Genomic DNA, 137,528 nt, shown 5'->3' on the forward strand with positions numbered 1-137,528 from the left:
TCAAGAGCAGTCCTGCTGAGAAGGACTTGGGGATGCTGATGGATGAGAGGCTGGACACGAACTGTCAATGTGCACTCACAGCCCACTCACAGCCAAATGTGTCCTGGGCTGCATCCAAAGCAGTGTGGGCAGCAGGTTGAGAGAAGTGATTCTGCCCCTCTATTCTGCTCTGCTGAGACCCCACCTGGAGCACTGCATCCAGCTCTGGGGTCCCCAGCACAGGAGGAACATCGACCTGTTGGAGCAAGTCCAGAAGAGGCCACCAAGCTGATCAGAGGGATGGAGAATCTCTCCTATAACGAAAGGCTGAGAGAGCTGGGTTTGTTTAGCCTGGAGAAGAGAAGGATTAAGCGTGACCTAATGGCGGCCTTCCAGTACCTGAAGGGAGCCTACAAGAAAGATGGAGAGGGACTTTTTACAAGAGCATGTAGGGACAGGACAAGGAGGTTTCAAACTGACAGCAGGTTTAGATTAGATATTAGGAAAACATTCTTTACTGTGAGGGTGATGAGGCACGGGAACGTGTTGCCGAGAGAAGCTGTGGATGCCCCATTTCTGAAGTGTTTAAAGCCATGCTGGAGGGTGCTCTGAGCCCTGGTCTAGTGAAAATTGTCCTGCTCATGGCAGGGGTGTTGGAACTAGATGATCTTTAAGGTCCATTCCAACTCAGGTCATTCTATGATTCTGTGATTACAGAGTTAGGCCAGTATCACATTATCTGCTGGCTTGACCTGAGGCAGAGACATTGGAAAACCCTATTTTAAGAATGAAAAGCAAGCAGGATTTAGTCTGTGCTCTGTGCAAGCTACACAGTACATCATGTTTACTGTCCACTTATTATGGTACATAACACACCATGTTTACTGTCCACTGATTATGGTATGTAACACATCATGTTTACTGTCCACTGATTATGTGTGTGTTAAAGCATGACCTTGGATTCACATCACAAAGGCATTTAAACCTGTAGCTCATTGATAAATACGATCGGTTAAACCACCTAAGAGATGAAATGTAGCAGCTTAAAATTTTCATGCCAGGTATACTGCCCTCAGTCTCCCAGTGTAAGCTCACACTGCTGGGAATCCTGCTGTGAGCAGGAAGAGGACAATATACATCCCCTTGCAACAAGTTTCTTGGCACTGTTCATAACCACAGAAGACACATGAATCACATTTGGTACCTCATGGAGAACCTGTAAATGGCCTTCTTTCATCAAACACTGTAAACATGTTTAGTTTTGCTCTTCACATGAAACACAAATGTGATAAATGATCATAAATGATGAAAACATTTTCCTTATGCCCACCCACTAAAGCCCTAAACACCTCAGTGTGTTACAAGAAGATGAGTGTTTTACAATATAAGTCTTTTAGAATACAATCTTTTTTTTTTTAATGCTAAATAATGCAACAACACATATATCACAGTACTATCAAGTAGTGTCATCTTCACCTTCACCCAGGGCGTAGTTGAGCTTTATGACTGTGCTGATAAAGTCACCAAGTTCTACAAAATCTGCAGTGATAATATTCACACCACTTTCTCCTGCCTTCTGAGCTCGGACCCACTCCATCATCGCAGGAAGCGCCCTAAGGAGAAAAGAGGAACAATAATTAGTCATAAATCAACGAGACAAATGCATTGAGGCAGGATTTACCAACAGTGACTCCCATCAATCTTACTTGGTTTCTAAGTTTTCTATGCTACCATGTGAGAAAGGACTCAGGCTTTTTGAAAACTTTTTTTTTTTTTTTTTGTAATTTTCATTCTCTGCGGAAATAATATGTTGATCGTATTTCAACTTCTCAGTAGAAAAGAATGGAAGGAAGATCATATAAGCTCAGAGTAATTACTGATTTTGCCCAGGGACAAGGGAATGGACCAGATACCTTTTTGTTATCATCTGGCCACATGACTCCATAAGAATTGTTTACGGAAAAAGAAATAACAGAGCACTCAAGCCATTTAAAGCATGTTTGACACATTGAAGGAAATGGTGAAAATAATATTTTGAGAGACACTAGAGCAACCATGACTTCTACAGTGTAAGTACAGCATATACCACAATACCTTTTCTTCCACAGTATTGACATCTCAGCCATGAATTATATTTAATCCTACCAACTCTTTTCTAAGATGTCATATTTTTATTGTGTCAGATCCTTAGCACAGGAATACTGGGGTGCAAAAGATGCCTGCCTAACTGGGTTTGTGAATGTACAGAAATTTTTCTGATCTGTGAAAGTACAAAATAACAATCACAAAAAATATCTATGGGAAAATAAAAGGCTCCTTAGGCCTGCTGAGGAAGTCAAACAGAAAAATCCAGTTTTCATAAGAAAGAAGTTAAGAGAATTCAAAAAAAACCAAGGTACAGATTTTTTCAGAGAAAGGGCATTTTTCAGAGAAAGGGTAATTGACCACTGGAGCAAAATCCCAATGACTGTGACAAACTCTGCAGCACTTTAAGTCCTTAAATCAAGCCTCGATATTGTTCCAAAATTATACTCTTGGTCAACCTCAAGCTGCTGAGTTAAATAAAAGAACCTAAGGTCTGGGCAGGGCTGCAGTGAGTTTAGATGAACATTGTGTTCTCCCTTTGCTCTAAGGTCTATAAATATGTGATTGCCCCTCAGTCAGCATGTTGTGCAGCCTTTTTCACAGGGGCAAGGTACATGTAAAATTTTGGCCTGACAGAATTTAAATCAAGCTGAACATGCTGAACCTAAATCTGCTTTCAAAAGCTTTAGACCTAAAGAAAAGAGAACTATTGGCAGACGCAGATTGTACTTGTCAGTGGCTACTAGAATCAGTTAGTCTGGATCCCTTTCCCCACCCACAACGTGGAGGAGCCCAGTTCTAGTTCCTTCTCCATCTGAAGAGCCATTCCGACGTCTTGGTGGACGGGGAAAGGGAACTCCAGCGACAGGGTTTTTCAGGCCCCGAGCCTGGAGGGGAGAGGTGCCCTCCCCTCCCCCCAGCACCCACGTGGCTCCATGGCAGGCACAGAGACAGCACACTGGCGTGGAGAGGAGGCAAGAGAGAGTTTATTGTTGGGAAGGGGTTTATAAAGCTTTTAGGAGGGTCAAAGGGAAACCAATCACAAGTTCAGGGTCACACAGAAAAAAACATCAGGTAAAGGGTCAACAGCCAATAGGAAGGGGTTAACCAAGGACCAATGAAAAACACGTCAGGACACCTTCCCAGGACACTTTGTATGAGAGACAATAGTCCTTCACAGGGGGTGTCGGGAAGAGGGAGCAATGACACTGCAGAAAATACAAAAAGCCATTTTGAAACATGTTTAAACCAGTTTCTCATCAGATTCACTGCTACAAGTTAGTGTTTAAAACAGAAAAAAACCCCAAGGAGTTATAATTATATGCCTCTGATTTTACAGGAGAAAGCACAACACTAACATTTTGCTTCATCAAGATGTACTTGAATCCACCATAAGATTCACATCTAAGGCCAGCAAAATATTTTATTTCAGTCATTGATTCAGTATGACTGAATGCACACCACCTCATAAAACTGAACTGAAGCACTCTGCTGTTTATGAACCCAGTCAGCACCTTTAGATTTAAGTCTATGCAATCCTGGGGAGCTGCACTCTGTGGAACTGTAACAGGCACAGGTTAGGTGTTAAATACCCAGCAATGCTGGGCTGCTTGAAAAGATCTGCAAGCAACAAGAACCAGGACAGATTTCAGCAGAAAAGCATAGACCACCAAGGAGATAAAAGGCGGCTCAGAGCATCTGTAAACTCCACTTCATCTTCACATGTGAGATGTACTGCTGGACTCTGGACAAAGACACAAGGTTGAACTTAAAAGATGGCAGTGTGTTGCCTTTGTATTTAATACCATCCTATTTAAGCCCAAAGAGTTTGGGGTTTAAAAGTGAACTGTTTGATTGTAGGCAGGCACAGATTTTTCCTTCCTTCCCTCTGTATAAGTTGATGACCTTGATATTTTACACCCCCTTGAGGCATAGTTAACTTCTTTTGGTGTCTTTCATTTGTTCTGGAGCTATTTCTGATGTAATTCTGCCTTCAGACCATAGAGTTTGCTGTCCATACACCTACCCATACTGATCAAAATACCGTTTTCCTTTTCCTAATGTATTCTTATTAAGCCAGTCTTCAACAAAGTCATGCCCCCTTTTGATTAGTGCCTTATCTTAAACTCAGTCTGCCCTGACATTTCTTCTGCAGGTAGGTTTGACAGTTGAATGGGTTATTTCTCTTTTATTGATATTTCACACAGGACACAGTTGCATGACCCCTTGCTCATATGCATATTGTTAGATAAAGTAGTGGAAATCTTTTGTTCATGAGACTAGAGAGCATTTAAAGATAAGTCAGAAATTAATCACATTATCAAACAAAAAGCTTATTTGCACAGCAAAGCCAAATAATACAATCTTGTACAAAAAGACAACTGAAGAAAAGTTTTCACTGACCCAAAAGATTTGATCTAGGCTATGTGACTCTGTTTATGATAGAAATTAATACAAAAACCCATACAGGTCATCTTTCTCCTATAGTGCCATCTTGAAAGTGGATTACACCAATCACTGTAAGAAACCACATGTTGTTCAGTTTCAGTACAAATATCTCACATGCTCACAATAATTATTAGAATAAGCCTGACTTAACATTCCTCAGGGTGGTAGCAGTAAAAACCTTGTTCACCCCTTACTTTTCATTTCCAAATTGTGCCTCAAACTAGTGATTGCTCTCACCGAGGGTTTTAGTCAGGTGAACAAACCACCTACATGACTGTGCTCATAGAAACCCAGCATGTGCCATGGTCTTCACAGATGTTCTCGTGCTGCGCTCTGTCAGACACAGGGGAAGCTTCTAGAAACTTCTCACAGAAGCCCCCCCTGCAGCACCCCCCGCTACCAAAACCTTGCCATGCAAACCCAATCCATCTTGCAATGTTGATAAGAAATTATTTTACACATGAGCATATATGCCCAAGTCCCTCAGTCTGCCAACCCTGACAGCATTACTGCCTCTGTGTTAGGCAGATCCCGGCTCTCCTGCAGAGGATGTCCATGCTTTAGGATCTCACGGCAGCTCTGGCAACAATGTGGCACCAGTCTGGGTTCAGATCCAAGCTTGCAAGGACTGAGGAGAACCCAGCCATGTGAGCACAGACTACACTTTTAGATGTTCAAGGTTTGTAATCTCTGCTGTTACCCCAATAACTACAGAGGCATAGTCATACATTCAGAAGTCCATTGTGTTAGTGTAATGATTTTTCCTAAAAAAAACAGAGTCATGCTTGTAACAGTGACAGCAATGCCACCATTGAAGTTGCATGCAGGACAGGCTCTGGCTCCCCTGAGGACAACCTCAAGCCTTTCAGTCCTCCAGTGACTCAGATGCTCTGCTGTAAATTATACAGAGGAAGCTGGATGAGTTGATCAGGAGTCCTGTTGTGGGGTGTCAGCATCTTGAGTAAACACTCTGAAGGCCACAGAAGATGAAAAGTCTTACCCCTTAACATGCTACAAACTAAGAGCCAGGCAGCAGGAAAAACTGACAGATGCAGAATACCTGCAGCCCTTTAAACTTACTGAGTCTGCTGCCTTCCACAGCTGGTCCAGTCCAGCCCTTATGCCCACAATCCCAGTTCTCAAAAGGAATAATTTCTAATTCCTAAGGGTTTCAAAGCCATGTGTAACCCCGAGACACATGCACAGAAGAGTGCTGCTTGTCTTAGCCTAGAGCCAGGGTGGAGGTAGTAGGGGTGCTCCTTAGCAAGACCTGTGCCAGGAGAAAGAGAGGATTCTTTTCCTCTCACCCTACTATCTGGGGCACTGTTTTCATCCTGCTGCAGCTCCACTGTCCTGGGTTCGAGTTGGCCAGATCTGACCCTGCCAGGCAGTGCAGCATTGCCCCACAAACCAGCATCTGAAATCAACTCCCTTTTCCACATCCGTGGCAGAAGTGGAGGAGCTAGTGGCACTAGTAGTGCAGGAAGGAGAAAGATACAGGACTGGTGGGCTTTAGCTGTGGCAGGGGAGGATGAGAATGGCATGTTACCTGGGTTTGACAACAGATTGAGATCAGGAATCTTGGTGATAAATTTTCTGTCCTGAAGGAATATGTAGACTATCTCATTTTCTTGCACTGACTGGAAACCAAGAGGTACCAGACTGCTGCCCCTCCCTCCCTCCCAGGGTGATGGGAGGAAAGCGATGTGACTGATCTGATGTGGAAGGACCTCATAGAAAGGGTCTGGTCCAGCCTCAGCCACCACCACCGCACCTCAGCATCAGCAGCCAGATCCATCCCACCACTCACACTGCCCAGCAGATTTCTGGAGTGACCTTTGCACCTGCCAAAAAGACTGCATGAGAAGGGAAAGACTGGAGGAGATCTGCATAGTAGGGACCTACTGATGCTGAACAACGCAATGACATGCAGAGATACTTAATGTAGCTGTATTCCTTCTGAGACCAAAGCATTTATCTCTAGGTAGCACCTCAATAGGTCAGTCAGAGGTACTCATAATTTGGACATGACCTTGATATCATGATGGCTTACATCATGACTGCAAACATACCCTACATCATTTTCAGCCTTTTTTTTAAGGAGCCGTATACTTTCCCATATAGCACTGCTATAGCAATTTTCATTTACAACCCGGTAAAATCTAGGCTCAGCTTTGACACTTATTTTATTACCTCTGTTTTCCCTGTTCTGCCTGCTTGCTCACATAAGTAGAAATATGCACAGGTTTATTTTTAAATTTTTCTCTTCTTTCAGCAACAATTTTCTGATGCATTAAAGGAACTCAGCTGAGAAATGCTGACCTAAATCTAAACAAAATAGGCATAGACCTTTTCAAAACTACTGAATATTCAAGGCCTCTCTTTTCTTTAAATCTATCAAAGCTCTCAAGTGGACTTCAATGACATTGAATTTTGTTTAAAAAATAGTAATTAAACATTCAAGAAACTTCAAGCAGCAAAACTGTAAGCTCCATTAAAAGCTTTCAGAAAAAAAAAAGACCTAATTACTTGTATTAAAATCTGCTTTAAAAAAGCTGTTCATAGGTATTTTAGTTCAGAAAGAGGGTTGATCATTTGGGTTTTTTTATGTCTGAGTCATCAAAGGCTGACAATGTGACAGAAGACTAATGACAGCAGCACTCTAAGACAGGACCTCCCGTGGCGAAACAGCCATTCCTCTCTGCAGAGCTTTCAGGGAAAGGGAGGAGAAAAAGCAACTTTGCAAACACAAAACAAAAGAGCTGTTTGCTGTTTAGAGTTTGATCACTAAAGGCAGAGAACAGGTTTTCTTTGGGAGTGCAAGGAGTCACTAAGAGAAATTAGTCTCATTCACAGGTTCTGATGCTGACTAGCATTAAGTCCCCATTACCAATAACACCAGTGAGAACTGCAGCAGGTCCCTTTGCTCAGGGCAAAGTGACATGTGGCATTTCTTCCCCCTCCAGTGAAGCACACACCCTCCCTCCCTGTAGCCTTTCTAGCAAGTTGGTGTTACTGTTCAACAAAAAACAGAACCCCTCTGCATGAGGACGTACTCACACGAGCCTGAATAGGAATCCTTATAGTCCTTAACTTTCCCCTGCTCCATCCAATTTTACCAACCTTTGCAAGAACACTGAATTCTGGAGCCGTAACTCAGCACATGCTGACTTTGGCTTTTCAAGGATGCTGAGATTCATTGCTCCAGTGGGAGCAGTGAATGTCTTGTGTGTCACTGAATCATAAAAATCACGACTGGAAGGAACTTTGAAAAGTCATTCAAGTTCATCCAGCCCACCTTGAGCAGGATCAGCTACATGAAGATGAGTGATACAAATCACTCCTGGAAAATGTTCAGTTTAATCAGTACTTACAAACTTTCTCTGTATTCAGAATATCCCTATATAAAAAACCTTATACATCCTCATTGCCTCCAACTGGACTAACCACAAATGGATGCCACCAAAATGATGGCATTAAGGCATGCTGCTCAAGAGTGTTCACCATGTCCTCACTCTGCTCCTGCTAAAGATTTACTCTTCATCAGTAAATAAGCTTCCCTGTAGAGGATGAACCTTAGGTACCATTCCACACTATATAATTCTACCATAATTTTCTCTGCGGTAAAACTAGTTTAAAACTAGTTTTAAAAGGTCCTCTTTTATATGCCAGCTGTTTATTTCTGCTTCCTGATCAAAACTTACAATTCTCTCAGTTGTGCTAATAGATCTGTAGAGGAAAAATAAAAACAGCACATGGAAATGGTCTGGATTAAGAGAAACACAACAAATATTTTTGCTCCCTCTCTGTCCCTAATTCACTGACAAGATTTGATTTATAACAGGTCAGGTCCTCCCAAACTGCTGAATTGAGACAAACAAGGAACAAACGAACTGAAGCACAGAGATTTACATGAGCTCCACACAAACAGGCTGGGAAGGAATTCCACAAATGCACTTCCATACCCCTCAGATCCTCTCTAGGCAGCAGTAGCATTGTCATAAATTTGGCACTACCAAGGTCAGGACGAATAGAACCAGAAAATTTGGACAACACTGAGTAGGAATTTCTTTCCCTGGATCCTGAATGAACATTCAGCTGACATGTTACAAGAACTACCTACATTAACCTCCAGCAACTGAATTTATTCTTCTGAAAAATTTGTCTGTAATTCAGTCATCTCCAATTGCTGTATACAGTTTGGAAACACATCTAATCAGATGACACAAACAACTGTGCTGGGGTCAGATGAATCTTTTAACTGATCTTAGCAGCATACTCTTCAGAATCACCAGGAGCCAGATGTCTTCTCTCCCTGATTGAGCTATTGTTGACTTTCTGGGTTTCATTTTTAAAGAGAGGCAGAAATGAGCTCAAAATGCTTAGTCCTGCTCTCCCTTCAAAGAACATTTCAGCTAAATGTATTGAATCTACATGTCTATCCTTGTACAAAAATGAAATGGGATATTTAGTAGCAGCAAATGGTAGTTTCTGGAGGTGATTAATGTTCAATATCCTATTTTTCCCTGATTCCATGTTTTAAACTGTTTCACCTAGAGCATTAACTAACAGCATTAGGAATGCAGACAGCAGGAAAAGGATTCAGTGGATGCTGTAGTACAAAAGATCTCACTAAGGAGACAACTGTACTATTTTGGTTATTTTGGTTAATGTAGTAGGGAACTACACTGGCAATGCTAGAGCTAAAAGCTTGAGCTGCTACCACACGTAAGTGTGGCATTTAGCTTTTACATCAAGACTGAAAAAGGCCTTGTAAAACAAGACTTATGCTAGTATGGAAAATGCATAATAGTCCATGGATTAACAGGAAAAATACTACCTACTGCGAGGATGCCTCTGTTCAAAGGCTGTTTTTATTCAGTAATCCAGCAGATCAAGTTAGACAAGCTCATCAACTGCTCCTCTGATCTGGAGTTGTGCAAAGTCTTTGACACAGTCATGACATCCTTGTCTCTAAACTGAGGCAACATTAAATTGGTGGATGGACCACTCAGTGGATAAGGAATTGGTTGAATGGTCACACACTGAGAGCTGGGGTCAATGGCTCAATGTCCAGGTGGAAAGCTGTGACAAGTGTCATTCCTCAAGGGTTGGTATTGGGACTGGCACTTTTTAACATCTTTGTTGGTGGCATGGACAGTGGAATCAAGTGCACCCTAAGCAAGTTTGCGGATGACAGCAAGCTGTGTTGTGTAGTGGACATGCTGGAGGGAAGGGATGACATCCAGAGGGACTTGGACAGACTTGAGACATGGGCCTGTGTGAACCTCATGAAATTCAACAAGGCCAAATGCAAGGTCCTGCAATGGGTCAGGGCAACATCCCGTATCAACATGTGCTGGGGGCTGATGGGATTGAAAGAAGCCCGGAGGAGAAGGACATGGGGATGCTGATGGATGAGAGGCTGGACACGAACTGTCAATGTGCACTCACAGCCCACTCACAGCCAAATGTGTCCTGGGCTGCATCCAAAGCAGTGTGGGCAGCAGGTCGAGGGAGGGGATTCTGCCCCTCTACTCACCAGGAGCTCTGCACCCAGGTTTGGGGTTTCCAGCAGAGAAAGGATATGGACCTGTTGGAATGAGTCCAGAGGAATCCATGAAGATGATAGCTGAAGCAGAAGGCTGTAACACCTCTCCTATGAAGGCAGACTGAGGGACTTGGGATTGTTCAGCATGAAGAAGAAAAGGCTTTGGGGAGACCATATTGCACCTTCCAGTACCTAAAAGGGGCCTATAGGAAAGCTGGGGAGGGACTTTTTACAAAAGCATGTAGTGATAGAACATAGAGGAATGGCTTTAAACTGAAAGAGGCAGGTTTTATTAGGAAGAAATTCTTTACTGTGAGGGTGGTGAGACACTGGAACAGGTTGCCCAGAGAAGCTGTGGATGCCCCATCCCTGGAAGTGTCCAAGGCCAGGATGGAGCTTTGAGCAACTTGCTCTACTGGAAAGTGTCCCTGCCCATGGCGGGGAGGCTGGAATGAGATGACCTTTAAAAGGTCCCTTACAACCCAAACCGTTCTATGATTCCACGTTAATTGGTTATGTCTTTGGAGATCACACAGTGGTGATCAGGGAGACCAGAGTGGATTTTTTTCAGATTAATAGTGTAGCTTGCAAAACTGTTTTCTTCCTGCCTTGAAATAAAACTGAATCTCACCAATACTGGAATTCTTTGCTATTGAATATGGAGACAACTAAAAGGTATGAAACTGCAGGCAGCTATTTGCCATAGTACCTTGTTCAGTATATTCCAAAATACATTATTCAGACAGACATATGTAGAATAATTCATATGGAAGGTAATGTTGAAAAATGCGAGGAAAATAACTATATTCAAATAAGAGAAAGTTGGAGTAAAAAGATGTATCTTGCAGGAGTTTTATACTTTCTTATTGTTTAAAGGTTTACAATGAAGCAATCAACCTAACAAAGTTCAAATGGTAAATTATGACAGAAATAATTACCTGTGGAAAAAAAAGCTACAGGAAAATAGCAGTTTTTCATTCTTGCTGCTATCTATACAGCAAGAAGCAAAGGATATAGTAAGGGCTTCAGATAACACATCCAAATAACAGAAATTGGCCATAATTACAGATGATGAATGATGTTGTGATTAAAACAAGTCAGAAAATTAGATGGTTGAGACAAAATTATATAGGAACATACAGTTTTTCAGTTAATTAAAAAAAAATATTAAATGTCTAGATGATCTTCAATGTAGTCAATTAAACATTCTTTTCTCACTCTTGGGTGTCTTAAAGTTTAAAATTTTAAATTAGATGTCTTTTTTTAAAAAAAGCTATTTTGAAACTGTCAAAACACTTCAATATTTCTAAAACATTAAGGTAGAAAATATCAAGCTTAACCGTTGTCTTACGTATTTTCCTCAAACATAACTAGTCTTCAAGTTTGACCCCATTTCACAAATTGAATCAACAGTGTTCACAATTCTGTTTTCCCAGCACATTTCTGTTTAGCATCAAAATTCCTCCCTGCTGTACCTCTCTCCATCTGAGGCACCACTTCTTCTGCTTCCTGCTGTCTATTCTTTTCTTCACCAAGCCTTCTTCTGCATAGCTGGTTTTACAGTTTCCCTGGCAAGGTGTGTACCAAAGGGATACACAGGGTCAAGGGTCCTTATTGCACCACTGTCGTGGCCACCCAGGGTTTTGGCACCCAGCACCCCAGGCTGGTGCCTAGACCATAGGCTAAAGGGGTCTAGGGATGTCACACACCTGCTAGCTTCTCCACAAAAACGGCTTCCTCTCACCACAGAGGAGGACTAGGCTGCTTATTATAATTTATACATTTTCTGGCTTCTAGCTCTGGCCTCCCACAGCTAAACCAGCTTTGTTAATCAGCTGGATCTCAGAGGCACTATCCTTCTAAATAGCATCCTGGGCATTGCTGTGAATCATTTACCAGGAGCAGCCTTCCCTGAGCTATTCCTCTTCCTTCTACTTACTTTCCTCACAACACAGAATTAAAAAGCCCAGAGCATTCACATGATAAACCCTTTACTATGCCAATGATAATTACCCCAAATACAGTACCCAGGAGATATTACAAAATAGTCACTGCTCTTTTACAGTGAGAAATGTTTGTTCCCCGAGAGGCTCACTGGGTTATCTTCCTGCCAAGCTCGTCCCAGGTCAGGAAAAACTGTCCCTCTAAGACAGACTTCTTTGACTCCTCAGTAACCATGAATGAATACTGCAAAAGCACCTGTTTCCCCATCCCCAGGTGGGGGTCCCCATCCCATGTCTCAAGACCAGAGAACTCCTGGGGCAAGCAGACTAGCAGGGAACAGAACACTGTGAGGTCCTGTCTTCCCATCTCCAGTCATAAGGCAAGTGCCATGGACAAACCTGAGCATAGCTGCCTTTGGAAAGCCAGGTTAGCAGCCATGATGTTCTCCTGTAGAAGAGGGCCTGGGAGGAACCTGCTAACTAATGATCTCTCTTCCTCTTTCAAAAGCTTTCTCACTTCCACTTTTCCAGCTGTAAGACTGCTGGAAAACTTCACTGCAGGGAGCCCTCCTCTCACTTCCAGCCTAAATCTATTTATTCAGTGTATACATGTTGCTCTTGTTGAGAACACCAGCCTTTAGCTTAAGCTGTTCTTCTCCCTCCCTGGTATTTATTCCCCTGTGATATTTACAGACAGTAGGCAATCACACAGCATCTCGGGCTTCACTGTGCTAGGATTAACAAGACAAGTTCTCTCAATATCTTCAGCAATTCACATCCTGGTTATCCTAGTTAGTAGTCCCTCTCTGCATCTGTGCCAATTTTATCTACTCCCCAGAACATGGATGATCAGAACTGCACTGAACATCCAAAAAAGATATCCTACCCACACCTCAGATAGTAGTATCATCACCTTCCTGCACATGCTGGAAATGTCTAGGTGTGTATCAAGAGGATATCACCCTTTATTCCAGATTTTTCCTATTGAGGGCTCAGCTTTAGCCAACCATGGGTGACACTCCAGCATCTGCCTTGCCTGCTATTCCCAGCTGATGAGATCTCACCTTACCAGAGCGTGCTCCCATCACTATGACCTTGCACATTTTACCACTGAATGTCATCTTATCTCTAAGTACTGAGGTATCCAGGTCTTGCTGTATGTTTCCCCTCAGCTTTCCTTTGTTACAATGTAGCCTCTTCCTGTTACCAGCAAACTCCACTAGCAGTTCCCTAACAGCTGACTTCAAGTTCCTTCATGGAAAAACTAGACATGACCCAGCTCTTTGAGGACCCTTCAGCAAGTCCAACTTAGTTTTGGGTTTCCAAATTCCATTTCAGTTGATAACATCCTACTTAACACTTTATCAGCTGCATTATACATTATTCACCAGCTGCACCTGGCCATACCAGGTGTGACCTCGAGGGAGGTGATTCTGCCCCTCTGCCCTCATGAGACCCCACCTGTAGACCTGCATTCAGCTCCGGGGTCCTCAGCACAGGAAAGACATGGACCTGCTGGAGTGGGTCCAGAGCAGGATACAAAGATGATCAGAGAGGTGATGCACCTCTCCTACAAATACAGGATGAGAGAGCTGGAGTTGTTCAGCCTGGAGAAGAGAAGGCTTCAGGGAGACCTTATAGCAGCCTTACAGTACTTAAAGGGGTTTATAAAAAAGAGGGAGGGTAACTTTTTACATGGTCAGATAGTGATAGGACAAGGAGGAACAGTTTTAAACTAAACAAGGAGAGATTTAGATTAGATTTAGGAAAAAAATTTTCACTGTGAGGGTGGTGATGCACTGGAAAAGGATGCTCAGAGAAGCTGCGAATGCCCCATCCCTGGAAGTGTTGAAGGCCAGGTTGGATGGGGCTTTGAGCAACCTGGTCTAGCAGAAGGTATCCCTGGCCATGGTGGGAGGGTTGCAACTAGATGATTTAAAAGGTCCTTTCCAAACCAAGCCATTCTGCGATTCTTTGATTACTGATATCCCAAAATTTTCCTGTGAAATTGCCATAGAACAGATTACAAAACCAAATGCATAATGACACTATCTACCTTTGGCAAAACCTCATCAACACTTATCCTGCTTTCCATTAACCTCTGTATCTTCAATTATCTTTTTTTTCCGTCTAAGCTCTTCACTCTTGTGAACAGTGGAGGCAGCTCAGACCATTCCCCTGCCATTTTTAGATTAGGTCATTAATTTTTGCTGCTCTCCACTCTAAACCACTGTTTTCAGAGGTCTGCTTTAACATGTGCAATGCTCATGCTAGTCTTCTAGCTTTTCTGCTATGGAGATTAGACAGATCACTCTGCTCTCTGCTTGAACATATTCACTTCTTACAGCTATTATGAAATATCTTCCCCAATTATACTGAGAGTGGCAAAAGAAGTCTCCAGATGGAATCCTGACAATTCAAACACTGCTTGGTAAACTAACTTCCAAACTCCCCAAACTGGACACGAAGATATGTGGGATTAATAACAGTTATTTTAACCAACTCACAAGGACCTATCACTAAGGTAGTAATGGTACAGTTCACTGTACAAAGGAATCCACTGGAGGAAATATAATCTGCTTCTTTCACTCTGGTAGATAGTTCTGGTGACCTCTAAGACATCCTTTTTAACATTCATTACTGGCAGATTCTCAAATCAAATACAAATAGTCATCTATACTCTTAATTCAACCTTATTGCCAACAGTCTTGAGAGGTCTAGATGATACTATCAATGGCAGCATAACACGACTGACAGTGAAGTTCAGATCAGTTAAAAAGCTGAGTCAGACTCTTCCACATTGCATAGTCACAAATCACTACCTCTAGACTACAGCTGCCAACATGCTGTCTGTCTTGACTTCAAATAATTTTAAATTTTAGAGAGGGCAGTTGGGCCATTTAACTTCTAGACAAAACAATGAGGTTGAACTTTCTAAGGGAAAAATTAAGAACAGATTCCGACTTATTTCTCCTGTAAAAAAAAAGCAGAAGACCCTGAAATATGCCACAGTATTACTTGGACAATAGTGTCTCCCTGAAGAACTCTGCCCTTCTACAGTGCTTATTACCACGCACTCCAGGTTAATTAACACTTAATAATAATTCTACTTTGCTTGGCTGGTGGTATTCTCCCTATAGATAGTAGATAAAACTGTAGGTTCTAATGGCCATAAGCAAAATTAAAATAGACTTTAGGAATGAGACAAAAAGTATACTATCTGGAGACTGTCACTTGATCAATATCAAGGGGCAGGCAAAGGTTGGATACTTCAGTGCTAGATATTTGTTGTGGTACTAAATAGATCTGAAACCAACATATCAAAACCAACAACTGCTGTTAAAACTCTAGCATTTAAAAATGTGATTTTGTTTCAAATTAGAACGCAAAACCAAAATGTTGGCCTCTCCCATCAAAAAAAGTTCAAGACCTATTTCTGACTACAAAAATGAAAAGCTGTGAATATAGAAACAGCACTAAATATTGCAATTAACACTGTAACATAAATCTAATGACAAGACAGAATTAATAGAAGTGAAAATGGAAATGTTTTCACATAAAATATTTTGTTAAAATAGACTTCTCTCTGGGGAAAAACTCCAAAAGCAGCATTCCTGGAAAAAGAGTAGACTTTAAGACACCTGCAGTTTTCAATAAAAAGCTGCATTGATGGGAAAAAGAACAAATGGATTGAAACAATTTACATAAACATGCACTTGATGCCACATCTAACAAAACCAATAACTGTAGACCAAACTCTTAACAAAGGAAATAAAGTATTAACCAATATACCACTGACGTGAGCTCAAATTAGCTTTAAAAACAAAAATGTTGTAGCGCTCTTACTGGTTCTGATTAGCACTAAATATAAGCACATATTTTGAGAAGTCTCATGTTTCCAGTAATACTGGTAAATTCTGGATTGATCTCATATTTTATTTAATGAGAACTCCACATCAATGAACCGTGGCTGCTAACCATCAGGGAAAAGGTAGACTAAAAAATACACTATATAGCTTGTAAAAATTTAGTAGGGGACTGCAGAGGATGCATCAACAACACACTAAAATTCCCCTGGAGAAAAGCCAGGATAGACACTTCCTTGAGAAACACTATAATAGAGGTCATGGAATAACTGATTGGTTTGGGTTGAAGGGGTTATCCAAGGGGGTTTAAAGGTTATCCAAGGGACACCACTTGTCACTGATGTCCATCAGGACTCTGAGCTGTTGACCACTACCCTCTGGATGTGACTATCCAGGTAATTCCTTATTCACCAAACAGTCTTTCATCATCAAGGTCATATCTCCAATTTAGAGAGAAGGATGCTGTGGAGGACCATGTCAAAGGCTTTATAGCCCACAGAGATGACACTCCCCATATGGTATCTCCTCTAGATCCTTCAGCATCTTCGTAGCTCTCCTTTGGATGCTTATGTTTCAGTTACTAGAGAACAAAGCAACGTCCTTCCTGAGCTGAAAAGTATTTTTCAAGGAACAACCCCCCTATGTGTCTTATAAGAAATAGCTCAGAAGAAAAAAAAATCCAGATGTTTATCATGGAGGATTAATGCCTCCAAAAATGTTCCTTAGACTGGAGAGCTCAGAGGAGAGAGGTTTCCATCAAGACAAAACCATTCAACTAGATTTATGTCTCTCCTGTTCTAGCATAGCCAGACAGTAACAGCAGTGAAATGCTATCCAATCGAGAGAGGGAGCCAGCGAGCAAACACCACTAGGCATATCATTATCAGCCAACTGTTCTGCGCTGAGATTCGCAAAAGGCTCAGAAGAACTCACTGTGCCTAGTGTGAAAATAGGGCAAGAGCACACTCTCATTTCCAGTGCCACGGTGATGACCTTACCCCTCTCAGCTGAGCCCCGTCCTTTACCTTTGGCAGAAGGATGCTTAACAGATGGATCAGACTGGGCACTCATCACGCCACGAGCTCCTACTTTTCTCAGAAACAGTGCCAGTACCTTGGACAACACACAAATACCTTGATGACATTCCAGCAATGAGCTTTAGGACCACCTGCCTAGCACCTGACAACAGCCTGAAACAGGGTCCCTGGTATGGAACATTTTTTCCTAAATCTTTACCATTTTTAAAGACTGATGGTAATACTCTAGTTTCAGATTTATATTTTCACCTTAACTGCCCAAACCCTTACCATCACCTCACATGTAGCTGAAGTGGAAATGAAACTTGCTGGGCTGACTGATTGCAGTAGCTTAGAGAAGCAAGCAAAACAAAGTAAAAAGAGCATGTGTGGGAGGAATGAGATGGAGAAAGGTGGCTAAGGAAAGGATGTGACAACAGTAGTCCTTGCACAGAGGCAGATCCTCTTCTTGATGCAGGGAGGGCGGCATGACCCCCACACAGCTGACAGCTCACTTGAGACAGCCCCTCAGTATGGGAAAGACATTGAGATGCTGAAATGAGCCCGGAGAAGGGCAATAGAGCTGGGGAAGGGTCTACAGATTAAGTCGTATAAGAAGCAGCTGAAGGAGCTGGGGTTGTTTCACCTCCAGAAAAAGAGGTTCGGGGTGACCTCATTGCCCTCTACAACGTTGTACAGGTTTTAACAAGGTGGAGGTTGACCTTTCCCAGGACATGAGGAAATGGTGTCAAGGTGCACCAAGGGAAGTTTGGATTGGAGATCAGGAAGAATTTCTTCACTGAAACTGTGGTTAGGCATTGGAACAAGCTGCCCATAGAGGAGGTGGAAACACCATCCCTGGAAATGTTCAAGAAACTACTGGATGTGACACTTAGTGCTACAGTTTAGTTGGCATGACAGTGTTCAGTCAAAGGTTGGACTCAAGGATCTTGAAGATTTCTTCCAACATTAGTGATTTTTTGATTCTAAATCCAAGTAGGAAGGGAATAAAGATCCATGGCTGTCCCTCTTTGCTGTCCAGCAGCAAAATTAAGGTGTCCATTACCCAAGATCTGATATCATACTTGATTTACTGCACAACAGTGCATGCTGGAAGAACTGAGAGTTCCAGAATGCTGTTTGAAAGATAAAATTAGGCAGGTTTCAATACCCCACCATGAAACAAATGATGGCAAGGTTCATCTTTTTTGCTATAGCTCAGAAAACAAAAATGTTCAATGGGAAAGCGCCTACATCTCACCACAGCTCCTTTTCCACTTACTCTCGTTCACATCTTAATGCTCTTTTATGATATAATACATTCTGGATGACAGTTGCTTAGTTACAAAACCCCTCAGATCAACAGCTACAGTATTAAAATATTGCCAAAGGTCAAATCCCACTGTATGATCATTGAACATCTTAAAGACATGTCTTTTATTATTTTTCTTAGGGTCTGAAATAAATACTAAAAAACATTTTAATATAACAAGCTGTGCTCTGTTGAAGCAACTGTACAGCCAGGGTCAATACATGCAATTATATCATTATAATTATAGACAAACTATTATTATTATCTTTGACTACCTCAATTTTATATCTTAGCCCTTCCCCTACTCCCCCCCCCCAAAAAAAAAAAAAATCAATTCTGGAGGAAATTAGAATTATGAAACATTTGGCTAGAAGTAAAATTGTAAAGAAAAGATCAGTAAAAGAAGGTTAAATATTCCCAGGCTTTATATTGCATGAAACCTGCATCTTTCACAACAGTAGTGGCTCCTTAAGAAAGAATTGCATTGTATCCCACAGACATTACTGTTTTAACAGAAGAAAAGCATGGGCATTTTTACAGCTTATGCAAATTCTGCATCATATAGAAGGTGGTACATTCCCAAGATATTCGGCCTGACTGCCTTCCCTATTTTCAAATCCTTTTCCATCCCCCTCTTCCAGTATCTCTTTTTCACCAATGTGGGACCAGGGTGTCAGAATTCCTGCTTCTTCTGCATGCTTTACCCCAGCAGAACTCTGGCTGTAGCCTGCATGCCCAACTGCTCATTCAGTCCACAGAGGCTACTTGTTTGTAAGCATTTAATGAAATTAATTGCAGGCTTGGTGTACCTTCTGACAATGGATCTAAGGGGGTTCTGTAGCTAAGGTTTCCTTAACACCCTTTCCTATCTTACACCTTTCCTACCATCCAAATGGAGGTAGACAGAAGTCAGGGATAGATAGCTGACTTCTCATGAGACAGTGCAGATAAATTCTCCCTAGATTGCATTTGAAAGCTCTCTAAGGCTTTAGAGGATGCTGAAAATTGCTCAAGTCTGTCAGGAATGATACAGCATGTTCAAACATATAGCAAACATGTTAGTTAATCCAGAACTGTCCAGTTCTCTGCTTAAAATTCGACAAGGATGTGTCTACAGATCTACTTATTCATATAGTCCTGAAGGCAATGGTTTGCAGCTTGCAGGTGCTAACACAACAGAGAGACATGGATGTCCCAATACCTACTGAGTTTGTATTTGTTTGAGTTTGTATTACATATCATTGTATTACAGAAAATTATTACCAGCTTGAAAATCACCTTGTGAATACATCTGGAAGAGCTTGTTTGTGTAAATCTGTGTTCATTTTGTACCTTATAAATGAAGAACAGAAGGATCAATCTATCAAGGAATCAATCCTTTCACAACGAGGTAAAAGTAGGTACATAGACCCAGGCCCAACATCAGCAAATGCATTTTCCCTGGGGTCAGCAATTGTTAGCATCTATTAGCTGTTGAGTTTCCTTAGTGATCTGAGTAATGCAGAAAGATCAAAGAAAACCCAACTGACTTAGTGAGACATTTGCAATTTCACTACAGCAGCCGTAGAGACTGAAGCATGAAATCTTTGAGGCAAGTAGATGTTAGTGACAGCTTACAGCAGTGGGGCTGAGTGAATGAATGAACATTTCCTGTTTGTGATGGAAAACACTTGCTGCTTTCTGTACATGAAGGGTCACACTGTGCTCAGAGTGTGGTGACAGGATCACATAAAATGTATTTACAAGTAGTCACACAGCATATACTGTAACACAGTATATATAACTCACACAGCAAGCAGGTGTTTCGGTGCCTAACATGATAAAGCTCACAAGCAGACAAAATAGAGGGAAAGACTGTGAGACACCCCCACCCATCACAAGAAAACACCAAGACAACTACCCCAAACAAACACCCAAAAAACAAGACACTGATAATGCTGGTGGTTACAGAGCTGGTGATCACCATGACAGTCTCCTTTCTGGACAAAATCCCACAGGATACTAGTAGGTATGTAAATAAATGCTTCAATGAGGTTATTAAAAATCCTCTGCTCCTGTTATTTTGTGGCAATTTAATACTATTCCAGGTTCATGACCAAAGCCTTCAGATACAACCACCCGGCCCTTCCTATGGGAATGCTGTATTAAAATTCTCATGCAGACAGATGCTCTGACGAAATGTCACTACACATACACAGTCAACTTGGGATTTTACTGTGCAGGCCTGTTGACATGGTAGATAGATTCTTCAAATGAAACCAAGGTCTCCCTGTGCTGTTCTGTGCGCAAACACAGAGACTGCTTCTTGTGTGGAAAGACTGGAAAAGTAATTAAGGATAGTTTGAGGAAGAATAGAAATATTAAGGATTTATCTGGATTGGCCAGAGTACTTTTGAATTCCCTACCAACATACCAGAATGCCATTTTGTGCCTTCTAGGGTCGGGGGAAGGGGAGGGGGGGGGAAGAGACAAAAAAAGACAACCACCTCCAAAGGCAAGCATGGTCCAGTCAAGCAAGTATGTTATACCACACACATTAGTGAGGGACAGAGCCCTGATTGCCTGTCGGCAGTTAAAGAGCTGACACATCAACTTGTCGAGTTCTGAAATCCAAACCAGCTCACTGGAGGCTGCTGCTCTCCTGCAGTCCATCACAGAGACAGATATCAAGGTTACAATCAGGAAGGATGCACAGACAATTAGGAAAATACAGCTGTCACAATCACCATTTCTGTTGTTTTGCTTTTTCACATAAAATAGTTTGAGTGTGGCATCAGTCAGTACCAAGGATCAAAGTATGATCAGTTCCCACTCTTCCTGCCACGCAGAAACTCAAAAATTCAGCTGACCGAGATATGGCACCATCAGTAACTGACTCAAAAAAATCCCACTTCTTGCAACTTCAGGGATCATTTTTCATACAATATCCACCTATTTCTAGCTAAATCTGACTCTGCTTAGTTCATGACTGTACCAAGAGATGCCTTTTCTCCTGACAGCCTCTGTGGCCTACTTACCACCCCTGCTGTTAACAGTGTGGATTGGATGCTTCGCCTCCACTTCCAAAGGTTCATTCTTATGTGCAGGATTTTTTTTTTTTAATTTGGTTTGGTTGATAAGGAGGAAGCTTTAGCATGGTAGGCAAGGATTTAGTCATATGTGAGCCACAGGGAACATTATCCTTAGAGATTAATTTGGAAATCAAGTGACAATTGGCAGGGGATGCGTTTATTTTCTATTTTTTTGAAAGCTTTAAAAGTACCACAGGTTTTTTGCATCGTCTGAAGGAGATCTAGTCTCTATATTACTAAACCTCAGAGACAACAAAGAGAATATCATGCTTGTCTCAAGTGTCAGAGATAAAATTAGTAATTTCACTGCAAATCAGAAAACAAACTAGATTATTAGGAAGAACAGCTCTACACTAATCAAAAGGGTGTCTCACAACCACCTTTTAGATGTACTAAAGGCAGCTGCCTCACTGTGAATTTAATTCAATGAACACACGGAACATAATTTATTCGGCACATACTGTTTGCTAATCAAAGAGTATTTCTTGGCATCTAAACTGTGTGAGTGACAGAATGTTAAGCCTGAAAACATACTGATAGTCCTCAAAGTTTTTCATCAAATCCAAGAAACATAATGTGCACACATGCAAGCAATTCTTCTCATTCAAGTAATGAAGATGAAATCTGTGTTGTCAAGTTTTGTTACACTGAACTGTGGTCCTAGGGAGACCTTACAAGAAATGGCTTTTTCCTCTCATATTTGTGCAGGACAGAAGGCTTCATGACTTTATAATTTCTCCTTCTTTCTAATTACTGTACCACAGAACACTACCTGTGATGACGACAAAGCCTGTGAGCAAACCTTATCAGCAGAAAACAGTCTTGGTATATTTTCACTCAATTCAGACTTAGGAGCATGAAATTGGTTTTTTTGTTGATTTTTTTTTTAATCAAGGTTACTGTGGGCCTCCCATCTTGCATATCTGTGGTGTGGGGAACAGGTTACGGAATAACTTCTCTTTTCCTTCTGAAATGTATTGCCTTGGGAGACTGCTCTACTGCAGTGTGAATGTGTGGACCTCCACCACCACAGGCAGTCATGATGAAAAGCCATTAAACCAACCATCTTGGCTACAGAGGAATATTTCACTGTGCTCTTTCACAACATAAGCTAAAAAACAGCAGAAAGGAGCATGGATTGCTGCACAGTGTCTGCTCACAGTTTTTCTAGTCTGATAGATGCTGTGACTGAGGAAAACCAGGTTCTCCCTCTAAGATAGCCATTGCTCTTCAAATCATAAATAATCTCAGGACTAATAAACAACTGCAGAGATCAAAACCTGGCATGTTTTATTGAATTTGAAAGGATCTGAATTTTGCTCTATTATCCATATATAAAAGGCTTCTGTACAGACGGAGGAAAAACAAAAGAAATTACTACAGGTTTTATTTGAAAATGCCAAAGAAATATTTCTCAAATGTAATGCCTAGTTTAGGAAGAAAAAAACAACAAACAAAACCCCACACCAGGATTATTTGAAAAATTCAACCTTTTTCCACATTTGCATTCAGATCTTTTAAAATTTAATGTGCGGGAAAAACCCCATCTAAGTACGGTCACAAAAGTGCTGCCAAAAGCAATCTTAACATAAAGCTCTTCACCAGCATTTTTTAATAAGGAGAAAACAGTATAATATGTATAAGTCTATTTAGTAACTGGTAAAAAAAGTCCATATGTTATCTACCTAGACACGGTGATGAGATTTGACCTGTATATTTATTCTGAAAAGGACAGAATAATCTTTTTAAAACTAATTAAGAGATGGTTCAAAGTAGCAAACACAGCACAGCTGGAACATATATCTTGGCTCTTTTCATACAGATTACATACTTTTAAGTTACAAAAACTTTAAGGCAGTGAGGTTGAAGAGGACTGTGCAAGTTCTACTAATTACATTTCATCTTCTAATTGCTCGCCTATTTAACAGGATCATCATAAAATGAGGAGCAGTTCTGAATATACTTGATGTTTACTTTAGAGCAGTTAACTCAACATACAAGCTCAGTTTTTCTCTACATTATCACACATTCCAAGCCTGGAGATAATTTTAAAGGTCCATTTTTTTTTCATAGTGGCTATAGGAGTTATGCAAAGAAAGAAGCAAGTACCCATGAAGCCGATGTGATTACACATTTGAGGCTCGTGTGAAAAATCTTAGTTGAAATTTGGAAAAACAATATTTCCAGGTTTTTCAGCCCAATTATTTACTGACATTTCAGGTTAGTCACAATCTCAAAATTTGCTGTGGAGAAAGACATACTATGAGTTCAAAGGCTCAGGACATTCAGAGCTAAGTCATATTCAGCATCTTTTTGAAGCCTTTATTTTTCCAAGCAGCTTCAAGAAAGTACATTATGAGCTAGAGAGGAAGAAAATGGATTTTAATGGCTATTTTATTGATGCAGCCAGCTTTAAGAACAACCTGTTAGTTTCCTGATTGTGCTACTTCATGTTCTAAAGAACAGTCAGAAAGATGTGTAGCAGAGAAAACAAATCCCTGAACAACAAGGTGTTTATTGGTAAAACTCATCAACAAAGTAGTATTTCAGCATAGAGAAGTGCTCTTCAGACTCGGCAGAAAGGGAGATTCTCCAGTCCAATGGAGCCTATAAAACATAGATGAAGGATATACCAACAGCCGCAAGTGCAGTCACACGAGAACTTCTGAATCACATTCCACTGCTCATAAAACCTTCTTTGTCAATGTTTTACCATTTCACGTAAAATTTTCGCCTAATTTTTTAAGTTAACAGTTGCTTGGAAAGCTGCCATAAAAATGGCTCAACATTTCTCAAAGATAAGGCATGTTTTCTTTGCAAGCGCTGCATCATTCATCTCATAGAATGGGATAGTATTTGCAACAGACCTTCCTGGTACAAGCACATTCGTGCAGAGAGCAGAATAGTAACAGGCCAGTGACCTCCACTGTAAATTTTTTTTTACACTCTGCAGCTCTTTATTTTTAAGGAGAAAAAAACCCAAAAACAACAGCTTTCGCGTGTTGGCATTAAATTCCAGGTTTCCTACCAAGTTGTCAAGAACATAGTGCACATATATGCCTTTAAGCTGAAAATTGGCCATGATTTAATAAAGTTAGAAAGGTATAAATAATGCAGGTCTTTCACAGGCAGCTTTTTTTGTAATTTAACAACTAATAGCCTTTCAAAAAAGTATTCCATGTACAGAACCTATACAATGGTCTGCAGTCTCTTTCCTGTATGATAAGTGAGAGACTGTTAGGAGTTGAATTCACTCTAATGTTGTCCTGCTAGCTTCGATATAATGTGTGATTGTATGGAGACAGAGAAACTACGCAGCTTTAAGGTGTGTAAATGTAGTTAAGGATGCTAAGTCTGCAGCATCAGGCTTTGCCGATGAGCCAGGATGAACAAATTATTTATCCAATAACTGATGCATAAATAAAACCTCAAATTATCTAGATCATGTAGATAGATTTGTCCACATTCAGTAGGGAAATCCCAGGAAAGATAGTCATGGTGAGAAATCAAATTTGAAAAACAGAACAAATTAGCAAAACCTGTGTTCACAAAAAAAAAAAAAAGAAAGTAAAAATTAAGCCAATCCCATAATATCTCACTAGGCTTTAAGCGGCAGATTTTCTTTCAGGACATAAAAGCTTGTCCTTGAATGTGTTTCTCTTTAAGATTTTACAATTGTGCCCAAGTTCTGATTAGCCCATAGTAGCATGGGAGAAATGCCTCTGCTGGGGTTTCTTTAAAAGGAATTAGAAAAACAGCACTACCAACACACACACTTGGCACAGTCAGCACACCTTACCAGCCATAAACTTACCTTTCTGTGATTGTTTCTCTGAGACCACTAGCAACCCCTTTCACCACTGTACTAGCCTTTGGTGTCAGCACTACTTGAGATATAAAAAAGGAGCCCTTCTTTCTTCTTTCAGTGATTGATGCCTGGAGGAACTGAATCAGTTTTTCTGGATCCGTTGTGTTTGCCCAAGGAGCTGGCATCATCTGGCCTGGCCAAAGAAATGCTACCTCGACAGCCACTGGACTGTGGTAGAACACCAGCACTTGGTGTTCCTTCTCCCACAGGTACTGGAGGGTGACTTCATGGGCAAATATAGCAGGACACATTTTGTTTCCGTACGTATCTTTGAGCATCTGGACAAGCTTTTCATGATGGTACTTCTGCATCCCATAGAAGTGATTGAAGTCCAAGAAGACCACTTCTTTTGGGTGCTCAGTGAGAAATGCATTGATCTCCTCCAGACCCTCCTTGACTTTGGCACTGAATAAACCATGAGCGAAGTAGAGCTCATTGTCTGGGTCTCTGGGCTTGGTGGAAATTCTAAGATCAAAATACCGTATACCTGCCCCCAGCTGGCTGGTGAAGTTCATGGTCTGTGTAGCCAACCACTTCCTCATCAGCTTCTTAGCCACAGTCCCAAAAACTGACACAAAATTCTGGACTGTTTCCGGCTGTTCAGGCCCAACTGGAGAGGCTTCATCGATGTAGAAGCTAAAAGAGTCATGAGACCCTAAAAACATAACAGAGGAAAAGTATCAGCATTGTATTTGTAGATTAAAAGTAATTAGTGATTTTTTCCTTAATAAACATAATTTTCTGACTTCTACCACACTCATCAACCACCTCTCCTGCCCTTTCCCTCAATAACAGTACATTTGTCTGGCAGCATTTCCCCACCAGCACTTTGCAGGAACTTGAAAGGAAGGTAATGCCTGTTTCACTGCTTGTCTGATGCTTGGTCACTCTCCTCCAGCTCTTACTTATGCCTTTAAGCTCAATGAAGCCAGTAGGTTCTCAACATTGAAGCAGTTCTGGTAGCAAAGACAGTCATATAATAAATCCCTCGAGCCAACAGGGAGAGTCTGGCCCTGCACACTGAATCATGCACTGTCTAATTTGCAGAATCAAAGGAAACAAAACAAACCAATATTATTCCACACACACCTTTATAGCCAGCTAAAATAGGAGTTGAAAAAATGCCAAGGACACGTAATCTTTCTGACCTTTATTTCAAGTCTCGTCTGCTCATCCACAAGGTTACTGAATCCTGTTTTCCTTCTTAAATTTACCTCTAAAATGCTTTCCTTTACTTTGCTAAATAAGTACAATAGATAGAAACAAGGACAGCACTGCATTCCACTGATAAAATTCAGAAACTCCACTGCATGCTCTTGACAAGAATGGGGTATACTTCTTAACACGTCTATGTACAGGAGTTATTATTTTCTACAATATAGTTGAATACAAATATGTATGGCACTTTGCTATGCAAAATTCTCTGCCTTAAGGTATGTCCATTTAAAAAAAAAAAACCACACCAAAACCCAAACCAACCAAAAAAACCCAACTAAACCAACAAAAACCCAGAAGCCCCAAAAACAAACAAAACCTCCCAAAACAAAACAAAAACAACCAACCAACCAACCAAACAAACAAACAAAAAAAAACACAACCCAACCAACCAATCAAAAAAAAAAAAAGGCAGTAGTTAATTTTGCTCAGCATTTAGACATCCACATGAAAGCAGGTGATAAATCTAAGGACATCTGTGAATGATCTGCATGATCATTCCCCTGCAAGGGGCTTCATCTTGCTTTATGGAGAGATAAGCTGACCAGAGGAGATGTTTATCACCTTTGTCTACCCCCAGCCTGCTGAATACCTGGTGGTAAGACCTGGCAGTTTCCACAAAAACACTGTCCATCTGCTGGCACAGCCACACTCTCACTATTCCAGCCAAAGAAGACGCTTCTGGTCAGATTCATGGCAGCAAGCAGATCTGCTCCTCTGCCTCAGACACACTGCTTGCAAACCTCCTTCAAGGTCAGCAGGACTTGAAATGGACTGCAGCACTAGGCCCTCAGACATCCAAATCCTACATCAAAATGAGTTCAGAGCACTAGTCTTGCCTGTCACCGATGCTTTGGTAGGTGCTTTTCAAAATTACTTTCCAAAGCATGCATGCTGTAGCAAATAAGTATCACATTAATGAAATCCTGCCAGTCAGTCATTTCTGAGAGTGATGCTATTTCACCTGAACTGGAATAAACCCTATAAACGGAGGCAACAGCTATAACATTTTCTCCTTTAGCAGTAATTGGAGTCACAACAAATCACCTTAGACTCTGGCTTGGATTTGGCTTTGTTTAATCTGAGAAATGTCTTTAAATTTTGTATACCTCTGCTTTTCGTGGTTGTCTCTTTGAACTGCATTTTCCTTTAAATATTAGATAAATTTTCCATTTTGATGAAGCTTTCTGCTGCTAAGTGTTGAAGTGATAACATATTTCTTGCAGAACCTGATTAGATCATGCAGTATCTGGTTACACACTGATATCCTCAGGGACTAGATCTGCATACAGAATTCTAATGGTAAAACAAATGATTAGAGCAGTGACTTGTGTATCAACAGTATTACAGGCAAAATCAATGAGATACATTAAATGTTCTGCTCAGTGTAATCTGCACTAATGCAGAAATCAAAGTAAATCCAGTCTTGTTTAAAACAAGGCATAGCTGCTGATATTAGCAAGGGATGGATTTGGCAAACCCTCTCTTTGTCCATTGAAGTCCCTTTTATTTTTGTAGGGTTTTATGTCAGAATAAGTACATGTGTAAACATGATCAACTGATTAGAGCAGCAGGCTCAAAATGGTATTAAGATTAATTGAACCACTCGTACTTTATTTTCTGATGTACAGACACTAGCAACCTGAAGTTGCAGAAGATAAACTTGACCAGCACTGCCAGTATACACATATTGGCTTAAACTACTACTTAAAACTACTTAAGCCAAGAGAGGCAGTGCAATTATTACAGTAGAAAACTAAGATGAAAAACTTGTCAGCAGGTAGCTACTGGTAATGCAAGACACTGAGAAGAAAGTGGGCTTGGGGAAACACCAGAGTTAGAAACACCTGGACATTACAAGCAGGGTAGTTCAGAAAAACATATTTTCTTAATTAAGGTCTTCGTGCACACACTTGAGCCTAAAAATAGGTATTTCTATGTGGAAGGTATAGAGAAAAGTGCACATAGCACTGAGAATCTCCATGTTTCGTAACCCAAACAAGGAAGCCCCACAGCATAATACAAAAAGGAAACAAGGCTTGACCTAACTTGGTTGACGCTGAATGAAGGAAATGTCAGCTGTTCAGGAGTATGTAAAGATTCCTCTTGACTGAAAAATACAAATGTTTTGTCTTTCCACATGTATGAGTAATTTGAACAGGTCATTTAAATATTTATTTCTACCATGCACTCACCTTTTGCCTTAATCCTACTCTGCAGTACTAGACAGCTTACTCATGTAGTTCACAGAAATTCAAAATCCTTCCACACAGCAAATTAGAGTATGATCTTTTCCACATGCCCAAAATCATTTTGTTCCTGGTAATGAGAGAATGCTGTACAGACATACACATTGTTTTTAGCAACCATGCTTCCTTGCAAACCTCGCCTTTGTGCATGGGGACATTCCCATCCTACTTTTTCACTGGGCAGTCATCTTGAATGTTCTCTATATCACCAAATCTCAGCTTCCATGAAGAGAGGATGCAAACTACATTTAGGAATATTAATGCAATGATGCCTGCAATCTCTGGAAGGTAGCAGTGCTTACACATCACCTATCTTCATTATAGTCGGTCTACTACCACAGAGACTTCACAGATTGAGACCTGGAGGAAAAGAGGGGAAATTACTCATCCCAAGTCATGCAGGGAACAAAAGGTAATATTCCTCTTCTGTGCAAACATATTTTCTCACCAGTTTACTTAGTGTCTAGTACTTTCTTAAAATATTGCACACTGTTTTCCCACTGTTTCAACAGCCCAACATATCACTGACCCAGGAAGCCAAGGCTGGAGGTTTGCAAGGGTTTGCATATGTGTGTGTGCACGTGCTACAGAGTGCCCAGTCAAGAAGAAAAAGCTGACAAAGTCTTTAAACAATTGAAAGAAGCTTCAGTATTAGATGTCTTCATGCAGAAACTTTGAGGCATCTGCTGGAAGATCAGAACAACAGAGCACAGGCAAGCTGGAGAGCATCAAAGACTTTTTTTATTGCAGGTACTCCTTTAACTAGCAAAGGCACACTGCTCAATCTTGTATCAATTAAGGAAGGAATGGCTAAGGACATAAGGCTGATGATAGCCTTAGATTGAGTGACTGTGAGGTGTAGTAAGACTTTAAAATACTCAGGAAAGCAATGAAGGCAAAAAGCGCAATAAAGATCCTGCATTTCAGAGCAGCAGTCTTGGCTTGTTCAGGAAATTGGTAAGTGGTAGCCTGTAAAAGCTAAATTACCTTAAATGGCAAGAGACTCAGGAGAAAGGGCTGAACTTGAAAGGCAACCTCTCTAAGAGTGTGAGGAAACAGGGAGGTAACGCAGGAGGCAAGTTTGGCTGAATGGGTAACTCTGGAGTGACCTCAAACCTTGGAAAGCCATTGCAGAAAGTGTAAGCAGGGACAGGCTGCCTGGGAGAAACAGAGGAGGATGGCAGGGAGGGAGTTACAAAGGGCACAGTTCATAAGGGAAACCTGCAAGGGATGGGAAAGGCAAGAGATTGCTCCTGCAGATCCGTAAGCAGCAAAAGGAAGAAAGGAGAATGCTGTTCCAGCACAAAACAGGGCAAGAGACCTCCTGAAAGGTGGGATGCCATTCAGAGGGACCTGGAGAAGCTTGAGGACTGGGCCCATGGGAATGTCATGAGGTTTAACAAGGTCAAGTGCAAGGTGCTGCACCTGGGTCAGGGCAACACCTGGTATCAACACAAGCTGGGGGATGAGCAGATCAAGAGCAGTCCTGGAGAGAAGGACTTAGGGGTGCTGGTGGATGAGAGGCTGGACACAAACTGGCAATGTGCGTTCATAGCCAGGAAAGCCAAGTATGTCCTGGGCTGCATCCAAAGCAGCATGGCCAGCAAGTTGAGGGAGGTGATTCTGCCCCTCTGCTCTGCTAAGACCCCATCGGGAGCTCTGCATCCAGCTCTGGTGCCCCCAGCACAGAAGGGAAGTCGACTTGTTGGAGCCAGTGGAAAGGAGGGCCATGAAGATGATCAGAGAGCTCAAGAACCTTTCCTCTGAGGACAGGTTGAGAAAGCTGAGGTTGCTAAGCTTTGAGAAGGGAAGGCTGGTCAACACCAGCCTTCTAGTACCTAAAGGGTACACATAAATAAGAGGAAGAGCAACTTCTCACATGGACAGTCACAGGACGAGGAAGAACAGTTTTAAACTCAAAGAGGAGAGATTTAGATTAGATGTCAGGAAGAGATTATTTACTATAAGGGTGGAGAGGCACTGGAACAGGTTGCCTAAGGAAGTTGTGGATGCTCCATCCCTAAAGTGTTCAAGGAAAGGTTGGATGGGGTTTTGTAACCTGATCTAGTTGAAGGTGTCCCTGCCTATGGTAGGGGGGTTGGAACTAGACGATCTTCAAGATCCCTTCCAATCCAAACCATTCCATTATTCTATAAGTAATCATCAAGAGACACTTAAAAAGTCCACACCAGAGGTGATTCAAAAAACAGAAGTGGTCAGTTTCAACCACTGAGACATTAAATTTAAATAAACTTAGATGTGGCCAAACGCTATTTAGATATTCAAGAGTAAATGAAGCAGTATCCCTTACATTGCTAGAAAATAGCTGCTAGTACTTTTATTAGGGAGAACTGTCTCCTATTTTCTTTGCTGAATTCCTGTAATAGGACAATCGGGAATATTTAACCCACTACAGCTCAGTTATGGACACATTTACGGCTTCCCTGGAGGGCTAAACCCCACATTTAAAAAATAATTGGACTCAGTACTGCAAGAAGTCCCTTAGGGAGAATGCATTGTAGTTCAGAATCATTTCTTCAGTCTCTTGGAGGTTTACACAGAGGCATGGCAAAACTATTATTTTTGGTGGCTAAGCTTAAATATATCATTCACAAAGCCAGCAAGTGTAGCTGAACTTTGCTGTGGCTTGCCCTTGCTTCCCTGTACATCCCTTGTAAAAACAGCCTGGTAAATAGCACCTAAAATTGAATGGCACTGACCAATATGCTCCCAACAGCAGCAATCACACCCTGAAGATCCACAGGTATCAGAAAAACTACAAGAGATAGAAGCAAAGTTTCACAGTTTTTAGCCTGTTTTACTCTCTTGCCCTTTTCCCACAGATCTCAAGCTCCTCTTGTCTCTGTGCTGGGAGTTATCCAACAGCTGTTGGAAGTGGAGTCTTTTACTGCTGCTTTGGATGTCACTAAAAGCTTTACCTTCTGTTTTCATTCTGTATTTAGATGTCATCCCTTGGTGACTGTTGCTGAAATGTCACATGCAATGCCACCAAACGTCTCATCCTTATCACTGAAGGCTCTATAGTGACTGATAGCAGACCACAACATGTGTCTTGGATAGCCAGGACAAAGTCCATGACCTCCCATACACAGGAGAACAATGCAGATGTTCTTGCAATCTCATTTGGTTTGTTCTCACTGTCTTTTTTGGCCTTAAAAATCAATCAAACAAGGGAAAAGCCCTGTGAATCTTCAGCTAGTCGTACTGCCATTTCAAGGAATAGCAAAACCTACTCATGAACAATAGAATCAGTGCACCTCAATATTACATTTAACCTTCTTTTTAAGATGTCTGAGCATTGTTCCCTTCATCAAAGCAACAGAAAATCTTGAGAAGTCAAGGGGTGCTGGCAAGAGCAATGTAATTCAGATTTCACAATCCAGTTCCCTCTAGCATGCAAACTGCTTGGGTGATACAAGCTTTGTTTGATAAAAACATTATCCAGGAGAGTAAAGCCAAAACAACTAGGAAAAAAAGAAAAAAAAAAAAAAGATTTTAAATTGCCCAGTGTCACCACAGGAAACTGCCTCACTTTCCAGTTGCTCTTAAAGTGTTCATGGCTGGTTGTGAGCCCCTAAGCCCAAGTGAAGGTCACAGGGCTTAGCCACCTATACACACTCAGCAGTCTATGGTCTAAAGGCATGGGAAGAGAGGTAGACACTACCTCAGGTAATGCAAAAGTCCAGATAATGAACAAGTCCTTAGAACAGGAATACTTGCATGACCTTACAAAACCAACATATATATACATGTATACATTATATAACTACTGATACACTCAAAAAAACCAAAAATTCTACTCTTCTTCTACTTGTACCTCATTCTGCCTTGAAGACCTTGGTTACAATGTAGGAAAAGAAAAGGGAAGGAAACGTCTGCTTCCTTTCTGTACCATTACGTCCCAGAACCGACAGCCTCCGCTTCCATCCCCACCCTCCTCCTGCAGGAGATAAAGTTGCATTTTCTCTCCACCACCAGGTGAGTTCTGGACTAGTCATCCCAACTGCACACAACTGTAACTCAGACCTTGGTCCTGTGCCTGGGAACACAGCACCAGGAGTCTGCCCTCTGCTGCCTTGTTGGGACTGTTATTGCAGTCAAAGTTGCATGTCAAAGGCACAATCTCAGAAACCAGACAAGTGCACAGTAACTACCATGCAAACATTCTAACATGGTTTGCTTGCAAGGGCAAACAGAACTCCTTTGTATCACAAACCACTTGAAAGTTACATCTTGTCAACCTCTGCCAGGGTTTCTAATGATACTTCTGCCATGGATGGAACTCTGCATTTACCTGGCAAAACATCTGAGCTGAAGCTCCTTAATCCACAACAAATTTCTCAACACAACTACAACAGACTTACCAGTTACTGGATCGATGGACACAGCCTAGAGCTGTGCGTGGCAAAGTACAAAACACTCAAAACCCAACACAAAGCAACCGCTCTTTGACTAATGTAATACAGAACAAAGACTTTATCCTTCAGATATTCACAGAATAGCTGAGTTCAGAAGAGACCTAGAGATCATCCAGTCCAACTCTCCCTCCTCCTGAGTGAAAGAAAAAAAATGTATGCATATAACAAACCATTAAAGACTAATCAAAAACACTTCTCTGAATCAGCTTCTTAGCTAGGAAGAAAGAAGAACTGGTAGTCCATCCATCTGGAGATGGCATTCCATATCTAGTGACCAACTTTCAGACTGGAATGACTCCATGTTTTTGTCCTCCCGATAAACACATAAAATTTTCATGCAACAAGAAAGGATTTTAAGCAATTACTTACTCTTGCTCTTCTTACATCTCCTTATCACCATTTTGTTTTGTACTTTTGAACATGGCTATAATTGCCTCCAAGGGGAGCCCACAACCATTGATGTTGCCAGTAACTTCCATGACCATGACAAACCGCTCTTAGGCCAAAGCTGTTACCATTTAAGTTGCTCTTCAAAAAAACAGCTTGTGGAATATGGCAGTGCCTGCATCGGGAAGTGTTTCCGATCACTGTATTGAGCCAAGACCAGTACCTCCCCTAAGCACTGCTTCTTTTCCATAAAGAACTCACTTCTAAAAAATCAAATGGCTTGGAAGGTGGGGAAGCATCCACTTGGTATTAAGGCCCAAGGTAGCTGGTAATTATCACAGTATGACAGGCAAGCTTGGCTATAAATCTGATCAGGTTACTCATTATTCAATTCCTACTAATACGTTTGTTGTATAGAAAAGTACCCACATGCAGCCTCTTACAGTTCCCTCCTGCAAACACAAAGACCAGCTCCTGTTCCTTTCAAAAGATTACACAGTTAATTCCACATTTCAAATTCTCAATACTTCTGTTGAAAAGTAAAGAAATAAGAAAAACCAAGCTATAATTATATTTCTAGCTCTCCAAACAGTGCAAGCACATTCACAACTATGGCCATCACAAAGTCAATTTTTCTAAAGAAACTGGTCTTTAAAACAGAAGTTTAGCACATGCTGCCATCCTGAGAGCATGTTTCCCTTCTTACTTGATAACTTCCTTACTGTCCTGTAATTGTTTGTGTAGCATGAGGTGAAGTAATTTTTTTTGAGAGGCTGCTAAGTGTAGATAGCCTCCCACCTCTCCCAGTTAAACCACCTCCAGACAGATTTCCTTGCAGACTTCATGCAGGCAGCACTCAGAAGGCAGCATGGTGCAGCAGCATGTGGATGGCAGGGGCCTTCCAAGAGCCACAGATTACTGTATTCTAAAAGTTCACCATTAAGTGAATTACTAGTTAACCAAATGTACGTTCTAAAGAAGACAGACTTTACACAGATAAATGTAAGACTGACACCACTGGAAAAGTGCGGCAAGGGGAGGACACAGAGCAGGGCAGAGCAGGCTCATTCTCATGATTGCTCAGCTCAGCAGAATCCTTGCCCAACACTGCAGTGGGGCAGGCTCGGGGCAGCAGCACTGCTCACCATCTCATCCCATCCCCACCAGCCCCAGAGCAACATCCTGCTGCTCACCAAGCCCAAGCCAGGACATCAGAACTCCTGCGGACATGCAAAGGCAAAGAGCATGGGGAACATTTCTGCACTATAGATGTAAAAGTCGAAATGATCATGCTGAGGACTGAATCAGTTGGAGTGCCTTCTCCACTATTTTTTTTCCAAATGTGATCTAAACCTCTCATCTGCACACAGAAGAAAAGTTGAAGGAGGAAGGCAGCAATACCGCTTGTGCATATACCACATGCAAAAAACCTCCCTGTTGAACATTTGTGCACTGCACTGGAAATTTTAAAAGGTGCAAAAGCCCTAAAATTTTTAAAACCTGGCCACAGTAAGCCACTAGAACAGTTATTTTTATTTGTTCAGTCAAGTGAAACTCTAAACATGATTTCACAATGGTTTGCAAGCAAACACATAGCAGTTCTATACGAGAAGAAGGTTCCCTTCACCTGTCAGACTAAAACTCAACAGAATTCATGGAAGGACTTCAACTCAAACTTACAAAACTTAGTAAATCATCTCTTAATTTTTGACACAGCAAGAGTAACTACCAATTTAAAACAAAATCTTTACATCAGGATCGACCAAGCACCTAAAACATACCGTTTAAGATCATCAGAATTTATAATTTCAACAGCAGAATGGACACATCACTACAGCCTGCATGACTCAGATCAAGTGTTGTAGCACACAGACTACCATGGCCTTCTTGTTTATACATTTGGCTGCATTTTTGAGGATTGAATAGAATATTCCATATCACATAAAACCTTGTTTTGAATGGACAACTATAATTTGAAGCCAAAGTTAATCACTTGGAAAATTCATGGGGGCAGAGCTGTAGCTATGGTCAATTATCCAAACTCCACAAATGACAATTCTTTCAAGTTTTTGCTTTTTTGTGAACACTGAAAAAAAAAGTACTATTCTATCTTTTCTTTTTGCTCTGCAAGCTCATTGCTGCATGTTCAGATGCATGAGAGCTCTCTATCAGATCTCACATTTTAGTTAAATACTAGTCTCAGAAGTACCATAATAGCTACTTTTCTTCTTAATTTAGGGACTAGCAGACAAGAATGTGAAGCAAGGAAAGAGCAAGGAAAAAATAGCAAGAGGTATATCTGAATCTAAAGCATAAAATTAATGTGCCAGGAATAGTTTGGGATGTATTTTGTTCCAGCACCAGCTCAGTCTGGCTGAGTATGTCATCAGCATCCAAGTCATATCTCCTGGGGCAATCAGTAGCACTAGAATTGTGCGCCAATAGCTTTGGGACTACTGAGAGGCTGTGATGATCCCAGGCAGCTCTGCTGAGCACAAGAAATGGCATCTCCCCACAGTGAGCACCTTCTGACCATAATTCATAATCCTAGTGACAGGACCCATTGACAGGACAGCACCTGAGAAGGCTTCTAAAAAAGAGAGTGTTCATATCTCTTCCTCTCCATGCACGCATAGAGCACAGGTAATTCAATGTTCACACTCTAAAATAGCATCAAAACAGAAAACCTGTGCTTCTTGAGCTTTTACTTTATTTACTGTCATGGAAAACATCCTTTAATGGTAACTAGAGAACTTTCCCCTAAAATAATTGCTTCTGATTACACTGATATCTCTCTTGCCACTTATTGTATCTTTTTGGAAACACAGAATTTTTTTGAGATCTGATTTTGCCTTTCCCTCATCTCTTGCCTATCCCTTCTTCTTTGATCTACACTTTTTTTCTCTGGCATATACAGTATATCCTTTTCCTAATTCATGACTGCATTGACACGTCTATTAGCCTCAGTATAATTCTTATTTAATTGTGCTCTCTCTTCTATTTAAAAAACAGTAATAATTAAAAAAAAAACCAAACAGAAACCCAACCCTCAACCCAAAAAACAGCACAGTATTTTCTACTAAATCTGAGCATCACTACTGAGCAGTTCCAGCGATCTTTTAGTTGACAGAAATTACTTGCACATATGTAGCATACGTAGTTTCTGCATTTTTACATATAATTTAAAGTCCAATAAAAGGAAAACCAAGAGGTCTATCTGGATAAAATGAAACTGCATCCCTTAAATTAGGCTTCTTATTACTTTTAAGATCTCTACAAGAAAGCCACTGCCATTTGAGATGGATCACCACAAGAAATTTAAAAGGCAAGATTTTTCAATTGTTCAAGTACCAAACTTCACTGCAAGAACATCTGCAATGCAGAGAATAAGGACTCTGCCTGCACTGTAATGAGTGCACTGGCAGTCGGTTTACCAGCACTCTAGAATGGGATGTCCCAGGGATAATACTGATAGAGTCTTCTATTAGCATACAAGAAATCCAGGCTAGCTTCCTTCTCATTTTCGGAGTTTGAAAAGCTGAGGCAAATATGAGCAGTTTACCTGATTCTTGGGGTAAAAAGCTGGAAGAGCAGATGGGAGAAATATTACACCCTTTTATGACTCAGTTTGCAAAGGCTTTCACATAGAAACTCTCTTAAAATATAACTGTTATTAAGTTGTCCATGTAGACTTAGCTGACTGACCACACCAAGCCTGAGAGGTAACAAAAGGATGTAAAATACTGCAAAGGAAGGGGAGGAAGGGGGAAGCATTTCAGGTGTTCTATATTTTGACCATTCCCTTTACTATGCATCTTTTCTTATCTGTTGGTTGCCTCAGACCTTCACATTAGACATTGTTCTACTTTTGTGAATTGCCTGGCAGATTTGACAAAGAACTATAAACAAAGTAACTCCCTTAGCCACTCTGCTGAATGCAAGACATGTCTCCTGAGACCAGGTGCTCTAAAAGCAGTCTCTCTCATGCAAGGAAAGTCTCTTCCACTATAAGCAAAGACAATGTAAAGTCTGACTTCATGTGCACTAGAGGAAAATAGTGAAGCAATTTCCCCCAGACCCTGAGATGCAAATCGAAAACACTGTCACCTGTGCCAAAGCATTTTTTCCCTGCCAAAGTCCAGAAAAACATGTCTAAGCAGCTGAAGCCTGAACTTGAGGAATTCACCAACTATGCATGTATTTCAGCCCCTTCTTGCACCATGCTTTGCTAGTCAGGTTCTCATGGAAGACCTCCAGTCACATATAGCCACTGTAAACTATCCTTTCTAGGACATATACAGAAGATAAAAATGTGACTTGCTGCACACTGAATGAAGAAAAGTGACTACAACACCTGTAAAACCCTGGATCAATGCTAGAAAAATAACCTATTGCTGTAAGGTGGTACCAGGACTGGAAGACAATGAGCCAAGAGGCTTTATAGGTGCAAACAGTGGAGAAATGCACCCTGTTGGAAAAGGAGAACCCAGAGAACATATTTAAATAAAATTATTTATTTGGTCACTGCTAAATGGAAATATACACAGAAGTGAGCTGTGTTTTTACTGCTTGACTGTGAGGTGTGGATAGGCAGATCATCTCCCTGCAACCAAACAGGAGATTTAAAAATAAATCCTATCGAAGCTCAGCGTGGTTCAGATAAGCACTGTCAGACCAGCTACACTGCAATGAGACAGTGTCCCCCTTCTGCGAGAGGCTACACTCAGCAGAGTTTTAAGAGCCCTTCAGACAGAGGTATGGGATAATCTGCTACCCCCTCTGTCTCTCAGGTTCACAATGTGACTTCTGAATAAAGTTAAGGCCTAAAATATGAGGTTTAATAATACCACTTCCAAAGTTTCCCACTTTTAATTGTAACTCTGAATAATCTTCCTAGCTACAAATATGTCTAATTTCATTTTTGGCATAAACTCCAAGATATATCACAAAAGAACAGAAAATAAAACACTGCAAAACAGCAGAGGTATCAATCTCAATCAACAGGCAGGAAATGGGACACACCTGGATGCTATTTTAGCTTGTAGATCAAATAAAAACAAACAAAACAAACCACCACACTGTAAGACAGGTAAGCATTACAAGAGCCACTGTTGAAAGAGTCTTAGGTAGGATTGCAAAATGTATGTATCTTCCGCATCACCTGGTGCACATCCTCTCTGGCCCAGGAACATAAAGATACTATTAATTTCATTTTGCAAAAAGAATGAAGTCAAGTAAAGAGAGACAGAACAGAGAGAACTCAAACTCTCAATACCTGTCTTCTACACATCTCTTCTACCCTCACTGAAGAGGCAATTTAAAGGCTCACACGATCAATCAACGTACAGTTCCATCAAACACCTTGTAACACCTACTAATCTGATTTCAATCCAGTTCTTCTTGCATTCTTTGCTGCTAACATTATCCTTGCTTTATTCAACAGAGAAGTCAAACAAGCCACTAGACAATACAGAGGACTACAAGAAATTAATTAAAGCAGTTATAAAGTAGTGTTTATGCTATTCCATTTCCTAAGTTTTCAGCCTACAGTCCACACCAGATTCCCAGCTGGCATTTATCAGTACAGCTCTAATGACCCATTAGGCCAATTTAGACTACTGCAGATCTGGCTGTTAGTGTTTACCATTTAGCATTAAGAAGTCAATGAAAAAGCACAGGTGGTACTATTGATTAACTGAAAGAACAGACAGATGATCTGTACTTTGCCCAGACTCAGGATACATCTAATTTACGCTGGATATGCTTGTGTCTTTAAAAGCAATTATTAGTTTAGCTGTTTTGTACTAATGCTATATAAATATAACATTTCATGGTATTTTCCTAACATGTAATTGGATACTGTCATCATCCTCTGATTTCAATTGTTTTCATCCTCCCTATTCAAAAGTTAACTTCCAAGTTAAGCACGAGCACAAGTCCTATGAGCAGAGGCTGAAGGGGCTGGGGTTGTTCAGCCTGGAGAAGAGGGGGCTCAGGGGAGACCTCATCACTCTCTACAACTCCCTGAAAGGAGGTTGTAGCCAGGTGGGGGTTGGTCTCTTCTCCCAGGCAACTATCAGTAAGACAAGACGGTATGGTCTTAAGCTCTGTCAGGGAAGGTTTAGGTTGGATATTAGGAAGAAATCTTTTACAGAGAGAGTAATCAGACATTGGAATGGGCTGCCCAGGGAGGTGGTGGATTCACCGTCCCCGGAGGTTTTTAAGATGAGACTGAATGTGGCACTTGGTGCCATGGTCTAGTAACCACAGTGGTGTTGGATCAAGGATTGGACTTGATGATCTCAAAGGTCTTTACCAACCCAGCTGATTCTATGATTCTGCGATTCAATGCAAAACTTACAAATTAGTAAATGTATTTTAAGGACCTTTCAAATCACCCAAATATGGAATGTTTTCAGTCTTGAATGTGCCCCCCAAAAAGCCATGTTTTCTCTTTAACATCATGGCAATGACTGCAGTCCACCTAGACTGACAGTGTTTTGGCTTCAGTGGGACACTTTCACATCTTAGAAGTCAAAATACTGTTATCTGCTGTAATTCCATAGCGAGGGTCCATTTCCAACCCAGATGTGAGAGGATGTGAATGGCTTGTGTGAAGAAGATCCTTTGTTTTAAATCATTAAGTAATTATTTAATAAAATGGCACTAGCAGACAGCATCTCTGTTTAACAAACCCACTGCATTGCCAAACACAATGGCAGCTGTTCAACACTGCTGCTACTGCTGGTTTTCAAGGAGACTGTCAAAGCTGCACCATTATTTTTTTTATTGGTTTTACTTTTTTTCCTCTTTGCCTTTCCTCCAGTTATAGACATATATATAATTTCAGTAATTTGGCAAATTTTGAGTAACTGAGGTATTTGGAAAAATAAAATCCTGCCTACTATTTTTAGGAGCAGCTGTACTGGGAAAAAGCCCCTTTCAGTTACCTAAAAGAGGACCGAGTTGGCAAGAGACCAAGATCTTCACATTTAACTTTGTTTAAAAAGCTTATCCACAACCTTAACTTCTCTGTTGGATACAGAACTGCCCTACTGCTGGGATATCACTAAAGCTTTGGAGCATGTGAAGACAAAGTTCCCAGGACTCTCCATCCCTCCAACACACAGCTGTGATCCAGAGTGCAGTGGGGAAGACAAATTCAGCACGTAGCTTTGGTGGAAATCTCCTCATTGCTCAACAGTCATTTCTACAATGCTGAGGTATTAATACACCCTCTCCCATTAAAATTCTCCTAGTAAGAAGTGCCACATAGGAACTAGGTATTGCTGGATTTTTAGCTGGGGCACTGCTTGGTGCAAACACACACTCAGTCAAAGACTTAACCATGTTCTTGCTAATGCCTATCACGGACCACAGGAATGTCCCTCTTGCCCACAACAGCCACCTTGCTGCACTGCTGCCCCTCACCCCACAAACCTGCACACCATGGGCAGCCAGGCACCTCTTGGCACTGCTGCCGGTTCATCCAGCCAGAAACAGCCATGACAGCAGCTGCAGAGCCTGTACTCCACCCTCGGAGCTCAGAGGCACACGGTGCTCCAGATGGTGTTGTGAGGACACTGCCCTCCCCTTCCGCCCTGGTAGCGTCATCAGCAATCACACAGATCCCACACACAACAGAGGAGGGCAGAAGTTCAGCTTTGTGCTGTGCTCATGACTGTAAACCACTCACCCTTGCACACAGTTAAAACGTTCAATATTTTAAAAAGAAAGTATCAAAGTAATTGCATGGAAAATTATTCCTCACCTATGAAAAACACCTAGGCTGTAATCTTCTGTTCTTAACAACATTACTGACCTATAAACAAAGAATAAAATACCTCTTATCAGAGGGCACATTTTTAAATCTAAATATACTCACCAAAATTAAACTTCGTAGGAAGCTCCAAAATCTTTCCTGCAACCGGTAATCAGCCATTTTTTACATTATGTTACTGACATACCTTAATTAGCTCTAATTCACAAATTATAATCACTGTCTAGAAAAATTGTGATGCATTTGTTCTGAAGCAGTTGTGCATCTTTATGAACATACAGTTCATAAATCTTACAGAATTCATTAATGCAAAAGGAAAGATACTTACTTTTTCCTATAATGAATTATGACATACCTGTTTTCCACTTCAAGCACTCTGGTTTCCTAAAAGTCACTTGCAAACTACTCGGTAAAAGTATTAAAATATCTGTTCATTGATTACAATGAAGAAAAAAGAAAAAAAAATCATTCTTTTGCTATAGAGACTAGTTGTTTTTTTTTTCAAATACATTTCAACAGGACATAGAAACTAATCTTCAGCTCTTTTAAAAAACCCTTTGAATGTATCCTTCTATCTTTCTGTTTCCAAAGACCTTTCAAACCTTGACTTGTGGGAGTCTGTCTATTATTGTGAGTCAATGACAACTAGAATCTTCCAAGTGAGACAGACAGTTTTAAGACTGGCGGTGCTTAACTACAACATGCAGTACTACTGCTATTGAAGAAACACAATTTTAGAACTGAAATTAAAGATTTCTACCCTTTATAATAGTGACATAGCTGTTGGTGTTACTGAAGTTCAGATCTCATTATTATATAGTTCTTCAACATCCACAGTTGACTTACAAGCATTGTTCCAGGAAGGCTTATTGGAGCTCAGTTATCAAGTGCAGAGTTTATGAATTTGCTGAATCTTCTAGGTGAACTGTAATCTTCCCTAAGTAGTAATAACAAAACTCAAACTTTGTGCAGGTTAGTGAAAGCCAAAGGAATAATCAGCACAAAACCTTGAGAAGAAAAGCTTCTGAACTGCAAGTTACTTTGCCTGAGAAGAGACTGGTAATACAATGCCTTCTTTATTTGCTGAAGTGCACTTGAAGCACAGGAATTTCTCGCTCCAGGTACTTAGCTATCCCAAAAAGCAGAAGATATGTTCCACCTTTTGCCTCATTTTACTTGCATACCCATCTGTGAAGAGGTACAAATCCACATGAAACACTAATTGTTTCCCTCTTCCACAAGTCAGCATCCTTTGAAGAACTCCAGAAAAAAGATGGTCCAATTATTTGCACACAAAGAGCCAGATTTCATAGCACTGATTGGTTTTCACCAGTGAAGCAAGAGCAGAGGCACAAAAGGACACTACACTCTGGACAGTCAATGATACATTCAAGGATGATGAGGCAAGTGTGAATGCAGGTGCCAGGCATGGGTTTGCATATGATGCCACACATCAACAGCCCGTAAGGAGGATTACGATCCGTGCTGAATTCCACCCTCGTCTGCTGTGTACTCCATTAGTGCCTTCACACAAGCACATCACCCAAAAAACTCCTGAATCCCATGCAGCAAGAGCAGCTGCAGTGGAGGCAGAATCTGGCCCCCAGTGTGGGAGGAAATTGAATAGGGAGCAGAACAGCAGTCCCACTCTCATGCCACCATTTAACAGTTTTGCTGGTATGTGACCTTTTGTTTGCCATCAAATCATCTCCCTAGCAGTCAAATCATATGTTTGTCTATTCATCAGATCCCCTGAACATTCAAACCACATATACAAAGGCTGTTTGGATTCTTCCTGCCTCTATTGTGGTAGGTCAATAACTAAGACAGGGAGCTCCCAGCTGGGTATGAGCAGCACAGAAACACTGCACAGCCAGAAGGGAAAGAGATCTCGGCAGAGCGCACTTATATAGGGAGAAAATTAGAGTCTGGAAACTCAATGACAAGTCATCCCTTTTCTTCTGAGTGTCATAAAAAAAAAAAAAAGATGTTCAAAATAATTACTACAATAGCGATGTTTAAATGTTAATTTGTACAGTACTCTGCAGAGCTTACAGTTCTGATTGACGTTTTGGCTGGAAAAGGAACCTTACTTAGCAATCTCTGTTTGCTGAATTAAAGAACTAATAGAGGCAGTTTGATAAAAATGATGTCACCCTGTTTGAAACCAAGCCAAAGGAAAGATACGCTTTCATGATTTTGCCCCTGCAACCGTATGGTGATATTTAGACCTACAGATTTTCAGGATGGATTTGAATCCTCACCATTAAAAATCAGAAACTGGGAAATCATGACAAAATTCTAGCACTAAAAACTGCCTCCATCTGAACAAGGTTCTGTTTGCAAGAGCAGCAATTCATTGGGTATTTAATTTTATCACACAGAAGAACATTCACTTAGCTTGTCCACGTTTAACACACCATCTACTTCACCCAGTTGAAACCACTTAAAATTAAGCCTCATCTAAACTAGCACTGGTCATTTAAATTCCTTCTGAGATGACAAAGAGGGACCTCTGGAGTGTATTTATCCTGTTCACATATATGTGACTTTTATAAGTTAGGATGCTTCATTAGTGAAGGTGATTCTTTTTCTCCACTCCTTAAATGAGAATAAACAGCTCAGTCAGATAAAATTAGGTGAGATGAATCCCAGCATATATATCTCTACTATTAATGAATGCATCTTTAACGGAAGGGAAATATTATCCCTGTGTTATTAATGGGCAACTTTGGGTCTCAAGAGTCTGGAATTTGTACTTTGAAAGAATTTACAGTCCATCTACACTTAATTCAGAAGTTTAAAGTCTAAAACTGTAACCCTGAAACCCCCTCTGTGGAAGATAGGTAAGGAACAAAGAGTCTTACTTCTTTTCTGTCTCACTGAGGTACAATTACAGTAGCTACATTTGTATGGGATAGCTTGAAGAAGCCCTCAACAAGGAACACATCTGCCTTGCTCAAGACAGGAATCAGAGAAAATTCTACAGAGACATAACACAGGAATGTTTTTGTTATTGCTGAGCAGTGCTTACATGCTGGTGAGGAGAGTGGGGGTGCATGGGAAACTGGGAGGAGACACAGTCAGGACAGATGACCCCAACTGACCAAAGGGACATTCCATACTACATGAGATCATAATCAGTATATAAGGTAAGGGAGAAGAAGAAGAAAGGGGGGGGGGGGGGGGGGATGTTTGGACTGACGGCGTTTGTCTTCCCAAATAACCATTACCTGTGATGGAGAGCTGCTTTCATTACCTGTGATGGAGTTGGCCAAACACCTGCGTCCCCATGGAAAGTGGTGAATGAATTCCTTGTGTCATTTTGTTTGTGTGTGTGGCTTTTTCCTTCCCTATTAATCTGGTTTTACCTCATTCAATGAGTTTTCCAGCTTTTACTCTTCTGATTCTCTCCACAACCCCACTGGCAGGGGAGTGAGTGAGCAGTGGCATGGAGCTTAGTGGCTGCCTGATTGGAAAAAAAACTCTCATTCTCAAACAGTGTTCTCCCCCACAGTAATACAAAAGAAAAGCACAGGAGAAAAGGTGATGGTGCTTTGTGGGAAGTGCTGACTCAGGTTCAAGAGTAGGGGTCATTAATACAAGGATGCAGCAAAAACCAGCCCTGTACAGCTACCAGGACTAACCTGTTGGGCTGAGGCAAGCTGGGTTCTAAAATCAGGTCTGAGCACCCTGTGTTTGACGTTGTGGACAGGGAGGTGTGGACAAGGACAAAATGAGGGAGAGCCTACAAGACCAGAGTTGCTGCTACGGGTCCTGCAAAAACACCCGCGGGAAATGCACCCTTCCTCTGCATGTTTGCTGTGTGTGAGTGTGTAGGAAGGAACATATGTGGCCTTACACAGCCCAGAGAGAACCACCACAAACCCCATCTGAGTGCTCTCTGTAAGTTACATCCTTGGTGAGAAACAGCGTAACACTTTCTGTCAGACAAACTAAAATTACACAAGCTGTCTTGGTATTTCTCCCACCACGACAGGAGAACAGCGCCCAGATTTTGATGTGCTGAGGGAAAGCAGTTTTTGGAACATGCTTAGCACAATCCAGGTTGGAATCCACTTGATATCCAGACAGTTACACTTTCAAGTTTCACAGACTGAGCTACTCAGAGTGCATATATTCCTAGATGGCACTAGTATTAGTGTCAGGTTGTATTTTTGTACTTAGCTTGAAGTCTGCTGCTTCCATTTCAGGCCTGGAAAAAGGTTTTCTATATCTAAAAGTTTATCCAATTTTTTCCAATTATAGCCGCTGGTCATCAAAAATTATTACCTTTTCTGTGTGCCTGGGACTATCACAGTCATAAGGAAACTGCTGCAATAAGGGAAGATACTGAATTTGGTGTCTGAATGGAGATTGCCCAAAATGAAGAAAAATGAAGCCACATTACCATTTAGTTCTCAAATTTACACATCATACCCAGAAGACCTATACCCTCAACCTCTAAATATTATTCATTTTTAACTACTATATACAACTAAGTAGAGAATTTAAAACACTGAGAAGTCATCTGTTTCACTCAGCTAACTCAACTCCACAGGAAATAACTGAAACAAGAAAAGTGTTTCAAAACACTTAAAAAAACATCAGTGCAACAGAACCAACAGCAAACCCTAAAATGCTGGCAAAATAATTTGGTAATAGACAAAAGAAGAAAAAAAAATCTTATTAATATGATGAAAACACCCACTGTCAGCAACAAAGTAATCCTGGAACCCTATAAATGCATTGAGAAAAATAACAATAATGTTACATTGAACACCTTTGGACACAAATTTGGAGTTAAGTCATTAAAAAGATTTCTTGAAAGGAAGGATGCTAATAAAAACCTAAACCTCTTAAACTTTTAATATTTTTTTGTGAACCATAAGTTTCTTCATTAAGCTAATCCCATTAATGCTTGATCAACAGACTCAATGCCAGCCCTTAACAATATAGGTAGCACCACTTGGCAGTCTGTGGCAGTAGTTTGCCTTTTTCTCTGCCAAGTAAATAACTACTAAACTCCAGACTGCTCTGATATCAAAGGCTCTATTGTTCAGATGGGAAAGAAACCCCAGAGGATGTGTGAACTGCCTTAGTACAGAGGTGGCACTTGCTGGAAGGCAGAGCCCCTCTCCCTCAATGACCTCCACCAGCCATCCCGGCTCACATGCACAACTTTTCCTTTTGACATGATATTGGCATCTGAGGGGAAACACACAGCTTAACAGGCAGCTCATGGTCCAACAGAAAAGAAAGACATTTATAAATAAAAAGCATTACAGATAGGCAAATGTGATGATATTTTGTCTATGTGCATCTTTCCACCTGCACAGCATCTGAAATTAACATTTTCTTAATTTGCTTGAAGAAACGCACAGAAGGTTGGCTCAATCTTGTGATTTCTATGGGTTACATTACCTGACTTGAATGCCAAACACAGTTTGATATTTCCAAATATAAACCTTGCATGTATTTTCCTGAAGACTCTCAGCAAAGGGCTGGACAAAATTTGATTGTCCTTGTTCCCAAAACTGATTATGCTCAGTGGCATATCCCCTCCTATACACTCCCTCCCCATTCCTCTCCACTCTCTCAGCCTTCTGTTAGCAGCAAAGAAACAGGAGAACATTGTACCTAACAACAGGCACACTTCAACTAAAGCCTGTAATTGCATTTCCCCATAAATCTATCAGTTATTTCCTAATAATTATTTATTTATGCATTTGTAGCCAAAGAGACAATAGCTTATATCACAAAGGGTGCACAAAACTGAAAGATAACTACACAGTTTCGTAACCTGACTGTATTCCTACTGCAAAATGTGGTTTTAGCTTTGCAGAAAACATAATGCAAAGGTACAACAGTGAATTGAAAGGTCAGTCTGACCTTCACTTTGACAGGTTTTAGACATTAAAGGTTAACACACACAAAAGATGTTAGCTCCGTCTCAAAGACCCTTTTCCAAGCCCTCGTTTGTGTACAGAAACAATGTTTCTGTATAGAATCACAGAATCATTTACCTTGGAAAAGACCTTGAAGATCATCAAGTCCAACAATCTACATTGTCGGACTCCGAGTCCACCGAAGAGTGGCATGAGTACTAGCAAGACTTAAAATGACATTTTAACTGGCTTTAGAGAAATTAACGCAAGCCTCTCAGAGGACACCTACACTGATACGCGCAGCTCAGACTGCAAGACTGGCTGTACGACATGGTGTCCACGCACTGCGCTCCTCTCCACCCACCCTGGGAGGGGCTGGCAGACCCGTGAGGGCTGGCATTTCACAGCCATCCACAGCCCGATCCCGGCATGCTCCCACTGTGTGAGAGAAATGGTTTCATTAGTGATACATCACAACATCATTTTCTTGACTAAGGTTCATCTTCTTTTCATTATTGATGCAGTAATTAGCTAATGAGGAGGAACTGCAATTGCTAAAAGACTAAGTTGTAACACAAGAACTCAATTGGCATGAACTAGATTTCAAAACCTGAGTGGAGCCATCTCATCTGTTGTTTAATGGGAGACTTTGCAGCTCTGTCACACTGAAATTTCTGCATTTGCGTTTCATACTACAGAGTTGCTACACTTTTCCCTCCGTCTCTCCTCCCCTGAAATATATACCTCTAAAGAGAATGAGGGGGTCAATTTTCAAAGACAGGTGGAAATTTAATTACATCAAAACTGGGAAATTGTGAATGGAATATTTTGATCTAGGTAGTATTTGTGAGCCACAACACTGAGAAGGACGTATTGTATACTCAAAAAGACCCCATGTCTGTTCTAAAATAAAAGCAGCACTATTTAATTACTTCACCGATTTCTCCTCTGGCAAAAGCATCAGCTAAGTAAATAAAATATTTTAGTGTAGATCTGTAATGCCTTATGGCTTTGGCTTTGGCCAGGTTGATAAATAAAACTAGCAAAAACCTCAAAACCTGGGAGGCAAACAGATATCTCATTAAAGTGCAGCACATTAACTTGCCATCAGCTTTGCTGCATGCTGTGCCGTGAATAAATTAAATGTGAATTCAGAAGAATTCTGACTGTCTGTGTCTGACAAGCTTTATTACCATGCATATACCAGCAATCATCTCCCCAGTTTTGCAGGGAAAAAAAAAACACATCAAGGAGGCAAGAGCAAAAGAATCCAAGTTTATCTTTTCCAGCAGTGGAGTGGCTAAACTTCTAATGCCAAAGAGGGCCTGACATAAATGCTTCAATGGCAAACACACAATTGGAACTGATATTCTGGACAACCACCAGTGAAGTAGGTATTTTGGTGACCTACCCAGCTTCTCCTCGTGGCCATACCTACTGAGTGTCTATTGCTTATGCAAATACAGCCTGTGCTCACTTCAACAGAAATGCAACCTGAGCACGACTCTGATGGGTTTTGGCTCAGTCAGGCACAGTGGAGGTCACTGAATAATATATTTTTCCTGAGGCAAAAGGAAACATTTCCCAATCTTCTGAAGTTCTTTGCCCCTATTTCTTATAGTGTTACTAAGCTCCTTTATCCTGGAGCATGAAGAGGCTCCGATATGTTAGTTGCATTTCATCCATTTCAATGAAACAATGCTTGACTATGAAAAGCAGGGATTAACATTTCTTTTCCATTGTTTTTTGTTAAGTTCTATCTCATAAATAAAAATCAGGATTTTTGACCATCATCATATATTTCAAAATACAGACATAATAGAAATCTATGCATTTTAATCAGGCAAAACCATCAGAAAACGAAACACAAATGAGGACAGAAGTGAGACAATCATCACACCATCTGACTCAGGTCTCCCAAGTCATAAACACACGTGCAACTATTCAGGATGTCAGGCCAGTGATCCAGCACAAAGAAGGAATGTGTAACTACATACTCACGAGTTTTGCATTTGCTTTTACATAATATCATTGTCCAGATCTGCTCAATAATTTATTGGAATTTATTAATTTATTAATATATGTAATTTATTAATATATGATCTGTGGCATAAGCTTATAAAGACCTTATGGCTGGTTTAGCTCAATGAATGAAGCATTATGTGGTGACCACCAAAGAGCAGAGTTTGGGACATTGGCATAACTACAAATAGTAGCACACAGTAAGAAAGACTTGGAGGTGCTGGAGCACATCCAGAGAAGGGCAACAAAGCTGGCAAAGAGTCTGGAGCATAAGTCTCGTGAGGAGTGGTTGAGTTAGTGGGGTGTTGTAGCCCAGAGAAGAGGAGGCTCAGGGGAGACTTTATCCTGAAAGGAGTTGCAGCCAGATGGGGGTTGGTCTCTTCCTCCAAGTAACAAATGATAGGACAAGAGGAAATGGCCTCAAGTTGTGCCAGGAGAAGTTGAGATTGGGTACTAAGAAAAATTTCTTCACTGAAAAGTTTGGAACAGACTGCCCAGAGAAGAAGTGGAGTCACCATCCCTGGAGGTATTTAAAGACGTGTAGATGTGGTGTTTAGGGACATCGCTTAGTGGTGGACCTGCTAGTTAGGTCAGTGGCTGTACTTGACGATCACAGAGGTCTTTTCCAACTTAAACGATTCCATTGTTTTCTTCTATTAAACAAAGCACCTGCAAAGTAAAACCCTGTAGCTCCATGCTTTATTTAATGTGCAGACACATTAAACCACATAATGTCAGAAAGTCTCTTGGACAGAAGCACATTGGATTCCCATTAGTAAAGATTGATGGAGAATTAAAAATTAACGTTTTATTCATCAATATTTCAATGCCCTATTAGGTTCCATTTGATAGAGAACATCCTTAGCACATGTCCAATCACAGCAAAGCTGGGGAGGATGACAAGCATTTAACTGAAGAAATGGGAAGGGCACAGAATTTGTCTAAAGCCTCCAAAGCTAGGGGCTGTTTCACTGCTAAAAGCTATTTTGCTTCAGATGACACTATTTAGTCTACAGATAAGATTCATGCATTGCAGAGAAGGTTGTCTCTGAAGCTGGTCAGAAGTCCTGGAGGAGCTCACCCTACACCGCTGAGCACGCACAGATGGCACTTTGCCAAAGCCACGCTTAAGCTACTAAGAAGGCTTGAAGGCACAGAGACAGCACTTGACCTGTCGACCTAAATTCTAGATTTTCATCACCTAAGATAAAGTATCAACACCAAGTTATTCACAGGGGACATGTCTCTGACACAGAGTTACTGAGCTTAAGCGTACTCTTGCAAACATGCAAGTTTAAATCATGGGGCTGCTAGAAGTGCCTGGTACCCACTTGCAACAGGAAGATGGGTTGCAGCTTTCACACACAGAACTGCCACCCCACAGCAGAACACAATCCCCATATCAAGTTTTCTTCCCCCCAGCACATTTTTCCAGCCAAATCAGACAGATCATGCACAAGTGCTGGGAGAGGAAGAAAGGAAAGAGCTGTAATTTATCTTTTAAATGGGAGTTGTCCAGTCACTACAGGATCTGGTAATTTAAATTAACTTCTCTGGGGTACTTTCATTTACAAGTGGTAAAGAGGTAATGATATGAACTATCTAGTAAATAATTTGCCTTGACAATTACACTCTTTTTCTTTGCCAAACAGAACAGAAATCACTACTAAGACACAAATTACATATGTTCTCTGAGAGTTCCCATATGGGTTCTTATGACAGCAAGACAGGTATCGCTGCTCAGCTGCTTCTGCTCTACCTAGTATAGGGTGTCCATGTGTTCAACACTGCCACACACACAGAGAACAGAGGAATAGAGAATTGGAGAACACAGCGGAAATGTTTACTCTGAAAAAGGACTGTTGAGCTTTTCAGAGTTTCCTACAAAGAGATAAAAACTTTCGTAACAAGTTTTCCTTTTTTAGATTCTTTATTTGTCCCTTGATTTGCCCCATATACTTTGTGCAGTTTGCAAAATGAAGTTTAATTTCATCCCTTCAGAACTTTCAACAGGGAATCATCACCTGAAGCAAAAAAACACAGAAAAACATATGTATACATATGCAAACACACACATGCACATACATATTAAGAGCCAATGCATTGATTAACACATGTCCAAATTATTGTATCTACTAACCAAGTGATTAATTTATCATCATGTGAAACCTTTGTAATTTGAAGGGGAAATCTGCTTTCCTGTAGAGGAAAGGTTTTGTCTTGTCTTCAAAAAGACAGACTTCAAAATAATCAGGATTCATCCCACGATAGTTTTTCAGTTCTTGAGATCTCTGCTCTCACTCCGTCATCAAAAAAAGCCCAGCAGCCAGTCCAATGCAAGTGCGATTCATTACCCTTTTTGGTTTTGGGTTGTTTTTCTTTTGCTGTTTGTTTGTTTGTTTTGTCAGCTTTTTTTGTGCTTTTGCTTCTTGTTTTGTTGTTTATTGGTGGGGTTTCTCTTTAGAATTAGGTATTTTACTAATAGTACCCCTGCACAGAACTTAAATGTGCTAAGCCACAGGCAGTGTCTGCCCCGGACATCTTACAGTCTACAAGCACAGGAGATGGACAGACAAAAGAGTGCAAAGGAAGAGAAAGAAAACTACTAGTAGTAGCCATGACTGGAGAGAAATTACGTTTTTCAAATCCCTGTTCATGTTAATGCTGGTTTTGCATATCTGCTCCCAATACAGGAAGAGCAACCCTCAGCTTTCCTACATGGAAGGATGGTCTAACAAGGACCTGACTCAAAGTAAGACCATGCTCATCTCTGGCAAGTGTTTGCTCATGAAGATGTCCCTCCTTATTGCAGGAGGTTTGGATGAGACCATCTTTCAAGGTCCCTTCCAAATCAAACTCTTCTGTGACTCAACAATTCCACGTAACTGTACACATTCAACAAAGATCTAAAATAACACATCTCATAACTACCCTTTCTAGCACATGAGCCCTGTGCCCATGTGCAGCATAGAGCAAGCTCAGGCTCTGTGATCTTCAAGCCCTTTGAGTATGCACAGAGGGGAGAGGGTCAGGTTGGACCAACCTGTCTCTATCAGTCCATTTTTAACAACGTGTTTCAAAGAGCTAACATCCCTAACTCAAGAAAGAAACCCCAGTGACTAAAGCATCTCTCTGTAGTAAAAGTGAATGAGCAGTCTTGAAGACCACATATGAGTGATACTACTTTCACTCAGACTCAAGGAGACCAGTAGCTACAAACCTCTGTGTTCAGCTGGTTACGGTATTTGATGAAGAGAAGGTTAATCTTTCAGGTACTTTTAATAACCATCTCTCAAATCAGTGGCACACCTGGTGTCCAACACAGGACTAAGGACACTGAATATTGCCAGCTCCAATATACCAAAATTAGGTAGTGATAAACTCTGAGCAGAAAAGTCATACTGCATTTGAACTTCTTTACCCTGAAGACCTGTACATAGGATAATCAGTTTTAGGAGATCACTATAGATGAAAGCCTAGCTCAAGAGCTGGAAAAAATAGGAATTAATGACTTGTATTTACACACACACATATATATATATATAAAAATATATATACAAAATTAAAACAATTCTTCATACATACATAAATATTTATATATATAATTAAAAAGTGTGCTGGACTTCTTTGAATGTGAGCCTAAAGAGTTACTCTGCAACATGTACAGACACCATTAAAAGGTTGGGATGGATCCTTGCAATAATTTTTTACATCCTAATCCCACTCACTCTCCTTTCCAGGAATTCAAGAACATGTGGTGAAATCAGCAGGACACCCAGAAGACAGACAGTAGTCTGCCCTGCGTTAGGGAATGGGGAAACATCCCATACATGGTCACTTTCAAAATGCCTGGAAAACAAAAAACTTCTTGTCCTCGGGGCCTCCACATACATTTACTTAAAGTTCATATGGGTCACCTTGGGGCAACATGTACATGGACCTCATCACTGACCTAATTCTGACTTCTCAAGAACATGCTTTCATGAATTCCAAGCGCATTTGAAAATCCACATTTAAACTTTTACTAGTTCTCATGAAAGTAAAATCATGTATGCATGTTACCTGAGTAAAAAAATAAAATCTCAGACTGTCAGGTAAGCACTTGTTAAATATGTTAAATACCACAGAAAAATATTTGCATTCTGTTCATCTCCACCCAACATTAAGCACCTGGAAGCATGAAAAATACACATATTCATTTCTTCTGAGTCTAGTGCCAGTGTTATAAACAAGGAAGTAAAAATGTCTTCATTACCTTTACTCTTTTGCTGATCACTTAGCAAAACAGTTCACTGTCTTAAGTAGTTTATAAGTTTTCATCCATTATGTTATAGCTCAGCTGTTCATAGTCCTTACACGCATTCCAAGCATAGATTTTCACTTTTCATATTATGTAACTTGGTCCACAGTTTGCTTTGAAACAGTGAATTGGGCTGGGACTAATAGTACTGTCTGAATGTTGCAGCCTATTTATCAGTCAGACTATTTACTCTGCTGTGAGTAGTGGTGAGTAAACTCCCTAAATTGTTTTCCCACACATAACTGCTTCTTGTAAGAAAGTTTATGCAAGTGTTTGGGGAAGTTCACTGGGTCATTGCATTCAAGAAGGACCTTTTGGAATTTTAATTTACTATACCCCAAATGTTTTTAAGCTACTGAACCAGAATGACAGCCACAGTGCACCCTATTTACAGTCTGACTTCTCCTGTTCTGACCATATGAGTAAGCTTTTACAATTTGAGCTTCTATAAAACATCCTGTGAACAAAGTTCTACCTAAGCACCTCTGATGCTGGAAGGATTATACTTTAGACAGAAAGACTGAATAAAAGTTACTGCTGAAAACAATGTGGTTTTCATTGCTACGCCCTGTTCTGTGTAATCCAACTACTCCACTACAGTCTATGTTCATACATTCATTCTAAACTGTCCACACTTGAGACCTTATTCTGCCATAGCAAAAATAAACAGCCAAAGAAAAACCCTTACCAAACATTGCTTTTTCTTCCAAAAAAAGGATGAAAAGAAAATACCTAATTCCAATGCTACAAAATAAGTTTGATTTTTAAAAGATTAAAGATGAAAAATTTCACAACTAATGTCAAAAGAAAGAGTATAGAAAGGAAAAATTCTACAAGTCAATGGGATTGCACTATCTGTTGTGCACATCAAATAAGTAAGTCTAATGACTATGAAGGAAGAAATAAATTGAGGGGAAAAATCTAGTTCTAAGAAACTGTTGAAGCCATGATTAAATGCCCCTGATTAACTGTGCCACAACTATCGCTCCTTGTTCAATCTGGAGAGCAATGTTGTGCCAGCCCACATATTAGCTGTATAATGTCTAAGTAAGTATTTTCAGATATCACTGCCTGCTTCTGGCTCCTAAACCCCAAACTTCTGCTCCTAAAAGCCTAAAAATTAGTCAGTGTTTCAGGGCATGTAAAAGTAAAGCAGTCATTCAGTCATCCAGGTGAAATTCTTCCTGAAGCAGACAGCAAAATTGGCATTGCAGTGAAATATACTTTCATACCCTTGTCAGGAGGTTCTGCCTCTTGAAAAATTTCTTAAAATTTTATTTATTAAATAAAAAGAAGTGATAATGGTTTGGTTTCTGACAGAGATTTCAAAAGCCTCTGCAAAGTGGTGATACTACCATACTTTCCAGGTCATACAGGTAATATAAAAAGGCTTATTTTTGTTAAAAGACATGTCTGTTTCATAAAGACATGTCCATTTCATAAAATATTTCCTATTACTTAAGTCAGCAAGAGATAAGATTATTTTTTATGTTTGTTCACCTATCAATTCATGCTTACACATTCTATTGTTCAAGAATGTCTGAAAGGTAGTATCTTAGAGAAAAGTAATTTTATATGGTTGGTTTACAGAACAGAAAAACCCAAGGGAATTAACAGACAATATCTACAGATTCACACCAAAATGATACTAGAACTCTATATAGGCTGTTCAACAAACTCAGCCTTAAACAGCCAGCTCCACGAGAGAAGTGGATTTAAAACACTGGAAGCAGAAAGGTACTTAGTTCTTGAGTATGTCCAGCTTATCTTGGCTCTTTGCCAAGAGTTTCCATCCCACAAGTCCTATTTCTGATCTAAGTCCACACTCAGCAAAACCTGAAATATGTAACATAAGGAGTCTAAAAAAATTTTTTAAATAATAATAAAAATCTATATTCCATATGTCACAGAAAGAGAAGCTTTCAAAAAGAAATCCATTAATTTTTTACAATAGTTTTAAAATAGAAGCTTGCTATGTGTTGTTTCAGAGAAGCACAGTATTCTGTACAGAGGCATTCAGCTTCCTGCAAACAAATCCTTTACAAGAAACGTCCTGTTGATAAAATGACCCAGACAAAAGTCAGAAGACTCTCAAGATCTGGAAAAACTCACAGAATAAAAACCAACTTTTACGCCTTTAGATGCTTTCTGAACAGAACCAGATGGACATTTTTCAAGGTCCTAAAAGAGCACACATCTCTCCATCCAGCATCACCAAAAGACTTAGAAGAAGTATTTCAGTGAAACGAAAGCAAAGTTAGTAGCTGGAAACTGCAAGAGTATATAAAACAACTAGCAGATCTGCTTGCCCTTGTTCTTGCTCTTCCCTATGACTCTGTATATGGTCACTTCTGGAGAACAGGATTATGGGGGAATGGCAGTACTGCTACTTATACATCACTTTAACATGTTAGTTTGAAATAAATGCTTGAAACATATTTTGCCATTACTGAAATAAAACATTTAAATTGGCTCATGACTGAAGTAAAATTTTTTATTTTATTTTATTTTATTTTTCCATCCCAAAGGGGTATTCCTTTTTCGCTGTCTTTCATCAACTTCTAATGAAGAAGAGCATGTTACTTTCCAAGTTCTTTTCCTCATAATAAGGCATTTGCTGGAAAATAGAGAACAAGAGTAAGGGAATTTCAGACCAAGGTTTCTTTATAGACCTCTAAGGCCACAATAGGTAATGGTTATTGATGGTGGATTGTTGTATAGCATGGAAGAAATCGTTTTAGGCCATGTAATAATTCCATTTAATAGACTCTGCAGCAACTCTGAAACCTTGTACTAAGATGGAGTGTTTTTTCTGGAAAGAACTCTCACTTTTAACAGATTTCACTTCTCAATCTATCAGTTGTTCTAGCAGTCGCATTGGTAAAAACATGCAGTTTAATTTCAGGCTGAATATATATGGAGTAAAAAATGACATTTATATTTCACTTCTTGACTATCTCCAGAGTATGCTGTGATAGTTATGTTCTTACCAGAGAGCCATTCTGAAAAATCATTGCTCATATTCTTTAATCAGACTCAGAAACATTTTCATACCCTGTAGGAAGAGACAGTTCCATCAAAAATATGACTCTCACAGGGTCTCTAATACTAACTTTCTTCACGGTCTTGATGTAGCAAATGGTCTCCTCAGGATTTCATAATTTCTAGTATCAGAATAAAGTGTGTCATTAAAAGCTTTAAAAGGACAGCTCATGGAACAACTTATGGGACATCATCTTCAATTGACACCCAAGGACACTGAGACTGAAATTAACAGGCAGAGTAAAGATTTCAGCTTCTTCTCCAGCCATCGCCAGCTTCCTCTTCCTCACTTTCGCTGGGGTAAGCAATTGCTCATCATTTGCTCTTGGTGCCTTGAAATCCTACTTTGACATACTAAACAGCAATACCCTCTTCCTAGGCAATCAGAGAGCTGCAATTATGGAGCACAGCACAGTCAAAACACACTTTTGTAAGAATGATACTGCCACATACCTGAACCTCGAACAGTCTTTGAAAGGCATAATGCCTTTAAGAGGGTAAAAAAGAGGATTGTATTAGGGATGGAAGAGCTGTTCAAGTATAATGAACAGAGTGACAAATACTGTGGTGATTGTGGCTTGGTTCTTTCTTTCCTTTGCAGATACAGGGACAGCTCAGAAAGTCATCATCACTCTCTAAAGGAGAAGCTCATTATTTGGTATCGTGTGGGCCCCCTGACAGGCACAGCATTTTAACACACATATTCAGAAACTGTGCAAATTGGAAGTAACAGAAATTCTTTTTAAGTATGTATTTTTACTAAATATGTTTCAGAGAGGGAGACACTAGTCTTTTTTTCCACAGAACCAAACCTTTTGTTTGTCTTCATCTTACAGAAATATTTCTGCAACACAAGACATGACTAGCACCCCAGAACCACATATGGAGAAGCCAAATTTTCTGTCTGGATTTTGCAGAGGTTAAGGATGAAATGCTGCCAGAGAAGCAAGGAAATTTAGGCAGTACCCAAAAATAATGGTTCAGTCTGCCTAGCTCAAGTCTGAGGGGAAGTGAGCTGCAAGGCAGCGCAGCTGTTAGGGAACTGCCCTGTAAAGTATCTGGTCAGGTGTCTCCAACAGCCCAGAGATAGCCAACCTCAAAGTATCACTGTATCTTGAAAAGTAATATTGCATTTAATTGTTAATATATTTCCTCACATCTTCCCTGCTTTATGTTTTTTCTAGGATAGAACATGCTTTGATTCCAGCAAATAATTAAAGCATGAATTTACTTCTCACCTGAGTTACACAAACGACTAATTAAGGCTCAATGTTGTTTTCATCCTCCAGTTTAGAAGAGGTTTCCTAAGGTGTAAACAATCCTACCAGTGGGTTTATTCATATAAAAAACCCTCACTAATAAGAGAAATAAGAGCCAAAATTTGCTCCTTGGTAAGTAAGGATTTCTGCATAATTATCAGGCTGTAATTCAATTGGCTTAGGCTTTGCCACACACACACCTAGACGCAGGCCACAGGTCACACATCTTGGCTCTTTACCAACAGAGCAACTCACCACAAAACTTCACTGAAAAGGAGCACTCCATTTTGGCAGTTTAAGATGCCCCCTGCAGAGAAGAGCTCAGGGAGCAAGTCAAGCCATGTAAAAAATAATCACTCTTTCAGCACTTGCCCAGGCTTTTCAAGTGGCATTGGAAAACTAACCTTACCAAGGCACTAGCATCATGAATACTCATAGAGCAACAGTTTTAGTAACTCAGCCACAGTTTTAATTAGCAGCAAACCCATTTCCACTACCTCTCCAAATTTGTCCCTGATGAAGAAATATAAACACATCTTAATTGCTACTCTCTAAACTACTTCTTCTAAATACTTTCTTCCAGAACGTAATCTCAATTAAAGAGAAATCAATGAGGCATGGATGAGAATTTTTCATTTCTTAAGAAGTTTCTGGAAGTGTTTTGTGGAGAGTTCCCTCATGAGTAAACCATCACAGACATGCTGCCAACCTGCAGCAGGCAGGTGCAGCAGCTGCAGCCTGTGCAGATGATGACCAGGGCTCCTGGAATCCATCTGACTTTATTCACACGCAACATAATCTCCCCAAGAGGCTCAACAGTTAAAGACACTGGAAAAGAAGGGAGATTTGAAGACAGCTACAGGTGATGGTGAAGATGTGTCAAGCCGTAACTTCAAGACCTCAACAGCCTTATCCCCCAGCAGCCCCCAAGTTTTCTACACATGAACTATTGTGATTTATAGCTCATTACTGACAATGAGGCTGGTTGAAAAAGACTACATTTCAGTTTAGGTTTCCTGAAGAAGAGTAAAGGATGGGAAGAGAGGGATGCTTAGGTTGAACAGGACAGCCACTGGGTATCGTGATAACTCTGTTTATCAACACCCTTCTAGCTACCAATGCAAAGCACAGCACTGTGAGGGCTACCATGAGGAAATGAACTCCAGCTCAGCCAGACCCAATACAGCACTCTTTCCAATCCATGTTTAAAGGAGCTCAAAGGCTTATACCTCACTTTTCTTTAAATCACATTAAAAGTTTGTCCATCATTCATACATTTTCCTCATGTCACTTCTTGCTGAGCTCAGCTCATTTTCCATGTGCTCCACTTATCCTCACACTGACACACTATCTCAAGGGTCTTTATCACTGATCCCCCGGGGATCAGTGTTGGACCCAGTTCTGTTTAATATCTTTATTGATGATTTAGATGAGGGGATTGAGTCCATCATCAGCAAATTTGCAGATGACACCAAGCTGGGGGAGAGTGTCGATCAGCTGGAAGGCAGGAGGGCTCTGTAGAGGGACCTGGACAAGCTGGAGGGTTGGGCTGACTCCAACGGGATGAGGTTCAACAAGGCCAAGTGCCAGGTCCTGCACTTTGGCCACAACAACCCCCTGCAGCGCTACAGGCTGGGCACAGAGTGGCTGGAGAGGAGCCAGACAGAAAGGGACCTGGGAGTTTGGATTGACAGGAAGCTGAACATGAGCCAGCAGTGTGCCCAGGGGGCCAAGAAGGCCAATGGCATCCTGGCCTGGATCAGGAACAGTGTGGCCAACAGGTCCAGGGAAGTGATTCTTCCCCTGTACTCAGCGCTGGTGAGGCCACACTTTGAGTGCTGTGTCCAGTTCTGAGCCCCTCAGTTCAGGAAGGACATTGAGGTGCTGGAGCAGGCCCAGAGGAGGGCAACTAGGCTGGTGAAGGGACTCAAGCACAAGTCCTGTGAGGAGAGGCTGAGGGGGGCCTGTTCAGCCTGGAGAAGAGGAGGCTCAGGGGAGACCTCATCACTCTCTACAACTCCCTGAAAGGAGGTTGTAGCCAGGTGGGGGTTGGTCTCTTTTCCCAGGCAACTGTCAGCAAGACAAGAGGGCATGGTCTCAAGTTGTGCCAGGGGAGGTTTGGGTTAGATACTAGAAGGAATTTCTTTACAGAGAGGGTGATCAGACATTGGAATGGGCTGCCCAGGGAAGTAGTGGATTCTCCGTCCCTGGAGATTTTTAAAAAGAGACTGGATGTGGCACTTAGTGCCATGGTCTAGTAACTGCAGCGGTAGTGGATCAAGGGTTGGACTTGATGATCTCGGAGGTCCCTTCCAACCCAGCTGATTCTATGATTCTGTGATTTCCAGCTTTCATTTCCATCTGTATTTCCAATAACCATGAATATCATATGTCATTTACAGCCACACCAGACTACCATCTCTATGTTAAACATGATGTTTCTGAGTATGTGGCTAACCCATGCAGTGATGATTTCCTCCCACGTCTCTCACCTGTGAAAATTCCAGACTCCAAGCCTCTTCCTGAACTTAACATGTTTTAAATCACCCTTCTGGAAAAATAATTGCCTTTCAGTTTATTTTTATCAAAACGAAGTTCATTTCTCTGTGATGTAATACAGACTTACTGTTCTTCTCATGTGCTTCTTTCAATTGGTATTACTCACATATTGCACTAATGAGCTTGTTCTCATCTAGGTTATTAATGAAAAAACATTTAAAGAAACAGGACCCAAGCACTGCAGCAATGAAAAGCACCCTGTCCACAACCAAGTTTTACCTGTTCAGTGCTGTCTTCACCTGCAAGTTCAGATTGATTGGATGTAAACACTGCTACCAAGATTTATTGTGGTCTTTTAACAAGTATCATACACAATGGGAAAAACGGTAAAGAAGTTTTAATCTGTTGTTTTGCCAGTCATTAATCAGCCCCATCCTCCACCGCCAAAGAAATTCCTTAAAGCTTATTTTTCTACAGTCATCATGAATTCACTGTCAAGAAGAGCAGCAAGAAGGGTGTAACAGCAGGCACAGGCGTACTGGCAAACATGATTTTAGGGCTTCAGCAATTACATATCCTGATTTAAATTTGGCAGCTATAAAAAAAAAATTCTGTCAACAGTTTTCACTTTAAATATCCTAGCTTGGCACTCAGGAAGTATTTCAATACTGCAAAATTGCTTGATCTCAGCACCAAATTGTCAGAATACAGCCCCACTCGACTGTGAGCTTGCAGAAACCTTTTCCTGTATGGTTTATCACTCCCTTTACTTAAACTTCACAGCAAATTCTGTCACTACAACATTTTTTAAAGGAAGGCCTGGGCTGCAATGGTATACAGACAGTTCTCTCCTAACAGGGTTCTGAGAACAAAATTTACTAGATAGGAGTATCGCAGCCATACATATCTTTGGAACATACGTGAGAACAGCAGAAGTAAAGCAGTCTTTTCAGAGCCCACAAATAGACTTAGCAGCTGGTGAAATGCCTGGGTATATCCCGCTATTTAGCAGTAAAATGTGGGGTTTGTTACTGTAAACTTCAGTTATTTTCCCCAACAGCAACATAATTAATGTGTCCCCTGTGCCCCCTCTTTCTGAGCACACATTTTCCTTCACTTTTGATGAAGTTCTGGAAGCAAAATCAGCCAGCAAAAGACTCCTGGGCTATGCTCTAGATGCTTTCTGAAGCAACGGTTTGCAAAGAGATGGAATTAAATCTAGCAGTGCTCAGCCCCTAATGTCCAGACAGGGATTTTGGGTGGTAACCTAAATGGCTTGTTCACATCCCTCCAGCCTTCAGTGTATTTATTCCCCTTTCAACATTATTATCTCTTGTGGGATTTTGGGTGCATGGATGAAAATGCTGATGCCTTCATACTTTCAGGCAATGCTTAGGAGGCTTCCAAGTGCTCACACCTCAGACCTCTCCCCACCAGAAGACATTAAATACTACAGAAATACACAACTTGCTCAATAATCTTCACATGAAGAAACAATCTCACATTCTGGTTCTTTGCACGGGCACAGGACACAGATAAAACCGGGTGTGGTTCACAAACTGAAAGGGGAAGAAGTGCAGCTGGATGGTACCAGAGAACATCCAGCATAATGTCAAGGTGGTGTTTGCATGTAACTCCAATGGACAGCATGTGCGACACTTAATGTAGCTCGGAATGTGTTGCTAGCTAGCCTGCCCTTCCCCTGCAGAGCTTGCAAACCTCCCATTTAGCTAGAGCTGCTGTAACACAGTATTTGCTTTTCAAATGAGGCCAGAAACCTCATCTTCTCCAGTTTACCCTCTAATGTATAGAGATCTGACAAACCTCTTACAGTCTGGTCTCACCTCTGACTGGTCCTGCTTTTCAGAGAGCACCTCAGAGATGGGCACTGTGATGCAGCGCTCCCTGTGCCATCACATTTGATGACTAATGAACATGTGTTGCTTTCCTGTGAGAAATGTTTCCTTTCCTTGTTGGTATGACATAGTGCAAACCACACAAGTCTCACGTACAAAACATAAAACCCTAATGTGTCAGCTGCCATGAGCAGCTTTGGATACCTTCTTTGTCCTCTATGCTTAGGAAAAATTAAGATCTACAAAACTCAAGTTCATTTTCTATTCCTGCCTCACATGCCCTATTTGAATCAAGTAATTTAGTTTTCTGGTCAATAAAACACGGAACTTTTCTGTCATAATACAGAAAATGAATCCTTTACAATTTGCATTTAGTGTGGAGGTTATGCAGATGGTTAAACAATGCACACACTTTCCATGCTCTGACCATTTCTTCTAGAGCAGCTGTAGATATACATCTTTGGCTCTAAGTCCACTTCACAGAACCTAACATCTCCCTCTGGAAGCATCAGGAAAAGCCAGAAGTCAGAAGCCCTGTACTAGACCAGCCACATCACCAATTGTTAGTGTCTTCACATGATGACACTGTGAGAGCTGTGTCTGCTGCACACTTTGGATGGCCTAATGTAAAAGTCACCCAGTCTGGTCAGTTGCACTGTGATGTCTCAAGGATCTCAACCTCTACTGCTCTTCTCAGTGTCCAGTCCAGGCATCAAAAACTCCATAAATCCTTATCTTCCATTCAATACAGAAATCCATGCAGTGTTTCTCTTCCATTCTCCCCAGCATTGTTTAAACTACCTGTTTTCCAACTATCACACATTTAGCAGTACAATAAGAAAATCCATCCAAGATCAGAGACTAAAGCAAGAGGATTTGTCTTATTGTAAGAAGCTGTTCACAAGAGATATGATGAGCCTAGGTGTTCCAGGGTTTCAAAAAACTGAGCAATACTGCTCTTATGGAACAACCATATGCAGCGTCAAATACACCATGAACATTTTAAAGCCTTTTCTTGAAGAGTATCTTCTGTTTCAGTGTCTGTCTCAATTCCATAGTAATTCCAGAAAAAGATCACTACATCTGACCTAGGAGACAAACCCCAGAAATTTCAACCTTTACTTGTCCCAAGAGTTCTCCAGACTTCAATTATATTAACATCTTAAAAGATAGTTTAATAAGAATTTGAAAATAAGCCAGCTTGTTTTTGAAATATATAGGTCTAAACATTAAAAGATATTATTATAAATAAATGTTAATTCATCATATTTTCCACAGTAAAAAGGAGCAAGTCTGTGTAAGGCCCACTAGCTCAAATATCATTATAATATAGATCAAACCCAAAATATTACTTGGTGGTATTTTAGTAGGGCACTGTCTCAAAATATTCAATTAGACTATATGCTATTTCTTCCTCTTCTCTACGTAACGCCCTGATCTAGCACTATTAGTCATCACAGTGTTGATGATGTCAACAGACATCATCTGTCAGTTGACTGTGAAATGCCATAGGTAAAATCCCAAAATCTGATTTTCACTTTCTGTTCTACAATTTATATTTAGGTCATAAGGAAAAACAATAGAACTTTTTGATAGAATGGAATTGTAAAGCTTGTGATTTTTTCACTTTGAAGATAGGTTATTTTTTCTTTCATGTAGCTATGTAACAATGGTTCACTTAAAGATTTCAAGCAACATAAGCTCGTACTCTTCTAACAAATGTGTTGCATTGTGTATTTTAGAGGGCCATATTTAAGCTCATCATCTAATCAGCATTGCTTTCTTCAGCTGCACAGAGCAATTTATTCATCAAGTGCTAACCGAGGCAGACTTAGTTACAGTCTGCATAGTGCACAAAGTAAAAAAAAATTAGTGTAACTGCCCAGATTTAGTGACACTTCACACAGATCTGCATTTACACATAGTGTAAGGTAGTAGAAAACCAGAGCCAGTCAGACTAATGTCAAAATTTCTCCTGTCAGTGAGTGAATCCTGTTATCCAATAAACTGCTGAAAACCAACAAAAGAAAGAACCCACCCAAGCCATGAACTGCGTTGAACTTACACAAAAAGTTCACTTTAAATATAATATTTCCCTTCTTTCTTCCTGAATCTTTCCTGGTTTGCCTGTAAGCTGGTGCAAATTTTTAGAGCACATTACTTTGTCTTAGATAATAACTTGTAAGCACTGTTTTAATCTAGTAGAAACAGGACTGTTAATAACTTGTAAGCACTGTTTTAATCTAGTAGAAATAGGACTGTTAGCCTATTCCCACCTACTTTCAAATGTGATTTCCACGTAGAATACTACTTCTCCCTGCCGCGGCCCGGGTTCAATTCCCAGTCAGGGAACTCCTCCAGGCAGATGGAGCTTGTCAGCCCTGTAAGGCCATCCATCTAAGAGAAGGTCACTCTAAACAAACCTACGTCCTGAGGACCTCACTGCCACTGTCCAAGCTCGCTCGGCCCCGGCAGATGAACCTCAGGATTAAAGGGTGGGCTCAGTTCAGCACACACTGTGTCTCACCTAAAAAATCCACTGCGCAGGCTCGAAGGGTAATGACCTTTCCCAAATCTTTGTTTGCGAAGACTGGCCATGATGATGATGACTGCTTCTCCATATCGGTCCTGGCTTTACATACTCTATAAGTATTTCTGGCCTGTATCCCACACTTAAGACACAGTTCAAGTAACCCCTGATGGGAATTGTGATGTAAAAAAGGATTGCATTTTGCTTTTTGGATTCTGTGGTCCAGGAACAGCATGCTCTTAGACAATGGCAATTTCAAAATGAAAAGGCATTATCTACCACTTGAGTTGGAGAAGCTGCTTTCAAGGAATTAAGTTTATCAGTGCTTATGAATACCTCTTGAAATATGAAAACAATTATTAAAACCTTAAAATGACACCATCATCTTCCTTCTCCCTGATAAAATTCAAGCTAATTCACAGCCTAGGATAGGTGGTTTAAAGATTAAGAAATCTTATCTCTCTTAGGACATGGGAAAGCAATGCCAAAGAAAGATAAAATCCAGTTCTGAAAATTACACCGGTGGCTTAGTGACTTACTTGAGAAACAGGCTGAGCTTAAAGAAGCCACCACAAATGTTAGTCCCCCTAGGGTAGGGAGCACAATGCATGTGATTCAGAAAGATATGTTTCCTCTAGTGCAGACAAATGTAGATATATATGGATAGCCAGAATTTACTGAGCATTGGGAGAACGAAGAGGATGTCCAGACATACCCCTACACCTCTGCAGTGGTGGTGTTCAGGTTGCATCTGCTGCCCCCAGTGTAGGTTCTGTTGCTCTAACCACTATCTAGTCAGTGTCAAAACCCCAAGCAGCTCCAGAAGCAGGGACACAAATTTGTCCCAGTCATGTCCCTCTTGTCCCAGTCATGTTCTCCCATCATGTCTATGTCACAACCGCTCTTGTGCCCTCTCCCCTCAGCAGTACAAGCTCTGTATTCTCCAGCAGCCATGGGGAACTGGCAAAGTCCCTACTCCAGCCTCCTTTACACACTAAGGGGCATAGTCTGTAAGATCTTAAAAGCTCTCCCTTGAAGCCTGCTGGCAAAACAGGCCATCAGGTTATACAACATAACTTGGATGCAACTTTTTGGGTCAGAAAGTCCACAGGGCAGAAGAGTAAAGGGATACATGTAGGCAAAGTATCCCTGTATTCTCACCTTGTCCTTAAGCCTTTTCTGTACACAAACCAGAGATGAACCAGAGCCAGGGCACTGAACTAACTGCACCTTTGATCTCCTTCAGCCCAGCACTTCTCACCCTGGCCATAGATTTCCACTTTTGCGACAACCAAACAGTGTAAGCCTGCCTCAGTTTAATCCTCCCTGTGTTTACTTGTCCAAACACGGAAAGGGCTCTCCTGCAAAACTGAAGGCGCTTTCCAACAGCAGAGGTTGGTTTTGTAAAGGATGCAGCCGCACAGAAAACTCTAAGAATTCTGTGGTGGGTAGAGTACATTAACATGGAGCTAGAAACTGAAATCCTAAAATGGACCAGACCAACTACACCTTCCAGTGACTTATTCTGAGCCCTGTAGAGCAGGAGGATATGACAAGGCCTAATACATAATGGCCCAAAAGCCAATCATTTCTCTGCAGTACCACCTCTGCATCATCCCAAGCTCTAAAGGAAGTCAATGCTGGTTTTACTGGTTCACACTCATACTGTTTCCAGTCAGAAGAGTCTGAAGCATTTTCAGCCAGTGCATTAAAACTGATCTTAGAAATCCCAGTTTTCTCCATACTCCACACTGTGATTTCTAACGGGACTCCAGCCTCTTGCACACTAGAAGCAACAGCATTCATTTGTACATATGCTGTTCTTGTCCTTCACAGTATCCCTTGGCTTGTTTCCCCTATAATACAGCTACATCCAAAAATTACTGAAGCTGGCTTGTTTTCTCCTTATGTATTGTCAACTTATAAAATGTTCCCCAAAACACTCAGTAGGCGCCTGCACTAAATAACACTTGTCTAACGGCACAAGTCCAGCTCCCTCTCACAGGAAGAGCCTGTGCTACCAGATAAGCCTTGAAGCATGTCTAGACATGTACTCCCCATTCCCATGCTGGACAGCAGTTTTTTGAGGCTCTCTCTCCTACTTGAAAGCATAACAGCTCTTAACTTCACACCAGAAGCAGAGTAAGCCAGAACTCCAACTGAGCAATGCTTTGCAGATTATAGTTCATCAAAACTGAGGTACTTCTGAGCCACTGGAGAAGCTGCACTTCAATCCTGGAAATGGTGAGACAACTATACTAGCCAGGGGAGAAGTTAAAGCACTAAAAAAAAAAAGAACCTCAAACAACAAACCAACACACAAACATGGCCCAAACCAAACAATTCCAGGCTTGAGTTCACATACTTAGATGATCTAAGTAGTCCTGAATTCAAACGTGCAGTTTGTTGACCAAAAAAATACGCCACTGACCTCAGTGGTGTATTCTCACATGCAGTAAGCACAGTTAATTCCAGCTGCACCTGCTGAGAAGAGGTTCTGGGGATCCAGTGAAGCAAAACCCTAAAAGTGCTTTTTTAGTGCAGTGAGGATGCAGAAGAATGAAGACAAACATAGCACCTTCTATTCAATGTCCAAGTTAGATATTTGTCTCTAGAGAACTTCCAACAAACACACTCCTCCCACTTTTTGTGGCAGAGGGTAACTGGGGAATTTCTGTTCAAAACCAGCTTCATCCAACCTCTGCTAACCTCAGTGTACTAATTATCCACTTCTACTGCGGTGCCATGCAGAATGCCAACACAGTCCTCACTGCTTCCCAACAATGGAAAAAGCAACTGCCAGGTGTCTTCCGCAGTAGCTTCAAAGTGACCTCCTGATCTGCCCATCATAGACATAAGAGCCACTTCTGAGGTGTAGACACTTCAAGTCTGAGGGAATCAATCCAAAATTCTCACATTTTTGGATCACATGATAGGAACATGCATTTTCACACATGAGATACAAGGGATACCACCTACCCAGCTTGCATGACTTATGAGGTAGTATTTGTGAACATGATCTATACAATTAGAACAGTCTTGTAAAATTTGACAGCTTCACCAGAAAGAAAGACTAATACCAAAACAGGAAACGTGTTGGGATTCCTGTAGTAGCGACTAGAATCACTACATGCTCAAACTTCTCTGCTGACAAACCAATTTTTGGGTAGCATTCGTACGGCTGGAAAGCAGCACTCCACCAAAAGTTGTTGTGAGCTTTGCAGTGTAAACCAAATGCTCTTTCTCCCAAAGCACAGCCTAGGGATCACTGAAATGTTCCACAATCCATGGAGCAGACTTCCTAACCCAGCTCCCCTCCTGAGAGAAAGGCCAGCCTCACATCAGCAGTCTTGAGATTACCCAGCCCAGCCTACAAAGAAGAAAACATGGCAGAGACTTCTAACAGCCTTCATAAGACCATTCAGCAGTGTCAGTTAATGAAAATGCATCAAACTTTTCCATTTCTCTTCTACCCTTCAATGGCAGGCATCTGAATGAAACATCAGAAGACGATTCCAGTCACACGCTGGTTCAGAAGATGTACAAACACACCATTTGGTTTTGGTGTGAACACCCAGACTAGTTTGAAGCATGTATTTTTGAAGCATGTATTTTGATGGTTAAAGTTCTAATAACAGGATCTAGGAAAACCAACAAGCTAATAAACTTTGAGGCTCTAAGACATCAGTTTGATTGCATAACTCATCTATTCTACCTTTTTCTACTCTTAGTTAAATCCCAGTTTATCAGCCTTTCATAATTATAAAACAAAGTTGCGTGGCTGTCAAAGTATAAACAGATGCCAAAGGTTTTACAGGTTTAAAAAAAAAGTCTTCTATTAAAATACAAATACGTTGTGGACGACAGCATGACAAGAAGGTAAAGCATAAAGTATAATCTTCAACTCACTGGGTTTTGTTTTGTTATAAAAAAAAAGGCTACAGAATTTACTTAAAGCCTACATTAGTTCAGTGCCCTTTATCCTGGCTTTTTTAAATTACAAGCAGAACTTATAATCCAGTAAACTTCACAGATAGGTTTTCCCCTTCATAGCAGCAGCACATGTCATATATCTCCAATCATCTGAAACATCCGAAGTGACATGCACAGAGGGGAGCAAATCCTGCAACCACAACAAAGCAAATCCATTTTTTCTTCCCATCCTTTCTCTTTTTCTAGCTATTCTGCAATAGTTTATTTCACAGTTGAAACACTAAGTATTTAAGCATGAGATATGTGAGCTAACCAGATTAAAGAGATTAAATGAAGCAAAGATTAACTTTATTTAATGTGAAGAGGGATGGTTTAAAAGCTGATTAAAAAAAGCATCTGAAAACAGCTTTAGCAATTTGTTTAAAAATTAGACCACGGTGAAAATGGTTCGATGGTTTTAAAATAGAAATCTATACTTTCTAACATGAAATAATATATTTTAGCCTTTCTGTACAGTTACTGACTGATACTATACAGCTGTTCAAAACAATGGAAAAAATCAAACCAAGGTTTGCTACAGTAGGTCAAATAAAACATTCAGCTTTGTAAAAGTTTAGATTAAAACCCAAACCACCAGATTTTGAACCACCTTTCTTTCAAATTATATAGTTTGCAGTGTCCCATAGGCTATACTGTAGGGATTGCACAAGGAGATCTGTTCACAAAAGCACCCATAATTTGTACCTACTTTGAAGAAAAGACAAGATGAGCATGAAAGCTATTGCCCCTGGAACTGGCTGCTCTTTGAAGAGCAGAACTGTTAAACACGTATCTGTCTACTATATTTGAATACTATTTGTAAGTTATACATCATTAATTTCTAAATAAGTTGCTAAAATTTTAATTATTATCTCTATGCAGAGCAGTAGAAGAGATTGCATAACCCTCCTAGGGGTCTTAAAGTTACAATCTTCATAACTTTGTCTACTTTGTACCTGCATTTTTAACTACTTGCACTGTTGAGTGTGTCTGAGGATCTTCAAATCCAAGTATATTTTGTATGAAAGACACAGTTCAAGTTGCACTACAGTAAGAACTGCAGAAAGTTACCAAACATCAAACACATACCACCAAACACGAAGTTAAAAACCGTCAGAAGGTAAGGGCAGTCTGGATTTACAGAACAGCCAAGAAATTTTCAGACAAGAGATAAAACAGCAGTTCAGTGAATTAAAAAGACAGAAATAATTCCAGATGGCAACAAAGCTGTTCCCTCTGTTGCACCTGCCATGGTGGCAGGATGCAAGGCAGGTCAGAGAAGGTCGTTCTGCTGGAACTGAGCCGCAGGAGACAGAGTGGACAGGGACTGCTGGATTAATAAACAGCTCCTGTGGGGAAACCAAGCAAAGGCAGCTTCGAATTACCTCTGGTCGCAGATGGGCAAGTAAGTGAAGGGCTTGAACTGTTTGATTTTGTGGCAGTGTGAGGAACCAAACAGCTTCATTTTGTGTGTGCTAGAAACATGTTGCAGCAGGAGAAATTAACAGCGAATGCTGCAGGAAACTGTATCACACAGAAATATTTCTGAAAGGATTGGAAATGACACACTGGTGTGCGCAGGGCCAGTGAGAGGCCATTTTGGGAGAAAAGTGATTGATGTAAAAAGAAGAACATGAACAAGGAGGAAAAGAGAGATCCTAAAAGAAGTTACGAAGGTCAGATATAAGGATCTTTGCTCATTTTCTGATCAGAAAATAAAGCATAAAGTACTTATTTCTGATAGAAGAACACCGAAAAACTAGTGCAGTGCGCACTGGAAAAAGAAACAGCTCTTCCAGATACTTATATGCATGTCAAAAGCTTAGGGGTGACTTGCATGATGGGCTTATTTATAAATTTACCTGCATCATCAGTCCACAGTTCTAGACAGAGCTCATTTTGTACAGAATCAGACCCTGGCACACGAAGCAGAGGTACTCTGTTGATCACAGTGGACACACAAGGGTGAAACAGGTCCCAAGTGCTTCTCAAAGACAATCACTCTTCATTTTTAATCCAAATCCAAATCATCGGATGTTCAAGCTCAAAATTAAATAGCTTCCTAATAACATTTAAACAGTGAAAATGTTGTGTGCCTACGTAACCAACAAAGAAGAACTTCTAGCCTTTTTATAGATGAAAGAACTTCCCCACGGGGCTGAGAAGTGTCTGTCCAAGAACCAAAGTAATCACTTGAAAATTTGCAAGCTATTACAATTATTCAAAACAGAGCTGTTATGTTAACTCGGCAGTGCTGTTATTCACAAAAATGGCTAAAATATTCCAGCTACACTAACACATATGCTTTTCCCAAGCCTCCCCATACCATCTTCCATCTTCTAATACACCTTTGACACTGACATACATGCTTTCTTTTCGTAAAATAACTCCCTATGAGGTCTTGTTTTCTTTTCAAAGCATGACAGTGGAAAATACAAAATTCAAGTCACAGAGCTTCCTTCTAAAGATGGCTAATGGTAAAAAATTCCACCTGGTAACAGTTTCTTATTTAAGAGGAGCCAAGTTAGCTCTTCTGTGTCTAGCAGTCACTTTCCAGCTGATGTGCAGAGAACTTTATATGTCAAAATACAAATAAACAAAAAAAATTTAATCTGAAAACAAGAGATGCCAATCAGATGTTGTGCATTCCTTTTAAGGAACTACATTAGCACATTGGCACACATAGCAGCCAAGCTGGTGTCACTGTGAAAATAAATGGCACTGAGAATTGTGTTGCTTATAGTGCATCCTTGAGCAATAAGAGAACATGCTGAGGTCAGAAGTTTCATCTGCTCAAAGAAAGCAGGGACTTCTCCTAGGAAACAAAAGCCTGAAGAACAACTGTCGAAGTTATGCACTTAAGGGATATTCTGCGTGTTAAATTAATTAAGAAGAGTTTACCTACACTGTATGAAGGACAGACATGTCTCTAGCACAGACTGCTCATACGACACATCTTAGGCTAGCACCAATTTTGGTGGAGGGACTAGTTACTTGAGGAGGTAAATAGTCTTTTCCATGACAAATTATTATTATGGACTTCTCAGAGGCTTGGAATATTAACACCGGTGAAAAAAGGCAACATGTATCACACAGATTATTTGTACAAAACCTCAGACTGATATAAAATTAGATACATATTTACAGACTGTCAATAAGAAAGTTTATCGATCAGTAAGTGGATCAGTTCATGAGGAAATGCTGCCTACTCATGTCTATTTACTGCACTGCACATAACTCATATGTTCAATCCAGATAAGAAGAGCATACTGACAAAGCAGAGCAAACGGCTCTCCATACCTCACCTTTCAGCCTCAATCTGGTGGCACAAAGATTTAAGTTCTATAAGCGTGCCTTACCTACAAAAACCTGTTTCTTATCCTGATCAAAGAGGCACAGGTACTGAAAAAGCTACATTCTGCCAACTACTGAATGACATCCTCTCCCCAAACACCAAAATCCTCCATCTTTTTCTTAGCCAAAGTGTTGCAAGTTTAGCCAGGTAGATTCTTTACCACAAGAGGCAGTTTACAAACACTAGAAGACATACCCCTTGGCCTAAATATACCCTTTCAATATTCTAATTGTCATAGCAATAGAAGATTAAGCATGTGTGGCATTTTCTGGAAACTAAGGGACTATTTTATTTCCAAATAATGTATACTATTATTTCCTTCTAGTAGTATCACTTGAGGAAAATCTGCCACTTGCAGTGTAGGAGAACACAGACGCAGGCAACACAATGAAAGCAGAAAACCTCATGCTATAATGCATCATCCTCATACTTGGAAGAAACTCAAATAGAAAAGTTTCTGATGGACAAGGCTGGCACACATTATCTTACGGACCTCGGCCTCATCTACAGGGTTCTTGGAGTTAGGAAAACAAAAGTACCTGGCTTGAACTCTGAAGAAAGAAATTAGTAAAAGAACTCACTGAAATAATACCAGAATCCAGCACTGACTATGAAAGCATAATTGGTGCTAAACATTATAAATTTGTGCCTGCATAAGCCTGACGACTGACCAATAAAAAAGTGTGATTAATGTTTTTAAACATACTATGAACGGAACATTCCTTCAAAATATTGTTTACATACAGTTATGACAGAATACTGTGGGTTTTGTACCTCTCTTTACAACAGTTAAAATAATACAAGCATGTCTGCGCAAAGACAACACAGTATATCATCTCAGTTCCAAGGACTCCTACTAAACAATGAAAAATGTAGTGGCGATTTTTAATAAAACAATGTTTCTCCCTTGATACAGTGGAACACCCTCTGTACTGAAAAATTCATTCTAACATTTTCAAGTTAATTGTTTTCTTCAACATTTGCACTGGACCGACTTTTGGACTCTGGTTCCATAACTGAATTTCCTCCAGCTGAATTAAGGTCAAGAACAGTATTCATACTGTGCAAGGGAAGTTTAAATCCTGCTGGGGGAAAAAAAAAAAAAGGCAATATAAATAAAACGCTATTCACATGATATGGCAGTACTTGTATGAATACCTTAGTACTTACACATTATTTTCCAAAACAGTTAAAAATTCATGACTTAAAACTATGACAATTTGACATATGAGAGTTTGCATTTTACACATTCCTTGCATTAACTACTTGGACACTAGTTATATGTTAATAGTTATTATGCACACATACCATTAATGTTCAGCTGTGGACATGTGGGAGAAAACTTTCAAATATTAGGAATGTCTGAAAGGTTATTTCTTCTTAAAGGATGAAATCAATCCCATGTTAGCCTTTGTACTTAATCTTGTACATTTCCACACTGTATATTAAATATAATAATAAATCTAAATGTTAAAAGATAATATTTAAACTGCATTGATACCTATAGTCTGTGTGCCAGGCCCCCCAGTTGACAAATTCATAAGAAACATATTGCCACCCTCCCCATACGACTCTATTTGCCAAAGCTGGCATTTAAAAACAGAGACAGGCATATAAGAGGTTTGTGTCAATTTACACTAACAGAAGGACAAATTTCAAAGGTCTTAACACTATGCCACTCAAGTCATATAAGTTTTGCTGCTAATTTCACAAAAAGCAACCCTGTATTCATGGCCGTTACGTGAACAAAATCCTTCTCCCAATGCAAGGGATCAGTCTCTGCACTTAACAGCCTACAGAACTTGCCCACTGCTTAATGCTGTATTGGGATTAACTGGCCGCTGCAGGTTTGTTTTGTTTTGTTTGTTTGTTTTAATTTAAACATGTTAACAAGGTATTATTGTATTATTATTGCCAAGCTCTGAGAAACATCCACTCTCAAAAACTGCGGTCAGTTTTCACAATGAGGCTGTGAGAATGTAAAAGAGAGATCTTGGTGAGATAGATGCACCAATAACCATGCCCCATAATGCTTCCTTCGGTCAAGGAAGCCACTTAATGGTGATGCACATCAAAGGCAATTTTTTGTATCTAGAAGCAAGGAAGTTTGATCACGATGCCCTCAAACCAGGAAATGTCTCCAAAATATTTAACCTGAGAAGCCACCATGAATCAGAAACAGACTCATTTCTTATCATAGCCAGTATTCAGTAAGAGCATTCTGCAGTTTGCGGGTTAATGAAAAGTTATTAACCAAAAGATTTTTACAGCTCCAACATAGGTTGATGTATCAGTTGAGGACGCTGGATTCCCATGCCTAAGAGGGACATAATTTTATACAGGATATATTCGGTCAACAGAAAAAAACCAATGTAGCAAGTAAAGTGCTAGACACAGCTTGTCTAAACTATAAGAAACTACGACATATACTTTTAGAAGGGCACACCTGTGTTTAAATGAAACTACAGAAAACATCTTCTAGCAAATAGTAGCTGCAAATACATTGTCTTAATGTCTTTAACATCAAAAAAATTCCTGTAACATGAGCGGCTAATACACAAAAACTTGCAAGAAGTGAACATTTCTCATGAGAAGCTTAAAAGGTATTAAAGCTTCTGCATCTCTCTAACGTCATTCCCGTTAGACACCTCAGAGAGGACGAGCTGCTGGTAAAGAGGTCTAGCAAAACGAGGTGCTCCCTCAAACCAGAGATCATCTGAATCAATTACTGGCTTGCATTCTAAGATGTATTTTGCCTAAGTCTACAGCTATAGTTAACCAAAAAAAAAAAAAAAGCTGAGAGAGCAGGAAAGAAAGAGTTCATAGCCTGAGCACCATCACCTGCCATTTCTCATCTTATTTGAATTTGTGTTGAGATCGAACGTTTCCTGACGGCGACAAGGCACGAAGCCGCGTAGTGCCGCAGCCTGCCTCCGCTCCCGGCAGCCGCAGCCCTGCGCCCGGCCGCGCTCCGACCCACCGAGACGCATAAGTTTACGAGGAAACGGGAGGTATGTGGCATTTCGGAGCTACGCGAGGTCTGCTAATCGGGCTGTTACGCCGGTCTGGCGGTGCAGGAACAGGCTCCCTTCCCACTCTGGCTCCAGGTACAGCTCCCGCCGCCTCCCAGCCGGGCACAGCACGGCGCCGCCGGAGCTGCGTCCCGCGGGAGCCTCTCCCCGCACCTGCCCCGCACGGCAGCGCGGAAAGGGACAGCCACGGAGCACCGCGGAAGGGACAGCCACGGAGCACCGCGGTAAGGGACAGCCACGGAGCCCCACGGCAGCACGGCAGGGGCGCGCCGCCTGCCCAGCGGTGTGCGCGGAGCACTGAACCGCGCCGAGCGCGTCGCTCTCCCGGCCGTGGGAAGGGCAGCCGGGAGCACCTACCGGGAATGGCCAGGTTGGTGAGCGGGGTGCTGTGGAGGCTGCCGGGCAGCGCTGCCATCCAGTCGGCGAAGAGCAGCTCGTTCTTCCCTTGCGATGAAGCCATGCTGCTGCTGCTGCCGCCGCCGCCGCCGCTCGTTCCAACTCGCGCGGCTCCGGTCCCGGCCCCAGCCCCGCCGAGCCCGGGCCCCGCCCGCCCGGCACCGCCTCCCCCCGCCCCGCCGAGCCCCCGCCGCCTCCCCGCGGCGCGGCCGCAGCGCCCTGCGGGCCGGCACCGCCGGGGCGCGGCGGGCGAAGCTGCCCCCGCTACCACGGAGGGAGCGGTGTCACGGCCCAGCCCCGGCGGGTCCGCACCGGGCATCCGCCGGCCCGCAGCGCTCCGGCCCCGTCGCGCCCGCCCCGGGCCGGGCGGCGGCAGCAGAGCCCGACCGGGCGTCGGGGCCCGGGATGGCGTTCGGGGCCCCGGCGGTGCCGCCCTGCGTGGCCCTGGAACTCTGCGGCATATCCCTGACCTCGGCCGTGGGTCGGCTGAGTGCCCCGTGGGGGGACCCGACACCCTGCACAGCCTCGGCTGCCTGTGCTGTGAACGTCTGCTTTTGCAGCAGGTTATTCACATTAAAAAAAAAACAAAACAACAGTACACCTTAGTTGAACACTCCCGGGAGATCTAATTTTTTTTGCAATAATTTTTTATTTTCCTTTTGAGGATGATCCAAAGTACTATCTTCTATTCTCATTTCTAACCTGTCTTTGGAGAAGCGTTTTAATGTTGGCATAACAAAGCAGATCTGGCTGCCTCCAGATCCATGAATGAATGAACCTGGCAAAGCTCTGTGAACCATTTTGAACTGTTACAAGAAGCCTGGTCTTTTTGACTTCAATGTGTCTGAAAACTTCCGTTTTTCATCAGAGGTGCTGACACGTGTGTAGAAGTTCATATGGTAGATTGTGGGAAACCAAACAGGTGTTTGTTCAGGCTGTAGGTGTTGGCAGTAGATCTGTCAAAACCAGTACCTGGACAGAACCATGACTGAGACAGGTTCAGTTTATCAGTTCACCTTGACGTGAACAATTCCTAGGAGGGTCAGCTCTGGTCCTGTATCCTCTGGTCCTTGTGTTCTCACTTAATGGCTTCTATAACAACTGGCTTTGAAAATAAAATTTCAGGGAACAACTAATAATTCACCTTTCTCTTTCTGTCTAAGTTTCCAGAGCAAGTATAATGAGAAACTCTTCCTTCAACCACAAAATAAAGGAACAATTTCTTGGAAAGCGAGTGACTACTTATGAGGTATTTAAATAAAGGAAATTTTGCTGACTCACTTTTTGCAACAGAAATAGCTCTTAAGGTGGGGTTTGCTTGGGAAATGTGATCAGATGGTTGACCTTGGGGGAGATGCTGAATCTGATTTGAGCAATACCTGAAAAACGGGAAGGAGAAAACAAGCAGCCACCAAGGCCATTAAAGTTTTTGGAATATTGCATCCTGCTTATTAAGATGCTAATCTGCTCCTTCCAAAATCACTGGTATTAGCAAGCATGATAAAAAAAAGACAAACCCACACTTTGGACAGAGGACATAAATCCCACGAATGACTTAAAGGTGGAAGATATTACTTTACATCATCTTCAAAGAACAGGAAGAAATTATAGTTAAAAAAATTAAGATTTCTAAGGAGCATTCCAGTAAGGAGCAATGAATGTTTTTATCAACATGACTGAATCAAATCAGTTTAAGGGGCAAGGTTATGCATGAATTGCACTGTTTACCTGGAAAACTGCTGCTGAATTTTTATCCTATCCAAAACATGTTCTCCTTTTTCTGAGAAAAAAATGAAGTATACATCTTTTTGAAAGGTTAAACATGTTGTTATTACTGTTGTTGATCTCTTCTGGTCTCTGAAGCTTTGGGTATAGCTCAGAGCAACATAAAACAAATACCTGCAAACCTATGTAATTTTAAAAGGTATTAATATGTATAATAATGCCTAAAACTACCTCTCAGTAATGCTTTCTACTCTACTGGAGAACTGTTTATATCCCTCTGTGCTGAGAAGAAACTTGTTGGCATTTCCCTCTGCAAGTAATTAGAGCTTTTGTATCTTTTTTTTTTTTTTTTTTTTGATGCCCAAAGTAAGATTCTTCATAGTCTGGATTTTCAAACCATGAATCCTCTGCTTTGTGAAAACCAGTCCATTCTAACATGTGTCACACAAATTGTGTTTGAAAAGGTTTGCCTCTGTTTCTAATGCAATGTAACTGCTAAGATAGCAGGCTTAAAATCTATCATTGAGTCTCTATGAACTTGGGGAAACACAGGCTTGAATAGTTTGGAGAGAAACGGGATAGGAAAGGAAGCTTTTATGGCCCAGGAAGTCAGAAACATTTATACAGCAACCTAAGAAACAGTGACTTGGAAGCTTTGACTTTAAAGAAAAAAGTAGTTTTTGGAGCCTTTCAGTGGTTTGAGACTTCAGAATTTCTCTGTGTATCTGCTTGGGAAGAGTTTAATTAAAAAAACCCTAAAATATTCTTTTATCATGATTGAAGGGCTGCATACTGTGGTTTAGCTTGAACCTGTTATTTTACTAATTTTAACTGATTTATGAAAAATGGCAACCTGTAAATCAAAATCAGAGTATCCATACAAACTTTTGTTCTTATTTAAAAAAATTAAAACCCACATTTTTGGTCAAATTACTGAAATCCTTACACATAACAAGTCTGAACTGTGAAAGAAAGTAGATCCCAGGAATCAAATACTTTAAAAGCTTAGGAGGTACCAGGTACAATGAAAATGAAAGGCAGTGCCAAGGTACAGAAAAATACCATCTTTGCTCTTTTATTCACAGCTAAGCTGAGCTCACTGAAGATGCCATGAAGTGAAGGAAAATTGAAATTGTGCTGCCTGTTCATCATGTATTGTGTTCTCTCCAGTCTGCAGCTATAACAGTATGGATGAATAGAGGCACCTCTGCTTCCACGGAACAGCAAAACAGAGTAATTTAGCCAGTAGAAATGTCACTTCAGCACTCAAAATTAATTACACTGTTAAAAAAGACTTTCCATTGTTTTTATTCCCCTAAAAACCCCAGCATTTTAATGGTAAGCATTCACTGTTACACTTTCTCATTTTAACAGTCAGATACTTTGCCTCTCCGTAAGTCCTTGGCATCTATTTTAATCATGTGAATAACAAAGGAGTAGCAGGATCTTTTTCTGTAAATTACATAAAATACATTCAACTCTGAAAGGTAAAAGAAAAAATTACTTAATGTCATTTACAGACTTAATTACTTTCTGTAATTTTCCTTCTATATCTGATTTATTTACTCTAAATCTATTGTTACTGAATTCAAAATGAGGTTTTGAACAGAAGAATTACTGTTATTTAAATATTTTAACTTTTACAGTGGATTCTGCTCCTGAGGTTTGGTTTCTTCCTCCTTCTTACAGCCCATTTCTATTAATAGAAGTTTTTCAGAACAAATCCTGGCTGCCATCCCGTGTTTGCAGCTCCCATGACTTTAAATGACTCCATCAGTTACGCTGGGGGTCTAAAGCCATTCCAGTTGTTTGCAGCTCAGTTCCCAATTATATTCTTGTTACTTGAGAATGCAGTGGATCTGCAATATTCTCAATTTTGTTACTTTTCATGGCTAACAGTTATGAAAAGTAATTTTTATTTATATGACAAGCACATAAAACCTCAAAGACTCAAAGTAAGTAGACTGATTGAATGAGATAATTTTTTAAATGACCATGTCATTTAAAGCGGTGACAAGTATTTCGTTGTCATTTCATACCTCATCTGGCTACTTTGACAAGCTCACTTTGCATTCATTAAGCAATTTCTGTTTAGCAGTATTCGTCCTGTCAAAACAGCTTACAAAATTTCTCAGTAGTGAGAAAAAAAGCCTTGTAGAAACAGGGAAATAGTATTTTCTCGTTTATGGGAAAGAATAAGTCTGTTTCAGTTTTACAAGCAAAAGAAAATTTAGTTTATTCTGTACTCTGATTTATTATTCTCTACTAAGAAAATCTAAGCATCCTTGCTGGTGCCAATAATGAATCTGAGAAGAAACAATATTTGTTCTGAGCAGCTGACAAATGTAAGGATGATGTTAGTGTTATCCCCACTCTCTTGAGGTAAATTGCAGAGGCTGTGAACACGATGGGTTAATATAAAGATCCAAGGCATGTTTTTACTTGCATACTTTATAAAGAAAGCAGAGACATTACAAAAATATACAAAGAATAAAATAATTAGAGTGTATGACAAGACAGTTTGTTATAGTTAACCAAATTCTGGAAACTTGAAATAAAGAGGATAAAAGAGAAATCATTGTATTTGTATCCAGTCCTCAGGTGGAAATCAATTTCACCCTAGCTACTCCTTTCTAAAGAGTACTTTTCAGGTTTCTAGAAAAAGGTTTTGTCTTTTTCTTTTCTAACTTTGTCATGCAGAGTCCTATTGTGTCTCACCTAATATGTTTGCTTAAAGACACATCAGTGGCTACTTTTTTACCTGGCTGAAACCAAACAAGTTTGGTTATGTTGGCATTACTGCAAAGACTCACTGAGAGCAGCGATAGCAGAACATGAAAAATCCTATTTTCTTATAGCCAGTGCTGTAAGATCACAGCAAAGTATGCAAATTTGGTACAGGGAGAGAGAGATTGGCTTTTATTTCTAAACCAACCTGACAATGTTTAAAAGTTTTCTATAGAAGCTCATGAACATTTTGTCATTAACAAGTTTCTCTGTAACTTGAAGGACCCATGTTCAGCTTGGTTAAGAACTTGCAGAGAAAGCTTGATTCAAGCATTTGAATTTGACCTCATTCTCAAGGTAGAAAACCATTGTTTTTTTAAAAAAAAAGAGCTAAATGAGTTTCGTGGTGGAGTTAGCACAGACAAAGCAGAAGGAAGCTCTACAAGGATTATGAAGTGCTGATCATAATCCTTGTAGCCTCCCAATGTACTGTTGACACGGTCACAAAAGACTTTATCAATATGAAAGTATTTTGTTAAAAAAAAAAAAGACTTGAAAGCCTCAAACCAACCTTTTCCCAGCAGTATCAAAAAAAATGAGAAGTTTTCTAGGCAGTCAGATATTCCCATGACTCTAGTTTTGGCAGAAAACACAGCCCTTTGTCTGAACAGAAAATTTTGACCAGTCTAACTAAAATCTTCTTTAAAAAGTAATAGCAGATAAGACATTTCAGAAGGTTGTATGGGTGCTGAGTTACAACCTTTGGGGTTGTAACTAGCACAGACAAATTAGGAATGTTCAAGGCAGGGTAAAAACTGTTAAAAAAGCTGTTTAAAAAAAATGTTAAAAATGCAAGAGAGAACCAAGCAAAATAAAAAAGCTATTTTCATAGACTATACATTATGTTATCACATTTTTGTAAGAAAAGACAAGGTCATACGCAGAAAAAAACAGTGAAAGGAGCAGGAATGAAATGGATGAGATAATCAGAAGTGGACAGTGCTTGCAGGATTTTACAGGAGACCACCAGAAACGTATGTGTAAGCCATTTAGGATGCAGTTCAGACCTGCCATGCACTGTATTTAGAAACTGAGGGAGAAAAGGAAAATAATATTAAAGTACTTTTTAATTTGTCACAGTAGGGAAATTAATTGCTATAAAAAAGAAACTCTCAGATTTTACCTGATTTTACTGTTTCTTTACCATCAAGATATTTAGAATGACATTTTGTAATTGATCTTGGCTGCGACTGAGCAGCACATACGCACTATGTAGTTCCCAATTCTTTGCTGTATGATCAGTCAAACATCAGTCAAACCATTCATGTCCTGTTATTTAAAAAAGGCTAGAAGAAATGGGAACTGCACTAAATGAGAAAATAATGAAAGCAAATGAATGTATAATGACTGCGTAAGCAATGAATATTAGGCAGTAATTAAGTATTTTTATTTCTGTGCCTGTTGGAGAATAGTTCAAAATCAGTGAAAATAATGAAAAAATAGTATCAGTTGGTTAATAGCTAATGCATCTACCATGCTATATATCCTAAGTCACTGGAGATGAGAAGTCTTTTTTATTTTTAAATAGAAAAGATGGTGGATGACACAGAGACTTCCCAACAGGAGCTGCAGAGTGTTAACAGTGGTCAGTTCTACTCTTGGCAACTGGAGTCATGTTTCATGAAAGATGCATGCCTGCATCCTGGATGAGGCTTTCCAAACAAGCTCTTGCTGTTTGCATGGTAATGAAGCATTCCCAAAAGGTGTTGAAAATAGTCAGCAGGACTAATGAGATTTTAGCACAAGGCTCAAATCAGTATGCCAGTCACATTTCACAGGCTGCAGTCAATGCCAGCTGCAGGGATGAGAGGTCATGTTCCTTTTCAATTACACCCCCTTCATGATAGGCGTGAGCAGTGCAGTGTTTCCAGTTTGGCATTTGCAGGTTGGATAGTACAGGTGCAGGGGTGTCTCAACCCCAAAGAAAAATGTGGTACATCTGGCTTCTGTAGGGGAAGAGGTAGGAAGAGGGTGGCAGGGACACTAAAGAAAGAAATGACAAGTATGTATGAGAAGTCAGTGGCAGCATTGTCCCACTCCACTTCGTGATGTGAAGGAATGCTACGTGGTCATTACTCAAAGGTAACATCCTGTGCAAAAACATAAAACTTCTTACTTGAAACTGGGGATTTTTATTCTTCTAGCTGAAGAAAGTAAGGTAAGAAAGAACAAATCATGTAACAAGAGAAGGGAAAAAGTGAGCAGTAACAAAGAAAGGAAAAGAATCCCCCAAAGGATGGAGAAATTTGATATCCAAAGGTGGGGGTATCACCAAGAGTTTAGACACCAAGTTCTGGGGTTTATCTCTGCCCCTGGACGTCCATCCTCTGGGGCAATGAGGTGAAGGAGATGGTCTTGTTTTTCCTTCAGAAAGCGTCTCTTCTAATGCCATTTAACTCTGGTTCCTCTGGACTCATCTCCACGTCTCTGTGCTTTGAATTGCTTCCTCACCCTTGGCCTTCATCAAATTAAATTATGCACAAGAGGTCATCTGTTGTAATTTTTAAGGGCAGAAGGGTTTCTCACCGAAAGTGGAGTCTAAATTCCAAGTCTCACTTGCAAATCCAGAGTATGACTAAAACAAAGCCCCAGTGCGTCCCACAACAGTGCTGGGCAGCTCCTTTTCTTTACCCATCAACTGAACTCAGCATACCATCACTTTGCCTTAAAACATGTCTGATCTTTTAGTTGTTCCGGGTTTTTTTCAGATACTCAGGCTTTTTCTAGATTTTTTCAGATACTCAGTTTTTTTCTACAGTTCTTTTTGGGCAATAAACAATCCATTAAAGAAATAAATGTTCTCTCTCCTTTCAACAAACCAGCTGCTTTCAGTGTGTGTTGTTGCAAGGGCTGGACGGGTCAGAGCATGACTGTGCTATAATGTGCAGTGTCTGCTCTTCTTCATGTTGGCTCCAGGCCCTGTGAAGTCAGTGGGGGCTCAACCAGACAAGACAATGAAAAGTGAAAGACTTCTGCAGGAATCTGCACACAGACATACAGACTTCAATAATATATTCTTTCTCAAGGGGGTGAAGCAACAGATTTCCATTTTCTACTGTTGTGAAAAACAGAAACTTAATTCAGCCATCGTGCATGCTGTTTTCTTTCACCTAGGGGGAGTTCCAAGGTCTTTTCCTTGTGGTAATTAACAGCTTTGCAACCCCACAGTGCCTGCAAAGGCACTATGAAACAAAGGCAGCTCAGGGAGACTTGGAGAAGAGGAATAACGTGGAGAGGAAAGCCCCATGTTCAGTTTCATCTCTCTCTGGACAAATGAAATGACCTTTCTGAGCAGAGCACAGTGGCAGAATATAACAAAGTATTCATTATTACACTTAATTAATGTAATTTTAAGTGCTGGGTTCAATTTGAAGACAGGATTCTTCATGAGTTGAAGTGTGGTACAGTTCTGTGTAAATCAGCAGATTTTTACAAGAGTACATATGTAAGAATGTCAAAATCATACAATTCATATTTATGAATAGAAGAAAATGTACGTGGATTCTAGGCATAAGTGTTTTGTTTGAAATCTCTGTGTGGAAATGATTCAGCAGCAGCTAAATTGTAAAGGTAGAACGCTAAAGTCTCCTCGCTGTTATGTTAAGCTTATGCCATCTGAGAAATAGGAGCACTGATGTGCTATTCCACAAGCCATATGAAATGAAAGAGACAGCAAAACTCTGTCCCATTTTTAGAATTCAGTTTTTGGAAGAATTTTCCACTGCTGAAAGGGAAGTAGCAGTGGGAGGTTTGTGAATGGTCTAGATGATAAACAACTTGAATCACACACAGAATGAGGAGTCACAGTGGTTAAAATCCTCACCCCTTTGAAGCTGACAGGAGATTCGGCAGCCAAACGCAAGAGAGCCAGCCTCCACAAGCGCTGGTTTGGCCTTCCCTGCAACGTTGCAAGAGCTTTGCAAATCGTTCTGTTGGCAAAACAAAGTGAGTGTTGTGGAAAGAGAAGGAAAAACAGGAGCTATTTGTTCCATTGCAAATGACAGTCAGAAATGCTTACTGGTCTCCTGCATCATTATTCTTCCCTGGAACCAAACTTTGGATCTCAGGTGGAAAATTTTCTTGATGTGTGGAGACAGATATATTTAATCCATGAAACTAAAGGCAAACTTTGAAAGCAAAGTGCCTCCAGGAAGAGTAAAGCCAAGAAGAGCTTTGAGAAATATGGTTCATGCACCCACACTTGCAGTCGGAAGTCAGGCTGGGACATGGTTCACCACTCACACTAGAGGGATTTCAACACTGAGAGAATAATACCTACTAGTCACCACCACAACTCTCTTTTCCAACACTTCTTACTAGAAGATATTCTAGAATTTCTCCTTATTGGGAGAAGCTGTTTGACCAACTTCTAGTAAATTAGAGAAGTTCAGCTGAAACTGGTTTGAAGTGCCACCTTCTTTTTGCTGCACAAAGAGAAGCCCTAGGACAATGAAGAAGAGTAATTAAGAAAAATATGAGAGCAAAGGATTTCAGAAGTTGTGTGTGTGCCAGCGGTGGATAAATGGTTTGCTGATTGAGGTATAATAAAAAAAATCGACACAAAAGTATATTGGTATAATCTGAATGTCCTTTTACTGTGCACCCAGTACTTGAAAAAAGGAAGTATTGCTAGATACAGAAGGAACTTCTGGCATTTCATGTACACACATTAAAAAATATTTGAAAACATTAGTATGAAAAGGCAATGAATCTCTCTGCTAAAGCTGTCTGTGTCTGTGAGAGATAAGAGGTCAGGAGGAAGGAGAAAGAACAGTAATTTCTTTTAAATTATTCTTGTAATCCATTTACTTACAGCACAGCACCTACAAAACACCTTGCAATGGCTGAGCAGACGCTCTGGTAGAATGACATACCCTCACTGTTTCCTCACTTTTTCATTTTCTTGCAATATACTTTCTTTACTAAAGTAGTGAATTCTTCTGCTCGGGTGTTGTTCACAGTGCCATGCTAATAAGGACCTCTACTCATCAATGCAATAGAAATTAATAACATTAGGAATTATTAGCATAGTAGTATTCATATGGTTAAACATGCATGTGAAATCCTTGGTGGGCTTTTGCTTTGGAATTTCTACAGCTCATCACAGTGTTCCCAGAGTCACAAAGTCCCTTGTGGTAGAAAAAGCTGCAGGACCCACCACTTCCACTGGCCATCACCAGGACCAGCCATTCCATGCCACCAGCCTTGTCCTACATCAGAGGAGAGGAATTATTGGGAAAGATTTGTAATTTTTACAGCTTTGTTCTGCCTAAAGGAAGATATTCTGGTCAAGTCTATGAGGCTCAGCTTTGTTTCCTGAATTTTGAAAGCAAAACTTCTCAGGAGGATAAACAATGGGCATTTAAGCTAGAGTCTTAAAAGGGAATAAATGTTGCTTGTGTTATGTCTCATAAAGCTTGAGAAGTGTAAGATGCATCTCAAAAGTTAAGAGGAAGACTAAGGGACAGTCAGTGAGGCTCACAACAACAGTGGGGACAGCAGAGGTGGCTACAGTAAGTTCTGGGGGCTGAGTATGAGACCAAACTGGGCAGGGGGTCCCTGGACTCAGGGACACCAAGCAAGGGTCTAGAGGAGAAGTCATACTAGGAACAGCTGAAGTCACTTGTTCAGCCTGGAGAAGCCCTCACAGCTGTCTGCAGCTTCCTGGTGAGGGTCAGTGGAGTGGCAGGCACTGATCTCTTGTCTCCGGTGACCAGTGACGGGACTCTAGGGAACAGCATGAATCTGAGTCAGGGGAGGTTTATGTTGGATAGTAGGAAAAGGTTCTTCACCTAGAGGGTAGTTGGGCACTGGAACACACTCCCCAGGTAAGTGGCCACAGCACCAAGCCTGGGAGAGTTCAAGAAGCGTTTGGACAACGCTCTCAGGCACATGGTGTGACTCTTGGGGTGTCCTGAGCAGGGCCAGGAGACGGACTTAATGGTCTTTGTGGGTCCCTTCCAGCTCAGGAGAGTCTGTGATTCTGTGATTCAGTGAAGAGCTGAGTGTCCCGCAGGAACCGACAGCTCTGGCAGGCGGGACTGATGTGCCCGGGGCGTTGCCAGGGGCAACCGCGGCAGATTCCGGTGACGCCGGAATCTTCCGTCGGCGAGGCGAGCGGCGACAGCGATGGCGGTACGGTCAGGTCTGGGGGCTGAGTTGTAGAACGAGCTGAGGGTTCCCCGGGTCAGAGACACCCGGGCGGGAGCTGAGAAACTCGCCAGGAACACGCGCTGTCGGGGCGAGTGTGATCCCAGGGGGAAGCGCGGGAAGTGCTAAGTGGCTCCAGGAGCGCGCGGGCGTATAATCAGGATATAATCAGTATATAACCAGGATGCGGGGCGGCAGGGAGGGACACTGAATCCTCACCGGGGAGGAACCAGGAGAAGCACGCTTCTGTAACAAAAATGGTGTAACAAAAATGGCAGAGATCCCTGCCTGCAGGGAACCCCAGAATCTGGAAGCCCCCCGAAGGCAGATGTGGGTGTCACGCGTGCAGGTGTGCCCAGACGGATAAGTGTTCGGAGCAGGTTGCTGTGTTGTATTAGGAGCTAACCAAGCAAAGTTCTATGTGGGAATCTGAGTGGGAGATTCGTTGTTTTGTGTACTCACAGGCAGAGCGACAGGCCTGCCTTAAGTCCTTGGAAGTGGAAAGTAAGTTACTGTTCAAGCCTAAGCTGGCAGGCCTGACCGACTCACAAGGCAGGTGAGACTAGACTCTCGCCTCTGCTTGGAGTAGAAGGACAAGTGACCCCCTTGCTACCCATGTGCCCCTACATAACAGATATGATGCTCTGGGACTGGAAGGAGAGGACTCTGCAACAAGTAGTCAAGACCAAGAAAAGGGCAGTGCTACAAAGTAGGAACAATCAACCACCCATGTTAGAACAAGTGCCACCAAAAAAAGCACAAAGGGTGTTAGTTGTTGAAGACTTCTCCCTGAGGGGCACAGAACCAGCTATTTGCCATCTGGATCACCTCTCTAGAGACATTTGCTGCCTACCAGGGACCCGCATGCATGATAGCACAAAGTGGCTACCAAGCCTTGTAAAAACAGAGGACTAACATCCACTACTACTATTTTGTGTAAGGTCAAATTAGGCTGCAACAAGGCGATTGAGAAATATTAAAGGGGACTTAATGTCTCTTGGAAAGAAGTTGAAAGGGTCAGGAACACAAGTAATATTGTCCTCTGCCCTTCCAGCTGGAGACTGGGACCCAGCACGAAGGAGAAAATGGATAAGATGAATGACTGCCTGCATGGCTGCTGCTATGCTCAGGGTTTTCGGTTCTGTGATGTGGGATGCACCTTCAAGAGCCTGGGCATGTTGACACCAGGTGGGGTGCACCTGACCAAGTGGGTTAAGAGTGTTCTGGGACTGACAGAACTTATTAGCTGGATTTGATAGGGGAAAGGGGTGTTCTGAACGTCAGAGAAAACAGGAACCAACACCTTAGGAAGCACTGTAAGTCATCCCAAAGGAATCAGAGAGGCCTTCTACCATAAGGTGAAGAAGTTGACAGCCCAGCTGAAGTGCCTCTACACCAATGCATGCAACATGGGTAACAAGCAATTAGTTGAAAACCATGATGCAGTTAGAAAACTATGACCTAATTGCTATCATGGAAGCATGGTGGGACAACTGGAACACTGCAGCTGAGTGTTGCACTCTGTGTTAAGGAAAGGGTTAGATTTTGAAGAGCTGTGTTTGAGAAACAGTCACAGACAGGTTGAGAGCCTGAGGTGAAAATCAAGGACAGGACAAACAAAGGACACCTGGAGGTGGAGGTGACTATAGGCTGCCTGATCGGGGAGCCTGTTGACGAGGCCACCTTGGTTCGGCTACAGGACACAGCTTGCTCACAAGCTCCCATCCTGATGAGGGATTTCAACCACCTGGGCATCCGCTGGGAAAGCAATGCAGCTGGTTATAAGCAATCCAGGACACTCCTGGATAGCTTCCTGGTCTAGGTGTGGGGCAGACCAACTGAGGAGAAGCATTACTGGGCCTGGGGCTTGGTGCTCATTGATGTAGATGAGCTCATCAGAGGAGTTAAGTCTGGAGGCAGCCCAGGCTGTAATGACCATGCCTTGGTGAAGTTTGTAATCTCCAGGAGCATAGGCCTAGCAAGGAAAAAAATCAGAATCCTGAAGGTTGGAAGAGCAAATTTAAATATGTTTAAGGACTGGGTGAATTAGATCCCTTGGGAAACTGTCCTTAAGGACAGAGGGACTGACCAAATCTGGCAAGTCTTAAAGGCCACTTTCATTAGAGCACAAGAACTTTCCCTCACAATGTATAGGACATACACAAGGCAGGCCAGAAGCGAGCATGGCTGAGCAAAGGTCTGCTCCTCAAACTGAGAAGAAAGAGGGAAATGCACAGCTGGTGGAAGCAGGGACAGGTGACCGGGGGAGTGTACTGGGATACAGTTCAGACATGTAGGGACAGGGTAAAGGAAGCCAAGGCACAGATGGAACTAGACATGGCCAGCGATGCAAAGAATAACAAGAAGAGGTTCTGTAAGGACATAGATCAGAAGACAAAGGCCAAGAAGATAAAGGACCCATATAAATGAGAAAGGAGAACTGTTAACAACAGATATGGAGAAGGCTGAGGTACTCAATGAGTTCTTCACCTCAGTTGTCACTGGCTGGGAGTCAGGCTTCCCACATCTTTCAAGTTCCCGAAACCTTTAGGTGGGAGTCAGAGGAGTGAAGTCCCTCCCACTCTAAAGAAAGGGCAGGTTCTGGACCCCTTGATGAAACTGAACAACCGCAAGTCTATGGGGCCTGACAACATGCATTCCAGGGTCCTGAGGCAACTGAGCTCTGTCGTTGCCAAACTGTTCTCCATCGTATGTCAAAAGTCATGGCAGTGAGGCCACGTCCTTGGTGATTAGAAAAAGGGAAACATCACTTCTATTTTTAAAAAGGGAAGCAGGGAAGACTTGGGGAATTACAGACCAGTTAGCCTGACCTCTGTGCCTGGGTAGATAATGTTGCAGATCCTCATGCAAGCAATGCTAAATCACATACAAGACAAGGAGGTGATCCAGGATAGACAGCATGGCTTTACAAAGGCAGATCAGTCTGGATGATGGAGTGACTGCAGCAGTCAATAATTCACAACCAATGCAATTTGATGCGTTTCAGTGCTGTGAGTGAGCAAGTGAGCAGCTTGATCCTGATCAGAATTCCTAATCCTTAATGTTCTGTGGCAGTCCTAGTTATGGACTGACACAAGGAGTGTACAGTCAGAGGATGACTGTAGTTCAATATAAAAATTGAGTAGTTTGTCTTGGTCCAGTAATTTTTCAAATCGCCTCTGTCATTTGAGAAAGCTCCTCTTTGCACCAGTCTTACTTGAAAGTAATAGTGTTCTTGGTCCACCATTGTTTTTAAATGTCTTTGGTAGTCTTTGGATGAGGTCTGAAGAGTCTGAAGCATGTACTCCCATTGTGGGCATTTAAAGGTCAGGCTGTTTACAGAGCATACCATGGGAACAAATTTCTCTATAAAGGCTTTGGGGACAGTTTTTAAAGTCTGTAAGGAGAAAGAAGAAGAAAATAGGCTTCTCAGAGGCTTGCTACCAGTGTTAGTTTTGGATTGGCATCATAGGCAGTCTCTGTGATTCAGCAGAGTGATTGTAAACCATCTTCAGTTATCACTGCCACCTTGTGAGAAGAGTGGTAAGATGAGAAGTTATTCTGGGGGATATTTGGAGTAAAGTGTGAAAAAATGGATGATGTGGAGGGACAAGATGTTATCTAATATAATAACCCACTTGTGTTGTTGGTACCAGGGCAGAAAGGATTTTTCTCCTTTCATCTTCAGTTATCATAGTGTGGAAATGCAATATAGGGAGAAAAGGCACATCCATACAAAATGTTAAGTACAAGCTTTTATAGATGAGTGTAACATAGAACAGGATGAGAAAAGCAACACTAAAGCTTCTAGCCTGTTATACTCATGACCTTCAGCAGCCTTGAAGGGTCTTTTTAGATTTTCAGGTGCATTTTCGGATGCTTGGCCCCAAGCTTGGTTGGATTTGAATTTATTTTTGAAATTACTAGTAGAAGTTTTGGTGTGAAGCGTTCTAATTCATGGCACTAATAGCAGGGCAAACAGTAGTACCGTTCTTGGTAGGGTGTTCTACCTGCCCCTGTGACCATCAGGACTGTGGGATGTCCGCCGGGATCGGCTCCTTGTTGCCTGGGGCTCCCGCGAGGAAACCTGGTGTCTCTGTTGATGCCGGTCACTCCTCCTCAAGCGGACTGGGGCATCCTGTTCAGGCCTTTCAGCGTGGTCCTCATCACTAGAGGTGTCAGTAGATGTGTCTTCAGCCCAACTCTGCTGCTGGCTCCTGCTGCTCGAGGAGTCGTAGTCCTGGGCGTGCTGACCCCTGCTGTGGCTCCTGTGGTGCCGCCTCGGGGACCTGCTTCGTTCCCTCTCTCGGGTCCTGGCGCGGCCAGTGCCACGCTCCCTGCTGGAAGAGCTGCGCTGCTGGCGGCCTGTGAAGCGGTTCCGCCTCCTTCCTGCAGAGCCGCGACGAGCTCTCTGTGCTCGATTAGGCCTGACAAAGCTGATGTAGTGCCCTATGGAGTACACCTCATAATTATTGTCTCCCACCTTGCGGAGGAGGTATTGGAAGGGCTCCCTGCAGATCGGGCACACAGCTGTGTTGCGGGACCATTGCAGTATGCAAGGAAAGCAAAAAGAGTGGCTGCACCAGCTCACAGAGACTTGGTCCTTAATGGTGTCCAGGCAGATCGGGCACATTAGGTTCTCTGTGTCACGTGGAGGCACAGCCTGGGGCACCTGGTTGGTGCTGGCAGCAGGGGAAGAGGTGCCATCTCCTGGTGAGACCTCCTCTGCCATCTGGCTCTGCAAACCAAAGAGACACAAAGCTCCTGACCTGCCCTGGAGACACAATCCAGAGATGCAGTCTGCAGAAAGCAGCCAAGCTGCCCCAGTCGAGCGCTAAACAGCTCCCGCTCGACCTCGGGGCTGTGCTTGGGGTGCTACCAGTACCAAGGACTATCCTGAGGCAGATGAGTGACACCAGAGGTGTCTTTGCATGTGACAGGTCTTGGGGCAGGGCGGTGACTGACCTCTCTGACATGTGCAAGCAGGAATTGGGAAGGTGGGGATGAGGTTCCTGGCCTCTCAGCAACAGAATCTGGAGCCTGGGCATGCGGCAGGTCCATACCAGGACCCAGGCCCTGCCACTGTCACCACCCTGCAAATCCTCTCTATGCTCTCAGAAGGCAGCCAACGGGATGGGGTTCCATGCTCTCCTCAACTGCAGATGTCTGTTCCCACGGGAGGAGGGTGGGCACTCTGATCCTTCAGGGCTTCCCCACGCCACAAAACAGATTGTCACACATGTCACGATGACTATGGTGACATCACAGTGCTTTCAGGGACTACCCATAGAACACAGAAGCCCTGGCCTCAGGGAACAAAAGCTTCCCAGATAGATTCTTTCACTAGACTGACTCCCTGTCAAACAGAATTCCCTTGCTGTATTTTTCATATAAAGTCACAGGCCTCGCTGTTTATGCCCAGCTCTATGTTCTGTTTTAGAAATAAACCATCTCAAGGCATTTCTTCTAGCTTATAGCTTCTAGCTTGTTATCCTCACAACCTTGGGCAGCCTTGCATAGGTCTCTGGATTTTTGGATGCATTTTTAAATGGAGAATAGATCCTACGCCTCAAGCTTGACAGTTGTATTTGACTTTATTTTTGAGTTGGAAGTAGGAGCAGTTTTGGTGTGAAGCTTTCTAATTCATGGCACTAGTAGCAGGATATACAGCATTACCCTTCTTGGTTGGGTGTGCTACCTGTCCCTGCGCCTGTCAGGACTGCGGGACCTCCTCTGGGATCGGCTCCTTGCCGCCCGTGATTCCCGGGAGGAACCCCCTCGTTCTCGCTGGCGGCGCTCGCTCCTCTCTGAGCGGACTGGGGCATCCTGTTCAGGCCTTTCAGCGTGGTCCTCATCACTAGAGGTGTCAGTAGACGCGTCTTCAGCCCAACTCTGCTGCTGGCTCCTGCTGCTCGAGGAGTCGTAGTCCTGGGCGTGCTGACCCCTGCTGTGGCTCCTGTGGTGCCGCCTCGGGGACCTGCTTCGTTCCCTCTCTCGGGTCCTGGCGCGGCCAGTGCCACGCTCCCTGCTGGAAGAGCTGCGCTGCTGGCGGCCTGTGAAGCGGTTCCGCCTCCTTCCTGCAGAGCCGCGACGAGCTCTCTGTGCTCGATTAGGCCTGTCAAACCTAATATAGTACACCTCGTAATTGTTGTCTGCCACCTTGCGGAAGAGGTACTGGAAAGGCTCCTGGCAATTTGGGCAAACAGGTCTGATGCAAGACCATTCTAGTATGCAAGAAAAGCAGAAAGTATGTCTGCACCAGCTCACAGAGACTTGGTCCTTAATGATGTCCAGGCAGATTGGGCACTCAGAACCACGTGGAGGCACAGCCTGGGGCACCTGGTTGGTGCTGGCAGCAGGGGAAGAGGTGCCATCTCCTGGTGAGACCTCCTCTGCCATCTGGCTCTGCAAACCAAAGAGACACAAAGCTCCTGACCTGCCCTGGAGACACAATCCAGAGATGCAGTCTGCAGAAAGCAGCCAAGCTGCCCCAGTCGAGCGCTAAACAGCTCCCGCTCGACCTCGGGGCTGTGCTTGGGGTGCTACAAGTACCAAGGACTATCCTGAGGCAGATGAGTGACACCAGAGGTGTCTTTGCATGTGACAGGTCTTGGGGCAGGGCGGTGACTGACCTCTCTGACATGTGCAAGCAGGAATTGGGAAGGTGGGAAAGCAGTTCCTGGCCCCTCAACAACAGCAGTCAGAGCCTGTGTGTGCAGGAGTTGGGACCAGCTCCCCAGGCCCTGCCACTATTGCCCCTCGGCAAATCTTTTTATCCGTTAGAAGGCAGCCAACAGGACGGAAGTCCATACTCTGATCAACTGCAGATGTCTGTTCCCATGGGAGGAGGGCAGGCACTCTGGGCCTTCAGGGCTGCCCCACACCACGGATTGATGTCACATGTGTCACAATGACCCTGTGGCGACATCAGAGAGCTTTCAGGAATCACACCCAGAAGGCACAATGATTGACATCACACGTCATAGTGATTTTCTGGTGACACCACAGGGCTTTCAGAGATTACCGATAGAACAGAGAAGCCCTGGCCTCAGGGAACAAAAGCTGCTCAGATAGCTCATCTCACTAGACTGCCTTGTTGTCAAGCAGAATTTCCTTGCTGTATTTTTTTTATAAAGTCACAGGCCTCACCCTTCATGTCCAGAACTGTTTTGTTCCAAATAAGTCATCTCAAGGCATTTCTTACTCTACCAACTTTCCAGGTCTGATCCAAGTCCCTCCATTCAGCACTGGGGAGGCTGCACCAGGAGTACTCTGTCCAGTCTTGGGTTCCCCAGCACAAGAGAGGTGGACATACTGGAGAGCATCCAGCAAAGGTCCACAAGGATGATGAAGGGACTACAGCATCTCTCCTATTAGGAGATGTGAAAAGTGCTGTCTCCAGGCTGTTCAACCTGGAGAAGACTCCAGAGGGGATCACTTTTCAGGGTATATGAATACCTGAAGGGAGGGCAGAGCAAAGACCGAGCCAGGTTCTTGTCAGGCATGCTCAGTGACAACAGGCGCAAAGCAAAACACAACAAAGCTAAAAGCTTCCCTCTGAACATCAGGAAACCTTTTTTTGCTGTGAGGGTGACTGAGCACTGGCAGAGGTTGCCCAGGGTGCTCATGGAATCTCTCTCCTTGGAGATACTCAAAAGCAGTGTGGCTGTGGTCCTTGGGCACCATCTCTGCTTGAGCAGGGGAGGTTGGACCTGATGACCTCTGGAGGTCCTTTTGCACATCAGGCATTCTATGATTTTGTGACTCAGAGCACACTTGTGCAGCTAAGGAAGCGTGTCTGGGTTACCTGATGTGGGAAGATTTGAATGTTTCTGTATGTTCATGAAGAATCAGGTTTGCCTTGTGAAAGTTGATCATCCATGAAGTTGACACATCTTTTTTTTTTACTTCGGGGGCTTTATCAGTTATTGCACAGAAGACCAACAAGCAAAACAAAAATATGAGGACAGTATAGAGTTAAACATCTCCCTAAAGGTATTGGTTCTGTTTTCATACCATGTGTTGCATGTGACCCATCAGGTCACAATTTACAACTAATGCAACTTGCTGCATGTCAGTGCTGTGAGTGAGCAAGTGAGCAAGCTTGATCCTGATCTGAATTCCTTGCTGCAGCATCCTAACATTCTGCTCTGTGGTAGTCCTAGTCATGGAGTGACGAAAGGAGTGTACAGAGTAGAGGATGACTGTAGTTCAGTACAAAAATTGAACACAGTTTATCTTGGTACAGTAATTAATTTTTTTGATCACCTCTATCTTTTGACAAAACTCCTCTTCATACCAGTTTTACTTGAAAGTAACAATCTGCAAGATTCCCATTAAGGCTGTTGAAACCCTATTTCCACACATTTCAAAATTAGACCCTGTGCCATCAAATATAAAGGCCAGGAAAAAGTGCTATTTAATCCTTCACGGTCCCTCAAATAAGTGGAACTATCAATGCAGATTAATGTCTCTGCAATTAAACCTGCTTATTCACCATTCTTAAGTACATTTTACATAGGATGGTTATCATGGTTGCATGCAGTGACCCTCACCTCTCCCAAACAATTAAGGAGAGATGAGACTGGTGTCCTGGGGACAGCATTAGGAGTACTGAAGAGCATGAATGCTAAAGTCCTAGGAAACAAAAATAAAGTTAGTACCAAGTGATTTATACCAATTGGATTGCAGGAACTAACCAGTTGCTCTCATCAGATGTATTACCTCAATGGGAAAGGATTGATGAAAAGGATCATCAATTAATAGTGAGAACTCTAGGTGCAGCCCATACAAATACCTCTTAGTTGTATTCAAGCTCAATTGAGGATACAACTTGCTGCAGCAACAATTGTAAGGGAAGACAGTGGGGGTATCTTGGCCACTGAAATTCATAAAGTAATCTGGAATAATGCAAATAAATTTGAAAGAAAATTTCAATCTTGGTGGCATCTTCACTTACGACCCTACCAAGTAAAACTTTTGTTTTAACAATATGCAATGCTTCGTTATATATCACATAGCCTGTCATTGCACTGGGGTTAAATCACCACAGAATTATACTCTATCCTATATAACACAAAATTATGGGTTCAACAAAATGGGAACAAATAGCAGACTGTCAATATTGATGCATGCATTGCATGGGAAAAACGGGGATTTATCTGTGAAAGTAACACCATTAGGGTGAACAAAATGTTTCTCAGTTCAAAATACATCCTGATGAAATCCTTGAACCTATGCTTATACATGTTGGAAAGGGATGTATGAGAACTATTTTTGATTCCATACTTAGAGAAAACATCACTATAGAAATAAGCAAACATCTGCATTTGTGCTTTTAGTCAAATTAGGGGCTTCTGTCACAACCCATGAATTTCTACAATCTAGCTACACATCCTGTCAAGATTTACTGCCCACCCCCACTGGAATGAACCTTCCGCTGGTGAAAAAAATTACTGCAGCACAACCACCTGTGTCGACTGCTGGACCGCATACGAAACAGTGGACAAAGAATTCTAATCACCATTCATCACAATGCAGAAGAGATACACCACGGCTTGGAAAGAATAAACCTCAGTGGTGGGACATTTTTTTCATGTGGTTACCACAAACAGTAGGAATTCTAAATCTAATGCTGCATTGTATTGGAATTTTCCTGATTTATGTCATGTTACGCTTATTGTTGAATATTGTTCTATATCTTAGAGTGTGCATATTAGCATTGTCACACAGATCTTTTCAGGTATACATAAAAAAAAAATCAGTTAACCTGATCAATTTCCCTCGATTTATAATTGCAGCATAATGTATCTCTGTTAAAAGCATAGAGGCAAATTGGTGACCACGCCATCACTCTGGAACAAGAGAGATAACTTCAATCACAGGGTGGATTGTGGTGATACTGGAGGTAGTGGAAACAGGTCCCTTGTTGAGGTGACAGACGAATCCCTACTGGCCTCCTTTGCCTTCCCAGGGGCCCTTAAACAAGAGGTATGAGGCTCTGGAACTTGAGGGACAGGCAAATGACAGTGTAGATGAAGATCCATCCTGGGGGTTGGCTAGGGCCAGTCAGTGAACCCCACACATTAAAACTGCCTCAAGTTCAGTTTTCACCAAAGTCAAACTTCTAGTAGCAAAAATTACTTTTTTGTTTTCTTTGTAATTCCATGACGTTAGGGCGAGCAGGAGGCACTGCTCTGCAAGTTTAAAAGCCCACTAAAAAGTTTACAGTTTTTATACCCCAAATCCATATTGTCTAATTAGCATCCTCTATCACACAACATATTCAAATCCTATGCTTCCAATAATCACCTCCAGAAGAATGAAATTTCAGTATTTGGTCCCCAAGAAAGGTGTTACAGATAGGCATTACGTAGTTTCCTTTTTTCTTTTGTTAAATTAAAGCAATATTTTAAATATCCTGAATATAAATTTTGTTTGCCTCTTTTACTAAAAGGTCTGAAGGAAAAGCAGGAGATGGTCTTATTTCCTTAGCAACAGAGTCAGGTGTGATTTATGCCACTGTATGTTCCTGCAGCTGTCTCCAAGCAACAAAACAAACTGCAGTGCCAACTCTTGTAGGCACAATATATGGAGAGGGCTGAGGGAAAACTTTGGAGTCTGAATATCTATCCCTGGCATCAAAGAAGAGGCAAGACTGAACAGACATGGGTTTTTCATAGAAATAAATAAATAATCTAAGCATATCAGTTCAGCCTGCCAAATCCTCAGCATGCAAAGAATAATCTACTTTAAATCACTCAGTTTAGAAGACAGCTGTAGATGTCTTAACACTTTACCAAGGCTTTGCCTTAGCTTATGAAAGTGGTACCACTCTGTCTCCTGTCTCTGAGCTCAGAGAAATCTACTCAGAGTCTCTGGCAGTTCTTGCAGAAAATGGAGTAATTGCATAGAAGAAAAATCAGTAATAATTTACTGTTAAAGTAGTTGCCAGAATTTGCCAAACTTAATTTGCCATTTCAAAGCTATTTCCTCTTTGAAGTAAAGAGGCTTGCATCTATGATTGTATCATGTTGGCAAACACTGTGTTTCTAAATAACAACTGTAAATCTAGGGAGGCTTGCCAAATACAATCATGACAGATAGCGATATTTTCCTGAAAAAAATTTACAGGTTTTTTTAAGGTGAAATTTGCTTTGGAAGCTGAGATATTATGAGCGAAAGCTGCTGTTTATGCATCAGCCTCCCCAAGGCAATGCTTTTTAGGTGCTTTTCAGGTGCAGAGCTAAGACCTGTGGGTGAAAGCAAGAAAGCAAGCAACCACTTGCTTGTGTCAACATTTTGTCTCCACTACTATCTTAGTCTTACTGGAAATTCATAAAACCTCTGAGATGCTGGGATCTCAGTCGCCACCCACTGATGCTGGAACCAATGTACCATTGTTTCACACTTCTGAGCACATGCTGTCCATGCCAGCCTTGATGCAGAGCAGGCAGAGAGCATCACCTCTCCCTGGCAATTCCCTGACACATCAGCATCAGCATGAACTTGGTGTGTTTTCTTTCAGTCTGTGTCAAATGGAAAACACCCGCAGGCCAGGGTCTCCCCCTCTTGTGGCCTGGGTGTAACACCGGCATCTACAGCTTCCATTGTCAGTAAGCAGAGGAAAAACTTTTAAAAGACCAGTAGACCAGCCCTCATTTTTAGGGATCAGCTTCAAATGGCAACAATGATGTGGCTGCATGAAGATCTCTTCAGAGCCGGGTCACTAGGACTAGATTTGTATCTCTACTCCTGGCTGCACTGGTCAGGGTTTATCCCAGCCCACAGTTAACCACAATTCCTGCTTTTTCCAGACAGAAATCAATTTACCACCATCCGTCAAACTTTCAAGGTTTCAATTCCTGGGCTTCTACCTAAGCAGTTGTACTCTGAAGTCAACCTGCCTAATTTCAGCACATTAGGCAATACCCTCCTTGCCTTGTACTTGTGAAGACTGCTTGATTGTTTTGGTGTTTTTTTTTTTCACTTGTGTATGTTTATGCCAAATGGTTTCCTCCTCCATTTCATTTTTGGTTTTTTTTTTTCTTTTGGTTGGTTGGTTGGTTGATTTTTTGGGTTTTTTTCCATTGTTTTTGGGCCTCATCCTTTTCGAAAAGTAACAACAGAGTCCTAATGCAGGGCTTTTCTGTTTATTAGACCATCGACCTTTACCTCATGTATTTGTACTGAATTTAAAAGTCATATTTCTATGACCTTCTCTACAAGAGCTCTCACTGAAGTCTTTTCACAATACTCTACCAAAATTCTCATCAGCTGGTGGCTGTTCCTTAATTTAAAAAGAGCCTAAAACTGTAATGCATAATGTTGATTTTTTTAAGTAACATTTTGACCTGAAATGATAAATTCCTGCAGTAGTATAACCCTGGATTTATGCTCAATATTGTGTGAAAAACAACTTTAGGCTTTGCGCATATAAACTCCCATTGACACTGCTTCTGTAGATCAGATCTCACTGCAATTTTCAATTTTAAAAAGTAAATACACAAGATCTTTTAGACCCGATGCAGTACCAAAATCAGGCTTGTTTTTCCAGTTGTTTTTTTTTTACCCAACATAACCAAACACATAATTTTACATCGAAAAGGAATCTCTCAGAGCTTTGGGAAACGCTAACTGCCCCTATGGCTACAAAATAGTTAGGATGAGTCTAGTTTCTTTTATAAGCTACGAAGGAACTTTAACCATGGAAATAGTATCACCAGGTTTGTGGGACTACCTGCATGTCTGGTTCTATCAACAAGCTGAAATAACTTTTTCCTTAATTTGGGATGCAAATTCTGATTCAGTTTTATGGCATACACCTGTCTTCTACTCCTACACTGCTTACCCTGTAAAATGGCACAAGATACTAAAATTGAGAAACTGATTCTCTACTGGAAACTCAAGGAAAGGCTTTCTGGGTCTCACAGAGACCCAAAGAGCCTCTAGATACTTCTAGAAAAATATAAATGTCCCTCTTCTCACATACATGGATTTGAATGAGGTTTTCTGGTATAAAACCTCTGCAAAAGGAGAACCAGACCTGTGGAAAATGCAAATGCATTTTGGTTGTTTTAATATTCACCTGCTTCTTATTTTTATCTGTAATTTTACACAATTTTATATACTTTTAATATGAAGTTTGAAATTATCACAGTGGAAATATAACTCTCTTTTATGCTTTCCTGGGATTGCAGCCTCTTATACTTGAAAGAATGAAAAAAATGCTTCAAGGCACACAATTTTTTATTTTTTTTTACTTCGATAATCTCTCCTGCAGGAACATTTAAAGGATGAGCTAAAAGTGTCAAAAGTTTTATTATTCATCAGCAGACTATCCTTTTCATTAGCCATTATGCCTCATGTGCACTTGTTTGCTTCTAGGAAGTTCATTTTATATGGCATGCCTTTGGTTTTGTTCATTATTTTAATTGAAATAAGCACCCAACAGTTGTTAGAGCTAAGGTTTTACCTTAATCTTATACCCTTTAGCTTGTTCATAAATACCAATTTCTTCAGTGTCCTAGTGAGGCTGCTCATGGATTTTCAGTCTATGCTTAGTGCTGCATAGAGAGCAGTCAGACTATGGGATAATAGAAGACAGATTTCTACACTGGTCTAGTAGAACTAATTAAATTTGGAGGTGAAACGGGCTGTCAGCAAGCCTGCGTGTCACAGTTCCCTTGGAAGAGTTGGAGGTAGTCTTTTCCATTAAATCACTGCAATACCACTCCATTTCTAGGAGTAAGTTGATGCAAAACAGTAATAATTAAATCCACCACCTGAGAAGCCTGGGAGGAAGATGAATTTAATGCAAACCCAGACACAGCCACGGGGTTTGTATGGAAATTGTGCCCTCAGGGCTGGACAGCAGCATCTGGGGACCCAAACACTGGCCAGCAACTTCAGGTTGGTGGGTGCCCACTCTAAAAGGACATTCTCCATAAATCCTGCCCTCTCTCCTCGAAACTCCTGAAATGAACTTAAGGTCCACCAGACACTCTCCTCTCCCCATTAATCCAGAAAGCTATGGCTTGTCGTGAGGGGAGAGGTCAAGAGAGGAGCACAGTCCTATGTCCCCTCTCTTCATTGGACCAAAAAGGTTAAATGGGATGATGGCGGACAAGCGCCTTCCCTCCTGGAATGACTCTACACTTCAGGAAAGAAACAGTGAACAGACTTTGCTTCTGAACCCTTTCGAGGCAGCTCAACATTGAAGTCTTTATGTCCCAAAATCTACACTTTCTGCTTTTCCTTCCTTTCTTATTGTCATAGAAATGAAAAAGCATCAGTGAAATGTCTATGCTTGACATTTTTGAGGTGAGTTTCAAGCTCTTCCAGCAGCACTGAAGTATGTATCTGGAAGTTTGGGGTTTTTTGATTGGTTGGCTGGTTTTTTTTTCCCTATTCTTTTCCTTTGACTTCCATTGAACTGTGTTGCACATTTGCAAATTTCTCTCAATGACATACATGTCCTTTCCTGAACATTTTTCTCCAGTCTATGTGACTTGAAAAAATGCCTAATGAAGTAGTCTTCTGTGCCTGTACCCTGCATCCTAAACACACGTTAGCCCTAGAGGTACCAATTCCCATTTGACATGCAAAACCCATCTGCAGGTAGTTCTTGCTTCTTTACTCACTGTCTAGAAGAGTAATTTTTCATTCCCTGATGAAGCTTTAACCAGTAAAGGATCACAATGGCTCCGTTTAAAATTTCCCTAAACAGCAATAAAATGTTATTAATCCCTGCCCCCTCCCTGGTCCCAGATCCACTAACAGCCATCATAAACACAGCAGATTGGGCTATTTGTCTGTGCTTCAGCTCATGTAGGAATAATTTTCTGTTTGATTCTTCAATCAGATCTGCAGACTTTCAATCAGCTGCCTCTTGTATTCTCAACCCACACAAGTCAGGAAAATTGTCATCTTTTAAAAGCAAATATTGTACCTTTCCAGTTACATTTTCATTTAAAAAATAAATCAATAGAGTTTGCAACTGATAACCAGATTATGATTGCTTTTAAGAGTCTGGTATCTTTCCCATGAGGTAATCTGACAGCACAACAAAATACATCTATTTATTATGAGGAACACTCACATATTCAATCAGCCTGTTTTAAAAGAGGCCATAAATGAGATTTAGGAATTTAAACAGCCTCGGTAACTTTCCTTCCTCTTAATTTCCAGCGGACTGATTTTTATAAGTCCTTCTCTCCTGAGGAGAGTTTTTAAGAATGCTTAAAGACTTTTATATATGTACATACATCTGGATGTGTACACCTCTACTCATATAATGAAGTAAGAAACTTCTTTTTATGCCTATTTCACAGAATCTAAAAGGTGGCAAGCCCCTTTGTTCTCTGCACAGCTTATTTGAAGATGTTCCTCCCTGCGTTGTCCCTGTTTCCTCTCTGCATCCCTGTTTCCTCTCTACAGCTTTCGCCCCCAGCCCAAATACAGGCACTGTTCCCTGCCTGAAAACACCTGTCCCAAAAGCAGAGGCAAAGAGCAACTCTAAAATAATTATATCAAATAGTGCCCCAGCACTATTTGTCTTGCAGCATAGGGCTGTTTGTACAGGGAAAATGTTCTTTTCACTCTAAGGATGGAACTCAGAATGCATGAAAAGCAGGACAGAAGATGCATGCAGATATATTTTTTAAGTGTTCCTGTAATGCTTTAAAACACTATTCATTGGATGTCTCTGCTTAATTCTGAATAGATTCACTGGGGATTTTTGTCATTAAAGAAGGGTTAAGTCTGAAGTGCACTATTTTCATGCTTTAGTGCCACAACATTTCATTGAAGAGGTTCAGATGCTGATCTTATGCCTGTGATTGTCACCAGCCGTGGACATGAAGAGGCTGAGTGAGCACATTTTCCATCCCACCAACACATGGCCCATGATCTCTACCAGTTCCTTGAGCTCCTGGCAGGGGCTAACAAACAGGGTTGTGATGTGGCGCTGAACTGCTCCCATGTATGGGACAGTGTTCAGTGCTGGAGACCAAACTGAGTGCCAAACTCCTGCTCTCACCTGTTGACCTTGGTGGGAAGCCATGGTACGTTAAGTGTGTAAAGCTAGGAAAAATATATGGTAGAAACTCTGATGGGTTTTCTGTCTTTTCTCCTCTACGTTGTATTCCGTTTTCATGACTGCTGATATTACTATAGGCACCTAATCAGATTTAGGTCAATCTCATTACAGAGGGAGCAGTGCTTTAATGTCAGAAAAGGCCAGAAAGCCACCCTTCTGGGAGCAAGGGTTTTCCATGGAATGAGAGACTACTTTAAGGCCAGAGACCCCAGAGTTAAGCCCTTACATCCAACTCCCCAGATAGAACAGGAGCAGTCAGAGGACACTCTCTGTTGGAATCGTTACTAGCAGTATGTGTTAAAGCATTCCCATTGCTATTCCCTGGCCCAAGTCAGCCCTGTGGTGTAAAAGCTCCAGGAAAGGCAAGGGCAATGCTGCTGCTGGCTCATCACCTGCATCACTGCTGGGGGCTGCATGGACTCTGGCCACGCACAGGGCTAGAGCTACTTTTATTTCCCTACTTTCACTGAACTGGTTTAATCAGAGATGAAGGTTAAAGTTTCTTCCGTTTCAGAACTGCTTGTTTCTAGCAATTTGGTGTCATTGTGTACTTGGACCTGCAGTGGTTTCCAGCCACTAACCCAGCACTGCTCAGGGGCTGTGCACATCAGGCTGGAGTATGTCCCACTGCTGCATGGCTGCAAGCCCTGCACTTCCTGGGACACTAGCTGGGAGAGGCAGCTTCCTGATGAAAATGGACATGCACTCAAGCTCCATTAGCACCTTTCTTCCTACAAATTCCAACATTTGTTTCTCCTGCTGCCTTCTGGCTGCTTGTCAGTGTTAGGTGCATCTCACTGCTACTTAACAAAGGCAAAGACACGCCCCCACTGTGACAGTTTTACCATATATACCATTTCATAATGCTCAAATTACACCAGACTGAGTTAAAAGCCTGATCTACATGGTTTTTTCAGGATGAATTGATGTGAAATACCATATCAACACCACATAAAAGGTATTCATTCATGTTGTCATGCATTTTATTCCTGTTCTCTTTTTGTTTTGCCAAAGAAAAGTTGATTCATGTTGTGAAGCTATAATTATATGTGAGTTTTCATCTGCTATAGGTCTTTCACTTCTCTAGTTCCTTTCTAGATTTTATAATTTTTGATAACACAAGGATACATACAATATCTTCACAAGATTAAATAAGACTGCATAACTATGTTAAGCTAAATATCCATTTACAATTCAATAGCTGCCTACATCAATGTAAACAGTGTGTGCCCTGTCTCTAAGAAACTTCATGTTTGTGCTATGTGAAGGGAACATTTAAATGGAAATTGGAAGTCAAATAAAATACATGTAGCAGAATTCAAGATTAGTTTTATTTGATAAAATTCCTTGAGTTTGCTGGACACAAATAAAAAAAATAGCTTATCAATGTATATCAAATTCCACATTACAAACTGATTTATTATGAGATACAATGAACTGAACAGATTGTTGCTGGTGAACAGGAACCCTAAATCCTCCACTCCTCCCAAAAAAACTTTTGAGAGCTTTGTCTGAAGCCAGCAGAAAGCGACATGGCTCCAGAAGATGCCAAGTTTAGAGATGTTACAGGATCAGCAGTACATATGGGCTTCCCCTGCATGAAAGAGGACACAGGCTATCACTCAAAATATGTAGCACCAACTTGCCTGGTTGAAACTTAACATTTTTGCTGTGACATTTTGGGCTCTTCCTCAATTCTTTCCCTTTTGCTTCTATGCTGCTCAAAACCACACCTCCCCAACAGCAATATCACCATTTGCTTACAAAACAATCACGGTTCCAGCCTCTTCTCATAAGCCCAGGTGCAGCTCAGAGTTCAATGAAGGTGGTATCAAGTTGAGGAAAATCAAAATTGCCCTGCATGTATCTTAAAAGCAGTTATTGAAGTTCCTTCATCTGAAGGAAGTATTTTCTGTGAAGGTTATTTATCAGTCATTGTCCAAATATAGGAACTTCCAACATTTTTAATCCCTGTAATTGCACTGGTTTATCCACTGTCAAGAACAAATATTAAGAACAAAATATCAATATAGCATCATATGGTTTGATTTTAGCTCTGCTAGCATCTCTGTGTTTGCTTATGCATAAATAACAAAGATGTGCTCTGCAGTTTTGTATGAGGAACCCCACTGGCACCTTATGTTTCTCAAGCTGTGGGAAAAAATTGTGACCTTCTTGTCCTCAGCCATACCACTGAGGACACTTCAGCTGAGACCTTTATCAGTCATAAAGAGTCCTTTACTCCACAAAGCTAGACAGATACTAATGCTGGTCCAGATCAAACAACCCTTTCAAAAAACATCTAATTGAACTGTCAAAATAAAGGCACTTCAAGCGTCTGGTGATATTCAGGAATTTCCAGAAGACTGGATGAAAACCACTGTTCTCTGACATACCCCAGTACTTTTACTCCTGTACAGTTCAGACTGGAGTCTCCTAGTAAAAGATGAGAAGTAGAAACAGTTTTTCAATGTGACTGGAGATATGAGATGGTTAACAGGTTGATAGCAAATCAATTGCAAAGAAACTTTCTGAAAAACCAAAACTCAGTTAAACAGGACATTACCTGATAGGCATCCATTCCTCTTTGTGGCTCAAGAACAGGATAGTGCTTGCAGTCTCTTTGGAGGAGCAAAGCACAAATCCTGACTCTTTTACTTGAACTGCAGGAATTAGACATCCAAAAAAACCACTACTAATGATGGTGCACTTTGGAACAAATATGATATCAAACAAAACTAGCCGGATGAGAGAAAAAAGTACTTGGTTCCATGTTTTCTGTCTCTAAGAGTAAAATAGGAACAGGATAGAAATAATAGGGACATATCATAAGTGATTTTAATATAGTGAAATGGGGTTTCTTTTCACAGAGCCTTAAACAGAAGAGTTTTTTAAAGACTGAGTGACCAGTATCTCCTGTGTTGCAGCAGTAATTATTGGGAATAGAGGGAAGGAGAGAACTAAGGAAGGTAGTAGTTTAAAAATAGAAAGTGTCATGCAAATGAGACAAATGTAACATAGACATTAACTGAGCAAGTCATAAACAAATTGGCCTATAGTGGCAGAAAACCGGAATAGAAAACATTCCAATTACCGGAAATTGCAGCAAGAAGCAAAAAGAATTGGAAATTTCTTATTTTAAAGAAGACTGTTAATATAATTGGCATTACAGACACCTAGTGGGAGGAATTGCATGTCTAAAATGTTAAAAGCATTGCTTTTAACCTGGTTAGGAGGAATAAAACATGTGTAACACAAGTGCATAAGTGGAAGAATTACAGCATGTGTTAACAGGGACCATTGCTCACCTTAAGGACTTTAAATTACAGTTAAGGAAAAAAAAAAAAAGAGAGAGAGAGAGAGAAAACCCCAAGGATGGAAATCTGGTTTGCTTTTCCTTTTTTATCTCTTTTTTTCCACGTTTGATGCATACGAGTAGATTGAACATGATAAACCGGTGAGAAGAGTATATTTATAAACAATAGGACTGTTGTCTTAGTCAGGCTATTCTGAAATTTGGATATTTGACTTGGATGCTAGCTGATGCTGCTGGATCCTATCAGTTCTGTTTCTATCCTATATGTTCATCCCTTCAGACTGCTAACTGGTATTTCTCTGGGTTTGTTTTGTTTGGGGTTTTGAGGGGTGGGGGGATGGGGGTTTTTAAGCTTTCTGTAAATGTCCATACATTTTAATTTTGTGTTAAAAGGTAATTGAAAGATGTTGTTTTTGTTCTCCACAAAGTTTCATTGTATACATTCCCACTTGGAAGTCTTTCAAGGTCTTAACAGTTGTATCTGTTCCAGTTCTTTCTGAATCCTGTGAGGTAAAATTCGTGGATTAGTGACAGTACTGATAAAAAGGAGATGGTTCTTCTATTTTATTTGAGGATAGTTTTAAGCAACTTCTGAAAGGAAAGACCAGACAAAAGACAATGAACAAGAATGAATATTGTCATTCTTTAAGATAAGTTTTAGATGGCCAAAAAGCTACAATCAAAGCAGGGAATTTTTTTTGGTCAGACATTCCTATTGAACAAATACAGACCAGATAGAAGCTAGATAGACAATAAAGAAACAAGGAGGAATAGGTAAAATTAATATGTTGTCTATCTCTATGGGAAGGTATAATAAGAGAAGTTAATATGTTACATAAAGATCCATGGCAGGCTGGGTAAAGAACAAAACAACTTCCATTTAAGTGTTTTAAGAAAAAAAAATAAAATAACGAAAGCAAGATGGGCACCTGTTTAATGAACACCTCTTTCTACCTCATTAGAAACTGCCTTTATATAATCATTTACTGCTTTGTATCTGGAAAAATCTAGATGAGGTACTTGGAGTATTTTCCTGACAATCATGAAATGATTCTCTGGCCAGCAGTAACCAAAGAAGCACACCAGGCTTGTAGCAGATAAACACGTGAAACAATGGGGCCAGGTGCCTTTTTCCCAAGTCACGAAGTAAACTTTTGGGGGAAGATTCTGTACAGTTGATTTTACATATAACATAAATTTTAGAAGAGTCCAGAGAAAATATCTGATGCCTGGAAGAGCTGCAACATATTCCACACTTCAGCAGGAACAAACAGAATGACAGATGGTGGCCTAATATGATAGCAATCTCAGGCAAAATAGTGGAAAATCAAATAATCAATTGTAGGAGATTCAGCCGACAGAAAAAGAGCCATCTTGCATCTACCATGGCAACACATCTGCCACTACTGTTCTTTATTCTGCCCAAATGTTTAGTGACATTTTTTTCTCTGCAGACAAGAAGAAGATACAGTTAATCTCAAAGGTTAGGGTCTCTGTGGCCTTCCCCCAGCTTTCTGTATTCTCTGTGCTCCTTGCTCTCCTTTTATTTTCCAGAGTTGATGCCTCTTAGTTGTAGCTGGAGAAACAGCTTATGCATTGAATTTAGAAAATAAGTTTTGCCAGACAGTGGGTTTAATTACTGAGTGGCAGAATGTAAAGGAAACTGGCTTGAAGTCTTGAATGGTGATAGTAAAATGTGCTTGACTGTTTTTTACAGTCACAATTGAAAGATGAGCACTCCAAAATACCTTCAAAGCACATGAACTGGCTAATGTGTTGGAATGTTTCTTATAAGATAATAGTGAAAAATATTGCCCGAAATCTGAAAAACTGTTATCAGCTATAGTTTCTAGAGCTCCAGTGCACAGGGGCTTGCTCATAAACTAAGCAATGAGCTAAAAAATGAAAAAAAATGAACATGTATTACTCAGAAAGCTTGCATAGACTGTAAACAAGGTACAGTGCACTTGAGAAATCAGCAGAGAGCAGATATGCACAGCATAATCCTCATTGAGGTAATCCCCAAGCTGAGAAAATTCAATTGTAGAAGAAGAAACATTCATTTGACCTAAAAAATACAGACTGTAGCAACTTTGCCTATGCAGTGTGAGCTCTGTTGCACCCAGGGCTCTGGATGACTTTTAAAGACTGATCACACTGATGCACATAAGGAAGGGAGAGCATGTTGAATACTTAGAGGGCTGAGTGTGTGTATATATATATGTGTATATATATATATGCAAAAAGAATGACTGTTCACAGTACTTGGTTAAACATCATGAGTTAGTTTCTTAGCTTTTGAGAGAGAACTGTTTCTTAAAATGGGAAGTTTTGAGATACAGAGAAGTATGACATGAGTGTGTCACAGCATGAGTCAGACATTGAGCAGAAAATGGACTAGCAAGGGTTTCAAACTATAAATTTGGTTTAAAAAACAGAGGGAATAAATAGAAAATAGAGTTACATGGATAGGACTCAGGGAGACTGCATGGCTTACCAAATTCAACATACCACAATTTAACCAAATAGCCATGGCACAGAGGTGTCCCTGGACTCTTCTAAAGGGCTTTGGTAACCCAGTCTGGAAGGGATGGCTGGAGGTACCCAGTGCCACTGCCTGCTCAAAACAGCAGTAGCAAGGTCAGAACGTGTGACTTGGGGCTTTCTGTAGACCAATTTTGAAAAGCTCCAAGAACACTGACTCCACGCACTGCCTCTCTTGCTCTACACTGGACAGCCCAAACAGGGGAAAAAAAGGTTTCCCTTTTTGTATAATGTGGGCTCCTCCTGTTTCAACTTGGGCCCACACTCTCTCATCCTGCTCCCTTGTGTTGTGGGAAGCGTGGCTCCATTTCCTCAGTGACCTGTCCATAGGCAGAAGGCTGCTCTGAGGTGCCTACTCTTCTCCAGGCAGAAGCAGTCCTGTCTGCCAGGCTCCCCTTGCAGGGCAGGTGCTCCAGCCCCTGAACATCCCGGTGGCTCTCTGCTGGACTCACTTCATCCACCTCTTCTTCAGGTTTTGTTATTCCATAAGGGGCACAAAGGTGCTACCATTAATTTCCAAGCAGAGATTTGTAATTCAAAGCAGACTACTGTTGATCTGAGGCTGTCAGAAGAGAGACATTGTGTTCGTTGCTTATACAAATGTGTAACAGCTCCATTTGTCAAGCAGTACCAGTGAGGGGATCAGCATTCCCATTTCAGGATACTGGCAATGGTTGGTCTCGGTATCTTGAAAAAGACCCTTTCAATAATGAAAAAAGTCAGGCTGTTACTGACTAGGGATTGAGACAATTTTGGCAGGATTTGATTCTCACTGCATCTTCTGGACTATGACATAAACTCATCAGACTTTCACAGAGGAAGGAGTAGGACCTGTTTTCTGATTTGGGAAGCTGATGAGTTAACCTTGGCCAAGTACTGCTGGGGAGAAAAAAACCCCAACAAAACAAAACAAACAGAACCAAAAACAACCAACAGCAACAAAACCCCACCCTATCTGTGAATATTTGGTTAAGACAGTACAATAATTTAACATGATCACAATAGGGTCTCTTTGTATTTGTTTCTGTGAATTTTCTGTTCAAATAATTTACTCTATGATCTGACATGGAAAGCACTAATGTTAAGTTGCTTGGAGTTCCAAAACCTTTGGCCTGGCAACTTACATTGAAATGGCATGCAACATATGCATTAAATTAAAACAACTCAAGATAATTATTTTTGAAGACTAGCTACTCTTCAAGATAGTTATTAAAAAAATACTTTTAATAGTAGGAATAGAAATTTAGTGAAGAGGAATTTAATAGTAGATAGTAAATCAAATATAACTAACTCCATTTCTGGACACCAGAAAGTGAAAATATTTATTGTTCAGAATATATGTCATCTTCTCCAAGTCACATATGTAAACCTCTCACTCTGAAATATCAGTTTCCTCCTTTACCTCTTTTTTTTTTTTTATTTGAACCAAAACACTGGGCCTGATGTAAGTTGGTTCTTAGAAATTTGCTTCAGATTAAAATCATTAATAATTGTCACGATCTTTTATTTTTGAAATGCTGGAAACAACAGAAACATCACAATAGAGATGTTAAGTTCCCAGAATACATTTTCTTAAATGAGAATCAGTTTCATCTGGAATGAATAAACCCATGATAGATGCAGTGCACATTGTGCTCAGAAAAAGCAGTTCTCTTCCACTTTGAAAGGGGCTTTATTAACTAATTACACAGTAATAATCAGAACATGCTGATCCCAGGGATTAATGACCAGAAGGGTGTGATTGCATCTGTACACACCTTGAACCAGCAAGCCCTAGTTATTCATCCTCAGGAAATTGCATTATTCTTATTGGCATATTAAACTGCATATGAGAGCAGAGCCTGCAGGTGTATGAGAGCTTAATTCTTCTGGCCACTGTAGAAATAACTGTGTGTATAGCAAAGGGAATGAATATCATGTATGCCAAATTAATTGGGAATAATCCCTGAACATACTAGTTACTTGATAATCACAACAGATTTTTCAGTAGTAATGTGACTGATTTCATTTCACTCCACTATACTTACTACTGGTATCCATGTCTTCACATTGCAGCAATTTGACTTTTTTTTTTTTTTTTTTTTTTTTAATTAACAGTGGTATATATGAAATCTGAAAAATTTGTTGCTTACTGATTTCAAAATAGTAATAGCAGTCATTCCCAAGATTACAAAAAATTTGAAGAAGGGAAGAGAAAGAAAGGAATGAGTTGAATTTTTCCTGCTGCCAGCAGGGCTTGCTTTCACACAGAGGAGTGTCTCCCATTAATTAACAGCAGTGAGAACCACAACCTCAAAGTTCCAGGAGAGCTGTGGAATAGCAAGTCCTTGCAGACAACAGCCTCTTTCTTGGGTAGACAGCCGTTAGGAAAAAGCACAGCCTTTTTCCTGCTGAATATGTTCTTCCTTCAACATCATTTTCCACAACATAAAATATAATAGCACTGCTTTATTACATCTCAGCTAGACTAAGTAATTTCTTACAACATGGTTTACCAAGACAAAATGAAAGGAGTCAAACATTCTACCCAGACTTGAGACATATTGCTAGTGCTACAGAACTAATGGCTTAAAACTAGAACTAATGGCTTTGTGACAATCAGCTTTAGCAGGTGGTTTCTGCAGCTCAGGAGGTTACTGGAGGTTTAACCAAGGCAGGTTTGGTCACATTTGCAAGCACAGTGTGGCATCGTGGTGGTAACTTTCTAGAAAAGCACAAGTGGGACATGTGCTCTGGACTTGTGCCATTTTGTAGAACCAACAGTGTTATAATTTAAGCGAGAAACAGTATCAAAGCATCAAACGTATCTTCTAAAGAAAGGTAAGGTGAGAGAAAAAAAAAAAACGGGGAAAGCTGATACTCTCTGATCCAGTGTAGAAATATGAGAATGAACAATTTTATAGTGACTTTCACCCAAAGTGCTCCAAGGCATTAAACATGTCTTGAATTCTTTATTTGTCCGCCATTTGTAATTTTAGAAAACAATCTTTGATATTCATGCATTCAGTTTGATTTTATCTGAGTAGGACTATAGATTCAAAAGCAAATAGTATTTTTCTCATCCTCATGTTATCTTGGTTTCTAACAATCATCTGTTGACATAATTTAATTTTGTCTGGATAAAAGGCAAAAGCAATATTTCAAGCTATCATTTTACAAATGACATAGCAAGGTCCAGAAAGATTTAAGAAATGGACAAGAGGAGCCTAGACATAAAGCCTGGGGACAACACCTTAATCACAAATCTGCTTCCTACTTGCCTGGTCCATTTCTTTGCCCTATTGCAGGGTGTGAATATATATATATGTGTGTATATATATATACATATGGAGTTAGATGTCTTCTTTGGGGGGGGGAGGGTGGTGGTTGGTGGTTTTGGTTTTTTTAGCATGTGTTAGAATCATAGAAGGGGTTGGGTTAGGTTGGAAGAGACCTTAGGGGTCATGTAGTTCCAACCCCTCTGCCATGGTATTTGCTTTAGTACCAATCCCTGGTCTTAAAGAAGAATGTGCTATACAATTCAGTCAGGCTCATGCTCAGCCCACTCTCCCCTCTTCCTACAGGGATACTCAACTGAAGATGCCCTCTGTGTCTCCAGTGACCAAGAACCTGTCCTGGAAGTGTTATCTTCCCTGAAGCATGGAGTTTTCGGAATGACAGAGTAGCAGAGAACTTATGATTATTCTGGCAGTGACTCTGTCGATGAGGAGGAGGATTTTGAACTCTGTTCTAAAACTGAGGAGGATGAAACATGGTTAGCAAAGCACAGTTGTGAATTACTCACATTGACCAGCATTGTTTTTGAGGCATGTTAGCTGCATGCTGTACAATCATAGGCTTCCTTATATTAAGACAGAGGAATAAAGAGTTGTTAAAGAGTTGTAAGTCTCTATACTAAACGTGACAGAAATATGGATCAGTAGAGATGTTTCTTTGCTTGGGAAAAAAAAGTTTCTGGACTACCTGAAAACTTTCTGACCCAACACAAAACAAACATATACATAATGTGTATATGCTATACTGTACTTTGCTTACTTGCTTTGAGCTGCTTAAAATACTGGTCAGACTAAAAGGTGAAGTTGAATCTTAAAGTGTTTCCTAATACTGATACAACATCATTAATGCTCATGGTATGTCTTGTCTGGGTAAAACCTCCATCAACTCCTCTCTGCCCTTCAGTTTAGATTTTCCAAGCATTGGGGTTTTTGCAAAAAGGAAAGTAAGGAAAACTGTTGTATACTCTACAGAGGTATGATATTTCATAAGAAGTATTTCACAAGCTCCCTGAGGATGCACAATGGGAGGGAGGGAACAAAGGGGGAGAAGTAGAACTTGAGTAACTCACTAATATACAGACCTACACAGACAAAAGTGTCTGCCTAACCAGGACCCAAAAAGTTTTATCTCTGTGTGTGGAGGTTCACAAGTCCTCATATAAGATCTTTAACACTCCTTGATGTCAAAGTTATGTATAATATCCATTTGCAGATGGTGGGTCAGGCACAGTTTCCACAGAGGTGCAGGTGCTCTTGTTCTCCCAGGCCACATGGCCTCCATGCTATGGACAGACAGAGATTCAGCAGAACACAGTCTTCTGCGTTTCTGTTGGAGAGGGTAGACATAAGTTTCAGTAAGTCCATTTCTTGGGTTTTCTTATCTCTAAGTAAAAATCACTCTAATTTTATTCAGAAACAAGAAGAGAACCCCTGAAAGCATAACGGACCCGCAGGACTGATTACCTGTGTGCCACACAGAGCTGTTAGAGTAGTTAGGATTTGACTGGTACAGTTGTGCCTGGGAGAGAGATTACTTGCATACCTGTTGCAATGGCAACACAGAAAGACATCAAGAGTTTTCAGCTGTGCTTACTTTGAGTCAGAATGAGTTTTCTGCAGGGATGGTGATGTCTCATAGATTTTCTTACCTACTTTTAATATATTTATCACAAAACAAATGAAGAAATGTTGGCTGTTGAAGACATGCAGCTAGGTTTGATCTGACATGATCAGACTTTGTAGTATTTCATCAGTGGTAGTGAATTTTCTTCTGTGTTGTTTGAAAATGCTCAGATGATGTTTTTCCTACAATATACTGTCTCAAGATTTTCAAATAAAAGGTCAGTTATCTGAAATGTCCTTTGCTAGGTTTAATCCTCAGTCAAAAATAAGGACCAAACGTCTAATTGTGGCTAGATAGTCTTAGAATAACATATAAATTATATCATTTAAAAACTACTACGTATTTTTGGGTTGGATAAAGAGGTATGGGGCTTCCCAGAAGAGCTCAGAAGGTGAGCTCAGAAGCTCTACAGAGGGTTCCTTTTGCCACCTGCTGAAATATAACCATTGGTGAAGTCAAACCATCTCTGTCACAGACTAGGAGTAACAAGAATGGATGGCAAACATCACCTTGGAGATATGAGGACACAAAGTCTGGCAGGTGAGGATGCTGACAGCTGGAACAAAGCACCAAGAGACAATGACATTCGGTTGTCACTTGGTCTCTCTAAATCAAGACTGGGTATTTTTCTGGAAGATAAATCACACGTAGATCAATGAGCCAGGGTGAAGTTTTATAGCATGTCAGTATGGGTCAGACTCAATAACTAGAGCCAACTTCCAGCCTTGATAACCATTAGTCAACCAACCAGAGCAGTGAATGAAGTGAATGCATTCAGGTAGGAACCGAGGTAGGCAGGGGATATAAACTCCTGACCTTCCAGTGGGCAAATCACTGCCCATTAAAAAAATAGAGCCACAACATATGATATAGGAAGGTACAAAGGGTCCTGATTTCACTCCAGTATGGTGAGGCTTTTTTCTTTAGGAAACTGTGTTTTTCTCCATGCTTTTTATTTGTTTGTTTTATTATTAGGCAAAGGATAAGAACAGTATAAAACTTTCTTTTGTAGTTCATGGTTTTATATCCTACATCTGAAAATGAAACGTAGCATGAAATTTACTTTTTGTAGTAATGTGAAATTGGATCAAGTAAAAGCAAATTCTGTGCTCTTAGGGAGAAGAGCCTCTAAAAAAAGGCTGAAAGGACCTCCATTCAATTTAAAAAAAACCACCATCAGATTTGTACTTTGTCTCACAGTGATTTTATTACCATCTGATATATGGCTGATATTGAATTACAGATGTATCACCATATCAAGCAACAAAATTATGAGATTCTGCTTTTGCTGTAATGTATTGTTCAAATTCTTTCTCTCTCTGACTCAATAAAAAGCATCAGGCTCTACACAGATGTGGGTAAAAGAACTTCCACCATAAAACATTGACTCTGTTTGCAGCAACTAGGGAAATAGCTTTTATTTTAATAACAGTGATTCATGCTAATTAAAAAATCCTCAAGAAATATGGGCCTGGAATGCTTGGAGTTTTTTTTTAATTAATTATTCTTCCATTTGATTGTGACAGTACAGTTCAGAAATCTCTGGAAAAAATATCATATTATGACTATTAATTCACTCTCAGGCTGGCAGAACAGATCAGCTGCCTGGGAAGTTGCAGCAAAGTAGGGAGGAAGCCTCATAGCCTCTTACACGGTGGCTTCCCTGCGCGCTGGGTCCTGCTGTGCGAGCTGGGTGACAAGAACAGGAGCTGTCACAGCACTGCCCAGCTCCCCCCACACAGCCCCCCGCAGCACCACGCAGCAGCATATCCTCTGCCACAGCCCACAAGGTACAAAACAGCCCCAGGGTACAACAAGAGAAGTTCTTGAAAGAGCTGCTGAGAAGATGTTATTTACCAACCCCATTAAAAAAAAAAAAAAGAAATGAAAAAAAGCAGACCTCATCAAATAAAACAGCTCTGAGACTAAACTGATCCCTAGAAGTCCTCCAAAATACCCTCCTCACAATGAATATTAAATAGCATTAATACACACAAATTGGCAGAATAAGTGAAGTGTGGGTTCTGCCCTGCATCTGTAATGCTGGCAGCCCTGTGCATGGGGAAAATAAGCACACTCAGAGAGCAGCTCTCTTCACTGCACTTCGCATTGCCATGCAAAGTACCTAGAAATACTGCTGAACCACTGTGGTTTGAGTAAACAAACAGTTCCAGTTTAGTATAAAGCAGAACGATAAAATATAATGAAAAATGAGATCTTCACCAGACCATAAGTAATTGTTTCTGACATGGTGTTGAAGAATGAACTGTCCATGTACGAGAACAATGGCAGGACAAACAGCAAACTGCAAGAGCTTTTACACATGAGTATATTAAAATTACACACACTCATATGTATACACAGAGATTTCACTGACAAAATTGCTGTTCCTTTGAAGCCACAATGGTGGAATGACTAAACTCACAGACAAGTACTCAGGTGCTTGGCTTCACCTGCTCAGGCAGCCCTAGCAGAGGAAAGGGATTAGCAACCAGTAACAGCTTAAGCAGATGCAGGATGAGCTCCCAGACAGCAAAGCTGCTATTAATTTTGAGGAAGGCTGTTTCCATGGTTTCTTCAAAAATATTCCAGGTAACATCAAACCACTAGCTCATACTGTTTCAGTGATATTCCCCCTGCTGATGGTGATGGTGCAATAAAAATCCTTGCCCTAGCATGCCTGTCTTTCAAACAGAGTTTCCCATCCATGTCAGGGAGCCATAGGTTGAGCTCACTGTGCTCTGCCATTTTGGAGAAGAGGTGGGTGAAGGTCCCCAGGTCACCATGGCTGGGCTGGTGCCCATTAGCCAGGGAAATGGCTCAAGGTATACTGCATCACTAGAGCCCTAAAACTTCCCATTTGCCAGTCCAGGATGCAGAGTCACCAGTTTAAACCCTTTGCTCCTGCCACATTCATTCATCAACACTCTGGAAAGACTCTGTGGACTCCAAGGGCCTGCCCAGACACTCATAACATGGGTTTCCATGAGGAAACCTCACCTAGAAGGGTGTGAGTACACAGTACCTGCCTGAGTGCACAAACCACCAACTATGGACTCTGCTGGAATACCACTTCGCAAGGGATAATGAAATAGTCCTGAGGGTGCAGAGGGGGTGAGTGTGACCACACACAAAAATGGGGTAAGAGGTCTCATCTAAAAGGCTATGGCCTTACATCATTCAGTGACTAACATTAAGCAATACTATTACAAAATATTAGAAACTATGGCTAACATAATCTGATTTTTAAATGTAATGGCTTACAATGAAAGCAATTTGTCTGCAGTATAAACTAATGTGGACTAGAGCAGGCACAAATCAAGATGGTGGCTGGTCCCCAGGGCATAAAACAACCTGGAGCAGTTAGCCATGAAAACCATATTCAAGGAGTAGTGGGATTTTTCTCTTGAAATACAGTATGGATAAACTAAACAACAGAAAGAGGAATTTTTAAGGGAAAAAGGTGTGTGTTTGGCAGTACATCAAAAGATACAAACTGCCAGTAATAGTGTCAGGCTGGAAGTGAGAGGACAATATGCAGCCACCAGAGTCTCTGGAGCAGTCCCTCAGCCTGGACAATGGGCAAGACAACATGCTGAAGTGGGCTTGGTAGACATGCGAATGGGAAAATGTGAAGTGACAGACAGAAATAATGGGAAACTATACTTGATGGCTCAGGAGGGCTTGGTTTCTATTTGCGCATCTGCACGCAGACAAAGTTCATCCTGAAATATGCTTTTTTTTCATGGTGCTGATGCCAGGTGACATCAATGAACAGTGCTTTCATCCTTGCTGTCTCTGCAAGAGGTTTATTCCCATCCTCACATGTGTCTCAGCCTTGGTTTCACAGCTTTTTATTAATGCCACCAGAACTGTAGCTATGTAAAGTTAATAGAACCCAAAACTCAAAATGGTTATAAATATAACAAAATAAAATGCTCTTCTACAACTACATTTTTCTCTCTGAAGACATATTACAGAATGACCCATGAAGTACCATGGAAACCCTCTAGACACTACACTGATGGGGGTTCTGTAAAAGCCTATATAAAATCTGTACAATCCTGATTAGATATGCATATACAGAAGGGAGATGTTAATAATATGTATGAGAGCCTCTGCAAGGAAACACTGTGAATTGCTTCATGTAGTGCCTTCTGAAGTTTATTCTCTGCTGTAAATCTAAATGGGATGAAGGAAACAATCTCTGTTCTGATCATCTGGGAAAGGATTGTTTAATGTCATTAATATTGTATAAGAATGAATTACAAGCCCACTGTTTCTTGTATAAAGCAGTTAAACTCTGTAGACTCAAGGGCTTTTTGAAATATTTTTTCAGCCACATAAATGGAAGAGCCTGCAGGTGTCTCACAGCACCATCCCCACAGCCATCCCTTTGGCCTAGCACTGGGCACTATGTGGATTTTGCTACATTGCTGTTCACAAAGAGTCAGAGTGTTCAATGGGACTAGCAAAATGCAGATCTTTGTAACAAGTGACAAAGCTGTTGCTCAGCCACTATTTCTAGGACTTGTAAGCCTAAGCAGCAGACAGCACATGCCTTCATGCATGACTTGTGCATCAGATACTAAATGGCCATGAGCAATGGGAGATTTTGAGGAATAAATGAGTAACATTGCATGCATGCACCACCTGAATGGTCCAGAGAAGCCTTCATTTTACAGTAGTGACTCCAGTCTTCAACTGATGGCACTGATAGTGTTCTTCACCATCAGTATGCTGCTGAACGTTCTGAGTGAAAGAGGGAATTACATTTTAGGGGTTACAAGCATACATACCTGAGCTCCTGTGTAATGAAAGGCTATCCTCAAAGGACAAGACAATTACTTTTTTCCCCCCAAAGTAAATGTGCAGGATTCCTGTAATCTGGGAAGATTGACAACAGTACTCCAACAATTCAGACTGATTTGATTTTGCTTGTGGACAATGACAAAGCTGTCCAGAAAACTTCACCTAGCACAGCAAGTTCTGCTGTTTCATGACCCAAGAGCCCCACACACACGTGTGACTGTGCACCCCCAAAGAGGATGCTGACATTACAGCCCTACACACTTCTCATTTAGGGAGGTGGCAGATTGTGAAAAGGGTGGCTTTTAATAACCTTTGGTCACAATTTCTATGCAGACTCTACTTGTAAAGAATCCTTAAATGATGTGCCAGACTCCTGTGGCTACCACTAGAGACGGTCCCGTGCACATCTCTGATTACAGATAATTAGCCACAGTTATAAACAATTTATTGACCTACTGGATTTCTTTATTAAGGTATCTATGATTATTTAATTAGCTTGCCCATGGTAAAGTGCTTAAAATCAAAAATATAATATAAAGTAAATGTAATTATTCCTAAGCTGTGTTTTCCAAACAAAAATATTTTCCCTGTCAGTAGGAAATGTCAGTAGGAAATATTGTTCTGAAAAAAGGACTACTGCTGCCACTGACACACTATATCTACCTGCCTGCACGTACACAAATACAAGGTTCCAGTCTTCGGAATTGCCCAAAGACTGTCTTTCTCAGACTTGTCTCCTTGCTGGGCCATTGCTCTCGCTTTCCGTCTGACTCTGCTGGCATTTCCAAAAGAAATCTCCCTGACAGATGAACTAGTTTGGTCTTTCATCCTCTGTTAACCAAAACTGATCGCTGGAGTTTAATACTCCTTCTGTACCCTGCTCCAGCAGAGGAGGAAAGAGGGAAAGAGCTAGGTAGTGAGGAGCTGAAGAGCTATTGAGTGATCTGAGGTGCAGATACTGAATCAATGCTTTCACGATATCTTTCCTCAGTCAAGCTTTTTTTTTTTTCATCCTCCTACCACAGACAAAAAAAATGTGGAAAAAAAAAAGCAGAGTTGCACGCTGGTGTTGCCACATGGAAAACTTCACAGCTTTCCTGCATCTGCCTTCCAGAGTGGGGCATGCAAAGCATATGCAGCAGGAGCATGAGTAGTAGAAAAATGGACGTGCTGCCTGATTTACCTTCCTTCATAGTCCTAGAAGTTGTAGGTGCTGCACCCTAAGACAGATTTGGCTCTCAGTCTGTGGTAGGTTATGAACTAAGCTTTCAGAAGGTATTCAAACAGTGAGTGCAGAGGGATATAGGAAGAAAACCTGCTTTTCTAGAACAGACCACACTGCACAGTCAAACAAGCAGAATTCTATGCAAACAATTCCCATGTTATATTTTGAGCAATCATAGGCCCGGTTGATATGAATTAGCATTTTTGAATAGAAAGTTTATTCTAAGCAAAAAAAAATTCACTTAAATAGAACTTTGTGATTTCATGTATGAAGGCTGGAAAAAGTGCACAGCAAGTGGATACAGAGGGGTAATTTTAGTGATGATAATGTTGTGAAAACTCACCCTGAACTAAAAACCTTACAAAGCAGCATCTCTTGCTTTTCAGAGCTACTTGCAGGGCAATGGACAGTAGTACTCAGTACCTACAGGAATGCCAAGCTAGGGGGACTGTCATGATCTCAAGGTGCCAAGCAGCAAGTGTCAAGTTTAGAGGGGCCCCAGGACACCTACTCATCTGCCAAGACATACAGTAGGCCATAGAGCATCCATCTTTGCAGCAAACTCAGAGCTTATGATGATAAACCAAGATTTACCCACAGGAAGAGATCAGGAGAGATCAGGGACATCACTGGCTCTCCAATTGGCAAATTGATGTGATATTGCAAAAATTAAGAAAAATTAGTTTTGAATGGACCAACAAAGCAGACCAGGTTCATGTTGACAGAATAAACACAAAAAGCCCTCAGTTGTCCTTCTGTCCAGACCAAGTTTCGCTGAAGTGAATCCCCAGCAGCAGCAGTGCAGGTTACCACTGCCCTTGTTCATCAGCTACCGTCTTGGGTAAAGCCAAGGAGACATGTCCTTCCCAGCACCCCAGAGAGCTTGAAACAAAAGGAATGACAGTACAAAGCACAACGTTAGCAGAGGAACCCAGTACCTCTTCAAAACTCCTTTGGATTTAGTTTGCTGCACCCAAGGCCTCACAACACATTGTTTTCATCCCTTTACTCCACTAATTCCTCCCTTCACTTATTCTGCCCCTCACATGGGGCCATGATACTTCATCTTAAAACAAACCCAAGCCCTCCACTTCTCTGACTGAAGAAGCTCTTCACAACTTGCCTCTTCAGATATCTAGAAACTGTCTTCTGTTTTAAAGTGTAAATTTATCCTAACCTATATATAAACATTCGATCCAGAGTTAATATTATCCTTCAGATCAAAGAGCTCTTTCCTCTTTTCAGCATTTACCACCCAACATATTTATTAGAAGATATTACATCTCCTCTAACCTTTCTTCGACCTGGCTAAATGAGCTAAGCTCATCAGAGGAAATGCTGTAATTATTTCAAAATGCAATTACCAGTTCTGCTAACAAAAGAGAATAGAGAGACTACAAAGTCAGGGGACTTCAGTAGTAACAATTACAATGTGAAGGTACCTGCCTTAGAGGGTTTAGCTGGAGACAATCATTAATTTCCCAAATACACATTTCCCTATGAAACACAGCAATGAAAAAGTCTCCAACTAAAGATAAGGATAATTCACTTTACACTCCACAATATGAAACCCGTCCAGCATCCAGCCAGCCTCCAGCTGGAACAGCTCTTGTCACGTCCTCTGGCCTTTGCCAGCGTGGTCTCAGGAAATGCCTCCAGCCACGGCACAGACAGCCACTGCATTATCTGTAGTGGGGGGCAGAGAACTGACTGTGCTGAGGAGCAGTGCTTCACACGTTAGTAGTGAATTTGCTTTCCACTGACATAGACTGCCAAACCTACTTGGTTCCATGTCAAATTGAGTCTCTTTTCACCCATTAAAAAAAAAAAAAATCAATAAAATTATTTCTTTATCCAAGTTGTGATTTTAGACATTTATGTTCTTACTTTGGTATGTCAGAGGTTGAATGGTAGCTAAAAATGAACAGGGAAATCTGGCCTCACATTGGGGAAGGGCCCTGTCATTAAACCAGAAGCACTCAATATGTTAAACACTTAATTTCTGAGAAAGAACATTAGAAAAAGAAGTCTCTGGTTTTAATTAGAGTCTTCTCCAAGAAGTCAGTGAGTGGACATGAAGTTGTGTTTGGGACATGGCACTGCTCACCAGTGCCTGGGAAGAGAGGGTCTGGGAGAGTACCCTTGAGGCACTTGTTCCCTTGTCCGAATTAGAGTCCTGCAGAGGTGAGGGGTACTTCATTAATACAAAACTACTCCAGCAAGAAGGATTAATCAGCTGTTGAACCCTCTACCCTCTCTGTCTCACTGTACTTCAATCACAATGAGTCTTACAGCATCTCCATGTGTCCAAGAACTGTAGATAGATATGTGCATCTATATAAAAGATTGTCATGCTTTAAGCTCAGTTGTCAATTAAGCACCATGCAGACACCCCCTTACCAGACCACACCCCAGCCCCACCCTGGTGGAACAGGAAGGAGAATCAAAATTAAAAAAAAAAAAAAAAAAGAAATTAAACCCAAGAAAAAAAACAAGTAATGCACAAGAAATTGCTCAGCACCCACTGACTGATGCCAAACACGTTCCCGAACTCTGACTGGCCTCCTTCCAGGTAACTTCCCCAGTTTATATACTGGGCTCTCCTGGCCATCCTCCACCCAGATCTCTTGTTCACCTGCTCTCTGGCAGGGCATGGGACACTGAAAAAGTCCTTTACTTAAGGTGAGCACTAATTAGCAACAACCCAAACATCACTGTGTCACTAGGATGATTCTCACACTGCATCGAAAACACAGCACAGCGCCAGCTGCTAAGAAGAAATGAACTCTACCCCGGCTGAAGCCAGGACAAAGTTGCTTCTATAAATGATAGAGAAACTGCTTCCATTTGCATAGAGGAAGCAAAATGTCCTTGCCCTGCAGTCTGATACAGTTTGTAAAAGCTGTAGGTTATTTCTCTTCCTCATCTGCATTTCATTTTTCCAAACTGTTACATTTTCATCCATAAGCAAAAACATGCTAATGGGATACTACAGTTCTTTCGTGGCAAACCACACAGTTTACATCCTGCAAGTGGCCTTATGGGTATTTGGCCCAGCCCCAGTTCATCTCAGAGAGGTTAGAAGAGAGGACACAGCATATAGCACCTGGCAGAAATTGGAGGTGAACAACTGGCCCCAAGATTATGCTTGGGCTGCCTGCAGGAGGTGTTGAGACACTTGAATCATGCAAGAGCCTGGGACATCTCCACAGAGCTGCCTCACTGCTCCACTGCCTGCCCAGCCTGCACACCAGAAAAGGGAGATAGATGCAAGAAAATAAAGATGCGCACTGCCTGCGCTCATCTACTTGGCAAGTGCTTTTTCCATTGCTCAATCTGATTTAAGCCTGGTCTTTCCTAGCTTTCCAGAAAGCATGATTCTTTTAATTTATAGTAGCTGATCTACAAGAGAGATGCAGATATGCTCAGCAATAGTGGCTGTTCCAGTGCTGGAGCTGCTGAACACAGTTTTGGCGCCAGACAGAGCTGAGGACACAGGTTTGCTCAGAACACACCGTGGAGAATTTCCTGCATGGCATGACAATGAGCAGTGTTCGAGGCAGACTGCAGAGATGTGGCACCCATCCCCTTGGTGTCAACTACCTCCTTCGTTGCAACTTCAAAAGGAATCAGACATCCAAACAACTTCATTACTTTCCTACCTGCTTCAGCCATGTAGTGACAGCTTTAATTAGGGTAGATAATGCCACAAGAATAAAATCCTGACATAATGTAACGTCTCTTGGTGGTACATAAATGTCAAGACATGGAAGACAAGTGTTGCAGCAAAACAAATGCCTGTATTTTCATTTACAGGGTGACGGATGAAGATGCAAATGTCACCACATGGCTGAAGGGTGCTGTGCACATGAGTTGAGGTGGCTCATGGCAGCACACTGCCCAAGCTTCTACACACCACTCCTCCTGGGGAGGGGTCACTTCGGGCAATGTGTACTAGAGCTGCTCAGGAGAACATGCCAGGACCAGGATTTGGTCACACATCATAGACTCACAGAGTAGTTTGGTTTGGAAGGGACCTCAAAGATCATGTAGTTCCAACCCCAAGTTACTCGGAGCCCCATCCAACGTGGTTTGAACACTTCCAGGGATGGGGCATCCACGGCTTCTCTGGGCAACCTGTTCCAGTGCCTCACCACCCTCATAGTGAAGGATTATTTCTTTCTAATATCTAATCTAAATTTACCCCATTCAGTTTAAAGCAATTCCCCTGTGTCCTGTTAATATGTGCCCTTGTAAAAAGTCCCTCTCCAGCTTTCTTGTAGACCACTCCCATAGACACTGGAAGGTGCTTCAAGGTCTCCCCAGAGCCTTCTCTTCTCTAGGCTGAATGACCCCAACTCTCTCAGCCTGTCTTCAGCTTGTATGTTGTGAGATTACATCCCTGCAGCTCTTTCCTCGCTGGATTAGTCCTGGCTCCAACTGATGTTATATATGTCTTGCCCATAAATCATTCATAAGCAAAAGAAAAACACAGGTCCTTGGAGGAAGAGATGGAGAGAGGGGCAGAGAGGACCCTTTTTCCTAAATCCTTCACACAGGATTTGGGCTCCAAGGCACATTGACAGTATAAGCAATAAATAGTAACAGGATATAACCTGAACACAGGATTTCAGTTTGAAGATTATATGACTTTAAATTAAATTAGCCTTTATGTTCCATTCAAATAATAATCTAATTTCACTGACATTTTCAGAAGTCTCCAACAATATACACAGCACAATTAATGCATTAAAAATTCAAATGGCAAGTCAAGGATGAGCTAATAAGTGAAGAACAGAAATTGTTCTCTAAAAGGGAATAACTCCTTGCTTCCTTTTGCCTCATTTTTACTGTTGGCTTTGGAGGATATTTTGCCTTTCAGTATTTCTAAACACGGACTCAGGTTTCATCAGCATGTGGAGCTCCAACCACTGAACACCACAAGGCTGCATGGTCATCAATGTGATCGTGTGCAGCCTCCCTGACACAACAGGAGCAGCCTGACTCTGCCAGACACAGCACACAAACACAGGCAAGGGTTTCACATGTGCCATTTAGTGTGTGGCTGAGGCTGGTTTTCCTCCCTTTCCCTCCCCTGAACAAGAACCCAACAGCAGTATGAAGGGCCAGCCAAGATCCTGCAGTTGGAAGAGCTTGCAATTTTATACAGCTCCCGAATCCCCAAGGAAATATCCTAAAGGAGGAAAATATTATCTGCCTTTTCTTCAGTCACAAAGGGATTCACCTGGGAGAGGTGCTAGAACAGAGGAATATCCTCATGTGATGATGCCAAGAAAAGTGTTGATATATAACTTATAAAAAAGGCCACAAATCCACATTATTCAAAGCCAATTTCTCTGAAAAGCAGAGTTTTCATGTGCAGCCAGCTTTGGCAAAAAATCAATGATCAAAAATATCATTTGATGGTTGTTGTCTCAGAAATGACAGATGCAACCAGAAAACATTGTAATTTAGATATGTTAAGACTAGGTCTAGGAAAAAAATCAATCAAGCGTTTTCTTACTACACATTAATGACATCCTTTTTTTCAGCAAAAGATTTTTTCAGCAGTGCCACATACTGTGGGGAAACTGCAATACATGAATTTATTTTCAAAGTAGGTGATTTAAAACAATATTAAAGCAAGACAGAGCCAAATTGTTAAATTTCTTTCTTCTGAAGGACTGGAGGCCAATTTTCCTCACTATCAACATTTTAGTCTTTCATGTGTCCGTTTTTTTAAGATTTTTTTTCTTTTTAAATCAGATAAGCCTTTAGATAGGGTAATCTGATTTTTGCAGCTAATGCCACTCCAGAAGGCAAGTCTCTTTTGGCCCTTTCTCCTGTCTCTGTACGTCTTCTGCAGTGAGCACCCTCCCACAGCACCTGCCCACGAACATGCCTGTGAGTTGTGGGTGAGAGACAAAACAGTGGTTAATGGAATTAGTTTCTGCGCAGTTCATGTGCAAAGGCACACACCCCACCACACGGGAATACAGCTCCAGTTTTGCTCACTTCCAAGAACCTGAGTTTGTCTGCAGACAGTTCTGACACTTTCTACAGTAGAAATGTGCTTGTCAGGCTGATCACATCCCACCAGAGGTGAGGGCAGGCCACATTTGGATATGGCTGTTGCTCCCTGAGGAGCACAGGATGTTGTGGAAAACTGGTAAACCCACTATGGAGTGAGTGAAGCCTTGAAAGAAAGGACCAGACTGCAGGGTGCAGTAAGGACCAAAGGGATTTTGGTGGGGTTTTTCTTTGATTGTTTTTTTCTTTTAAACCCTTATTTCTATTCTGTCTCACTTGGAGGTTTTCCATCATTATTTCAGTTTGCTGCACAAGGCCTGGGCTTCAAAGCCTTTTGGTGTCCTTGGCAAACGTGGAAAGGGAGAAGTCCTGCAGCTGCCCTCAGAGCTGCTGCTGGTTGGAGGCCCACCACAGCCAGAGGGACGGGGGGACAGATTCATAGACCATTCCACTTTCATCCAAAGGCAATATGAAGGAGCTTAAGAAATAGAAAGAATACAAAAGCTTCTGAATGCTCATAATTTGTAATATTGCAGGATAGGTGAGGTGGAAAGAGGTCATCTTGCCTAAATTCCCTGCTCAATCAGGTCATCCAGAGCAGGTTGCTCAGAGCAGCATTCAGTCAAGTTTTGAACCTCCTCAGGGATAGAGAGTGCACATCCTCTCTGGGCTGCCCAAGGCATCAGCAGTGAGCTGATAGGCACGATATCACCGTCAAAAGTATTTCAACTTCACCTTTTCCAACATGTAACAATGTAAAAAGTAGTTTATCTCTCTCAGGTCATGCTTATCACAGCTATAAAAGTGAGTTTCCACCAACATTAGATGTGTCCAATCAAATATATTTCCCACTAAATTAAGGCAAGAATCAGAGAATCATTTAGCTTGGAAAAGACCTTTTAGATGGAGTCCAACTGTAAGAGACATGGATGAAAGAATCAAAAGAATTAGAAAGTCCTGGCTCCTGAGTGTGATCCATAATCCTCTTGCATGAAAATACTTCCAGCAGCAGTTCACCCCGTGCCAGGCACCAGAACAAGCAGGGAAGGCTGCCTTTGCCTGCACAGGCCCTGCAGTGCCTGAGTAAACCACTATGACCAGTTGGGATTCTACTTGGAGGTTTATTAGCACAAGCAGACTATATACACCACATCTTGTCTTATACTCAGGTTTGCCCTCTCAAAATATTAATGCCTCCATGAATTAGCTTACAATGAGAAACCAGCAAACACTCTAAATGGGAGGACCAGCACTTCACCATGCCTTTCCACCCCAGGGGCAAGCAGCAACACTCAAGCACTGTCCCACTCCATTGCCTTGCTGGCAGTGTGTTTGGTGGCTGCAGCCTCCCTGTGCTCCAAATTAAATCTGTGTCTGCAGTGGACCAAAGCCTGTTGGCTTCCCCATAGCACCCCACCATCCCCGGTGCCAGGCAGAGCAGACCTATGGGGAAACACTGGCTGAGATTTCACAGTTTGCTGCAGCAGCACTCCTCCAAATATTGGAAAGGCATCAAACACTGTTCCTGGCAGGTGCCTGCTGCTGTGGCACATACACACCAGTCAGCCCAGCCCCCCAGAGGAGCTGCTTGGACAGAGCAGTCTGGGAATTTTGCAGCCTGGATGTCAGTGCAGAGCCTGGGCATGGCCCTGGCAGTGGGTTAACACCCAGTAAGTGCAAGGCCCTCCATCCATGAGTTTAGTTTTTCTCTTTTCCTTTTTTTTTTTTCACATGCAGGGGAAGGGATGCTTGCAGGAAGCACAACAGGTGTCTTCCTACACCTCTCCCTGGGGCCATTCTAACCACAGCAGCCCTGCTGCACCCACTCAGTGTCATCACTATCCTTATACTACCTAATACAGCTGATCTGCTTGGAATCCCCTTTGGTGTTCATATGTTTCACTAACAACTGTCTAAATGCCTGGGTGCACCTGTGAGCCCCTTTGGGTGCACACCAGGGGACAGCATGGCCTCCTTGGTGTTTCACCACTCACCCCTGATATTCCAGGGATATTTTAATTCAGTGGTTTTTTACAAGGCTGGGGGGGGGAGTAAGGGAAGGGGAGGGGGTGGGAAATGAGAGACGGAAAGAAACAAAAGATACGGAAAGGATTTATGTCCATGCTTTTGAGTATGGACAAGGCAGTACCTAACCCTCAGGTTATTCATGTACCTGTCCTGCCTCCTGTTCCCCTGAGATGTTCTAAGGCATAGCTTTGAAGAAGGTTGTTTGGACATATTAAAATAAAGGGAGCACCTGCCCAGTCCCTCCTGTCCTACACATCCAGCAATTATAGTCTGGCATCCAAAGCCAGGCTTGAGTTCCCCTAGGATCCAAAAATGATGGTTTCAGCTTCCACATTTGCACACCTGGTGCTACAACAGTCTCTTACTTTGCAGTAACTCATCTTGTGAATCTATATGAGCCCATATTTCTGTGAAGAAAAATCAATTATTTTTCTTACATCTGCAGATATGCAACACCACAGCTTTAGCTTGCTTCTTCTAGAAACATTTCCAAGTATGTGAAAGGAGTGAAATTACAGGTAACCCTTCCGACTGCTGGCTTTTATGAACCAAAAGCAGAAGAAATCACCCAATCGCCTAGAGGGAAATGACGAGGCAGGATTTAAAGAAGAGGGACTGAAAATACATCACTTGGTCTTTATTCTTAATTGCATAGTGCACAGTTGAAGCAAATAAGGGGAAACTTGTGTTGGAGCATGTGGCAGGGAGGGGCAGCAGGCAAATGCGTTAAAGCCTGAAGTGGGGGTCAGTTTCCCTTAGGAAGCATTCAGTGAGAAGCAGCCAGTTACCATCTCCAGGTCCCTGAGAGTTTGCACCCTGTTGGCAGGATCAGTACACAGCTGTGGATCCAGAAGAAAGAGCAGGTGAAATTCAGCAGCGAAAACTGGAAGGCAGTGAAATCAACACAGCAAAATTAGCCCAGTGTGTCAGGAGATCACTTCAAGGTAGAAAGGGAGCAGTTAAGAAAGCTATGAATATTCCATAAAAATTGTATTCGTTCCTGTCAGCCATTGTTACAGCTGATACCATCCTACACATCACCAGTGCCTATGGGCTGAGATGACATTTTTTGTGCTCTGACTGTAACACGTATTACTGCAGCGTGAGATGCTGATAAGCTGTGTCGAACCCCATCTACCTTCACATGAGAAATCAGGAGAACTTTACACCCCATGGAGCCCATCAGCAGGCACATCCTTCCCAAGTTTCAGGATTCCCCAAGTCTTAAATTGTGCTAACTTGATCTTGTGAAAGTGCACTAAGCTTCCTCAGCAGGCAATAATGCTCACATTATTTCACTGATCCTGTGATATAAAGATTTTCCCTTACTCCAAGCACCACCCACAAATGACGTATTCACAGGCACCAGTGCCTCCTCAGCCACTGACAGGTCCACTCTCCATCCTGGTGGTGGTTTCCAACAAAACAAATCAGTCTGTTTCTGTAAGCAGAGAGGTTGGCTCATGACACTGATATGTTAAGAGGTGGACAAACATGAGTTTGGTGAACAAACAGAATATCTAGTGGACTCTAGTGGACTCCAATGGCCTCATGCAATTGGGTTGGTAGTGAATTCCCAAGTCCTTTTGCATCAGTGTCAGGTGCTAATGACAGTGCTCCCAGGAAGGAAAAAGCTAGTGAGAAAATGAGGTGTGTAAAAAAGGCAAAAAACTGCCTGTGGGGTGTTTCCTGGAGTTCATGTAACAAGATGATATTGACCCCTTTGGGTGTCATAAAACTATCCATTATCTTTAAACTTGACTTCAGAGTGCTCAGCCAGGACTTCAAACCTCTGAACACATCCCTTTTGAAAATGTTATACTGAGTGAGATGCACCCTTTGCAGAGAGGCCAGGCAAAGCATCAGTGTCTTAGGAGGGCCAGGGACCAGCAGGGACCCTGAGCAGTTTGTCTGTTCCACCACCTTGGCACACTGACCAGCATAGGCTGTCTGTCTGCAAAGCCCCTCTGTCCTCTGCTCTTTAAGCTTCAAAGCTACTGAAGCTCTTTAGACTCAGATATTGAATCATCACTTTAAGAAAGCCAAAAGGCTGGAGCTTTGTCAATATGGAAAGAAAATTTTAAAAAGCATTTGTGCCCCTGCCTTGCAGAAGTTGATCAAAACCTCTCCAGCACTGGGGAGGGAGAACTTCAGCATTTCTTACTCAAGTGTCTGCAACTTGAAAGCTGCTGTCTAGTCAGCCTGTGAAAAGAACTTTCCAGAGAATACCTAGAAGCTGCTTATTTTGTTTTGAAAATATATTAAAAATAAATGCTTCTGTTGCACCAAGAAGGAATGGCTTTTTATTCTGAAGTGGTTTGTTTTGTGTTTCATTTAAACAAAATGTTCTAAATGATGGATTTGAAATTAATTTAACTTAATTTACCTCATTTGGTAAAGGAAAGTTTGATGCTTTGGGCTTCATTTTCATTGTGCTATGAAAAAAAAAAAAAAAGCAACATTTTGGGGCTTTCCCAGGAAAAGGAATATCGAATTTCAACCAGATGTGGTTAAAATCTCAATTGTTATAGTCTCAAGTATATGAATTGCAGAGCTTTGCCTGTATCTTTATGAACAATGATTTTTTTAATTCCATTTTTCCTGCAGTTAACAAAGATTAGTGAGCTAGGAGAAGAGGCTAGGGAAGAGTCTAATTTGTTGCTTCTTAATGGTACAGATGTAAAACATTATCTAGATCCCTATTTACAGCTAATAGCAAGATAACATACCCGAGAGACAAATCATAGGCTCTGTAAAGTGCATGATAGCTCCGAAACACAGCACCCCACAGCATTCAGCAAATAACAAAGGCTTGCAAAGGCATTATTAAGTTTATTGTTAGAGAGTAATGATGATGTGAATGGACATAGGACTATAAATAATATAATTTCATGAAAGGTTGCCAAGACAAAAAATTGAAACCAGCACCTTTGCAGCACGACCACAGAAGCAAACAGGGGTGAAGCTCTGCAGAGGGTGATGGAGGAGGGTCTTGGACCAGCTGCTGTGGAAGCTGGTGGGAGGGTGCTCAACCATTCCAGTGACCCCTGCTAAAAGGAAAAAAACATGGTCTGAAATGCCATTTGTTTGCCTTCAATTCTTCTTCCCAGGCTTTTGCCAGGGTTGCAGTTTCCCTGAAGGGGAATATTCCTTTGTTCCTGAAGTGTCTGCAGGACCAGTATGAGATGCCAGGGTGGAATGGCTCCAGGCATGCTGAGGTGGGTTGGTGGTACCCAAAACCAGGCAGCACATCTTCAGTAGGGCTGAAGGCTTTCAGCTTTGATAAGGGAAAAAAATCGTGATTTTTTTTACATTTCCTGCTGAGAGCAGTCTCATTTGCCAGACTAGAGTACTTTCCTCTGGTGTTATTTTGTGGCAGAGCAGGAAACCGGCCTTGCTGATAATTCAGGAACATGAGCCTCTGCCCGTGTTTCATGCAGCACTTCCCTCTGGCCCCGCAATGCTCTACACAGTGTGATAAATCCCAAGAAATAGTCATGTAATATCCTCTTTTTCTTCCAGGGTTACTTCAGGACTCTCACTGCTAGCAACCTGGGAAATTGTCTTGAACAACAGTACCCTGTACATCTCTTGCCATAAACATCCAAGAAATGAGCCCGCTGTAGGGACATGGGTGAAGGCTGCACTGTCCCTCGTGACTGCTCTCTTGGAGCAGATTTAACCTGAAAAGAGTTGTTGCATTGGAATACACTGTTATTTGCCAGACTTATCACCCTGGGAGAGTTACTGTATAGTTAAATATGAAAACAGCATTTATTAGGGGAATTATACAGATGGTCAAACCTACTTTACACTCATTAGGAGCTGAAGTGAAGTTTAAGGGGAAGGTTGAACTTTTAATGATGCTGTCAGATGGCAGGTAAAGAAAATAACTTTTCTGGTAAGAGGAAAATTATCACTATTGGCCAAAAGTTTCTGCTTAAAACAAGTTTCACAGGACTTTTTCCAGCCATGGGTATGGGCAAGGAACAAACTGTTCACCTACTTGCTGTCTCACTTTTCCCTAATTTTAAGTGGCCATAGGATTTTCAGGCACTATGGTTCATACATAATATGATGCAATATTACTTTTCTGGGACTGGCAACAAGAGAGTGACTTGGCCAAAGAGATTTTAAATTATTCTTAAACTGCAGCATTTCTATCCCCATGCCACTTAGCATCACTGTAACATTTGCCTGCCATCTTCTACCCCTTTATCTTACTACTCATACAGATGTACACATGATGAGAATCCTATTAGCATCTGCGGAAGAAAAGGTATGAAAAAAAATTAAAATATCTCTTGTTACAAGAAAAAATTTGATATTTTTTCCCTCACACAGGGCAAAGGGTGAGAAATATTGTGTTGGTACATGACTGAGAGAGAAGGAAAACAGCAGAAGAATGATGTGGGACAGCCAATCCTGCCTGTGATTTTTGGAGGCTCTCAGCTGCAAGGATTTTTTTTTTGTTTACTGGGATTAACAAATAGCTCTGCAATCTTACTCTGAACCACTCAAATAGCAGACAGAGTCCTCTTCTTTGAATAATATCTCAGCCACAGCTCCACATTGTGCTTAAAGACCTCCATTGTTTTGTGATGCCTTAAAAATTAGTAACAGCAACAAAACTGGCAGGAGGTGCTGGTGGGGGTTGTCTGTCTCCCTGCCACCGAGAGCCTCACAGCTAGGGCAGTGACAACACCCCACGGCTCACACCACCCCAGCAAATCATGCTTTGGGGAGAAATTAATGCTCATTTTAGACCACCACTTTAAATCACCTAAAGAGAACATAGCAGCTTTCCTCCTCTGCAGTCCTGGGCTTTTGTGGCAGAAACAAGTAAAGAACTGACCTTTTGTCATTTCAGCACATTTGGATATTACCCCTCTGTGGATGAGGATGTGCTGGGTGCACTATTCCCAGCTGTCTTTGCAGCCCCACCATCATTCCTCTGGGTGATTGCACAGAGCCTAAGCACAGGACACTGACCTCCTTCTGCCGTAATGCAGGTAACCACATTACCCAGCAGGGATGACAGTGCTGATTTATTCAGCAAACACAGTTATAATTTTTCATTTTCCACCCTAAAGGTTCACTGTAAGACTCCAGCTGTATTTGTTTTTATTATTGAAGGCTTCGCCTACGAATAGGGGTGGTGAAATTAGGGCTTGCTTCATCTTCTCTGGCGCCCAGTAATTATAAAGGTGAATGGCTGCTGCTGGGTTTCATTTGCCACAGTTCTTTTAAACTGTGAAGCACCGTGCAAATGTACAAAGTTTGGAGTGGTAAGTGGCAAAAAAGTCACGGGAAAGCCCTTCTCTTCCTGCTCTCTTTCTTTACTGGATTTTTACAGAACCTCTCAAATTAAATACAGTTTTTAGATTTCAGATTATGTTATTATTAGGTTATTTCTAGACTTTAGTGCAACCCTTCTCAATATTTGAAAGTCACATGCTTAAAACATTTACTGTGTACTCAGTGATAGAAGTCCACACCTGGGAGCAGTAATTCTGGGATCCTTAGGCCACAAGCTCACTAAATTAATACATGTTTAGAAGTTAATGCTTAACTAGCTAAATTTGCTCTGGGCAACCTCCACACACACTTTCCCCATGCCCCAGCTGGAGCATCATGCTGTACATATTGTCATATTGTCTGGTACTAAGAACTGGTCTTCCTTTGGGTTAAAATTGTCAGGTACTGACAAAATTTGTCATGTCAGGAGAGCTGTTCTGTGTACGATAGCCTTCAGATGTGCACATCCAAGCCAGGGCTTAGGACTAACCATCCCTGGAAAAAGATGCAAAATCTCTGCAGAACAGGCTGAAGCGTCTCCCCTTGTCAGGCAGCTCTACCCAGCATCCATCAGACTCAGAGATGGGGATTAGCAGTTATGGGGAGACTGTCAGACCAGCAGCAGCATTGCACGGCACTTCCCAGCTTTCCCAGCTTTCCCACCCCACCATCCCCTGGACAGCAGTGTGTCCTGCACACACTGCAAACAGATTTCCTGGCAGCTGTCAGGTCCCGCCTGGATATGCTCTGCTGGAGCCAAAAAGCCCTCTCAGGTCAGGATGCTTGTTGTTGGCCTTCCTTGGGCCTTTGCCTCTAACCTCATGCTCCTCAAGGTGCCCCTGGAGGTCCCCAATCACACACTTCGATCTGATTAAAGATATACTTAAACAATGTGTGCTCTTGTAGAGATCACCCAAAAGAGGATTTTGCTGCCCCAGGACCAGTAGTGCCATGACACGATGCTGCTGCTCCCTAGTCCCTCTATCCCTTCCATCTCCACTGTGAAAATAATCTGCTGCACAATTAAAATCCCTCTGGAAAAAAGGTCTCAGGTTGATGCCTTCCCAGAGGGGCTGTTTAGCAAATGGCCAGACAGCTTGTTAGGTAGAGATATACATAGGGGTGATTTGTATAATTAATTACCACTCATGACCTGTCCACTTTTGAAGTGAAACTATTGGTGATCATTCCCATCTCAGTTTCTCTGTGGCAATACAGATTACCTCAGGTTATCCCCATTGCAGGATGGAGATTTTTTTTAGACTGTATGAGTTTTGCAACTCCAGACCCAAAGTGGTCTGAGGCTTTCTTTGTAACTATCACCCCACTGGCATACCAGCAACAACTTTCCTGCACAACTAAGGGAAAGTACTTTGGAAATTATAAATTGGCTTTTGCGAGGCTGTGGTTTATTTTATATTGATCTGAAGCCTCTTCTCCTCACTGCAGCAGTCAACATGTCCTAAAAATGCTGAATTGCTCTTAATGAGAACATGGTTATGCTGCTGCAGACTAATTTCACCATCCTTCAGTTTTATAGCTAGCAGATTTATGTAGTTGGCTTTTTTTTTCTTCTTCCTTTTCCAGGCTGAAGGTTGTCTGAAGAAGAGTCTGAAAATGTAAGTATTAATAAATACACCAGCAGAAAATCAGCAATACCAGCTTGTAATCCTGAAGAAGTATTAGCAAGACCATGAGAAGCATCCCTTGATGGACCTGCCTTGATGGACCTGCCAGCAGTTCTGCCAGGCAGGGCAGAAAAGTGGTTTTGTACCATTTCAGTCCCAGATCTCAGCCCTGCCTCCTGCTCCAACCAAGTTCTGAGCCATTCTCAGCCAAGCCAGACAGATGTGGAGCTACAGCCCTGTCCCCCAACGTTGTATAAGCACAGCCCATACGATGAGCATCCAGGGTCTGAGGACAACCTTGCCCAAGCCTGGTGTCTTCCTCCTTGCCCCAGTGGGCACTGCAGCCAGGAGAACGCCCAGGGCTTGGGTAGCCAAGCCTCCAGCTCTTCGCTCAGATGCATCCACTTCACAGGAGTTCATTATTTTAATTTTTCAAACAGAGCCTCCACGTGATCTCCAAGACTAAATAAAATGAAAAACAAAGAGAAGAACATATCATGCATCTATTTATTTTAATTTTTTTTTTGGCAGGAGATGCATGAGTAGCAGTGCATTAGAAACAGGCCAGCAAGCCAGAGGTGCTGATGCTCAGCAGTAGCTCTGTAAGACCATTCCCCAGCACCATCTCTGCCCATGCTGTCCACTCTGCTCCTCTGGTCTTGCTTCCCCCACTGGCTCTGCGGAACAAACACACACTTCTACTTGCACTCCTTCCTACAAGAATGAGCCCAGGCAAGCAGGAAAACTGGTGAAATTTGAGCAGTCTGCCTTGGGCAGAGGGAGCTACTCTTTTAGGATTAGCACAGTGCCAGAAAGAGAAAAGCACAGGTGCTTTTACTGGTGCAGGGTTTTACTGGGACAAATCCAAAAAGGAAGTAGACAGAAATAACTGGAATGCCAGTGTGTCTGATTATTGCTTTGAAGTTTGTATTTTTAGGAATATTTATTGGACAAGACAGCTTTGTCAGTGACAGCTTTGCACAGCTTGCCTTATTTTTGGACAAATCTGAGTGCAAGTGTTAATTGTTCATACAGCCAGATTTTCCAAAGGGGCGAGGGAAGCACGATTTTGCAGGATATGGGCATCAGATCCAATTTATAGTCTTTATTCACTCACTGCCAAGACAGAAGAGATTAAATTTGTCCTAGAATTAATATGTACTTCAGGTAGTACTAAGATGCTGCTTCTGTGGTTTGCCTTTGTTTTTTGGGTGTAACAGATAAGTTTGCTTTTCACATTGATTTTGTTTAGTTTATGCAAACTAATTCTCCTCCTGGATGCAATCCCTGCTCTTTTTGAAACATTTTTCCTGCACTTACAGATTTCACTTCCTTTTTCTACCTATGTATTATGTACTTTTCAGCAACAGAATCAAAGGGAATATTTAGGAACTTATCCAAACAAAGTAACTGACACAGTGTCATGGTTTGAGATCCCCAAAATTCTAATTCCCTAGTCTAAGCCCCCCCCCACATCTCAACCTAATGTGAGACGGGTTTTCCAGACAAAACACGAGACTCAGAATGGGGGAAAGGGAATATATTACAATGACTGTACAAATAAATATTATAATACATTATACACACGATCACAACTATCTCTACCATGATGTAAGTATTTACAATGGATCAGATCTCTTCTCCCCTCCAAATAAAAGTCCAGGAGGGAAGAAGGACAGATCCCTTCTAGTCTCTACTCTGAGCAGCAGTATCTTCTAAGGTAACAGTCATCTGTCCTCTTCGCATGCATGCAGCTGATAACTGGATTTCTTCTCAATACACACAAGGGGGTCTCCAAGCCCCTTGGCCCGTCATCTCCAAACGACGGGTCTTCAAGACACAAGGGGGTCTCCTTTCACCCCTCTTGGCTCTCCTTCAACTCCAAGCAAAGGACTCACCTGTGGACTGCCAGTAGGGACAAAACTCGCTTCACCACAGGCATATCACAAAGTGCAGGGGCATCTTCGTTAAAGTCCCTTCCTCAGGGGGGTTCACCCCTGAGTCAGAACACCTTGGGCAGCTTTCAGTTGCAAGCCTTTGCCTCAAGAGTTCTACCAGAGCTCCTGTGCTCTGTCTCAGGCTGCCACCTTGGCAGCAGTGGCGAGGGGGGAAGGAAGGCCAAGGTCACCCCCCTCTGCATTCCTCTCCGTCCTGGTCCAGCTTCCCAGGACGCTTTTGAGCTTCTCAGCTCCTCTCTGCAGTGCATGTCGCACTTCACCCCTCCCTTCTAGGAAGTGAGGGGTCTCCAAGGAGTTTGGGGGGTCTGGTTCAGTTCTTACCCCCAAAACTCTGTCTCTCTCTCTCTCTCTCTCTCTCTCCTTGCAGGAGTTCTTTCTCTGGTGCTGCATGCCTTTGTTGCTGCTTGGTCTTATATCTCCTGGCTCTCCGCCACCTTCTCTGGCCAGTGTTGCTTCTGCCGCCGCTGCTGCTGCTGCTCCCAGTGAAGAAAACTTTCTCAGCTCTCAACTGCAGGCACCTAGCCCAGCTTTATGCTGTTCCAGGTCCCCACAGGCCCCCACTGGGGGTTGGGGGCCAAAGCCCCCCAGAGGGCTTCTGCCCTCTGCTCCTCATGGCCTCAGAACATGGCTACCACTTCTACAACCCAACTACAATTAACCTTCTCTTCCGTTTGCTTGTGGTATGTTTACATTTTGCAGGAGCGCCCATTGGACAAAACTTCCAGGGGTCACCACCCCCTGGGGTTTTACCATTTTCTTAGCTTCAGGGGGAAAACCTGGTTCAAACCACTACAACGCTGGCACCTGCAAGAGAATTTGATTCATTTAGGCAATCTAATCTTAAAAGGAAAAATCCCACTTTGTACTGTGCCGAGGTGGCATGGACTTCTTCCATGCTCTAACTTCTTCTAAATATGTACATATACACGTGAACCAGGCTCAGCAAGTTTTCACATCACAAACACAATAGTTACTTTTAACTTTTCCTGGAGCCTCAAAATCTGATGTTACGTAAATATAGAGAGAAAACTAATTTCTTCCCCACCCTGGCATTTCCGAAGTTCTTCCCTTAAAGCTGCCACATATCCTGTGGTGTAGGTATATCCAGAGCTGACCTCTGGTGTACAGCAGCAGATGGATATGGGGAGAAGAGGGGCTCAGAGTACTGCTGTGCACCACAGAAATTATGTCCTTGTTGTGTTGTCTCCCAGGTACTTGTGACCCTCAAACTTCCTCACTGGTGGGGCAGGATGAGGAGTAGAAAAGGCCTTGTTTCTGTGCAATCACTACTCAGTAATAAGGGAGATATCCCCATGTTAGCAACACTGTTTAGCACAAATGCAAAGCACAGCCCCATACGAGCTACTGTGAAGAAAATTAACTCTATCCTGGCCCAAACCAGCACAACAGACAACAACAGAACTTACACAAGATACCACAAAACTGCTCAGATATGCCTGTAAACAAATTGCTCGTCTTGTCAGAGGAAAACTTAACCTTCCACATTTGTGTGACTGGATTTCAGAGCTGCAAGACTGGTGTTTCATCTCAGTGGTTTTGGCATTTACCTCATAGCCCCCTTCACAGGGGTGAGAGTCTGTTGGATTTTGACCACACATATAAATTACTGAAGTGTTTCATTTCAGAGCAAATCATCAGGGATTTTTTA

The 137,528-nt window shown here is 41.6% G+C and overlaps 1 protein-coding gene and 3 long non-coding RNA genes across 6 annotated transcripts; 2 read left to right on the forward strand and 2 right to left on the reverse strand.

Annotated features, from left to right (window-relative positions):
- Window positions 1-489: 489 nt before the first annotated feature.
- On the reverse strand, window positions 490-75,463 carry PLCXD3 (phosphatidylinositol specific phospholipase C X domain containing 3). Of its 2 annotated transcripts, none has more exons than XM_027714596.2 (3): window positions 75,322-75,463; window positions 25,086-25,794; window positions 490-1,592 (listed from the first exon to the last, which is right to left on the reverse strand). In XM_027714596.2, the coding sequence occupies exons 1-3, from the start codon at window positions 75,422-75,424 to the stop codon at window positions 1,436-1,438; spliced, it is 969 nt and encodes a 322-aa protein (XP_027570397.1). In that variant the 5' UTR covers window positions 75,425-75,463; the 3' UTR covers window positions 490-1,435. The 2 variants fall into 2 exon arrangements, with proteins under 2 accessions (XP_027570397.1, XP_039243029.1); XM_039387095.1 differs by lacking the exon at window positions 75,322-75,463 and adding an exon at window positions 27,464-27,597.
- LOC113984525 lies at window positions 28,054-44,213 on the reverse strand. Of its 2 annotated transcripts, XR_005565738.1 has the most exons (4): window positions 44,077-44,213; window positions 41,201-41,251; window positions 28,550-28,963; window positions 28,054-28,464 (listed from the first exon to the last, which is right to left on the reverse strand). It is a non-coding gene; the product is annotated as an uncharacterized LOC113984525 (long non-coding RNA). The 2 variants fall into 2 exon arrangements; XR_003539531.2 differs by lacking the exons at window positions 28,054-28,464; window positions 28,550-28,963; window positions 41,201-41,251 and adding exons at window positions 41,564-41,636; window positions 42,056-42,146.
- LOC113984524 lies at window positions 74,607-84,564 on the forward strand. The gene is made up of 3 exons (XR_003539530.2): window positions 74,607-74,943; window positions 76,524-76,609; window positions 78,171-84,564. It is a non-coding gene; the product is annotated as an uncharacterized LOC113984524 (long non-coding RNA).
- Window positions 84,565-86,013: 1,449 nt separating this feature from the next.
- Window positions 86,014-112,072, forward strand: LOC120324432. The gene is made up of 2 exons (XR_005565737.1): window positions 86,014-95,601; window positions 111,545-112,072. It is a non-coding gene; the product is annotated as an uncharacterized LOC120324432 (long non-coding RNA).
- The last annotated feature ends 25,456 nt before the right edge of the window (window positions 112,073-137,528 follow it).

Source organism: Pipra filicauda, unplaced genomic scaffold (assembly GCF_003945595.2).
Source record: "Pipra filicauda isolate LSUMZ 115617 unplaced genomic scaffold, ASM394559v2 scaffold52_size3558583_pilon, whole genome shotgun sequence".
Classification (NCBI taxonomy): domain Eukaryota; kingdom Metazoa; phylum Chordata; class Aves; order Passeriformes; family Pipridae; genus Pipra; species Pipra filicauda.

Bases quoted from the DNA above. Each gene is read 5' to 3' on its own strand.
- PLCXD3 (XM_027714596.2), bottom strand. From the start codon at position 75,424: ATGGCTTCATCGCAAGGGAAGAACGAGCTGCTCTTCGCCGACTGGATG. The intron at 25,795-75,321 runs GTAGGTGCTCCC...TTATGTTTTTAG, and splicing joins CACCAACCTGGCCATTCCCG to GGTCTCATGACTCTTTTAGC. The intron at 1,593-25,085 runs GTAAGTTTATGG...TTTTCTCCTTAG, and splicing joins AGAGAAACAATCACAGAAAG to GGCGCTTCCTGCGATGATGG.